The following is a 111,099-nucleotide window of genomic DNA, read 5'->3' as shown; positions in this document are numbered from 1 at the left end:
GCAGGCAGTGGTCATAATTTTCCGGCTGATCAGTGGGTTACGTATTCAGAGGGCGCACTGTACCCTTGCCGTCTAGTCATAACTGGTGAAAATTCTTCTTGTTGTTGTTATTATTCTTCTTTCCTTCTTTTTATTTGCGTTGTCCCATTTCTTCGCGAGGTCGGTAGGCTATACAGGTTGTAGCAATGTTAAGTAGTTCATGTCCAGGGGCCCTTACTTACGCCACTTCTCCCCTGGGAATGGAATTTGTGTCTCCCATCTGTCTCTGTCTGGAGTAAATCTCATGTTCAAGTGTGGAACTGCATTCTACATGTTGGCATATCGCGTATCTAAGGTAGGATGTCGGTACCAGTCTGGTATTTACCTAGGTGGATGTGGGAACGTGCTTAAAACCATAGCCAGGCTGCCCGACACACCAGGTTCTGTCGACAACGCGGGGCCGGCTTCTCTCCCCGACTCTCAGAAGAGGGCGGTATAACGCGCACCGCTTTTCGGGCGGCCCACCGGCAATAAAGACACTGTCACTGAAAAACAAAACGCCGTAAGCCAAAGTGTATAGCTACGCGTACTGTCTTTGTTAAGAGTAAGAAGTCTTCAATGTGCAATTCCATTTCTAACTACATTATTCCCTTTTTCAAAATATACCATACTTAAAAAAAAAGAACCCTCGCGAACTGAATCTGAAAGCAAAAGGCTATTCGCCCTTTGAACTTCAGCAATGAGACGGCGTACATGTTAAAACAACTGCTGCATAATCTGCGCAGCCACTTGCCCCTTGCCCGAACTCAATGGCGTCTGCACCCCCTGCTCCCCCAAAGGAGGCGTCTTTCATCATTCTGCATTATTGCGTCAGATATAAGTTTAGATGTTTCTAACATCTTTCTTACATGTCAAAACCTCCATATGAAGTTATCAGAGGGTTTAAACACTAAAGTTAAATGGGTGATTCTATTCAGTTGGCTGAGAGATCCATAACACTTCTGCAGACCTAAGTCCACCTACTTGGAAGTTTTTGAATCTTCTTGAAGCTGATATACGCCTTCCACGTGACCACCTTTACTCACACACTGAATGCGTCTCTTTTCCTCCTCGAAGGGTTCCCCTCTTACGTCATAAACATATGTGGTTTCTGCTGTTTCGGTCACATTCTGGAAGAACAGACACCATGTTGATCCAGCAGCCATCATGAATGGAGACACAAAAGAATGACATTATCGGCTGCGAGCAGACACTGATTTAAATCAATGGTGAAAGCCGAAAATTTGTGTCAGACCGGGATTAGAGCGTGGGCTCCTGATTGTTAGTTAGGAGAGGAAGAACTTCTTAGCCGAGATCGCTATAAAAAAAACTTTATTCTAGATAACCGATTTCGGTACAACTAAGGAACCATCTTCAGATCTTCAAAAAGGTTATCACAAACATCTTGTGCCAGCAACACACAAAATCTTTCCATTGAATTTCCAGGTACATAAAAAATGAAATGAGCGATGCGTAGGCAATTCAAAATTAAAATTACTGTGTACACCACAATGCGCCAAAACATCGTTTCTATCAGGCAGGACAGCCAATATTATCTTCAGTGCAGATGAACACCAGGCTAATGGGCAAGTGGTGCTACATTTGTAGTGTGGGATAGGTTGGGAATTTTGGTCTGCCCGGAGGCATGCTAGGATATTCCGTGCAGTTGCAGTGATCACTGTGTCCGGACGGCTTAGTAATCGGAGCGTCTGCCTGGAAAGCACGAGATCCAGGTTTGAATCCCTGTCTGACACAAATTTTCAACTTTCCTCATTGACTTCAATCAACGCTTGCTCAGAGCCAATGTCTGTAATTTCTTTGTGTCTTACATCACATTCCGAATTCTATCACATTGCTAAAGGCGAGTATAAAAATGACTTCCCCTGCACTTTCTTGCGTTAAGAGGGGGTGTAATATATTTTGGTCCAAAAAATCGATTTTTCAGAAATGTTATTTTCTCGATCTACACAGTTTAATCTATGTTGTGTGTGGATTTTATCGTGATAGCAGCTTTAGAAATGCCTTTAAATTGTTAAACTGATTAACTCTGCACTGGCGGCTACTCCCACCTTTTACTACATTTAGGAAACAGTGGAGAAATTGGTGGAAATAAACCAAAAAGAAATAGATCCTGGGTAGATATTCATGAGAGTGAATCTCCTACAAATGTTACTGAACTGTGTGTGTCTGTAGATGGGACATGGGTGAAAAGGAGTCACACATCTCTGTATGGAGTTGCATCTGTTATTGGTATTGACTCAGGTAAAGTTTTAGATGTAGAAATTATGTCTAAATATTGTCACCAACGTGCAACAAGGAAAATGTCCAACAATAAAGACAGTGAGATTGTGTGGCAAGAAAAGCATGCAGTAGCGTTCTCTAAGACTTCTAGTGGCTCAAGTGGGGGTATGGAGGCTGCTGCAGTTGTGAGGATGTTCTCCAAATCTGAGGACCAGTAGGGTGTTAGATATACTAAATACCTTGCTGATGGGGACTTCTCTTCGTTCAAAGCTGTAACAGATAAAAATCCGTACAATACAACTATAGAAAAGTTTTAATATGTTGACCACATCCAAAAGAGGCTGGGTAGTAGGTTTCGTTGCTTGATGAAAGAGAAGAAAGGTGAAGTACTTGAGGATGGAAAACCACTAGGAGGAAAAGGAAGGCTTATTCTGAAAGAAACTAACTCTCTTTAGTTATTTTATAGGAGAGTTATCAGGGAAAACACATATAATTTAGAGGCAATGAGGCGTGCTGGGTGGGCAATTTGTTTCCACAAACTATCCACTGAGCAAACACCAATGCACAGTCTGACTCAGGAAGAAGATTTGTGCAGCTTTAACAACATTTTGGATGTGCAAAATTGAAAACTCAAATCATCTAAAAATCAGAATGTAATTGCAGGATCTCATATTTTTTAGTTCCGGTGAGACAGCAACATGTTGCGAACAGTTCCTGAAAACTTGATGGCATTACCACATAAACGTTTTGAGAAAAGGCTTCCAATAACGTAAAAAACGTAAAACAGATAAAATGAGGTTCAAAGATTTTGTTCTCAGACTTCTACATGTAATAAGCTTACCTAAATTTTAAAATCCTCCATACTCCTCATCCTCCAGGTTTTTCTTATCTTCTTTTCTTTTCTTATTTTTGCTCTTCCAATTGTGTTTTTTTTGTTATCGTGTGAAATATTGTGACAACAATGACATGTGAAAAACGTAATACTTGGCTCTAAAGTAGACTGAGAAATGACAGTGAAGACGAGAGTAGTGCCTTAGCGCCATTATGTAATGAATTAACTAATGTTCAACATAGTAATTTGGTAATCGTGCATAGGGGAATGGATGAGGCAATAAATAATCGTGTAGACAGTGAAACAGCTAGTGAAGAGGGTAGTATTGTCGATCGGTCGGTCGGCAACAGCACGCCACAGGGATCCGAAGTGACAGGAAACAATTTTGCAAATACCATAGATTCAGTTTTTGTGTCATTACCCGTTTCTCAATCAAGTCAAAACACATTTTCTGCTTTTCAAAATGCGAATGTTGCCGGTGCTAATGCACTGCTGTAAAGTACAGAGGAACATGTTTCAGACACCAGTGCATTGTTATTACAGTTAATGCAACAAATGGGACAAAGGCTACAAACGTTAGACACAACACTTGAACAAAATCAGAAATAAACGGGACAAAAGCTTCAAAAGTTAGACACAATGGAACAAAATCTTCGAAAATTAGACAAAATGGAACAAAACCAGAGACAAGCACAGCAACAGCTTCAAATGTTATACACCACGCTTGAACAAACACGTGAAGGTTTAACTGCTGAGTTACTTAAAATCGAATCGAAATCTCAAAAAGTCTGGAATGACGTAAAAACACAAATTTGTGAGCATTTCCAACCTATTTTTTCGCTCCGTGAAAAAGCATTACAGAATCACGAAGCAGCCATAAAGGAACTGCAAACTATTGTTCATGAAAATCATGACACCTTGCAAGCTAAAATTGACTCAGTTGCATCTACCGATTCGGTTACGCAACTTGCAAAAACTCGGGACAACTTAAAGGACACAGTCGATACGTTTTCAACACAAATGGACACTCTGAAACTTGGTTCAGAAAAACAGACTAAAGGAATTAGTTCATTATCGGAGAAAGTAGCCGAACTTTCGAATCAGTTCACTAACTTATCTACAAAGGTAGATGATGATCTGAATGGTACAAGACCCATAGCCTTCACTGACACAGAAGTGTATGAACAAATTAAGAAATTCAAACAAAATCAGAATCAAATTAATACGCAACATAAAAGAGAAATCTGGGAAGTACAAAATTAGTTGGCACATGTAGTCAAGAATTACATATTTCAAAGGAGACTTAGAAAAGCCACAAAATAATAACACAGGGCACTTCGGAAATTATGAAAGAAATTGGCAAGTTGCACCGAACTGTGAGATGGAACCGCCAACACGACGTAACAATGACCGATATGCGACTCGCCGACATGATGATTTTGACTATAAGCTGTTCATTACTACACGTAAATTCAAAACATTTAAGAATTCCGGCATCGATATTCATCCACAAGCGTGCCTTCATCAATTCTCTCATTGTTTTCCTCCAAACTGGTCATTAGAGCACAGATTAGAATTTATGTGTGGCTACTTAGAGAATGAACCATCTGTAAGAATGCGATCGGTCATTCACGATTGTCAAAGTGAAGGAGAATTAAATCATGCCTTCCTCTCAGCATATTGATCTCAAGCTACACAGACCGAGTAAAATATAGCATCATAATGATGAAACATTCGAACAATCTGAATTTTCCAGTCTTGTGAAACATTTAGAAGACATGTTGCATAAGAATCAGTATCTGTCAAACCCATACAGAACCTCAGTGCTCACCCGCATTTGCTTAATCAAATTGCCTGAACATTTGCGACATATTATTTTGCAGGACGGTGCAAAGACGACATTGACGCCTTTCAAGGACTATTACAAGAATTGGAAGTTGACACTGACAATCGCGGGACGCGAAAACAGGAACACAACAATTACAGGTCACATCCGTCACAATTCCGCGATGACAGAAATAATGAGTGGACACGACAAGACTATTCTTACAACGCAAATAGTGACCAAAAAAGACACCACCCATCTGGCAACCGTTGGCAGAGTAAAAATAATTACAGAGAAATATCGCATTTCCATAGTAATGAATGTGACAGAGATAACCATAGAAACAGACAATATGGGAACCAAAGCAATTATTATCAAGGGACACAGAATAACTTCAGACGCAACAGGTCAACGCGCAGTTACGATTAAGGGAGAAATTCTCCACCACGTGTCCGACAAGAAAGAAGCTAAGGAATCTATCGACATGACGACAGACGATATAATCGTAACGACAGACCTGAATTTCACCAGAACTGGGAGGATTCAAACAGGGCAGGGCACTCTCTACAAGGTGAATTTATAGAAGTTAGACCTCCTAGTCCTAATAACGACGCGCGCCAACAAAGAGACAGGCAATGACTCGCACCGCAGGCAGCCACTCGCGCCGGCTGACTCAGAGAAAAATAACATAGACGCTAACCTTGAGAAAAATTTTAGCTTTCCTTACCGATGTATACAACATGATAATTTCTTTGACGTTGACACTCTTCGAACTGGAAAGGGTAAAAGATTGCATCACATTTCACCGATAAAAACATTTATTGATAGATAACCAGCTTTTTAACTTAGTCTCTGCCATAAGATTTTTAACTTCACGCTACTAGTACACTTTGTCACACTTAGAAACTGTTAACATGCAAACAATGATTTGAATTCAACTATCCAGAGCCTAGGAAACATATTTAGACAGTAATTACGAATGCATTGTTATGGTGAACATACGACACAGTGTTATTGTGTGTGTACATTTTTGCTTCTTAGTTGCATGATTACATAACCACTATAAGGCTTGACATACTTAGAACATATACCGGTACTGCTAATGAGATTTTAATACAACATTTTGGTTTACTTGAAAATACATTATGGATTTAAAGTGCTTTCTGAGAAATACCAGATGACACAGTGGTTAGTTTATTTGACAGCTAAACGATTATATCACGATACTACGAATGAGTGACACAATTTATATTAGTGCGTTTGTGGTGTATCTGTTTTGTATCTGCACAGTTTTTCTGAATTCTTCTGGAAAGTAAAACATGTTTTAGTAGTAACTTTTGTGCTATAGCTACAACGAGACAGCCTTTCTCGTAGCACAACAATACGTTACAGTAAAGTACTTTCTTGATCACGGTAATGTACGTAATAACTACGATATCTATAAGTGTAGCATTTCACTTTTGTTTATTAGAAGGTAAGTACATTGACTTCTACAAAGCTTTGCTTATGGAAGACGATAATTACGACACTTGGCATATTTTTTACCCTTAAGTGATGACAGAGATTATCTTACAACGAGACACACAGTTTAGCGCTACAGTACATATATTTAAGTGATTAATTTTGTACTTAAAACATTTATTTTTAAAGATTTTTGAATTACAGAGATACAAAGGTTTTCCGTGATACATTTCATTCCATTGCTGTAATCTGTAACAGCTGAGGGTATAATTACATTAATCCTCAGGGGGGTACATGCCTACTTTGTGTACTAAGTGTGTAGTGAGCGCTAGCAGCCCTATTTGCTTATACAACTTTACACATCAGTACCATATTTCTCTAACACATAAATTACACAGCTATCTAATTATTTAACTGAGAGAGACAAAAATTTTTTTTTACTACATGAGTGACAGATGTTTATGTAATTACACAGTTGGATAACTTCACACTTGTGAGATTGTATTTTGTCTGTACTTTGTGAACTGTTCATATTTTTTCGGAACCATTGTGATTCTATGAGAGCTTTGAATGATGTATTGGTATGGGATAATGATTTTTAAAGTACATTTGAGATAGATGACACTATTGAAATGAGCAGATAATTTTTTAAAGTTTTGAAATTATTGCAGAAAGCTACGACGTTTTTGAGATTTGACAGAGGTGTTATGATTTTATTATTACGACAATGATATGTATTATGCTGTTGAGGTATGTTTATGATCAATAATCTGATGCTATATGAGGAATTTGATTATGCAACGTATTTATTACGATGAAGTATTGAACAAGTGTCGACGAATATGTATATGTATAATAAAGTAAGGAATAATGAATAGTGGTTAGGGACTCTAATTTGTGAAAAAGGATGTTGGAAACCAAGAATCGTACTTTAAGAGTTATGAAATGTGTCTAAATGTGTGAATGTATCACAATGCCGACGAAAATTTTTTGGGCACTGTTATATTTATAGGATTTTGTATCTACACATTGGTAACGCAAATTCTCGACCTGTGAAATTTTTTATATGATACTGTCATTGTAGCGGAGACCGTTGTCGTAACTATGAGGGCTATCCACAAAGTACATTACGTTTTGGAACAAAAAATAAATAAAGTATTGGAATTTTTTAAATTATATACAGATGAAAGCCACACTTAAATACTACTTTTCTACATAGTTGCCAGTTAAATTAAGGCATTTATCGTAGCGATGGACGAGTTTGGAAATTCCCTTCGTCGTAAAATTCGGCCGCCTGCGCCTTCAGCCACGTGGTTACCTCTTCTTGAAGCTGTGCGTCGTCATCAAAACGCTGCATAGCCAACCACTTCTTCATTGCTGGGAATAAGTGGAAGTCGCTCGGTGCCAGGTCGGGACTGAACGGCGGATGGGGAAACAACTCCTACTTAAAAGATTCGAGAACTTCACGAGTGGCATTTGTCCTGTAGGCCTGGGCGTTGTCGTGAATCAGCAAGATTTTTGAGCCCAACTTTCCCCTGCGCTTGTTTTGTATTGCTCTTTTGAGATTGTGCAGAGTTTGACAATACCTTTGAGAGTTTATTGTAATGCCTCTTTCCAGGAAATCCACAAAAATCACTCCTTTTCTGTCCCAAAAGACAGTTATTACTTGGTTGAAGGCCCAGGCGGCCGAATTTTACGACGAAGGAATTTCCAAGCTCGTCCATAGCTACGATAAGTGCCTTAATTTAAATGGCAACTATGTAGAAAAGTAGTATTTAAGTGTGGCTTTCATCTGTATATAATAAAAAATTCCAATACTTTATTTATTTTTAATTCCAAAACGTAATGTACTTTGTGGATAGCCCTCGTATTTCGGTAAGAAAATTAAGTGACCTTGACGTAATGCATTATGGGCGCCCAGCTGTGCCAGTCGCCTGGAGTAAAAGCCTTTAGGTGAAAAAATGAGGCCATTAACCTCGCTCTTGACATTTCTTTGTAGGAAGCATTTCAAATAAGACATGCTCATACTTGAAACATATAATTACAGTTTTGAGCTCACACTTTCTGATATTTACTGAAATACCTTATGAAATGATGAGAGATATTTTATGTCTATACACCTGATTATGACTACTGTCTTTCTAGTTGAGAGATTTTTTTACTGCCTTATGAAATGCCATATGGCTAGTGGATGATGTTTCATGCTTTGCTTTGTATTGAAACGCCCCCTTAGAAAAATTATAAATGACTGTGTTTAAACTGACACACAATATTTTTAGCGCAACACAATCTGACTTTTAATGATCCCTACAAAAGAATGGCCCTGACTAACAATAACCTATACCTTTCATGAATCACATACCTCATAAAAATCTTTGATACTCAAACTACTACAATACAGCGAGCACCAATACTGCCAGCTAAATAAAAGATTCTAACTACTGAAGGTACTAACTACTGGTAGGCATAGTTAGCAAATGAAAGATTTTGATAGAGAACAAACAATGTATTTACCTTATCAGTGTTCAAAAGTCATAATATATATCAGTGATGGACACACGTCCAGATCATCCTCTCTCAAAACTCCACCATCTCTCTCCCCACATCCACCAGTGCTGGCGGTTCACCTCCAACTGCGCAATGCTACGCGCTGTTAACAGCCTACTGCCCAACACTACAATAGCGAACAACTATGCAAACCAGCGACAGACTGCACACGGCACAGCCAGTGATTTTCATACAGAGCACTACATGGCATTACCAACATAAAAACCTAAACAGCCTTCTTACAGTATATATATTTGCCTATTTTGTTTAATATCTAATGTCTAGCTGCACTGCAGCATTGGTTAAAATAAATTTAATAGATGTACTAATGTAAATATTTTCTGTCTACAGATCCGTTGAACAATAATTTTATGATTTACTTTCTTAAAAAAGGGAACACAAATAGACATTTCCCTCCACAGGAATCGCATACATAATTTTTTAACGATTTGGTAACTTGTCTGCTAGAGTAAGTTATCGTGATGCATCACTCTAGTGTTAAGATGTGCCATAGGTATTAGACATAGCTATCGTTACTGTAATATTTTTTCTGCTTGCGCTTTGTCATGTTTGGGTATAAGTTATAGCATTTGCTGCTGCTGTTTGCCAGGCATAGTGCTACTAAATTTCACTTTGTATTACTCTGTTAAGCCAGAATCACTACTGATTTATTTTTCTTGTTGCTGCACATTGGCTCATATTAGTTGTAATGTTGAATTTGCTTTGCTAATTTAGATATACTGCTGCTTGCTTTGCCAATTTGAATTTTTTGTCATTGCTGTTTGTGTTAATTGTTTTGTGCTGTTGCATTGCCTCATCCCTTAGTTAACGCATCTGAGCTCAGTGGATTTAAGTTAGCTTCAGGCTATATAAGAGAATGAGTTGTGATGAGTTGGAAGAAATGCATTAAGAAGTTATATGAAAACGATTTGGGCCAAAATGAGTAGTGTACAATGAGGAATAATTATTTTGAAAGAGGATATGAACAAAACAGTAGAGTTTAGGGACAAGAGGTGTAGACAGGACTTTTTTGGAATAATGATGAATGAAGGGAGATCTCCAAGAAGTAAAGAAAGTTTTGTTTACAAAATATTGCAGTAAAGCAAACCCTGTCCTTTCCTTTTGTGTTATTTCGCTATGTGTTTGTGTACCGTTGAATATTTATGTTCTTTCTGTCTTTATATGTTTATCTGATAAGAGTTATGTCGTAGAATTTTTCTAATACTGTGTTATTTACTTTGTAAAGACATTATTAATTCTGTTCTGTTTCAATGCTCATTTGCGAAATTAATGTTTCGAAAACTATTCTCATTATTTTATTTATTTACTTATGTCATAATTTCTGTAACACTGATGTACATGTTTATTACTATTCTTTTGTACAGCCTGCATTACTACAAATGTTATCTGTATCATTATGTTTGCAATAATGTTTTTTTGTACCTTTGTGATTGTATTCTCATGTTATGAAATTGTAATTGACACCAGTTCATCAAATTAAATAACTTTAAGCATTCATTTCAGTGCACACATTTCTGTTGGTCATAGTATATGCACAATATGTGAGAAGTTGGGATTGTTATTGTTTGCACATGTGTTAATAATTCAGCAAGGGACTGGTTAACAGCATTGCTGGTTCTAAGGACAATTCCAAAAACTTTGTGAGTGCACAAGTGGTGGTTTATGGACTTGCTATATTCTCCACAAGACTCTTCGATGGTGATTGGGCACCTGCACAGTCGCAACAGATGGCTGCTGGCCATCTCTACAAGGACTGCAGTGGGTCTGCAACTTTGATGACTCACCAATACCATTATTTCTATAGGGACTGCTGTGAGTCTGCACCTCTGGTGGCCTACCAATACTGTAATATCTAACAGGACTACAGTGGTCTGCTCTGTGATGACCTACGTATGAATATTCTTCAAAACTTCGACTGACTCTGCTGTGGCTTTGGTCTGTGATGAATGATGAGGACTGTCTTTATGGACTGTGAGAAAATTTTAGCTTTTGACCAACATAGTATCGATAAGTGTGTGCATTTGATGTATTTGTTAGCGTTAATATAAAATTTTTTCAACAAATATATATTGGCCAGTGCACAAATCAATTTGTAAAATTTTTTGTGGGGAGCATGGGGGCTTTGTAAGTAGGCTGTTTCGGTTTTTATATTGGTAACGCCACGTAGCGCTCTGTGTGAAAATCGCTGGCTGTGCTGTGTGCAGTCTGTGGGTGGTTGGCATTGTTGTAATATTCGCTATTGCAGTGTTGGGCAGTTGGATGTGAACAGCGCGTAGTGTTGCGCAGTTGGAGGTGAGCTGCCAGCAGTGGTGGATGTGGGGAGAGAGATGGCAGAATTTTAAGAGCGGACAATCTGGACGTGTGTCCGCCAAAAAGAGTAAATTTGTAATACTGAATATCATGAACTATATGTATATATATATATATATATATATATATATATATATATATATATATATATATATATATATCTTTTGTAGGCATTGTGTTGAAAGTCAGATTGCGTTGCGCTAAAAATGTTGTGTGTCAGTTTAGTGCTGATCAGAATAGGTAAAGAGACAAATGTCTGATTAACTTCCATCCTGCTCAGCTGTTTGAAAATCAAATAACGTAAGGGGTTTATCAGTACAATCATTCATAAATTTTCCAAAGGGGACGTTTCAATTTTAATAGGTTATTTTACAAGTAAAACTAAACAAAAAGTTCTTATAAACATAGGTCTGCAAAGGTTTAGTTACGGAGTTACGGCTAATAAAAAATTTTACCTGAAATTTAGCAACTTCGCTAAAATAAATGGTAATTGTGCTTTACTTTAACCTCGTACAGTTTTGCGATGACTTCATATTAATGAAGTTGCTAAATTTCAGGCATAATCTTTTATTAATCGTAACTCCATAACTAAACATTTGCGGATCTATGTTTATATGATCTTTTTTCTTTAGTTTTATATGTAGAATAACATATTAAAATATCTACATATCTTCGTGAATCACCCTGTATGGCCCGTGTGAATACATGGGTTCGATAGTATGCACCAGAGTGTCTTTTCTTAAATGACGAGAATGCGTTTACCTTCCGCACCTCCAGGAAGCAACCGGCGCAACTCCGACGCAAACGAACTCGCAGTCTGAGGTATGTACTGGAGTGAGTTGTAACATAATCACCGGTGATGAGCTAGATCTGGTACATCGCCATTTGACTCTAGTTGTAGACGAGCGAGGAAGTTTCTCTGGGCCCCTTCCTACATCCTTGCGTTTCTTGCAGTCCGGGCCTGGCTGTTATAAACTTGGTGAACCACGCTGAGAAGGAAGTCAAGCTGTGTAGGTTAAATCTGGCACACGACATCGAAGGCTTTGAATCCGCTATTTCAGGACCATAACAGAAGAAAATTATTCGGTGAGGGCTATCTGTTAAACTTGTCTCTGTCAACGCTTCGGAACTCATCCGAAAACTGGCAGTGAAAATTTATGTTTTCTGCTTGCCATGGTTAAGATCTTACCTGTGTATCTATAATATCATTTGAATGTTATTGCGAGTGATGACATTTCACCGATTTTTCCCGTGAACGGTTTACCTTCCTCTGGTTCGGTTCTAACGGCTGAGATCCGTGTTTAACGTTTTAAGTTATTATCTCAGTTGGAGGCCTTTAATACCCATTTTTTTCTTACATTATTATGGCAATTCAGATAATACCAAAGCGGAACTTAGTTTTGTGGTACTTAACCACAACTACCTTTACTCATATCCTTTTGTAATCTTTTAAATGTTTTAAGTGAATGTCTGGCATATTAAGCATTGCGTTGTTTAAGCAAGTGTATTCTGGCATCTCCCGTGTTTTAGTGTAGCCAAATGTTACTAGTTGTCTAAACTTGTGTCAACTCTGTTTATCTCACTGTTATAGTTCTGCATCGTGTGTTATTCTGAAATACACTCCTGGAAATTGAAATAAGAACACCGTGAATTCATTGTCCCAGGAAGGGGAAACTTTATTGACACATTCCTGGGGTCAGATACATCACATGATCACACTGACAGAACCACAGGCACATACACACAGGCAACAGAGCATGCACAATGTCGGCAATAGTACAGTGTATATCCACCTTTCGCAGCAATGCAGGCTGCTATTCTCCCATGGAGACGATCGTAGAGATGCTGGATGTAGTCCTGTGGAACGGCTTGCCATGCCATTTCCACCTGGCGCCTCAGTTGGACCAGCGTTCGTGCTGGACGTGCAGACCGCGTGAGACGACGCTTCATCCAGTCCCAAACATGCTCAATGGGGGACAGATCCGGAGATCTTGCTGGCCAGGGTAGTTGACTTACACCTTCTAGAGCACGTTGGGTGGCACGGGATACACGCGGACGTGCATTGTCCTGTTGGAACAGCAAGTTCCCTTGCCGGTCTAGGAATGGTAGATCGATGGGTTCGATGACGGTTTGGATGTACCGTGCACTATTCAGTGTCCCCCCGACGATCACCAGAGGTGTACGGCCAGTGTAGGAGATCGCTCCCCACACCATGATGCCGGGTGTTGGCCCTGTGTGCCTCGGTCGTATGCAGTCCTGATTGTGGCGCTCACCTGCACGGCGCCAAACACGCATACGCCCATCATTGGCACCAAGGCAGAAGCGACTCTCATCGCTGAAGACGACACGTCTCCATTCGTCCCTCCATTCACGCGTGTCGCGACACGACTGGAGGCGGGCTGCACGATGTTGGGGCGTGAGCGGAAGACGGCCTAACGGTGTGAGGGACCGTAGCCCAGCTTCATGGAGACGGTTGCGAATGATCCTCGCCGATACCCCAGGAGCAACAGTGTCCCTAATTTGCTGGGAAGTGGCGGTGCGGTCCCCTACGGCACTGCGTAGGATCCTACGGTCTTGGCGTGCATCCGTGCGTCGCTGCGGTCCGGTCCCAGGTCGGCGGGCACGTGCACCTTCCGCCGACCACTGGCGACAACATCGATGTACTGTGGAGACCTCACGCCCCACGTGTTGAGCAATTCGGCGGTACGTCCACCCGGCCTCCCACATGCCCACTATACGCCCTCGCTCAAAGTCCGTCAACTGCACGTACGGTTCACGTCCACGCTGTCGCGGCATGCTACAAGTGTTAAAGACTGCGATGGAGCTCCGTATGCCACGGCAAACTGGCTGACACTGACGGCGGCGGTGCACAAATGCTGCGCAGCTAGCGCCATTCGACGGCCAACATCGCGGTTCCTGGTGTGTCCGCTGTGCCGTGCGTGTGATCATTGCTTGTACAGCCCTCTCGCAGTGTCCGGAGCAAGTATGGTGGGTCTGACACACCGGTGTCAATGTGTTCTTTTTTCTATTTCCAGGAGTGTATATAAATATGCAAACAGGATTTTTCCGCAACAGCGTGCAAAAATTTAAAGACCGTAGAGGATGACCCACTGAACAATTTGAGGTAGGGCACCTGGGATCGGGGAAGCCAACTTAAAGAAATAATGGGAATAAACTCACATTACTGTGTATTTTTTTAAATTTATTCTAGTGACAGGTAACTGCAAATACCATCATTGACACAATAAAAGCTCCATTTTTACTGTATCTTACAAAAAGCGCTGAAACCGACGGCCACCAGCCTCAATGTAAGCATGACATCGACGGTTCTGACGCATCCCGACAAATATCCCTTCTGTGTTTCGAATCACATCACAGGCAGCTGTAGTTCTAGCAACTGATTCCATCTCCGTATCCACTGGGGGTCTCATACACAAGAGACTTTAGATACAGGAAATAATGAAGGGGATTCAGGTCAGGTGACCTCTCAGACATGGAATAGGACCACCCCTTCCAATCCAGCGACCAGGAAATACAGCAATGAGATGGTTGCGGACATCCACACTGAAGTGAGGCGATGCACCGGCATGTTGTATCCACATCCTCTCAGCAACAGCCAAGCGTACATTCCCCAACAATTCAAGCAGAACTCTTCCAGCAGCGAGAGCTTTGCAACGTACTTCCCGCACACAAGGTCAGTGACTTCTACGGAACTGTTCTGGCACTGCTCAGTCCTTTGTAATGTACATCTCTGAATAGTACTGAATAATCACTGCACCTTTCGTCAATTCATAGCACGTTTTGTCATGGGGGCAACGTATATTCGATACAATACAGACACCTTAAGGGCAAGTAAAGTAAACAAAACGTGCATCACGACTTCCTAGTAATCAAACTAGTCATCCTTGTTTTCTTGCAGGAAATAAAGAATTACTTGTAAATAAACAGCACAGTACGTGTAAACTTGTACATGTGTTAGTTGTAAATAAGTTGGAATACAGTAATGCTAGAGGAAGTGGTGGACAAGTTTTTCCTCTACATCTCCTTAAGCTGGCTTCTCCGACCCCAGATTGTTCAGTGGAGCATTGTCATTGTCGTATTACATTTTTGCATCCTCTTGTGGAAAGACCCTGTTTATGCAGACTAAAGTGACGAATGAGAATATTTACCAAGGCTGGGATTGGAACCCGGGTCTTCCACTCTCTAGACAGATGCACTAACCACTATGCCACCCTAGCACAGTAGCCTTGGCACAAAATTTCATACGTCACTTCAGTCCGCATACACACGTCATAGATGTCTGAGACTTGAAAAGGTCTCTGGACCCATATAGTTTCATTTAAATAAAGCACCCATGCCTGGGCTTCAGGTAGGATCCCGCGTTTAGGTGTGTGCTAAGAAGCTATTCCAGTACAGCTGGCGAACCTTTGCAATGCTGTTCGAGATTAAGGTGGAATACCAAGTGGGATGAAGCGTGAATGGTAATATGGATCGAGGAGGGAGCCGCACTGGGGTAGTCTGTGCAGTTGTGCAATGTCACAGTGCCATGGTGGCGTAGTGGTTGGCGCATCTGCCTATTGAGCAGGCGTCCTGGTTTCGAATCTCAGCCATGGTACAAATTTACACGTTTCGCTTCAGTCTTCATATATACACGACTGACCATTAAAATTGCTACACCACGAAGATGACGTGCTACAGATGCGAAATTTAACCGACAAGAAGACCTACAACGTGCTGACATGAGGAAAGTTTCCAACCGATTTCTCATACACAAACAGCAGTTGACCGGCGTTGCCTGGTGAAACGTTGTTGTGATGCCTCGTGTAAGGAGAAGAAATGCGTACCATCACGTTTCTGAGTTTGATAAAGGTCGGATTGTAGCCTATCGCGATTGCAGTTTATCGTATCGCGACATTGCTGCTCGCGTTTGTCGAGATCCAATGACTGTTAACAGAATATGGAATCGGTGGGTTCAGGAGGGTAATACGGAACGCCGTGCTGGATCCCAGCGGCCTCGTATCACTAGCAGTCGAGATGACAGGCATCTTATCCGCATGACTGTAAAGGATCGTGCAGCCACGTCTCGATCCCTGAGTCAACAGATGGGGACGTTTGCAAGACAACAACCATCTGCACGAACAGTTCGACGACGTTTGCAACAACATGGACTATCAGCTCGGAGATCATGGCTGCAGTTACCCTTGACGCTGCATCACAGACAGGAGCGCCTGCGATGGTGTACTCAACAACGAACCTGGGTGCACGAATGGCAAAACGTCATTTTTTTCGGATGAATCCAGGTTCTGTTTACAGCATCATGATGGTTGCATCCGTGTTTGGCGACATCGCAGTGAACGTACATTGGAAGCGTGTGTTCGTCATCGCCATACTGGCGTACCACCCTGCGTGATGGTATGGGGTGCCATTGGTTACACGTCTCGCTCACCTCTTGTTCGCATTGACGGTACTTTGAACAGTGGACATTACATTTCAGATGTGATACGACCCGTGGCTCTACTCTTCATTCCATCCCTGCGAAACCCTAAATTTCAGCAGGATAATGCACGGCCGCATGTTGCAGATCCTGTACGGGCCTTTCTGGATACCTATACACGCCATCCAAGCTCTGTTTGACTCAATGCCCAGGCGTATCAAGGCCGTTGTTACGGCCAGATGTGGTTGTTCTGGGTACTGATTTCTCTGGATCCATGCACCCAAATTGCGAGAAAATGTAATCACATGTCAGTTCTAGTATAATGTATTTGTCCAATGAATACCCGTTTATCATCTGCATTGCTTCTTGGTGTAGCAATTTTAATGGCCAGTCGTGTACATCATAGGTGTTTGAGACTTGGAAAGGTCTCTGGAACCACAAAGCTTTTTTAAATATAAAGACTGCTGTTATTATTATTACAAGGCGCCAATTGGCTTGTTAAGAAGCAACGTATCATCATGTTTCCTGGTTTAATGGTTGTGTCAATGCCTGTGAGCCTAATTATTTCAGAGATCCGTCTGTTGTACTCAAACATTAATATAATTATATTTCTTTCCTTGTGTTGTAGTGAAGTTTATTTAATCAACTCAACTAGTCATTTAAAAACTTTCACTGCTTATTAATTCCACAAATATTGTCGAACAAATGAACTTAGAAAATGTTGTTCTACTCATCTAGTAAAAGGGAAAGCATTCCTTAACAAATTCTGCATGGAAAAATTTCGTTATTTTACAGAAGGCCAAGCTAACTTTGGTTAGTAAAATTGTTTGTATCGATATCTAATTAAGAACTGTGCTCCTTTGTGGTCTAGCACTTTACAACTGCAACCTACCTGCCTGCTTCCTACCAATATAACTGAGGATAATGTATGAAGCTCCTTGCGGCTGGTCGTGGAAGATGATGATGTTTATAGGACGGCTGCAATACTAGAAGAACATGGCGAAACGCAGGAAGACCTGCAGAGGATCGACAGTTGGGACAGAGACTGGAAGTTGACCCGGAAAGCAAATAAATGTAACGTATTGCGCATAAATACACGAAACGGTCCATTCCTTTGGATTTCGCTATTGGTGATAAATCACTGGAAACAGTAAAAACTTTAAAATTCCTAGAAGTTGCCGTCCGGAGCGACCTAAAGTGGAATTATCACACAAACTAGCTATAGGAAAAGCATATAGCAAGTTGAGATTAATTGAAAGAGTCTTCAGAAAATATAATTCATCGATGAAAGAATTAACTTACAGAACAGTGGTTCAGCCGGTTCTTGAGCATTGTTCATCAGACTGGGACTCTGATCAGGTTGGGTTAATATAAGAAATGGAGAAGATTCAACGAAGAGTGTCGTGTTACGACACGGGATCGTTCAGTAACTGGGAAAGTGTTAAGGAGACGCTCAACAGATTCCAGTGGCAGACCTACAACACCGCCGTTATGCATCACGGAGAAGTTTACTGTTGAGTTTGGTTCAAAAAAATGGATCTGAGCACTATGGGACTTTACATCTGTGGTCATCAGTCCCCTAGAATTTAGAACTACTTAAACCTAACTAACCTAAGGACATCACACACATCCATGCCCGAGGCAGGATTCGAACCTGCGACCGTAGCAGTCGCGCGGTTCTGGACTGCGCGCCTAGAACCGCTAGACCACCGCGGCCGGCTACTGTTGAGTTTCCGAGAGTGTATGCTCCAAGAAGAACCGGGCAACATACTACGTCCTCCCACATACTCCCCGTGAAATGACCGCGATGACAAAATCCTAGAAATTAGAGCACATATGCAGTCTTACCGACAGTCATTCTTCCCACACATCATTCGCGAAATGAACGGGGAAAATGGGCGAGGGGCGGGGGGGGGGGGGGGGGGGGGGGTTGGGGGTTGCCAATGGTAGTGGTTCCTGAAGTTCACCCTCCCAGGGTCCATATTGGAGTGTAGATGTAGACACACAGGGTGTTTCCGTAAGAGCGTGCAAAAATGTAACAATACATAGATAATGTTCCACTGAACAGCTTCAGATAGGGAACCTGGGGTCAGAGAAGCCAGCTAAAGGAGATACTGTCTACCTCTTCGTCTAGCATTACTGTTTTCCAGCTTATTTACAACAAACATGCCTGCAAGTTTACACGTACTGTGCTATTTATTTACATATACATTCATTAATTTCTGCAAGGAAACAAGGAGGAGGAGACTGATTACCAGGAAGTAATAATATAGGTTTTGTTTGATTTATTTGTCCATAAGGTGGCTTTGTTGTATTGTATTTACGTTGTCCCACGACAGACCCATTCATTACTCAGTGCTATTCAAAGATGTACAGTACAATACAATGGAGCAGTATCAGTACAGTAATTCCCGGTCGCTGGATTGGAAGGGGGGGGGGGTCCAATTACATAGTCCGCGATGTCACCTGAACTCAATCCCCTTGATTTTTTCCTACGGGGATATCCAGTCACTTGTGTATGAGAGCCCAGTGAATACAGAGACGGAATTAATTGCCAGAATTGCAGCTGCCAGTGATGTGATTCGAAACACACCAGGGATATTTGTCAGGGTGCGTCGGAACCGCCAATGTTATGCTTGCGTTGAGGTTGATGACCATCAGTTTTGTAAGACACAGTACAAATGGTACTTTCATTGTGTCAGTGATGGTATTTGCAGTTAACTATAACTAGTGTAAATAAAAAAGTACACAGTAATGTGACTTTATTCCTGTTATCTCCTTAAGCTGGCTTCTCCGACCCTAGGGTCCGCCTGCTCAGCTGGATGGTAACGTGTATGCCTCCATGCACTGGCCCCGGGTTTGATTCTCGGCCGAGTTGGAGATTTTCTCCGCTCGGGGACTGGGTGTTGTGTTGTTCGCATCATCATTTCATCCTCATCAATGACAGCAAGTCGCCCAATGTGGTGCCGACTGAAATAAGACTTGCACTTGGCTGTCAAAGCAGAATTGGGCCTCCTGGCCAACAATGCCATACAATCATTTCATTCCATTTCCGACCGCAGGTTCCATACCTCAAATTGTTCAGTGGAGCATCCTCTATCACAGTTAAATTTTTGCATGCTCTTATGGAAACACACTGTAGATGTAAATCATTGCTGATTCTTCCGCCTTTTGCCACAGTTTCCCACCTGGAGAGATAGAGAATGCTCAGGACCTCTACCAAGTTCTCTGCGTACAGTCATAATATTGATTGTTTGCTATAATACTGGTGCCACCAAGCAAAATAAAATTATATTTTGTTTTTATTTAGCGGTACTTAAGATCTACATCTGTATCCGAACTCCCCAAGCCACCGTGAAGTGAATGGAAAAGGGTTCTTTCCATTGTTTCACATAATAGGGTTTATTCCTGTTCCACTCAAGTATGGAGCACGGGAAAAACGACTACATAAATGTGTCGCTGTGCTATGCAGTTAAAAAAAAATGGCTCTGAGCATTATGGGACTTAACAGCTGAGGTCATCAGTCCCCTAGAACTACTTAAACCTAACTAACCTAATGATATCACACAACACCCAGTCATGACGAGGCAGAGAAAATCTCTGACCCCGCCGGGAAGCGAACTCGGTAACCCAGGCGCGGGAAGCGAGAACGCTACCGCACGACCATGTTAAGTCCCATAGTGCTTAGAGCCGTTTGAACTATTGGAAAGGACGGAATGTACCGATGTTTACTGTCGCTGGAGTGATGCTAATAGTCCTAAAACTGCCGTAGGGACTGATTTTTCAAAATGGTTCAAATGGCTCTGAGCACTATGCGACTTAACAGCTGAGGTCATCAGTCTCCTAGAACTTAGAACTACTTAAATCTAACTAACCTAAGGACATCACACACATCCATGCCCGAGGCAGAATTCGAACCTGCGACCGTAGCAGTCACGCGGTTCCGGACTGAAGCGCCTAGAACCGCTCGGCCACTGCGGCCGGCCTGATTTTTCACTTTTTGTCCTTGTCTGTAGCCAGTAACTTGAATGTTTTTGTACCTTACTGCCTGTACTGAAAGTGAAGGCAGCGTGCCAGGAGACCCAAAGTTTTGGTCAATGTCCTGCGATTGCCTTAGCACTGACAGAGTAGCACCTGTAACGTCCTTATTGGGGAGAGTCGATACACACACGCGTATCAAAAGTTACACACTAAACTATTAAGGCATAATGATATTCATATTCTCTCATTGATAATGAAATATTCATATACAATAATGGAAACTTCTTTCTAAACATTTAATAATGGCAAACTGTGCGAACGTAAATCTGATAAAGGGTCGCGGGATACTGCGGATAAATCACGCAAGTACGGAGCGATCGTCGGTAAATTAGTTAGGATAGAACAGAACTACTGACGGTATTTAAAAGAACTGTTGAAGGTAATACGTAGAACCTTTGAAGGTAATAAGTTAAATCAGTTGTGGATTTAGGAAGACAACTATTCATGATTTCAAAAGGCAAATCTTAATTGTGAAGCTCTGACATTACAATATTATGAACTGACTTGAAATTCACTAGAGCCTTTGCAGTAGCAGCTCGGTCTCTCCATAGTGTAGTTGTTGGTGACTGATGTACTGCCGCTTGCAGCGCTAGCGCCCTTTCCTGCGGCTAAGTGTTGGATGACCCAGTAATTTTCTAAGTCCTCCAAACGCCTCAGATCAGCAGATGTCTGAAGATGACGAAGATGACGGAGCAGCAGGATGGAAGGAGCGGCGATTGGATCTGAAGTTGACTAACACGGAGTAGGAGAGAAAGTGAAATGAATTGTTTCCTGTTAGAGAGTGTCTAACATGCTCAATTTGATTGTCTGGGCTCTGAATTTTCTGAGCTTCGTCTGGTCCTATTTACCATTCTCCTGTGAAAAAAGTCGTTCTACGCTATCCCGTCTCTCTCGTTGGCCAGTGGGGCAGCTTCACTCCCCCACCTACGTGCTTCTCTGTCACTCAGTGGCGACACTTTATTGGCACCCCACCCGTTAATTGGTGCCGGGGGCACAACACTTTATTAGCGCCCGCTCCACCTCTCCTCAGTGCCCGAGGTTAGACACTACACTCTATTCGCGCCCGCCCTACAGAAACAAATGAGGTAATGTAATATTCAGAATTTAATAATATTATGTTCGAAATGACACAATTTCAGAGATCTTACTGGTCTTATACAGGTATGATTTTATGTATATAGACTTGAGACGCCCTGCTAAACCCGCAGGACAGGACACGCAGTTTAAGTTGTGGAAAGAGGCCAAAATAAGCGGCTGTCAGTTACACTCGAACATACAACCTTTTATTTGATCAAACATTACAAGAGCCAGGAAAAAATTTAAAAAACACAGCTTCGGTTTTGGAACTTAATTAGTGGTTGAATGCGTCGTACAGTCTCCTGGCTTAAGGGCAATACTACTTTAATATACAAACGAATGAATAGCCAATAACTTAAAGCTTAACCAGAGTCAGAAATTTAAAAGGCAATGGCTTATCTTAAAACAGTTCCTTAATTAGGCTGAAGGCCCAAAGAATCTGACACATTAAGAGCAAACAACTTAAATTAAAAATCGGCTGAAGGCCCATTACTTAAGACTCAATAACATTAATTTTAAAAAATGTGAAAGGCTTTACGTAACACAGCTCTTAAATTAGGCTGACGGCCCAAAACATCTGACGCCTTAAGGGCAAAACAACCTTGATCTAAAAATCGGCTAGAGGCCATACAGGTACAAAGAACAAGAACAAATAAGTAATGGCAGTACACCCAAGGGCGCTGAGAAGTTCCGAGGGTCGGCCTGGAATTCAGACACTAACGCCCGCTTAGGTGAGACAGGTAGTCGGCCCAACCACCGTCGATCCTACGACAACCCAACCGCTGGACAGTCAACGGACCCGCCGACAAGATAACCTCCACTTCGCCCAACCAGCCCACAACAGAAAGTTCAATGGAACAATGTAGAAGGTCTTGGCGCCCACAACCAATTATACATTGAGCTGTCAAACTATACATCATGCTGGACAGCGGCAACACGATGAGGAAAATACACTGCCTGAATTTACGTCAATGGCCAGGGAAGGTAACCGGAACATTAACGGCCACAGGGCAGAAGATTCCGCTGGTGCACTTAAATTAAAATAAACAAGTACAGTTAAACTCCACTAGAGGGTGGCTAAAATTTTTCAACCTGAAAACACACGTTGTTGCTCGTGGGAATATGCCAACAGCTGAAAACGAACTCCAAACGACACAATGTGAACAGTCGTGACTTGCTGGTAGATTAACTCAGAACACAACTTTCATCTCCAGGATCGGTGAGCCACGAACCTCGTAGCAATGGGAACAGCACCACACACTCAGACACCACATAGAGGCCGCCAGCGGGCCTCGCCAAGCTACGCACCGCGGAGATTTCCTCACTGCTCCACACCAACCGACCAACTCCCAGGCCTAGAAACGGTGATAGGACCTAGTATACGTCTTCCGATGAGACGACCAACCAACGGTCGTCCCACTCCAATCTCCCTCTGTCGGACAGTTCATGTGTGTCGCCAGCGGTCGGCTACCACTGGCTGTTGGCGTCTCAACGGCGCTCCTTCCCCCGACTTCACTGCTGCTGCGTCCCGACTACACTGGTGGTCCATCCCGAATTGACTGCCAGACACACGACGATTCAGAAATACTATCGGTCGCTACAGAGATGGCAGGACAGTGCACTTACCGATACGCGCTGCTGCTGCTGCCACTCACCGGCAAGTAAGGCAGGAAGTTAGTGACGCCCGTAAATGGAATAAGAAAACGAGGCAGCAGTACCGTAATAGAAAATGACAAACAATAAATGGGATAAACGCGAGTCGTGCACAGCTCAAGGCGAAAGCGGCGAGTGAAAATATGTACCAACGCTGGGAATCGAACCCAGATCTCGTGCTTTGCAGGCAGGTGCGTTAACCACTAAGCCAACCTAGCACAACAGTTCACAGACCTACACGGTTTATCCTAGCCTGCCTCCCTCCTCGAACCAAACTCTCACTGCCGCCCCAGTCTAAATTCCCCAGATTTAGTCTATGTACATAAAATGAAATCCCTATGAGACTAGTAAAGTCTGTCACTTCATTTGGTCGAGTACCTGCATCTGGGTTGTAGGCTGGATCCACCATTTACTTTCGATCCTGAGGTGCTATTCCAGAACATGGAGAGCCTCAGCAATGCTATTCGTGTGTAAGGCTCAATTTGGATCTAGGAGGGAGGCGTGCCAGGGTAATCCACGTAGGTCTATGAATCACTGTGTCAAGGTGGCTTAGTGGCTAATGCACCTGCCTTGTAAGCGGGACACCAGGGTGCTATTTCCAGCTTCCGTACAAATTTTCAATCGCTGCTTCAATCTATATATATATAAAAAAATAAACACTCATGCTCATAAATTAAGGATAACTGCAGAATGTGGTGCCACACAATGCGGCACGACGTAAAACTGGCGCTAATAGCATAGGCACATAGTGAACACACACGACACAGATCTGTAAGCCCACGGTATTGGTGATAAGTTGAGCAAACTGTCCTGAAACACATGTGCTACAAAAGGCCACTGTTTCCTGTGCATGTACCCCGACACCAATATGGGGTATGATCATCTTGCACACGTACACAGTCAGCAGAACGGGTTGGCTGATTCTGGATCAGGCGGTCGAGCAGCTGCTGGGGAATAGCCTCCCATTCTTGCACCAGTGCCCGTCGCAGCTCCTGAAGTGTCGTAGGGGTTTGAAGACGTGAAGCGATACGTCGACCGAGAGCATCCCAGACGTGTTCGATGGGGTTTAGGTGTGAAGAAGTGGCAGGCCACTCCATTCGCCTGATATCTTCTGTTTCGAGGTACACCTCCACGATGGCAGCTCGGTGGGGCCATGCGTTATCATCCTTGAGGAGGAAGGTGGGACCCACTACACCCCTTAAAAGGCAGACGTACTGGTGCAAAATGACGTCCCAATACACCTAACCTGTTACAGTTCCTCTGTCAAAGAGATGCAGGGGTGTATGTGCACCAACCATAATCTCACCCCACACCATCAAACCATGACCTCCATACAGGTCCCTTTCAAGGGCATTAAGGGGTTGGTATCTGGTTCCTGGTTCACGCCAGATGAAAACCCGGCGAGAATCACTGTTCAGACTATAACTGGACTCGTCTGTGAACATAAACTGGGACCACTGTTCAGTGACCATGTACTGTGTTCTTGACACCAGGCATTAGGGGCTCTCTTGTGACCAGGGGTCAGTGTAATGCACCTTGCAGGTCTCCGGGCGAATAAACGATGTCTGTTCAGTTGTCTGTAGACTGTGTGTCTGGAGACAACTGTTCCAGTGGCTGCATTAAGGTCCAGAGCAAGGTTACCTGCGGTACTCAGTGGCAGTCTGCGGGCACTGATGGTGAGATACCGGTCTTTTTGTGGTGTTGTACACTGTGAACGTCCCTTACTGTAGCGCCTGGATACGTTTCCTGTCAGCTGGAATCGTTGCCATAATCTTGAGATCACACTTTGTGGTACACCGATGGCCCATGCTACGACCTGCTCTGTTTGGCCAGCCTCCAGTCGCCCTAGTATTCTACCCCTCATAACGTCATCAATATGAGTTCTTTGAGCCATTTTCAATACACAGTCACCATTAGCACGTCTGAAAACGTCTACACACTTCCTCGCTGCACCGTACTCTGACATGCACCAACACACCTCTGCATATGTGGGCTGCTGCCAGCGCCACCGTGTGACGACCACAGGTCAAATACACCGCATGTTCATACCCCGAGTTGATTTAAACCTGCAGACCGCCCACTAGAGCGTTGTTTCACCATGTATCAGCATCATCCGTAATTTATGAGCATAAGGATATTTTCTGGAAAATCGTGTTTGTCTTGGAGATCATTTGCTGTCCGCTGCAAGCGGCGCCCGGGGCATGATAGATCCCTCTCTATGCTACTGCTGTCGCTCTGGAAAAAAGTTTAGATGAATCAATGTCCATAGCTATTTAGGTCCATGGTGGGTCTCTTCTTTAAAGTTCTGTAAATTTACATGTGATGTGTGACTGTTGCGAAAAACTGTCCTTTAACACACTTACCACTAATATGGCAACCGAGAGTAGTTGCACAGTCTGCTCTCACTTACAGGCGTAATTACGTCTAGAAAATACTGCAAAAAATTGGGCCACACAAGAAAATGATTAGCTAATGAATGACGTAGTCAGAATTAGACACATAGTTCTCTCAGAATTGCAAAACATCCGTATAATACTTTTGTAATTACAGACACGTGCAGGACCAAAGTTGTGACAGCACATGGAAGACGTTGATCTTAGGCATCCACCTTTCTAGTGACGAGATAGCCACCAAACATACTTGTAAAATTATAAACATGATACCCCTAGATGGGAGATGGGAGAAGTTCGTGTCAGGCAAAGTTAAACTAAAAAGGCAATCAAAAGAATGGAAAAACCTTAAACTAACTGAACTTGATTGAATCTACCACCTACATCTACATATACATCTACCAAGGAAGGAACAGTAACAACCTGTGACTGCACCAAAACCCGAATCTAGACCGGCCTGGCAGTAACAAAAGTAACTCTCTGCTGAATGAGCAGTGCTCATGCAGAATGTGATGTAAGGACTATGGAAGTAAGTACAAGTAATGTACCATTGCAGACTTCATTTACTGAGAAAGAAGTCAGTGTATAAATTTGCAGTGTTTTTGTTTGGCGTGCTGACACGCAGGTTCCTATAAATGTATTTATCAATCGTCATTTTCGTAACTGAGGTTCGAGTAAAGTTTTTGCTATAATGTAAGGAATGCTGAACACTTGAATGTTACGAGGACTGTTGTTTAAGGACCAGAAAACTGAGCTTCAGATGGGAAAAGTGTGGTATCAACGTTCGATGCCACACTTGTCAGGGGTTGCAGTTACCGACCGCAGTCCGTAGTAGTACTAGACCCGCGAGTCGAGACTAGCGCCGCTTCGCGGCTTGCAACAAGTCTCTAGCGTGCGCTCAGTCCCTCTTGCTCGGAACGTCAAATAGTAAAGTAGTATAGCCTTCAGCTGATAGGAAGCAACCTGTAACAAGGCTCTTAGTTAATGTATGGCCCATGTGATGCCTCTATAGCTCTCTGTATGTAATTATATCCCTCCTGACTATGAGGACTGCTGTACCACCAGTTAAGTACAATATATTATATTTTACCAACGACTTCTAATATTTTAGTCGTTGTAGACCCAGACCACGCAGCCAGCTCCTTATTGACTTCACTGACAAACCTGCTGTATATGCAAAGAAGAGATTTGTATGTTTATATTCAGCATTGGCCACCAGTCATTCAGATTGGCGACGATTCATTCGTCGTCAACATAACAAAAAGTTTAACATTTGTGATACTTTGTTTAAAGGCAACGGGAACAGCTCGATACGTCTGTGCTGTGGGGCGAAAGATGCTGAAATATCTGCAGTATATTTTCAGACATGGTATACTGCTAATGACCTTTAGTCATAAATTTTCAAACAAGTAAGAACAGAAATAGAACAACACAATTGCTAGCATTAGGAATAGTATGCAGTCATATTGATATAGCGTTTTTTTTTAGTTACATAAATGAAGGTAGGTAGGTAGGTAGGTGGTTAGTGTTTAACGTCCCGTCGACAACGAGGTCATTAGAGACGGAGCGCTAGCTCGGGTGAGGGAAGGATTGGGAAGGAAATCGGCCGTGCCCTTTCAAAGGAACCATCCCGGCATTTGCCTGAAATGATTTAGGGAAATCACGGAAAACCTAAATCAGGATGGTTGGAGACGGGATTGAACCGTCGTCCTCCCGAATGCAAGTCCAGTGTGCCAACCACTGCGCCACCTCGCTCGGTCATAAATGAAGTTTCCACAAGTTTCATTCAGTTTCACAAGACTGCGAATAAAGAGAGAAAATTGGAGTAAAATGTATCTAAACCTTTACTTTGGCGTCAGTTATAAGTTTCCGTTGGAGTCTCTACGCAGCAGCTAGCTCGCTCACTCCTCCATAGAGATGGCGACAACACAGCTACAAAAGGCGTTTTGTGTCTTACGGTTCAACAGCTGCCATTCAGTTGCAACTGTGAGGCGCGATTTTCACCAAGAGTATGGCAGTGCACCTTCTGTGCATCTCTCATTTCACAACTGGCCTTCGAAGTCGTCTGGTCTCGCAGTATGGTTTTCTTTTTCTTGTTGATAGTGAAGTGGGACTTTAGGTTGCAATGACAAGAAATAACTATCTGGACCTGAAGGACAAATTATCAACTCAGTTCTTCCTTTAATTACTCTTATTTTTTCAAGGAAATGTAATTAAATTAATATGAAATGCTACATAGATGTAGTCAACTTCAGCCTGAGAACGCCAGAGAAAACAGTCCAGTCATGGATGGAGAACGATCTGTGAGTAGTCTTGAAAAAGATAGGCATATCTCTGAGCTGGGCTCTTTTTGTAGTGGTTGTTGTGCGTAGGAAGACATCATGGACTGTCAGTCGTGAGTTGTCATTCAGAGGTGGTTTATGGAGATGGGCGCCAAAGTCGCCTCATATTAAGTACAACCGCAATTGTGCGTTCTGTTCCGTAGTTAATGTTACAAGTGTGTACTTCCATGAAGTGAAATAACAAGTTAGTTACAGAAGAGAAAAAGGTGTATCAGAAATTATTTCAGATGTGTCCCAAAAAAGACTTATAGAAAAAAAATTATGCAACTAGGAAACAAAGTTGTTGTGTACATAGTTCCACATAGTCATCGCATACACAACTTTCCCACTAGAGCGCGCCCTGCTAAGCACAACAGCGCAGGCGCAGCGCTCGCCAATCTCTGCACTACGAGATGGCGCTGCCTTAGAGACGGACCAAATTCTGATTCCGCCGATCCGCGTATTAATATGTAACTCAGCCAATGAGATTGCTGCTAACGTAGAATCTTTTCTCCTCGTGGATCACACTCGCGCAGTGATATCTGAATGCACGAGGTATTATAACAAGTGTACAGACCTCCGATTAGTCAGCCTGCATTTGTCTGCACCAGTCTGTACGAGTCTGCATTAGTCTGTACCAGTCTACAGTCAAGTTTCAGTCTGCGCCTAATGTTGTTGTTGTTGTCTTCAGTCCTGAGACTGGTTTGATGCAGCTCTCCATGCTACTCTATCCTGTGCAAGCTGCTTCATCTCCCAGTACCTACTGCAACCTACATCCTTCTGAATCTGCTTAGTGTACTCATCTCTCGGTCTCCCTCTACGATTTTTACCCTCCACACTGCCCTCCAATGCTAAATTTGTGATCCCTTGATGCCTCAAAACATGTCCTACCAACCGATCCCTTCTTCTAGTCAAGTTGTGCCACAAACTTCTCTTCTCCCCAATCCTATTCAATACCTCCTCATTAGTTACGTGATCTATCCACCTTATCTTCAGTATTCTTCTGTAGCACCACATTTCGAAAGCTTCTATTCTCTTCTTGTCCAAACTAGTTATCGTCCATGTTTCACTTCCATACATGGCTACACTCCAAACAAATACTTTCAGAAACGACTTCCTGATACATAAATCTATATTCGATGTTAACAAATTTCTCTTCTTCAGAAACGCTTTCCTTGCCATTGCCAGTCTACATTTTATATCCTCTCTACTTCGACCATCATCAGTTATTTTACTTCCTAAATAGCAAAACTCCTTTACTACTTTAAGTGTCTCATTTCCTAATCTAATTCCCTCAGCATCACCCGATTTAATTTGACTACATTCCATTATCCTCGTTTTGCTTTTGTTAATGTTCATCTTATATCCTCCTTTCAAGACACTGTCCATTTCGTTCAACTGCTCTTCCAAGTCCTTTGCCGTCTCTGACAGAATTACAATGTCATCGGCGAACCTCAAAGCTTTTACTTCGTCTGCATGAATTTTAATACCTACTCCAAATTTTTCTTTTGTTTCCCTTACTGCTTGCTCAATATACAGATTGAATAACATCGGGGAGAGGCTACAACCCTGTCTCACTCCTTTCCCAACCACTGCTTCCCTTTCATGCCCCTCGACTCTTATTACTGCCATCTGGTTTCTGTACAAATTATAAATAGCCTTTCGCTCCCTGTATTTTACCCCTGCCACCTTTAGAATTTGAAAAAGAGTATTCCAGTCAACACTGTCAAAAGCTTTCTCTAAGTCTACAAATGCTAGAAACGTAGGTTTGCCTTTTCTTAATCTTTCTTCTAAGATAAGTCGTAAGGTCAGTATTGCCTCACGTGTTCCAACATTTCGACGGAATCCAAACTGATCCTCCCCGAGGTCTGCATCTACCAGTTTTTCCATTCGTCTGTAAAGAATTCGCGTTAGTATTTTGCAGCCGTGGCTTATTAAACTGATAGTTCGGTAATTTTCACATCTGTCAGCACCTGCTTTCTTTGGGATTCGGATTATTATATTCTTCTTGAAGTCTGAGGGTATTTCGCCTGTCTCATACATCTTGCTCACCAGCTGGTAGAGTTTTGTCATGACTGGCTCTCCCAAGGCCGTCAGTAGTTCTAATGGAATGTTGTCTACTCCGGGGGCCTTGTTTCGACTCAGGTCTTTCAGTGCTCTGTCAAACTCTTCACGCAGTATCGTATCTCCCATTTCGTCTGCGCCTAATAAGATTACCATATTCCTGTACATAGCTATGGAGATAAATGAATAGACACTTTGTCAAGTATCAGAGATATGTGAGAATGAGATTAACCTACCAAGACCAAAGGAACTTCAGATTGTCAATTGTAAACAGCATCCAGAATAAAGTTAAGTAGGGTTTATGATTTTTATTATTTTAATAAATGTGTGTGAAAATTAATCAAGTTCTGTTTAAAGTTGGTCACTGTCAATCTGCTACTCTAAGTGTGCAAGTGGCATTTCTATCGTCTGACCTAACGGCAGAAGATAAACACGCCATGGTAAGACCAAGAGACATATTGCTGACAGTCACCTACTTCGTTAGAGCGACAAGTCAAATAATCTGATGGTGTGTGTATCGAAGGTCTTACAGTATGCACACCGCAGAAGTCCATACAACTACGCACTGACCCAACTACTACACAGGATCTGAGGAACAATACATACGTCATCTCATCTTTGACAAAATAAGAGATACAAGGTACTGTCATAACTGATTAGCAAACCTTACAACATTAGAAAACAGTTCTTATTTAAAAAAAAATGCTATTTAGGAATAACATCTCTTTATCACTTATTTTTTGTAATTTAATTACATTTTTTTTAGATTATGCTGCAGGGATTATCAAATTCCATATGTGTATCCCCACTTCTAACAACATTTGGTGAACCCCGTCGCCGCATAACGACAGCAGTGAATGCGTAGCTGCAGAGATGCTAACAAACCTATGAGACGAGTTCGACCGCAGACTGGAGATTTAGCGTGCGACCAGTGGAAGACACATTGAGTATTTGAAGAACATAAATATGACTTTGATCCTAAATGTAATAAAATTGTAATCCTGTATGTGCAGTTGGATGTGTGTTTTCACAATAATTACTTTGTCCTCCGTTTAAGTTAAAATCCACCTCAACTTTCTATCTTCGCTTAAATAGAAGATACAGTATCGTGAAATCGGATGAATATTTTTGAAACACTGTATATTTATTTCTTTGATACACAATAACCAAGATAATGAAAAATTCTTTCAGATTATCGTATTGTTTTTCTGATAACTGTAAATTGTAAACAAGTTTCTTTTAATATCACGCTAAGTGAGTACTCTTCATTAAGCACTTACTAGAATCTGTTCTGCATTATGTAACCATTTTGATGAGCACATCAGTACGCTAATTTTGGTACCTTTAGATTTAGTATAACTAGATTTAGACATTGGATCGAGTAAAGAAACTTTGAACATAAAAATATTTAATCAACTCACTTGTGTTATTACTAGCGATAAATGTAGATGAAAATCTGGTATGGATGAAAATTAATTTGGAATTTGTAAATTATTAAGAAGAGTTTTGGAAAATTATCGCCGCAACTTAACTTTTAATTAATTCTCGCTGTGGCCACAATTAAGCACATAACTGTAGAAGTTTATGGTTTTGTTTAATGTACATTGAGTGAACTGTCACATTGAACATTAATTTGTCGTGTCCCGCCTGAAGTCAATGAAGCCACTATCCTACATTTCTACAATTATAAGTTTACAGTTTAGGTTGTGTGATGTGGCGTCAGTGCAGTGAAACTTATATTAAATGTTCACTGTTCGTTTCGTAATGCCTTTATTAGCTTAATTTCTCTTTCATCCATGCTACAAGGGCTTACCAAGCACTCAAGTAGGTAATCTGAAAACAATCTTAAAGCATTACCTATGATGTTCACTTCGCTTGTCTACACTTCATCTCCAGATTCTCAAAATACTTCCAATTGTGACAGTTGGGTATGCCTTGTGATAAATGGTGTAATAACTTCTTCAAGTCCTCTTAATTCGTTAACAAGAGAAAGGCATTTTACAACGAAATAATACACAGCAACTGGTACTCTTAATTTTAGAAAATCTGCTATTGCATTCATTTTCTTGTTTGCGAATTTTATTAATTATCGGCCGGTTAGCTTCGTAGTGCGTTTGCGCACTCAAAAAGCGGAAAATTCTAGTAATCCGCTCGCCATGCGGTAGTACATGTAGGCACCATATAACAATTTACTTGAAATACCGAAATCTGATATACATCAATTTGTACCACTTTACATCTCCTTCAAACCAAGGGCGCTCATACCCAGGGGCAAGCGCCCACTTGCCCTCCCCCCCCCCCCCCCCCCCCCCCGGCCCAATCTCTCAGGAAAAGGAAAAAAATATAGTGTAGTTAGATGTTTTTCTTTCACGAAAACCATTAAAAGTCGATATTACGCAGGTTTTTAACAGGTTGGCACTGGAAATTTTTTATGGATACTTAAAAGTCGCCATTCGTCTCCCAAAGTACTAAAACTATCTCACACTCCCAGGTCAAGATCCCCGTCCCATCTCGCCCCATACACCCAAAATATCGTATGGACACCCTTGCTTCAAACATCACCCAACATTCAGTTCTGTAAATATGCACTATGGTTAACATTGTGTCATCCGGGATACTATAGTTCTCAGAGACAGCTATCCAATGTACGTGATTTTACCTCCGACCACGAATAAATAAACCGTTTTCACTGTTCCAACAGTCTGCTTGCGGTTCTCCGACAGGATAATAACTTAATTAAGGGAGACAGAGCATTTCAGCTCAGTAAAGCTTGGTAAGCAGTACTGGCAGTGCTAAGGAATCGTCGGCCGCAGACAAACGAACTCAGCGACATAACGTCGGTCGAGAACTGAATCTAGGGCAGTTTAACCGACCACCAACTCCTTGGGCGGGCGCGCTCGCCGGTGTCTGTGGCTTGGCGGCCTTGCCACAGCTCGACTCAGCGACAGGGGGCTCTGCGTGTCAACCTTGTAGTTTTCGATTACATTACAGCCCCGCTTCTTGGGGACAGCGAACCACTGTATAAACTGGCGAAACACAAGAGTCAGCCATAGCACCACTTGAAGATGACGGGCAACTGTATTGTAGAAGTATTGTGCATTTTACAGAACACCATTCACCGGAACGCCCATGAACTATACAAGCATATTATTGTGTCGCACCAAGCGCTTCTAGCAGAGCTACGTTTTGTGTGAACATTCTTCCAAACGTTCCTCAATCTCATTTTTCGTCATTTAGCTCGATCCAATTTAAGTGTTGCTCATCTGTAAGTACCGTCTACATCTCAGTCGTGTTGTAATTTCTTGTTTTGTCTACCTCTCTCAAGCAACTGTAGCCAACGAAGAACGTCTGAAAACTTTCAAGTTTGTAATTCATAAATTAATTTATAAACATTAATTTCAGAGTGGTGTGCAAAACTTGTTTGTCAAAGCTATTGTCGATGTGGTCTGCTAGAGCAAAAAGAGCTCATCAGAAAATGAACGGTGGTTTTCCACTGTTTTCCTTGTGCGGTTAAGGTATCTCTATCACTTGGATCATTTGACGAAAAGGGAGTTGGAATGCTTATGCCTTGGTTGTAGACGCTGGAAAAAGGCCATTACAACTGGCCGCAATGCAGTGGCAGGCCTACAGCTCTACCGAAGGCCCATTCTATCTCCTGATAGTTGCCCCCAGTTTATTTCATTGCTGTAACCGGCTAACATGACCTTCCATATATTCTCAGTCTCAGCATCTTCTTCTTTGTTTTATTACTATCATTTTTCCTTTCAGAGGTTTCTGCCCAGAGCTGAAGTTGCTTCATCTGATGAAATGTCCTACAAATTGGCATTTCAGGGCTTTAGTTTGACCATGTGTCCCTTGCTAATATTATGTTACCTATACAAAAGAAAAATTCGGGGTAGATATTAAAATACATGGAGAAGAAATAAAAACTTTGAGGTTCGCCGATGACATTGTAATTCCGTCAGAGATACCAAAGGACTTGGAAGAGCGGTTGAATGGAATGGACAGTATCTTGAAAGGAGGATATAAGATGAACATCAACAAAAGCAAAACGAGGATAATGGAATGTTGTCGGATTAAATCGGGTGGTGCTGTGGGAATTAGATTAGGAAATGATACACTTTAAGTAGTAAACGAGTTTCGCTATTTGGGGAGCAAAATAACTGATGATGGTCGAAGCAGAAAGGATATCAAAAATAGACTGGCAATGGCAAGGAAAGCGTTTCTGAAGAAGAGAAATTTGTTAACATCGAGTATAGATTTAAGTGACAGAAAGTCGTTTCTGAAAGTATTCGTATGGAGTGTAGCCATGTATGGAAGTGAAACATGGACGATAAATAGTTTGGACAAGAAGAGAATACAAGCTTTCGAAATGTGGTGCTACAGAAGAATGGTGAAGATTAGGTGGGTAGATCACGTAACTAATGAGAAGGTATTGAATAGGATTGGGGAGAAGAGAAATCTGTGGCACAACTTGACTAGAAGAAGGGATCGGTTGGTAGGACATGTTCTGAGGCATCAAGGGATCACCAGTTTAGTATTGGAGGACAGTGTGGGGGGTAAAATGGTAGAGGGAGACCAAGAGATGAGTACACTCAGCGGATTCAGAAGGACGTAGGTTGCAGTAGGTACTTGGAGATGAAGAAGCTTGTACTGGTTAGAGTAGCATGGAGAGCTACATTAGACCAGTCTCTGGACTGAAGACCACAACAACAACAACAACAACATTTTTATTTCTTATTTTGAGTCTGTGACCTACATTTACCAAAATTTTCCCTAATCGCCTCTGAGTCAGCCTACTGACGTATCTATGTGCTAAAATTATACCGATTCACACCTTCGATTCACAATGAAGAGTCGGAATGGTAAATGAACTGTAGATCTTCGTTTCTTTTTAGACAGAGAGGCTGCTTTCTTTCTGATAAAATAGTTTCCAACTGGTCTTTATGCAGACAGTAATTTCCAACTAAGTAATATAACGAGTTTATGGTACGAAACTTCAATTGTTGTGTGACTTTTAATGGGACTTTTTCGGTTAGTTCGCCATGTGTTTAGTTTCTCTGATTTTCAAATGAAAATCAAATGCACTTTTAAACAAATTTTTCTCACTGAATGGACTGACTTTACACAACACTGTCTACCACTTGTGGTCTAGTATTCAGCATGCTGGCTATAGACCGCGGGATCGATGCCCACCCGAATCAGAGATTTTCTTCGCTCGGGGACACGGTGTTTGAGTGGTCCTAACCGTTTTATCCCATCCTCATCGACGAGCAAGACGCCGAAGTGGCGTCGAATACACTGCCGGAAAAAATCATACGCAAAAAAATAAGTAATGTAGAGTAATGAAATTTCGGGAATACGTTTGTCTAGTAACATATTTAAGTTATGAACATTGCGAATGTGAAATGGTGGTACATTAATAACCGGTGCAAACGCCAGAATGTTGGATGCAAACGTCCATGCATTATATTGTACAGGTGGCGGAAGTCAGTTTATAGGATGGAGTTCCATGCCTTCAGCCTTTGGTCGGTCAATAGAGGAACTGTTAATGCTCTTTGTGGATTATGCTGGAACTGCCGTCCGATGATGTCCCATATGCGGTCGACTGGAGACAGATCTGGCTAACGAGCGGGTAAAGGCAACAAGTCGACACTCTGTACAGCATTGTAAGTTACAGCTGCGGTATACAGGCAAGCGTTATCCTGTTGGAAAATACCCCCTGGAAAGCTCTTCATCAGTGGCAGCACTACACGTCGAATCATCAGATACTCATATAGTTTTGCAATCAGGATGGGTGGGATTGCCACGAGGCTGCTCCTACTGTCATATGAAATCCATCCCAGACCAAACGTCCATTGTGTCTATCACGCAGACAGGTTGGTTGCAGGTCTCTAGCTAGCCTCCTCCTAATCAGCACACGACCATCATTGGTACTGAGGCAGACCTCCATCTTACCTCCAAAGAAATCCCGCTTGACACGACTGAAGCCGCAAATGGCTGTGGCTTGGGGTCAGAGGAAGGCACGCTAACAGGCGACTGGCTCGGAGCTGTGCTTGAACTATTAGTTTGTAGCCATACGTTGTGTCACAGCGGTGCCAACCGCTCCTGAAATTGCTGCTTCAAGTGCAGTACGATGCGCCAGAGCCATATGCCGATCACGATGGTCTTAACCTCTCGGTTGTGCCATGTGGCCGTCCGAAGGCCAGGTTTTCTTGCGACCATACATTCTCGTGCCATCAGTCCCCTAGAACTTAGAACTACTTAAACCTAACTAACCTAAGGACATCACACACATCCATGCTCGAGGCAGGATTCGAAATTGCGACCGTAGCGGTCGCGTGGTTCCAGACTGTAGCGCCTAGAACCGCTTGGCCACTGCAGCCGGCGCAGTATTGCAGAAGGAACGTCCAGCTTCTTGTAGCCCTATTACACGACCTCGTTTAATCTCAATGAGGTGTTGATTTTGGCGTCTTTGTCTCCTTAAAGACATTCTTGACTAACATCAACTCACTACCTTCAATTTTAAAGGTAACTAATGCTCGTGACCAGTACAGCGTGTATTTAAAGTAGATCTGATTTGCGTCTTCACAATGGGACTGCTAGCGTCGCACTTATGCCACTCGCCCGAAGTTTAAATAGACGTCGTCTTTCAGATGTATAAACAGGCTTATTAACTTTGGTGTATGTCGCAAAGCTCCTTGGTGTTGCGATTTTTTTTCCCATCACTGTAGAAAGACTTGCACCAGGCAGCCTAACAACCTCAGTCATCGCAACATTAGTAGTCAGAATCACAATAAAACAAGTAAAAGGAAACAGGAAGTTATATAAGTTTCGTGTAATGATATACTACAGGAGATTGCGACAGTATTTACAAATCAACACTAACGTCTCCCCAACGTGTTACTGTCTGGAGAATGGAAACGTTAAATATGGTCCCTCTTCATGATTTTGAACTGTAGCACATCACTTAGAAGAGTTGGGCTTCACACACAGCATTAGTCTCAGGTCAATCGAGAAATCTGCGTTTCAAGAACTGAGAAAGTTGACAGCGAGAGTTGGAATACGCCAGCCCTTATTTGACCACTTGGCGCAGCCCCAACTTAATGTGAAGGGCGTAACTTGAAGTGCAAATGTTTTTTTTTTCCTTCTGTTAGTTTCTCAGATTGTTCTCATGAACTGAAATGACTTCTTTGAACCATTGTGTATACTATCGATTGTTATATCGTTTACACACATTGCCACAACAGACTCTTGAAACATGTAGCATATGCTGACGTTACTTAGATTTTTTAGGAATGAGCTGACGATACATAGACAGTTGACATCTGTGTTTACTCAGTGTTATGGTTACCGCTGGAGGTCAAACTACATTTTGCTTTTAAGTTTGATCAATTGTAGACCAGGAAAGAATTACGCTGCGGTGTAACATTGGAATTTCAAGGTCCCTGTCTGTGACAATTCATAGCACTGCTAGATAACAATGCAGCATCACAGCAGTCGGTTTATTCGTCTGGTAAATCAATGAAAAGAAAAAGAGATTCAAGCGACAATCAAAAACTATTGTATCTCAGTTTTCAGCAGGAACGTGTATCTTAAAGGCAATTTCTTCAGTTGACTGAAAATGTTGATCGTAGAAATTGAACACATCTTAGGAAGGATAGTATTTTAACTGTTTTGGAAATGAATATGGGAACAAAGATGAAACTGGATCGTCTTTATTGAATACTTATGTTTATTTTAGCTCTCTGGCCCATAAATCTGGCTGCTTATTTCTCAACATTGAGTCATTTTTACTGCAGTAATCCAGAACTGTTACGTCCTCAGAAGTGATTCCTCCCGCTGTCAGGTCACCTTTTACAGCACCTACAAAGAAAAAACAGGTATTAATACTGTACTTGTGAGATCTTAATCCAATATGTTTAAATCATTTTTTTAAGGAACGTTGCCATTTGACTGTGCATTACTATACTTCGGTACTATCGAGATTTTGCCTTTTATTCCACTATCAAGAACGATGCTAAAAGTTGTTAGATCATTGTTGTGTCTGTTGTCAAGTTTACGCACTTTGGACTGACATGACAGACATGATATCTTTCAGCATTATACTTGAGAGTGGGATCAAAGTCGAAATATTGGTAGTACAGAAGATGAATGTAGCAATACAGTCAAATAGCGGTTTACCCTTTCAAATAATATCGTGTGACTGTGCCTCGACACCATCGAAAATTTTTTATGTTTATTTGTTTTATCTGCGTTACCACAACCACAGACCAACAGCGGGGAAGGATATATTCTAATTTGCGTTAAACCGCCAAGGCCCTTCGATAATTAATCTGTATCGGTATGTAGATGCCCAATGAAGACTGTAAACTATGATTTGTTACGCAAGGATTTGTTTTTATTAACGCTAAATTATGGCCCTTCAGATTCCAGAAAGTGGTGGAATAGTGACTTTGTAATTTAATTTTGTGACCAGGCGAGATGCGTATAAATATTCTTTTGTGTATTGTCAATCCCCGCAAAAACGAGTGCAGTAGTTGCGCTGAAGTACAACAAGAACATGTTTAATAACATCCTATTCACTGACAAATCATTGCAGGAACATGAAACAGTTACATGTAATTAAGGGTGGCAGAGATTCAAGACAAGGAACCAATAGGTGGGTTACTACATTATTAGCAAACCGATCTGACGACAGTGATTGCCTAAATTTGTGATCATAAAATTACGCATGTCAGAAGGGTGACTTCCTTCTACTTATTAACACTAACACTTACCGAGTAAATTGCGACCTACACACGCCCAAGCCGGTTACAGATTTTTTTTTTAACTGCGTCATTGTGTTGTCCGGCAGCTCTGCTGCGGCGGCCACTGTATTGGACGATGGCCATGAATCCCGAAAAGCTACCTAAAGCAAACTTGTCGGTGCCTCAAAGGAGCTCTTTATTGTATATCAGCATGTTGTTTTCTACGACTATCCTAAGATTCCTATCTGCCTTCTACACTGAAGAGCCAAAGAAACTGGTACACCTGTCTAATATCGTTTAGGGCACCAGCAGGCACGTAGAAGTGCCCCAACATGAGGTGGCCTGGGCTCGACTAATGTCTGAAGCAGTGCTGGAGGGAGCTGACACCATGGATCCGGCAGGGCTGGCCATAAATCCGCATGAGTGGATGGAGATGTCTTTAACAGCAGGTTGCAAGGCATCCAAGATACGCTCAGTAATGTTCATGTCTGGGGAGTGTGGTGGCCAGCGGAAGTGTTTAAACTCAGAGGAGTGCTCCTGGAGCCACTCTGCAGCAATTCTGGACGTGTGGCGTGTCGCATTGTCCTGCTGGAATTGCCCAAGTCAGTTGTAATGCACAATGGAAATAAATGGATGCAGGTGATCAGACAGGATTCTTATGTGTATGTCTCCCGTCAGAGCCGTATCTAGACGTATAAGGGGTCCCGTATCACTCCAGCTGTACACGCCCCACACCATTACAGAGCCTCCACCAGCTTGAACAGTCCCCTGCTAACATGCAGGGTCCATGGAGTCTTGAGGTTTTCTCCATACCCGCACACGTCCATCCGATCGATACAATTTGAAACGAGACTCGTCCGACCAGTCAACATGTTTCCAGTCATCGGTAGTCAAATGTCAATGGAGACGGGCCCAAATGACGCGTAATGCTTTGTGTCATGCAGTAATCACGGTTACACGAGTGAGATTTTGGCTCCGAAAGCCCACATCGAAGATTTTTCATTGAATGGTTCGCCTGCTGACACATGTGGATGGCCAAACACTGAAATTTGCAGCAGTTTGCGGAAGAGTTGCACAACAACAACAACAAAAATGAAACAGAACCCATTACTGATCCTTCTCGTGTATTCAGTAGTGTTGCTTTCCAGGTTAAGATGCGACTCGTTACAGAGACTCGCACAGCTCCCTAATGCGGCACTCTTTAATCTATTAGCTGACAAAGGTGAGAACCGATACTGTAACTGTTCACTAAATCGTCCAAAGTAGTCCACACTTAAGGAATGGCAGTAAAACTTTATTTTCACTTAGCCTGAAAGATATGAAGCAACTGAGGTTAAAGGATAATTAAGCAATTCTGGTAATTAATGAATCTGCAGTTTCTATATAAATTTTATGGATGATACATAACTTTGGAGATATCCTGACTTTCGCGAGTTCATTACCTAGTTGTATTAAAAATATGCTAATCAGGTAAAGGACAATATTTGTTTAGCTTTTACAAAATACTGAATTTTTTACGAAAAAAGTAAAGAGTGTGTTTAGAACATACTATTACCTTACTTTTTAGTAAAAACTAAATATCCATGACATATTACGCAAATTACACTTGGAAAAACATTCGAACCGTGTCGCATTTGTCACAACTAATGTAAAGTAAAATCTGTAGGATAACTAATTTTCATGGCCAAAAACCTTTATATTGAAACATACAAATATTTTTTCAATATATTGCGAAATTAGGGAAAGCTTTGACGATGTTGACTGGAATACTCTCTTTCAAATTCTGAAGATGGCAGGGGTAAAATACAGGGAGCGAAAGACTATTTACACTTTGTACAGAAACCAGATGGCAGTTATAAGAGTCGAGGGGCATGAACGGGAAGCAGTGGTTGGAAAGGGAGTGAGACAGGGTTGTAGCCTCTCCCCGATGTTATTCAATCTATATATTGAGCAAGCAGTAAACGAAACAAAAGAAAAATTCTGAGTAGGTATTAAAATCCATGGAGAAGAGATAAAAACTTTGAGGTTCGCCGATGACATTGTAATTCTGTCAGAGATGGCAAAGGACTTGGAAGAGCAATTGAACGGAATGGACAGTGCCTTGAAAGGAGGCTATAAGATGAACACCAACAAAAGCAAAACGAGAATAATGGAATGTAATCGAATTAATTTGGGTGATGCTGAGGGAATTAGATTAGGAAATGAGACACTTGAAGTGGTAAAGGAGTTTTGCTATTTGGGGAGCAAAATAACTGATGATGGTCGAAGTAGAGAGGATATAAAATGTAGACTGGCAATGGCAAGGAAAGCGTTTCTGAAAAAGAGAAATTTGTTAACATCGAGTATAGATTTAAGTGCAAGGATATCGTTTCTGAAAGTATTTGTATGGATGATAAATAGTTTAGACGAGAAGAGAATAGAAGCTTTTGAAATGTGGTGCTACAGAAGCATGCTGAAGATTAGATTGGTAGATAACATAAGTAATGAGGAGGTTTTGAATATAATTGGGGAGGAGTTTGTGGCATATCTTGACAAGAAGAAGGGACCGGTTGGTAGGAAATGTTCTGAGGCATCAAGGGATCACAAATTTAGCATTGGAGGGCAGCGTGGAGGGTAAAAATCGTAGAGGGAGATCAAGAGATGAATACACTAAGCAGATACAGAAGGATGTAGGTTGCAGTAAGTACTGGGAGATGAAGAAGCTTGCTCAGCATAGAGTAGCATGGAGAGCTGCATCAAACCAGTCTCAGGACTGAAGACAACAACAACAACAATATTGCGAAATAATTTGGAAAAGCATGGAATTTTGTAAATATTTTACTAAGTTATAACGTGTTAGTTCACTAGACAAAAATCCTGTACTTTAACGGCAATTAGAACGATCATTGCAGGAAAACTCAGTTTTCGGTAACCTGAGAATGCTATCACAAACTATATTTGACATAGGAATCCCATAATTTTGGTTGTTATAACTTGGTATTGATCGTCAATGCATGTTAGCAAAATATGGAGTAATGTATTTAATTGGTTTCAAGTTTCAAAATATAGATTTCTTACAATAATCCTAAAATGCAATTTCAGAATAATTGTATGATATGTATAAAATCCGCAAGCAGTCGGTAATATTCTTTTACTGTCATAAATAAGTCTTATGTCTACAAAAAATGGAATTCACTTGATATAAATTTTGGTTAGGTTCAAAGGGTTTGTTGTCGGATATTACGATCGACTTTGCATCGCTAATCGATAATAAATAATCGATTATGAAGTTATATCGCAACCATCACCGGAGCCTGGAGAACGGCGTTCAGGAGGCAAGAGCTCGCAGAGGAAGGCGTGCCGCTGGGCGCAGCGCGTGGTTCTCCAGCGGCCGCTGGAGTCCAGCGTGACGCAGCCGTTGTCGGGCCCGGTGGTGCGAGGGTGCCGTGGCGCCCACGCACGGTACAGGTAGCAGCTCAGCGGCACGCCTGCAACACGTATGGTGTCCACACATGGTACGGCTCCCGACCTCATCTTGCCTGACTAGTCTGTCTGCGTAAAGGCACCATCATCTTACAGGCATACCGCACGATTACACACATACGTAATTACAAGGATTAATTATGAAGAGGTAGTCCAATTTCTCGTCGAATAATACGGCCGGCAGTCCTAAAGTGAACAATTTGTTTTTGAAAACCATTGCATTTGACTGAATTTAAACGTTTATAGCAATTAGTAATATGCCTTGTGGCAATAACGATCATTACTCACACAGGAGCCAATTTTTATGGACAAGTGATCACACAATAAGTAAGTCAAATCCAAGTGTCGGGTGATCAAAAAGTCAGTATAAATTTGAAAATCACGGAATAATGTAGATAAAGAGGTACAAACTGACACACATGCTTGGAATGACATGGGGTTTTATTAGAACCAAAAAAATACAAAAGTTCAAAATATGTCCGACAGATGGCGCTTCATCTGATCAGAATAGCAGTAATTAGCATAACAAAGTAAGACAAAGCAAAGATGATGTTCTTTACAGGAAATTCTCAATATGACCACCATTATTCCTCAACAATAGCTGTAGTCGAAGAATAATGTTGTCAACAGCACTGTAAAGCATGTCCGGAGTTATGGTGAGGCATTGGCGTCGGATGTTGTCTTTCAGCATCCCTAGCGAGGTCGGTCGATCACGATACACTTGCGACTTCAGGTAACCCCAAAGCCAATAATCGCACGGACTGAGGTCTGGGGACTTGGGAGGCCAAGCATGACGAAAGTGGCGGCTGATCACACGACCATCACCAAACGACGCGCGCAAGAGATCTTTCATGCGTCTAGCAATATGGGGTGCTTTGTTTTGGTTCTAATAAAACCCCATGTCATTACAAGCATGTGTGTCAATTTTTACCTCTCTATCTACATTATTCCGTGGTTTATTAAGTTTTCAAATTTATACTGACTTTCTGATCACCCAGTATATATTCAAAGCTTTATAATCACTTAAGGAATTTGTAGAAAAAGTCAGAACTGAATAAAACATTGCATTATATGACGCGGTAATACATCGCCGGAAAAAATCGCAATACTAGAAAATATTTAATTCAGACAAATTAAATTTCGGGAATACATCTTCCTAGGTAACACAAATAGGTGATTAACGTTGCAAATGGCTTCAAATGGTTCTGAGCACTATGGGACTTAACATCTGAGGTCATCAGTCACCTAGAACTTAGAACTACTTACACATAACTAACCCAAGGACATCACACACATCCATGCCCTAGGCAGGCTTCGAACCTGCGACCGTAGCGGTCACATGGTTCCAGACCGAAGCCCCTAGAACCGCACGGCCACACGGGCTGGCAACGTTGCAAGATCACAGGTTAATGTAAGCGTGAGTATACAGTATGGTTTGAGAGTAAATCGGGGAAAGACGAAGGTAATGAGATGTAGTAGAAATGAGAACAGCGAGAAACTTAACATCAGGATTGATGGTCACGAAGTCAATGAAGTTAAGGAATTCTGCTACCTAGGCAGTAAAATAACCAATGACGGACGGAGCAAGGAAGACATCAAAAGCAGACTCGCTATGGCAAAAAAGGCATTTCTGGCCAAGAGAAGTCTACTAATATCAAATACCGGCCTTAATTTGAGGAAGATATTTCTGAGGATGTACGTCTGGAGTACAGCATTGTATGGTAGTGAAACATGGACTGTGGGAAAACCGGAACAGAAGAAAATCGAAGCATTTGGGATGTGGTGCTATAGACGAATGTTGAAAATTAGGTGGACTGATACGGTAAGGAATGAGGAGGTTCTACGCAGAATCGGAGAGGAAATGAATATGTGGAAAGCACTGATAAGGAGAAGGGACAGGATGATAGGACATCTGCTAAGACATGAGGGAATGACTTCCATGGTACTAGAGGGAGCTGTAGAGGGCAAAAACTGTAGAGGAAGACAGAGATTGGAATACGTCAAGAAAATAATTGAGGACGTAGGTTGCAAGTGCTACTCTGAGATGAAGAGGTTGGTACAGGAAAGGAATTCGTGGCGGGCCGCATCAAACTAGTCAGCAGACTGATGAAAAAAAAAAACACATTGAAAATGTGAAATTATATACATTAATAACCGGTGTAATCAGCAGAATGTTGAACGTGCATGCAATGTGTTGTAGATGTGCGGGATTTCAGTTTGTGGGATACAGTTCCATGTCTGTGGTACTTGGTCGGTCAATAAAAGGACAGTTAATGCTGTTTATGGAGGACGCTGAAGTAGCCGTTCGATGATGTCTCACGTGTGCTCGACTGAAGACAGATCTGGTGACCGAGGAGGCCAAGGTAACATATCGACACTCTGTAGAGCACGTTGGGTTACAACAGCAGTATGTGGTCGAGCGTTATACTGTTAGAAAACACCTGGGATGTCGTTCATGAACGGCAGCACAGCAGGTTGAATCACCAGACAGACGTACAAATTTGCAATGAAGGTGCGAGGGATAACCACTAGAGTGCTCCAGGCCATAACTCCAAGTGTAGTTTTCAGTGCGTCCAGCAAGCAGACAGGTTGGCTGCAGCGCTCAACTGACCTCCTCCTAACCAATTCACGACCATTACTGGCACCGAGGCAGAACCAGATATCGTCAGGAAGCACAACAGACCTTGCAGCTTCTCGGTTCTTTCCGTCCTTTTACGACTACCTACACCTACCTGTGAGCATTGTCTCAGCAGACCATCAATAGGAAAGCCGAACGAAACCTACTGTACTTCGACGTGAACCAGGTTGCAATTAAAGTCCCTAATCTACGTTTCGGGAGAAAGTTTTCACACGAAATGATAGGTTGGAAATTTTGTTCTCAATTAATATATTCTGAAACTTAGGTGAACAAGTATCACTGTCAAGCCCGTGCTAGCCTTAACACAGTCACTCACAATCCCTTTCACTCACGTTAGCAAGTTTATAGTGTTACACGTAATAGCTACAAAAATACTGATTGGTTTTGATTGATAATGCTCGCCAAATATTAAGTCTGTCACAGTTTTTAGCCACCGATCTGCTCAATACGCCACGCGGTATATATGTATTTTCTCGTCACAAAATTCACTTAAAAATTCCGAAATTTCTACACACCCATCGGAATTATTATGCCGTCACTTTACAACACTTTTAATGAATGAAACACTGCTAGATCCGCCAACTTCTCACTTCCATCGGAACTACTACTACACACGTCCGAACTGTTTCATGGCTAGGCTGCGACCCTTCCCTAGAAGACTCTTAAGTCTTTCCTACCAGCAGAGAAAGGCGCGCGAAGAACATTGCTTTACCATTGGTCAGTTTAGTCAACAGGCAATAGCAAAACAACATTCTCCCGCGTCAAGCCGCGCTTTTCATCAATAACCAATCGCAAAATGGTAAACCTAACGACTGCACTTTTTACCGACGTAATTATCTAATATGCTGAAGTTTTACTTATGCATAAAGTTATTTACAATTGTTGTTTATACCTGAATTAACTTTCAATTTACTATGAACTTACTTTACAAATCTATTCTACAAAAATCCCCTTTGTCCATATCCATACTTCTTCGAAATGTTCCCATACTAAGTCCTACTACATAACTCGTTAAACAATTATCTTCATATTAACCTTAAACCACACTCACGCATCATTCATACTGCTAAAACACATTTATAACATTTTACGTACACAAAAAGACATAATAAAACTTTATGGAAACACTAGAACAGTTTATGCAAACATTCTATTACTTTAGTGCACTCTAGTGGGCACAATCGAAACTAAAAACACAGTTCCCCTATCCAATATTGTCCTCTATCGGATGATACTTAAACTACTTGCGCATCCAGTCTCGCGTCACCATCTGTCACTATCCTGCTCTAAGACACATCTCCCACTCAACCGTCTCCAAGGCAGGATCGTTATACGGCGCTACGCCTCAACCTCTACCCTCTCGCTTGACACCATTGAAGTCACAAATGACGGTGGTTTGGGATCAGTGGAATGCGCACTACAGGGCAACTGGCTCGGAGCTGTCCTTGAAGTAACCGATTTGTAACTGTCTACTGTGTCACTGTGGTAGCAACTGCTGCTCAAATTGCAGCTGCAGATGCAATACGATGCCCCAGATCCATACACCGAACACGATGGTCGTCTCTCTCGGTAGTGCCACGTGGCCGTCCAGCGCGGGTTGTCTTGCGACCATATACACTCCTGGAAATGGAAAAAAGAACACATTGACACCGGTGTGTCAGACCCACCATACTTGCTCCGGACACTGCGAGAGGGCTGTACAAGCAATGATCACACGCACGGCACAGCGGACACACCAGGAACCGCGGTGTTGGCCGTCGAATGGCGCTAGCTGCGCAGCATTTGTGCACCGCCGCCGTCAGTGTCAGCCAGTTTGCCGTGGCATACGGAGCTCCATCGCAGTCTTTAACACTGGTAGCATGCCGCGACAGCGTGGACGTGAACCGTATGTGCAGTTGACGGACTTTGTGCGAGGGCGTATAGTGGGCATGCGGGAGGCCAGGTGGACGTGCCGCCGAATTGCTCAACACGTGGGGCGTGAGGTCTTCACAGTTCATCGATGTTGTCGCCAGTGGTCGGCGGAAGGTGCACGTGCCCGTCGACCTGGGACCGTACCGCAGCGACGCACGGATGCACGCCAAGACCGTAGGATCCTACGCAGTGCCGTAGGGGACCGCACCGCCACTTCCCAGCAAATTAGGGACACTGTTGCTCCTGGGGTATCGGCGAGGACCATTCGCAACCGTCTCCATGAAGCTGGGCTACGGTCCCGCACACCGTTAGGCCGTCTTCCGCTCACGCCCCAACATCGTGCAGCCCGCCTCCAGTGGTGTCGCGACAGGCGTGAATGGAGGGACGAATGGAGACGTGTCGTCTTCAGCGATGAGAGTCGCTTCTGCCTTGGTGCCAATGATGGTCGTATGCGTGTTTGGCGCCGTGCAGGTGAGCGCCACAATCAGGACTGCATACGACCGAGGCACACAGGGCCAACACCCGGCATCATGGTGTGGGGAGCGATCTCCTACACTGGCCGTACACCTCTGGTGATCGTCGAGGGGACACTGAATAGTGCACGGTACATCCAAACCGTCATCGAACCCATCGTTCTACCATTCCTAGACCGGCAAGGGAACTTGCTGTTCCAACAGGACAATGCACGTCCGCATGTATCCCGTGCCACCCAACGTGCTCTAGAAGGTGTAAGTCAACTACCCTGGCCAGCAAGATCTCCGGATCTGTCCCCCATTGAGCATGTTTGGGACTGGATGAAGCGTCGTCTCACGCGGTCTGCACGTCCAGCACGAACGCTGGTCCAACTGAGGCGCCAGGTGGAAATGGCATGGCAAGCTGTTCCACAGGACTACATGCAGCATCTCTACGATCGTCTCCATGGGAGAATAGCAGCCTGCATTGCTGCGAAAGGTGGATATACACTGTAATAGTGCCGACATTGTGCATGCTCTGTTGCCTGTGTCTATGTGCCTGTGGTTTTAGTGTTATTGCTCTATACCTTAATGTAGGCCCACAAAAAGGAGTCGCATGTGTTCAGATCTGGATAATATAGCGGCCCATCGAGGCCCATGCCAGTGGCCTCTGGGTACCCCAGAGCCAGAATGTGGTGCTCCTCCAGCACATCAAACACTCTTCTTCTCCGATGGGGTCGAGCTGGTCTTGCATGAACCACGTCTTGTCGAAATCATGGTCACATTGGATAATGGGGATGAAATCATCTCCCAAAAGCTTCACGTAGCGTTCGCTAGTCACCGTGCCATCAAGGAATATCGCACCGATTATTCCGTGACTGGACGTTGCACACCACACAGTCACCCGTTGAGGCTGAAGAGACTTCGATCGTGAAATGTAGAATCTCAGTCCCCCAAAATCGCCAATTTTGCTTATTGACGAATCGATCCAAATGAAAGTGGGCTTCGTCGCTAAACCAAACCATATTCACGTAAAAGTACTGTTCCTCAATTCTGTGGACAATAGTGTCGGTGAAACACAACCACTGTTCCATGTCCTTGGGGCTTAATGAATTTTGTATGGGAAGAGATGCAGATCTTCAACAACAGTTTGTCACAGTGTCTCGCGGTTGATTTCCATCTGTTTTGCAGTTCTTATGATCGATTTCCTGGCGCTGGTTTGAAACACAATGTCTTCTCCATGGTTTCATGCTTTCTCACCCTTTTTGGGCGAGCGACATTGCCAACACTGACATCAAGAACACTACCCGTTCTCTCAAACTTACTGATCAAATTTTTGAATGTTAGCACACTTGGACCAGTTGTCTTCAGCTTGAACTCGGTCGCAAACTTCGTTTGAGCCGCAGGTCAGCTTTCATTCCAGAATGAGATAGAGTGAAAATCTCATTCTGGAAACATCCCCCAGGCTGTGGCTAAGCCATGTCTCCGCAATATCCTTTCTTTCAGGAGTGCTAGTTCTGCAAGTTTCGCAGGAGAGCTTCTGTAAAGTTTGGAAGGTAGGAGACGAGATACTGGCAGAAGTAAAGCTGTGAGGACGGGGAGTGAGTCGTGCTTCGGTAGCTCAGTTGGTAGAGCACTTGCCCGCGAAAGGCAAAGGTCCCGAGTTCGAGTCTCGGTCGGGCACACAGTTTTAATCTGCCAGGAAGTTTCAGCTTTTATTGTTCGCATAGTGGGCCTACGGGTTGCCGGCACGGTAGCTCAGCGTGTTCGGTCAGAGGGTTAGCAGCCCTCAGTAATAAAAAAAAAACCTGAGCTAATCGATCAACAACGAACTTAAACGGATGTCTTACGACGTCCGCCCGAGCAGATGCAAAAAAAAAAAAAAAAAAAAAAAAAAAAAAAAAAAAAAAAAAAAAAAACTGGTAGCGTCTTTGATTCATAACCGAAACGTCTTCGGGCCAGGGTTCGAATCCCGACGCTGCTTAAATTTTGATTAATAATCAGCATTGGCGGCCGAAGGCTTCCGGCATAAGAAGTCACCCTCACTCTGTCAACGGCCTTGTCAAAGAGAGTGGAGGAGCGGACAGAGGTTCAGGGCACTCTCTTGTCCTAGGGGTGGGACACTGCCCCTCAAGGCGGAAGAATCAGCCATGATCAACGGCCTGAGGATGCAGAAGGCAAGGAAAACACTACATTAAAGACACTTAACGTGTATCCACAGAACATGTGGCCTGTAATTGAAGAAGTGTTATGATGATCTCTCTATTCTCAAAAGATTCCGGAATAGTCCCCCATTCGCATCTCCGAGAGGGGACTTCCAAGGGGGAGGCTACCATGTGAAAAAGAATGAATAATCAATGGAAGGATAACGTTCTACGAGACGGGGCGTGGAATGTCAGAAGCTTGAACGTGGTAGGGAAACTAGAAAATCTGAAAAGGGAAATGCAAAGGCTCAGTCTAGATATAGCAGGAGTCAGTGAAGTGAAGGGAAATGGTGTAACAGGAGTAGAATTTGTTATGAATAGGAAGGTAGGGAAGAGAGCGTATTTCTGTGAACGGTTCAGTGACAGGGTCGTTCTTATCAGAATCGACAGCAAACAAATACCGACAACGATAGTTCAGGTATACATGCCTACGTCGCAAGCTGAAGATGAAGAGATAGAGGAAGTGTGTGAGGATATTGAAAGGGTAATACAGTATGTAAAGGGGGATGAAAATATTATAGTCTTGGAGGACTGGAATGCACGTGTAGGGGAAGAAGTAGATCAAAAGGTTACAGGAGAATATGGGTTTGGGACAAGGAATGACAGAGCAGAAAGACTAGTTGAGTTCTGTAACAGGTTTCAGCTAGTAATAGCGAATACCCTGTTCAAGAATCACAAGAGGAGGAGGTATACTTGGATACGGGTGATACGGGAAGATTTCAGTTAGATTACATCATGGGCAGACAGAGATTCCGAAATCGGATACTGAATTGTAAGGCGTACCCACGATTAGATGTAGACTCAGCTCACAATATAATAGTGATGAAGAGTAGGCTGAAGTTTAAGACATTGGACAGGAATAATTAATATGCAAAGAAGTGGGATACAGGAGTACTAAGGAATGACGAGATATGCTTGAAGTTCTCTGAGGCTGTAGATACAGCAATCAGGAATAGATCAGTAGGCAGTACAATTGAAGATGAATGGACATCTCCAAAAAGGGCCATCAAGGAAGTTGGGAAGGAAAACTTAAGTACAAAGAAGGTAACTGCGAAGAAACCATGGGTAACAGAAGATATACTTCAACTGATCGATGAAAGGAGGAAGTACAAAAATGTTCCGGGAAACTTAGGAATACAGAAATACAAGTCACTGAGGAATCAAATAAATAGGAAGCACAAGGAAGTTAAGAGGAAATGGCTGTAGGAAAAATGTGAAGACAGCAAAAAAGAAATGATTGTCGGAAGGACAGACTCAGCATACAGAAAAGTCAAAACAATCTCCAGTGACATTAAAAAGCAAGGGTGATAACATTAATAGTGCAACGGGAATACCGCTGTTAAATGCAGAGGAGAGAGCGGATAGGTGGAAAGAATACACTGATAGCCTCAGTGAGGGGGAACATTTGTCTGATGTGATAGAAGAGAGAGGAGTCTATTTAGAAGAGATAGGGGATCCAGTATTAGAATCAGAATTTAAAAGAGCTTTGGAGGACTTAAGATCAAATAAGGCAGAAGGGATAGATAACATTCCATCAGAATTTCTAAAATCATGGGGTAAAGTGGCAGCAAAACGACTGTTCACGTTGGTGTCTAGAATATATGAGTCTGGCGACATACCATCTACCTTTCGGAAAAACATCACCCACACAGTTCCGAAGACAGCAAGAGCTGACAACTGCGAGAATTATTGCACAATCAGCTTAACAGCTCATGCATCCAGGTTGCTTACAAGAATAATATACAGAAAAATGGAAAAGAAAATTGAGGATGTGCTAGATGACAATCAGTTTGGCTTTAGGAAAGGTAAAGGGACGAGAGAGGCAATTCTGGCTTTACGGCTAATAATGGAAGCAAGGCTAAAGAAAAATCAAGACACGTTCATAGGATTTGTAGACGTGGAAAAAGCGTTCAACAATGTAAAATGGTGCAAGATGTTCGGAATTCTGAAAAATGTAGGGGTAAGCTATAGGGAGAGACGGGTCATATACAATATGTACAACAGCCAAGAGGGAATAATAAGAGTGGACGACCAAGAACGAAGCGCTCGTATTAAGAAGGGAGTAAGACAAGGCTGTAGCCCTTCGAGCCTACTGTTCACTCTGTACATCGATGAAGCAATGATGGTAATAAAAGAAAGTTTCAGGAGTAGAATTAAAATTCAAGGTGAAAGGATATCAATGATACGATTCGCTGATGACATTGCTATCCTGAGTGAAAGTGAAGAAGAATTACATGATCTGCTGAATGAATGAACAGTCTAATGAGTGCACAGTATGGACTGAGAGTAAATCGAAGAAACACGAAGGTAATGAGAAGTAGTAAAAATGTGAACAGCGAGAAACTTAACATCAGGATGGATGGTCACGAAGTAGATGAAGTTAAGTAATTCTGTTACCTCGGTAGTAGAATAAACAATGACGGACGGAGGAAGGAAGACATCAAAAGCAGACTAGCAATGGCAAAAAAGGCATCCCTATCCAAGAGAAATTTACTAATATCAAATACTGGCCTTAATTTGAGGAAGAAATTTCTGAGAATGTACATCTGGAGTACAGCATTGTATGGTAGTGAAACATGGACTGTGGGAAAACAGGAACAGAAGAGAATCGAAGCAGTTGATATGTGGTGCTACAGACGAATGTTGAAAATTAGGTGGACTGATAAAGTAAGGAACGAGGAGGTTCTACGCAAAAACAGAGAGGAAAGGAATATGTGGATAACACTCATATGGAGAAGGGACAATATGGTAGGACATCTGCTAAGACCTGAGGGAATGACTTCCATGGTACTAGAGGGAACTGTAGAGGGCAAAAACTGTAGAGGAAAACAGAGATTGGAATACATCAAGCAAATAATTGAGGACGTAGGTTGCAAGTGCTACTCTGAGATGAAGAGGTTAGCACAGGAGAGGAATTGGTGGCGGGCCGCATCAAACCAGTCAGAAGGCTGGTGATATTTTCAGGTACAAGTGGCCGACAGCAACAAGAGGCATGCGCATGCGCATACTAGTTCCCATCATGCCCCACGGCGACCGTGCAATTTGAACGTCCAAATGCAAACAGTTCAGAAGACGATTTTATTTCATGTTGCTGTTGTTGTGGTCTTCAGTCCAGAGACTGGTCTAATGTAGCTCTCCATGCTACTCTATCCTGTGCAAGCTTCTTCATCTCACAGTACCTACTACAACCTACATCCTTCTGAATCTGCTTAGTGTATTCATCTCTTGGTCTCCCTCTACGGTTTTTAACCTCCACGCTGCCCTCCAATACTAAACTGGTGATCCCTTGATGCCTCAGAACATGTCCTACCACCTGATCCCTTCTTCTGGTCAAGTTGTGCCACAAACTTCTCTTCTCCCCAATCCTATTCAATATTTCCTCATTAGTTATGTGATCTACCCATCTAATCTTCAGCATTCTTCTGTAGCACCACATTTCGAAAGCTTCTATTCTCTTCTTGTCCAAACTATTTATCGTCCATGTTTCACTTCCATACATGGCTACACTCCATACAAATACTTGCAGAAATGACTTCCTGACACTTAAATCTATACTCGATGTTAACAAATTTCTCTTCTTAAGAAACGCTTTCCTTGCCATTGCCAGTCTACATTTTATATCCTCTCTACTTCGACCATCATCAGTTATTTTGCTCCCCAAATTGCAAAACTCCTTTACTACTTTAAGTGTCTCATTTCCTAATCTAATTCCCTCAGCATCACCCAAATTAATTCGACTACATTCCATTATCCTCGTTTTGCTTTTGTTGGTGTTCATCTTATATCCTCCTTTGAAGACATTGTCCATTCCGTTCAACTGCTCTTCTTTGCTGTCTCTGACAGAATTACAATGTCATCGGCAAACCTCAGAGTTTTTATTTCTTCTCCGTGGATTTTAATACCTACTCCGAATTTTTCTTTTGTTTCCTTTCCTGCTTGCTCAATATAGACATTGAATAACATCGGGGAGAGGCTACAACCCTGTCTCACTCCCTTCCCAACCACTGCTTCCCTTTCATGTCCCTCGACTCTTATAACTGCCATCTGGTTTCTGTACAAATTGTAAATACGCTTTGGCTCCCTGTATTTTACCCCTGACACCTTCAGAATTTGAAAGAGAGTATTTCAGCCAACATTGTCAAAAGCTTTCTCTAAGTCTACAAATGCTAGAAACGTAGGTTTGCCTTTTCTTAATCTTTCTTCTAAGATAAGTCGTAGGGTCGGTATTGCCTCACGTGTTCCAAATTTTCTACGGAAACCAAACTGATCTTCCCCGAGGTCGGCTTCTACTAGTTTTTCCATTCGTCTGTAAAGAATTCGCGTTAGTATTTTGCAGCTGTGACTTATTAAACTGATAGTTCGGTAATTTTCACATCTGTCAGCACCTGCTTTCTTTGCGATTGGAATTATTATATTCTTCTTGAAGTCTGAGGGTATTTTCCTGTCTCATACATATTGCTCATCAGATGGTAGAGTTTTGTCAGGACTGGCTCTCCCAAGGCCGACAGTAGTTCCAATGGAATGTTGTCTACTCCGGGGGCCTTGTTTCCACTCAGGTCTTTCAGTACTCTGTCAAACTCTTCACGCAGTATCATATCTCCCATTTCATCTTCATCTACATCCTCTTCCACTTCCATAATATTGTCCTCAAGTACATCGCCCTTGTATAGACCCTCTATATACTCCTTCCACCTTTCTGCTTTCCCTTCTTTGCTTAGAACTCGGTTTCCATCTGAGCTCTTGATGTTCATACAAGTGGTTCTCTTATCTCCAAAGGTCTCTTTAATTTTTCTGTAGGCAGTATCTATCTCACCCCTAGTGAGATAATCCTCTACATCCTTACATTTGTCATCTAGCCATCCCTGCTTAGCCATTTTACACTTCCTGTCGATCTCATTTTTGAGACGCTTGTATTCCTTTTTGCCTGCTTCATTTACTGCATTTTTATATTTTCTCCTTTCATCAATTAAATTCAATATTTCTTCTGTTACCCAAGGATTTCTACAAGCCCTCGTCTTTTTACCTACTTGATCCTCTGCTGCCTTCACTACTTCATCCCTCAAAGCTACCCATTCTTCTTCTACTGTGTTTCTTTCCCCCATTCCTGTCAATTGTTCCCTTATGCTCTCCCTGAAACACTGTACAACCTCTGTTTTAGTCGGTTTATCCAGGTCCCATCTCCTTAAATTCCCACCTTTTTGCAGTTCCTTCAGTTTTAATCTACAGGTCATAACCAATAGATTGTGGTCAAAGTCCACATCTGCCCCTGGAAATGTCTTACAATTTAAAACCTGGTTCCTAAATCTCAGTCTTACCATTATATAATCTATCTGATGCCTTTTAGTATCTCCAGGGTTCTTCCATGTATACAACCTTCTTTCATAATTCTTAAACCAAGTGTTAGCTATGATTAAGTTGTGCTCTGTGCAAAATTCTACCAGGCGGCATCCTCTTTCATTTCTTAGCCCCAATCCATATTCACCTACTATGTTTCCTTCTCTCCCTTTTCCTACACGCGAATTCCAGTCACCCATTACTATTAAATTTTCGCCTCCCTTCACTATCTGAATAATTTCTTTTATTTGATCATACATTTCTTCAATATCTTCGTCATCTGCAGAGCTAGTTGGCGTATAAACTTGTACTACTGTAGTAGGTGTGGGCTTCGTATCCATCTTGGCCACAATAATGCGTTCACTATGCTGTTTGTAGTAGCTTACCCGCATTCCTATTTTCCTATTCATTATTAAACCTACTCCTGAATTACCTCTATTTGATTTTGTATTTATAACCCTGTAGTCACCTGACCAGAAGTCTTGTTCCTCCTGCCACCGAACTTCACTAATTCCCACTATATCTAACTTTAACCTATCCATTTCCCTTTTTAAATTTTCTAACCTACCTGCCCGATTAAGGGATCTGACATTCCACGCTACGATCCGTAGAACGCCAGTTTTCTTTCTCCTGATAACGACACATTACCCGTGTTATTATGGACGGTTTGCCAATTGCGAAAAAGGTCGATATCGTGTTGATGTATGGCTATTGTGATCAAAATGCCCAACGGGCGTGTGCTATGTATGCTGCTCGGTATCCTGGACGACATCATCCAAGTGTCCGGACCGTTCTCCGCATGAAAGTGTTCAGTCACAGGTGAAACGTCAACCACGACCTGCAACAAATGATTATGCCCAAGCAGGTGTTTTAGCTGCTGTCGCGGCTAATCCACACATCAGCAGCAGACAAATTGCGCGAGAATCGGGAATCTAAAGAACGTCGATTTTGAGAATTGCACCTGTACGATATTTCTATGCACCACGAATTTCGTGGCGACGACTTTGAACGTCGTGCACAGTTCTGCCACTGGGCACAAGAGAAATTATTGGACGATGACAGATTTTTTGCACGCGTTCTATTTAGCGAAGAAGCGTCATTCACCAACAACGGTGACGTAAATCGGCATAATATGTACTATTGGGCAACGGAAAATCCCCGATGGCTGCGACAAGTGGAACATCAGCGACCTTGACGGGCTAATGTATGGTGCAGCATTATGGGAGGAAGTATAATTGGCCCCGATTTTATCGATGGCAATCTAAATGATGCAATCTATGCTGATTTCCTACGTATAGTTCTACCGATGTTACTACAAGATGTTTCACTGCATGACAGAATGGCGATGTACTTCCAACATGATGGATGTCCGGCACATAGCTCGCGTGCGGTTGAAGCGGTATTGAATAGCATATTTCATGACAGGTGGATTGGTCGTCGAAGCACGCACGTTCACCGGATCTGACGTCCCCGGATTACCTGTCTGTGGGGAAAGTTGAAGGATATTTGCTATCGTGATCCACCGACAACGCATGACAACATGCGTCAGCACATTGTCAACGCATGTGCGAACAGTATGGAAGGCGAACTACTAGCTGTTGAGAGGAAAGTGGTTACTCGTATTGCCAAATGCACCGAGGTTGACGGACATCATTTTGAGCATTTATTGTATTAATGTGGTATGTACAGGCAATCACGCTGTAACCGCATTCGTTCTCAGAAATGATAAGTTCACAAAGGTACATGTATCACATTGGAAAAACCGAAGTAAAATGTTCAAACGTATCTACGTTCTATATTTTAATTTAAAAAGCCTACCTGTTACGAACTGTTGGTCTAAAATTGTGACCCATATGTTTGTGGCTATTACAGCGCCATCTATCACAAAGCGAAAAAAGTGGTCCAACTAAAACATTTATATTTCCTTACGTACTACACGAATACGTGATAAAAATGGAGGCTCCTATTTAAAAAAAAAACGCAGTTGATATCCGTTTGACCTATGGCAGCGCCATCTAGCGGGCCAACCATAGCGCCATCTGGTCTCTCCATTCAAGCTAGACATGTTTCGTTCTTTGTAGTTTTTTTGTTTGACGCTTATTTCCTGAGATATTTGGCACGGTCACGATCAATGGCCCATCCTGCATAAAGATATCCAAACTTTCTAACAGGAGCAGAAGAAATGTGAGTCAGGTGATAAATTATATAGTGAACATCAATTTTAAATTAGTTTCTCTGGATGTTCTTGCAGTGCCTTGAATAATCACAGACCACAATTTTAGGTTCTCTCCATGAAAAATAGTGCACCGAGATAGGAGATACCACGTTAATTGCGTATTATCTTTCTGAAGATTTAAATGAAGTTCAGTAAAATCAAAGCTACTGTAGATCTGGCGTATTGGGACGTATGCAAAAGTTCTTTTCGTCAGTGCCTCGGAGCTTGCGTTGTGTGGCGGCAGTCAGGATCCAGGTATTATGCGGACGCTTTAGGCGGCAGTTTTAGATGAATGTTGTTCTGAACCATCGTTTTCTAATGTACCGACACAGGCGGGTCCGAACTACCTCGTTTACGACGCTGCCAAACTCAGCAAGAAACTGCGTGGTAGCCGTTGCCGAATTCCTTGTGCAGTCCATTTTGCTTTGGATTGTGTGCGTTACTCATCGTTTTCCGTTCTTATTTTCAAGAACTTGAAGAGGCTAATCCCTGCCCATCGCGGTTGGAATACGACTCTCGCAACACAGAAGGCATCGGCGATCGATGTGACCATGTATGAAACCATGTGTCTGCATGAGTAGACGGCCAGCCCTTCGAGATGCAGGCGACCCGATTTCATTTATTTGTTAATATCAACGTTTCCTGGCATTGTAAAATTACTGAAAGATGGCATTTACGACCATAGACTCCTCCTAATGTTTGAGTGGCAAAAGGCAACTTTTGTTAGCAAATATTTATTAACAACAATTACTCGATTCGTGCCATAATAAATGTACATTCCGAATGTATCTCTTTGATGACGTCACGAGCGACTTCTGAATCGGCATCCCATCTTAGTGGCTCTGAAAGCTAGATAGTCAACCGTTTCTGTTACCGCTCGCTCCTTACTCCTTACGTAAATAGCAAAACCAGAAATAAACGAAAATGCACTCTTATCTGCAAATAAGAGGTACCTCACTATCTTAACAACTTCCGCCGATTGTCTGCACACAACAAAACAAAAATGCAATTCGAAGTCAACAACGAAAAAGTCACACAAAAGTAACACACTGAAGTTTCCATAGAAACGAATATATGATTTGGGATTTAGGAAACCTGGTATATATAAAATTCCGTATCGTTGTGGGAAGGCTTACATCGGCCATTCAATTCGCACAGTTCAGGAGAGGTACGTGGCTCTGAGCTCTGTGAGACTTAACATCTGAGGTCATCAGCCCCCTAGAACTTAGAACTACTTGAACGTAACTAACCTAAGGACATCACACAGATCCATGCCCGAGGCAGGATTCGAACCTGCGATCGTAGCGATCTCGCGGTTTCAGACTGAAGCGCCTAGAGCCGCTCGCCCACAGCGGCCGGCGAGAGGTATGTGGCACATCGTCGTCAAACGCGGCTACAACAGCGGGAAAAATCGGCGGTAGCAGAACATTGCCTAAACGAGGTTATTGGTATGAAATTTAACGAGATTGGGATACTTTCAGTACTTCCGCTTTTTACAACAGTTTTTAAAAAGATGTATTGAAATTAGGTTGGCTGACAGCTGACTAATAGAGACAAGGATTTTCCTCTTCGCGGGACATGAAACCCAGTACTATTCCGCATCAAAAGGGAACGTTCGTCCGTGCGGTCAGCCCGAGTGTTTGAAAATAGTCTTTGAGTTCTGTATATCGTTACAACCTATGTTCTCTGAAGGCAGCAACACTGATACGGCCCATGCGCCATCTACTGTACGGAAGTCTGTATAGGACGACGATTTGTGGACTTGGCACCAGTTTTCAAGGGACTCCACCAGCAGCAGCGTTCTCCTGAAGATGGCGGACAGATGGATCGCCGAAACACCGAGTCATGTTCATTTTTAGGATGCGGCAGCTAGTCCGGGGAGACTATCAAGAATTATTACGCTGGGAAGGCCTGCAACGTCACAGTAACGAATATAACTTACTTGCTTAAAGTGAACCTCGCCAAGTGACCACCTCCAGGTAGCTAATTGCTCAATGCTATACAATAAGGCCTGTTTATACCAAACAAATCCACGCTCACTACACCGTAATACTCGCCGAGGAAATAGGAGTGCTGTTGAGCCGAATTCTACGCTCGAGCACTGGAAAACTTTCCAGTACTGTATAGGTTCTCCGAACTGGAAAAATAGTATCGTTGACCACGAAGGACCATTAACTGCCGACTTCTGAAACAATTTCTTTAAAGGCAAACGTCGCTCAAGAAAGCCTACGACTAGCTACCTCAGTCCCAAGAGGGCTGGTAGCTGACTCCGTGGAATTATTTACATTTACTCATTACAGCCGATCACAATCAGGAGCAGAGCGTTACCACTTAACATTGACTATTTCGTGCTCCCTCTCGTAGCGCACCTGTAACCTGCCGCCTCCTGCCTGGACACTCAGAAGTTACTCTGCAACAGGTGTTGGAAAGCTCCGGGCGTCACGTCAAAACTACTCTATCTTCAGATCGGCCTAGTCGGCTCCATCCATTTAGGAGGATTAGGGAAAGTCTGAACAAGAACTCTCTTCCTAGTACAACCGAAAACTAGCTATTATAGTCTGGACAGGAACAGGACTAGCACACAGGCGCCACCAGGAAATGGTATGTTACACTATAACGAAATTCACGTAATTTATTTCTTGGTATAAAGATACTTTATACTGTCTGTACTGAAGATTTGTCAGATTCATTTTCTTTTACGCTACTGCCAGACGGTCTTCTTGTAACTTCAGTTGTCAGTTATCTGAAGAAGGAAAGTCGGAGTGTGTGCCACCAGTTTATGAAATATGTACACTTTGTTCTATATGCGATCGTAATTTCACTGCTTGTGTATCGTGTTTTTTGAGGTGGAAATCGGGGGCCAGCCCACCATTTGCCTAAACGAGCGTGGGAAACCGCCTAAGAATCACTTTCAGGCTGGTCGGTGCACCAGTCACGACAGTTAACAGGCTGTGCGGGTTCGATTCGGGTCTGACTCACCTTCCCGTCTCTCAAGATATCGCATTAGGCGCTACGCTATACGACCAGATGAAGTCTGAAAATATTTCGTATCGTAGTGTTACAGATTTTTATATGTTTTGTAGCTGTGCAGTAATTTTTACTAGTAGAGAAATTGCTAATAATGTTCTGACTTACAAGAAGACCACATGCGAAACGGATTTTCGTAATATTTTATATTTATGTTACATGAAGTTAGAGCTCAAATGTCAGTTTGCCAAAGTGGTTCGATGCAATCTCGAAAATTATCTAAAAATCGCCTCTGAAGTTTTTTGAGAGTCCTTAATACCCTGAAGTAAGGGGCGTACTTCAACAAAAAGCGCTGTTATGCGGTAGAATATCCGCCTATCAGGTAGAGTTGGTGGTTTCGGTTCCTAGCTGTGCAAATTTTTAAATAATATTGCAGGTTCTTCGAAAATTCCGGTGAAGTGTAAAATGTATAAAAGTGGAAAAATAGCAGTTGCAGTCGAGAGTGGTAATAGCTGTTAGAGTAGAGGAAAGGTGCCTATTACGCGATAGTTCCCTAAAATGAGACACCCCAACTGTGTTCATGTTAGGGATTGCACTCTGGTGGAGAGTTTCTTAAACACGTCTACTGCGTGCCAGACGAAGACACAGAGAGTAGGACGCCATAGTTGAGCCGGACACAGTACGTAGCGGTTGATTCAAAATTTCTTGTGTTTGGAGTTTTTGCGACATCAGTGTCAAGACAATATTTCAGCTTCGAGGTGAGTGGACATTGCTGCACTCTTTTATTGTTGCTATTTGTGACGGTATTACCTAAAATTATTGACAATTAGGTTCATTTTCCAACGAAAGTTGTTAGCAAGTGCGTGATTCTTTGTGTAAGATGGCGAAATTCCTAATATGCGATAGTATGGGGATCTAAATACACGACAGTGTCGCATATTACGATACCTGTCGCATATTGGGGGAACTAGTTCTCTCACGATTTGTTATATGTAATTTACGCAATACTATGATGAGATAACAATATTTTATCATTTACTGTAGTAAAATTTTGGCAACTGCATTTATTGTAATTCGATTAAATTATCATTAACAGGGATTGCTTTGACTAGTCTCAAGATCAGAAATTGGAATGTTTCCTGGAACTTTCTTTCAAGGCAATATTTTACTCCAAATTCAAATTACTCCGTTCACAGTACTTATAAAAAATAATGTAACAAATAAAATCATAGAAGTTTAATTCCTTTAAGAAGTATGTCTGATTATTGTATTTATTCTTTGTAGATGGCATTGGCACCTAAAAGGAAAACGTGGGGTAAAGACGCCACGTTTCGTGCCATTACATGTGTGAGAAATGGCGAGATGGGGTCCTTAAAAGCCTCAAAAGTTTTTTCTGTACCAAAACGTAGTTTGGAAAGGTATGTGAAGGATAAAAGTCGTACACCCAAGAAGCTCGTTGGTGTTAATCTTGGCAGAAGGCCTGTTCTCTCTTCTCAACTGGAGGATGAACTAGTGAAATACTGCCTTGGAATGGAAGAGCGATTTTATGCTCTTAAATGTAAGGACATACGAAGCATGGCCTTCCAGTTAGCTGTCAGGAATAGGCTCAAAAATCCCTTCAATTCAGAAAAGGCTTCAGCAGGAAAGAAATGGCTCCGAGCTTTCCTTAAGAGACATCCCATTTTATCAATGAGATCTCCTCAGTGTTTGTAGAAGCAAGAGTGAAAGCTTTCACTCCAGAAAACGTGGGGAGATATTTGGTATTTACGAATCTGTGCTATCTAAAGTCAACCATAAACCGGCTCGAGCCTTCAATGTTGATGAAACTGGGGTAATGGTTGTGCAGCACAAACGCAGTTAGGTTATTGGTATGAAAGGAAAGAGACAAGTTGCTGCCTTGACTTCAGCAGAAAGGGGAAATCTCATCACATTTGTAATATATATGAACGCAGCTGGCACTTATGTTCCACCACTAATCGTCTTTCCAAGGAAGAATATGAAGCAGGAATTGATGGATGGTGCACTTGCAGGATCAATATCAGCTTGTCAACCAAGTGGCTGGATACAAACACACATTTTTACTCAGTGGTTTGATCATTTTCTGAGGCACTTAAAGCCATCTTCAAATGATCCTGTCATTTTGATTCTTGATGGGCATTATTCCCACACAAAGAATCTCTATGTATTAGATAAAGCACGTGAAAACAATATTCATATTGTATGTTTGCCACCTCACTCAACGCATAAAATGCAGTCACCTGACGTCAGATTTATGGGGCTTTTGAAAACCTACTATGCCCAAGAGATAGAAAGGTGGTTGGCAAGCAATACAGGTCGTGTTATCACCTCATTATTAATAGCCAGGTTATTTGGGGCAGCAAGAATGGAAGCATCTGCGAATGCCTTCAAAAGAACAGGTCTCATCCCTTGCAACAGAAACATCTTTAGGGAACATGAATTTTAAATTCATCGCCATGCTGACGCTCTTCAAGAAAGAGATGCCAAAAACGAAAATGAAACTACTGATGGTGATGGTCAAGCTGTCAGTCCGGCAGACATCAGACCTCTCCCACACGTCAGCTGGAGATATTCAAATAGGTCAAACATCGCGTTCGTGCTCTGCTGCGTTACTAACTTCAACTCCTTATGTGAAGCAATTACAAGAATCTAAACAGAAGAAATCAGAGACTGAAGCTAAGAAAGCAGTCAGAAAGTTATTTGGGGAGAAGAGTGAAAAATCTTTAAATCGTAGTCCTAAAGCAGAAGAATCGTCTAGTGACTCGGCATCCGATGTCCATCTTGATGACAGTGGGGATTCAGACAGTAGTGATGACGATGACGCAGAGTGTCTGTTCTGAGTTGGGCGCTTTTCTGAAAAACAAGGGGAGAAATGGGCACAGTGCACAAAATGTTATCGCTGAGCGCATGAAGATTGTGGTTTGCCCCGGATGTCGTAAATGTAAATCTAAGTAGTGTGAAATGAGCGAAGGATAACAGAAATGAATGGACATGTAAAAATTGTATATTCATATGTAATTATTCTGTAACAAAATAATTAAAGCAAGATACTATTACTGGCTGATATTAGGAAACGATCTCATTTCTATGAAGTGCCTTGTTTGTGAAGATTTAATAACTACTCTGAAAGATTGTTTATTATCGCAAATACGATAATTGTTTGATAAAATTAAAGAATGCAACATATTATTACCATCATAAAAAATGCAATTGCACTTACTTTTAGGTCTTTTAAATGGGTTTACAATAGTGTGTCTCATATTAGGCACCTTTCCTCTACCGTTTCGGTCATTGTTTTTTAGTTTTTTTCCTGTGATTTCGGCCGTCATTTGAATATATAATTTGAGAAATATATGCTAATTAAAACATCTAAAGGTCATTTTTATGAAAAATGCACGTCCTTTTACTTCAAATTACAAATCGCACAGCCAAAAATCTATTTTTCATTGCAAACACAATTTTTTATCTACCGATGACTTATAAAAGATTTTTCAAATAAATATTACAAATTATCTTTCCTTATCTTTACGTATTTTACTCTTCTACGGAAATACTCATGGAACATGCACCTTTGCTTAAAAATTTAGTACAGTTAGGATTAGAACCCTAGCAGTCCACACGACAGGCGAGCGTTCTACCACCGAGGCCAGACAGTCCCTCAAAAAAGAACAAATTTTCTATAAGGTAATAAGGAAGCTGGGAATAGTTCAAAGTTGAATTCCTCGAGAATATTTTAGAGTTCCATTGCACTGCTTCGGAAACTGGTATTTATGTCCTGAACTTCGTGTACCACACATACTAAAAAAAAAAATAAAAAAATAAAAAAAATTCCACAAATCGATTTTCCGCCCAATGACCCTGTTAAAGAACAGCGGAACTCATCTATAAGGTGATTCAAAAACTTTTACAGATTGACATGGCACATCGGGCATACAACAAGGATCAGTAATCACATAGGAAGCGGCGGTCGCAAAGGCCATCCGGCGCTACTAAAAGGTGTTGCAGTTAGGCCACATGCTCCACGTCCACGCCCACTACAGGAGATGCTTAAAGTTCTGTCAGATGCAACGATACACGCCTGACACGGACGCTGCATGGAACGGCACACCTTCTCAAAGATACGCGGAGTACCTCGAAAACATCCTGCTGCAGCAACAGTTCTGCCCACTAGGTCCTCCGGCGATGGTAACAGGCATTTCATACACAACCCTTTAGATGTCCCCACAGGCAAAAATCGATTAGGGGCCGATGAGATGATAGTGGTTGCCACACGACTAACCCACTGCAACCAATGCAGCGGCCGGGAAATGTTGCCTGAAGATGTGCCCTCAACTGTCTACCGAAATGCTCGGGGCCTCCGTCGTGCTGAAATTGAATGCGGCGACGAATAGGCATGGGAATGTCATTCGGCATGCTCGGCAGAGTCTCTCGAGGAATACGTAATATCCAACCAACAAGTCGGTTAGGCAGAAAGTTGGTGCAATTAACCAGTCTCCGGAAACGCCACCCTACACGTGACCGTGGCGTCCTGTTGTGGCTTTTGCGAGCTCCAGTTCCTACGTGAATACTGATCCTTGATGTATGCCTGATGTGCCATATCAGTTTTTCAATTGTTTTTCTGAATCATCCTGTATAGTCTTTCCTATACACGGGCCCACAGCCGATGTAAATTTCTTAAGCGAAGTCGTTATTTAAAAAAAAAAAAAAAAACATTCACTTCATTCCATGCTTTAGCTATTAGCTAATTTAGCCCCCTTGGACATTCTCGGCTACTTGCAAAACAGAGTAAAAGTCTAAACATTTAGCATATTATGTTCCACGCATTAGTATGGAGTAAGCAACATCTGACGGCCTTAATAAAGATCTATTACGATCATGGTGGTTACTGGCACAGGTGTCATACACATGAATGCCGTATGCGTAAAATGTAAAATCGTTATGCGGGTTTTGTCTCTATGCCAGCTTATTAAAGTACCTTAGCTTCGCGTTTCAAATATACGTTCTCAAGTCCTGTAGCTGCGGGCTGGTAAGCCGGCAGTCTGGCTGGCTGACCTGCTACGATATCCCGCTGTCTGTGGTCTGTGGCGCACTACTGCCTTGCAACAGACACCACCCTGTCGACGTGCAACCGCACACAGGCCTTTATGATTCATAAAGCAACAAACCAAGGGCAGAGCCAAAATGTTACCGACCTACGTCACTAATGTACCAGTCCAGGTAAACCGCGCTAATTTAAGAAACAACTACGGCAAATATATTGTAATACAGAGACAAGACTGGACACAGTTTCTGACAACATCACCCCGACACGCCGCAAACTCCAAATCCGAGCAGTAAATATGCCTACAACCATCAGAATAAACATGGGAATAAAATCTGTAGACCTGATACACGAACTCGAATAAAAGACGAAATACGTACAATGATAAACATAATCCCGCCCCCTCCACACCTTATGACGACGAATATTCCACAATACAAAAATATACACACATCAAAAAAAGTTTTGCATCACCCCGGTTCCCAGAACTGTGTATATTGTATCACAGACACAGTCCCTTCGACTGGTCAGAGATGTCACTAAACCCGTCAAAAGATGTAAACCACCATGCATGAGCAGCGCCTATTAGACGGAGGGATCCAACAGCGGATCAGTTCCAGTCATTCCACCAGGAAGGAGGTACACGCCTAGTGTTGTCTGTAGTTCAACCATGCCTAGACGGTCAATGCCGCGGTTCGATCGCGTCCGCATTGTTACTTTGTGCCAGGAAGGGCTCTCAATAAGGGAAGCGTCCCAGCGTCTCGGAGTGAACCAAAGCAATGTTTTCCGGATATGGAGGAGATACAGAGGCAGGAACGTCGATGACGTGCCTCGCTCGGGTCTTCCAAGGGCTACTACTGCAGTGGATGGCCGCTACTACGGATTATGGCTCGGAGGAACCCTGACAGCAACGATACCATGGTGAATAGTGCTTTTCGTGTAGCTACAGGACGTCGTGCTACGGCTCAAAGTGTGCGCAATAGGCTGCATGATGCGCAACTTCACTCCAGACGTCCATGGCGAGGTCCATCTTTGCAACCACGACACCATGCAGCGCTGTACAGATGGGCTCAACAACATGTCGAATGGACCGCTCGGGATTCCCATCACGTTCTCTTTACCGATGAGTGTCGCATATGCCTTCAACCAGACAATCGTCGGAGACGTGTTTGGAGGCAACCCGGTCAGGCTGAACGCCTTACATGCACTGTCCAGCGAGTGCAGCAAGATTCCTTGCCGTTATGTGAGGAAGACGTACGCCGATGGTGGTCATGGATGGCGCCGAAACGACTGTACGATACGTGAATGCCATCTTCCGACAGACAGTGCAACCATGTCGGCAGCATATTGGGGAGGCATTCGTCTTCATGGACGACAATTCGCGCCACCATAGTGAACATCTTGTGAATTACTTCAGGATAACGACATCGCTCGACTAGAGTGGCCAGCATGTTCTCCAGACATGAACCCTATCGCACATGCCTGGGATGGATTGAAAAGAGCTGTTTATGGACGACGTGACCCACCAACCAATATGAGGGATCTATGCCGAATCGCCGTTGAGGAGTCGGACAATCTTGACCAACACTGCCTTGTGGATAATGTGTCACGACGAATACAGGCATGCATCAATGCAAGAGAACGTGCTACTGGGTATAAGAGGTACCGGTGTGTACAGCAATCTGGACCACCACCTCTGAAGGTCTCATTGTTTGGTGGTACAACATGCAACGTGTGATTTTCATGAGCAATAAAAAGGCCGGAAATGATTTTTATGTTGATCTCTATTCCAATTTTTTTTACAGGCTCCGGAACTCTCGGAACCGAGGTGATGTAAAGCCTTTTTTGATGGGTGTAATATGCCACTGACACCCGAAGAAACCCAAACAAGTATAAGGGCAATTGTGAAGAAAAAGGTGTAGCAAGAAAATCTACGAACCAACATGAAGAACATGTAGTAACAAAATTGTCAAATACATGTAATATGCCAACAAAAAACTACTCAAAAACTATTCCCTATCACATAGAAAAAATAGATGAAAGTGAAGCTTACAAACCAGTGTGGTAAGACAAGTAAAACAAATCTGTAATCAGTAGTAGCAAAAAAAAATTATGAAAAATACCCTGGTGGGTCAAGCCAGCTAGCCTGCGACCCGTTTAGATTAGCGCGCGAGATATAGGTCGTGCCGGATGACACTTGCGCCGAGCCACCTCAAGACGCAAAAGATATTTAAAGAAATAAAACAAATACAGTTTCGAAAACCGCAAAAAACTGAAAAGGAGTAGGTTTAGATCGAATTGATGCACAGTTAAATAAATATGGAAGACAATCACTACAACTTAAATTGTTACTTTTTTAACATGTGTTGGAAGCAAAAAGACGGTAGAAAACAAAACTAATAACGATATGTAGTAAAAGGAAAAAAATGTGTGTGAAAACTACAGAGGGATAAGCTTACTTGACACAGCATACGAACAGTTTGCAAGAATTTTAAACACGAAACCGGTAACTTAGTGTTTAATAGTGGAAGAACAGGTCGGATTTAGAAAGGGGCAATCAAGGACTAATGCAGTTTTTATTTTATGACAGCTTATTGAAAAGCAGAGAGTGTTTAACACAGAGACGCATATTGCTTTTATAGATTTCGAGAAGACGTTCCACAGTATAGTTGGAGAAACGTTACGGAGAGCAATGGAGCACAGAGGCTAGTCGTTACAGCTTGTAGCAGCTGTAAAAGGTCTTTGAAAGAGAAGTACCAGTACTCTTAGTATAAAGGCGTGTATGCAGAACCGATACAAACAAATAATGAGGGCAGACAAAGCTGTAGTTTATCACATACGATGTTCAGTCTTTATATTGACTGTGCTGGTGACAGGACAATCACTCGGGTCTATCTCTCTGCAGTCTTCAACCCTCAGGTTGGTTTGCAGCAATACGCCATTCCTCTCTGCTACCTGCCTTCCTCTTAATTTCCACACATGTTGCGCTCCCCACATCACACCTAATCTGTTGCACACTTGATCGCCGCGGCGATACTTTCCCTCAATAGCTCCTTCGGCTATTGTTCCCATGATGTTGTTGATACTTGAAATGTGTCTTAAAAGTTTGTCTCTTCTTGTTTGATCGTACCTCCTACGACTGAATTTTACTGACAATGGGCAGCAATTTTGGTGGGCACTAAATGTTTGGGAACTAATTAACCTTTGCTGCCTAGCGGAAACAAGGGGTAACGCCCATCACAATGAGGGTCCTAGTGCCCGTCCTGCGTATTCCATCTCGATCGATTACACCTGTCTGTCCAAATTTGTACTTTCAACGCAGTGTGTGTCAGAGGACATATCTGTATTCTACTGCAGTAACACAGAACGCACAGAAGTTCTAACTTCCCACCAACCTTGTTGTTGGTGGTGTCCCAGCATCGTGATAGCATGTAAGTCGTGCTGTTTCGCTCCCTTGATGAGAGTCTGTAATGAAAGTTACTAGCGGGTGGGCTCAGGCTCTGTAACAACCGAATAAGTGAGCGGACAGAGCAGTAAACCGCTTACAATCACTATAATAAATGTCTGCCTACAGAGTCACACATTAAATTGTTCGCAGTTAACAGTGCTGTACTACAAAATTTTATCTACAACATTTGATAAACTTACTCGTAAACACAACCTGCGCTGCAGTATACACAGAGCCGCGGCACATCGATATTTAGCTACTTGGTGAGCAAGTAACATCTTATCTACGCGGCGTTGCCTACGCCGAAACGAGTAGCCGCTGAACGCGCTCTCACCGATCATGCCCACGCTCGTCTCCCAGCTACCACAGCCCGAATAACTTCGTTCGCTTCTAATTGTTGTCGCAACAAAGGCTACGAAGTGCTTTGTGTGCATTGCACTAAGTTGATAGATGTAGAGAGAGATGTAAACAGGCAGAATATGGCGCTGCTGTCGGCAACACCTATATAAGACAAGCATCTGAAGATAATTTGAATATTGTGCGTGATCTCTTACTATTGAGAGTCGGTACGACCGTAGCCAATGACATCAGATTTCGATCTAAAAGGATATTAATAAATGGATGTTGTCTTTTTGATTACTAAGTGAAATGTAGGAGAGAAAGCTATGACTTCCAGAGTCATGATTGTCACACACCACAGAGATCTGGTTTCCTGTAATCTTCTCAGCACCTCCACGTTGGTAACTCTCACTCTCTCTTCAGTTGATCTTCATTATCGTTCTGTAGCACCAAATCCACAAGCCTTCTCACCGTTTGTTCTGTTGTTTTCCTGTTTGTTCAGGTTTCACACTGGGATATAATTAAACAATTTGGTGAAGTTAAAATCACTCCTATAAGCTGAGGTTTCTTACACAAATCTTTCAAGAGACGACGATTTACAGAAGGAAATTTATGCACTAAATACAATACATATAGAACACAATACGACAATATCTTCTAGTAATTCTAAGTCAATGCTATTTCGCGGAAAATGCTCAATGAGAACTAAGGCAGTAGTTAATGACAAAACCAGTTGAGTAGATAAAATATTTTAACAATCTTGAATGTAAAATATCTTATGAATGCGGAAAGAAAAGCAACTGTAATTTTATAAAACTGTTGCATTGCCAGCCCCATTATACACAGGTGAATCGTTTGCAGTCAAGAAGAAAATCGTAAGAAACTTCCTGGCAGATTAAAACTGTGTGCCGGACCGAGACTCGAACTCGAGACCTTTATCTTTCGTGGGCAAGTGCTAATAACTGAGCTACCCAAGCCCGACTCACGCCCCGTCCTCACAGCTTTACTTCTGCCAGTACCTCGTCTCCTACCTTACAAACTTTACAGAAGCTCTCCTGCGAACCTAGCAGGCCGGCCGCGGTGGTCTCGCGGTTCTAGGCGCTTCAGTCTGGAACCGTGCGACTGCTACGGTCGCAGGTTCGAATCCTGCCTCGGGCATGGATGTGTGTGATGTCCTTAGGTTAGTTAGGTTTAAGTAGTTCTAACTTCTAGGGGACTGATAACCACAGCAGTTGAGTCCCATAGTGCTCAGAGCCATTTGAACCATTTTTTTGAACCTTGCAGAACTAGCACTCTTGAAAGAAAGGGTATTGCGGAGACATGGCTTAGCCACAGTCTGGGGGATGTTTCCAGAATGAGTTTTTCACTGTGCAGCGGAGTGTGCGCTGATATGAAACTTCCTGGCAGATTAAAACTGTGTGCCGAACTGAGACTCGAACTCGGGACGTTTGCCTTTTGCAGGCAATTGCTCTATCGACTGAGCTACCGAAGCACGACTCACATCCTGTCCTCACAGCTTTACTTCTGCCAGTACCTCGTCTCCTACCTTCCAAACTTTACAGAAGCTCTCCTGTGAAACTTGCAGAAATAGCACTCCTGAAAGAAAGGGTATTGCGGAGACATGGCTTAGCCACAGCCTGGGGCATGTTTCCAGAATGAGATTTTCACTCTTAAGCGGAGTGTGCGCTGATATGAAACTTCCTGGCAGATTCAAACTGTGTGCCCGACTGAGACTCGAACTTGGGACCTTTGCCTTTCGCGGGCAAGTGCTCTACCAACTGGCTAAGCCATGTCTCCGCAATATCTTTTCTTTCAGGAGTGCTATTTCTGCAAGGTTCGCAGGAGAGCTTCTCTACAGTTTGGAAGATAGGAGACGAGGTCCTGGCAGAATTAAAGCTGCGAGGACGGGGTCGTGCTTGGGTAGCTCGGTTGGTAGAGCACTTGCCCGCGAAAGGCAAAGGTACCGAGTTCGAGTCTCGGTACGGCACACAGTTTTAATCTGACAGTAAGTTTCATAGCAGCGCACACTCCGCTGCAGAGTGAAAATCTCATTCTGGAAGAAAATCGTATACGAGGAATAGAAATGAGAAGTGAAAAAAAGATGAAAAACGAAACAACGATATTCAAAAGGAGTTGAAAATTAGGTGTGTGAAAGAAATACTCGATGAAAAAATAATTAAAAATGGAATGAACATCTATAAAAAATGCATCTAGAGAGGATACCACGTCAGATAAAGAACTTTAAACCAAAATGGAAAAAAAGATGACCGAGAAAAAGATAGAATCAGTTACATCAAACCTGGTGTAATAAGGGAAGTGCAGAAGAAATCAAATGCCAGAACTAAAAGGAACAACGGAACATAGTTAAATAGGGTGAGTTGGAATACGAGTGGGTGTGAGGCCAGCGGTGTAGGCGCCTCACCGGTGACGGTCTGGAAGCTGGGGCGCTCGCTGTGGTTGCCGTGCTCCACGGCCCTCAGTCCGACGAGGGCGCGCCGGCCCGGGGGCAGCAGGGCGGCCAGCCCCAGCGAGCGGCGCGCGGAGGCGGCGGCCACGTGCGCCAGCCGGGCGCCGCGGCGCGCGCATGCGCGGGACGCCTCCGACACGTTGCGCGCCGGCCGCAGCTGCAGCCGGAACACGCCCTCGCCGGCCACGCACTGCCACGAGTCGCCCGCTGTCGATCGAGCACGCTGTTGTAGCCGTTTCTGCCTGCTTGCATTCGGCAGAGAAGATACACAGGTCTCCAATGGCAAGCAAATACCAATTTCCAGTCCTCGGCAATCGGCATTAAAACTCGAGCTTTCGAAGATTAACACCACCTTCTTCGTCAAGCGTTGACTGTATGTTCCCTTTATAGTGGCGTTCAAGCTTGTGATTAGGCGACGGCGCTTGGAATTCTTAATTCTGCTGGCGGTCACTCCAGGGTGGGATTCGCATGCACAAATGCAGTAAATTGACAGTTTGTTGGTACGCCAATCCACTCCCCACCGGGCTCCGACTGTGTGGCAGAAGGAGAACGGAGACCACCCCCCGCATCACCTATAACTTCATGAGTTATACTATTTGGTTGTATTTCTTTGAAGGCGGACTGTCGCAAGTGCTTATGGTCAGACAACAATCAGAATATAACGTTTTTTCTATGTTATTTTATAAATACGCTACTGGCCTTTAAAACTCCTACACCAAGAAGAAATGCAGATGATAAACGGGTATTCATTGGACAAATATATTATACTAAAACTGACATGTGATTGCATTTTCACGCAATTTGGGTGCATAGATCCTGAGAAATCAGTACCCAGAACAAACACCTCTGGCCGTAATAACGGGCTTGATACTCCTGGGCATTGAGTCAGACAGAGCTTGGATGGCGTGTACAGGTACAGCTGCCCATGCAGCTTCAACACAATACCACAGTTCACCAAGAGTAAAGACTGACGTATTGTGACGAGCCAGTTGCTCGGCCACCATTGACCAGACGTTTTTAATTGGTGAGAGATCTGGAGAATGTGCTGGCCAGGGCAGCAGTCGAACATTTTCTGTGTCCTGAAAGGCCCGTACAGGACCTGCAATATGCGGTCGTGCATTATCCTGCTGAAATGTAGGGTTTCACAGGGATCGAATGAAGGGTAGAACGACGGATCGTAACACATCTGAAACGTAACGTCCACTGTTCAAAGTGCCGTCAATGCGAACAAGAGGTGACCGAGACGTGTAACCAATGGCAGCCCCATACCATTACGCCGGATTGATACGCCAGTGTGGCGATGACGAATACATGCTTCCAATGTGCGTTCACCACGATGTCGCCAAACACGGATGCGACCACCATCATGCTATAAACAGAACCTGGATTCATCCGAAAAAATGACGTTTTGCCATTCGCGCACCCAGGTTTGTCGTTGAGTACACCATCGCAGGCACTCCTGTCTGCGATGCAGCGTCAAGGGTAACCGCAGCCATGGTCTCCGACGTGATAGTTCATGCTGCTGCGAACGTCGTCGAACTGTTCGCGCAGATGGTTGTTGTCTTGCAAACGTCCCCATCTGTTGACTCAGGGATCGAGACGTGGCTGCACGGTTCATTACAGCCATGTGGATAAGATGCCTGTCATCTCGACTGCTAGTGATACGAGGCCGTTGGGATCCAGCACGGCGTTTCGTATTACCCTCCTGATCCCACCGATTCCATATTCTGCTAACAGTCATTGGATCTCGACCAATGCGAGCAGGAATATCGGGATACGATAAACCGCAATCGCGGTAGGCTACAATCCGACCTTCATCAAAGTCGGAAACGTGATAGTATGCATTTCTCCTTCTTACACGAGGCATCACAACAACGTTTCACCAGGCAACGCCGATCAACTGCTGTTTGTGTATGAGAAATCGGTTGGAAACTTTCCTCATGTCAGCACGTTGTATGTGTCGCCACCGGCGCCAACCTTGTGTGAATGCTCTGAAAAGCTAATCATTTGCATATCACAGCATCTTCTTCCTGTCGGTTAAATTTCGCTTTTGTAGCGCGTCATCTTCGTTGGGTAGCAATTTTAATGACCAGTAGTGTACTTATGCAGTGTGAACATTAATAAAACCGACAAGGACGGAGTCCTGATTAGAAATGGAAGAAAAAACGTCCTATAAACATGTGTCCGGAAATCAGTGGTATGCGTGCAACGACAACATATCGCCCCAGAACACGTACAGAACTCCATCGCATCCATGTCATAGCAGATGTTGAAAGAAGGCTCCGTGGATGTAATATCATGCAAGATACACATAAACGTACTTTGGGTTACTCCATTTTGGCGGACCACTTCCCTGGAGCTTGTACCAGGGTTCGTCTCAATACCCTGCAGAGCCTGGTCCTCCAAATCTGGTGTACGACCGTCTGTCTGAGAGGACCCATGATCACACAAGGGCCCAAAAAGCACACAAAATGTTGTGCGATATGGTTGATCTCTGTGAGGGCACTCGTTTTGGTATAGCCGTGCTGCCTCTCGACCGTTTCCATCTGCTTGGCCGTACACAAACACCATCTCGGTTTGTTCCCGACATGAATACCGGACCATTTTGCTAATAACAGTACGCTGCGTCAATCACAGAGCCTGCAACATTCAAGGAACACGCGACACGTGGTCAGAGGAATTGTCAATCGTCAGCGCCATCTGTAATGGCACCCTAACCGCCGTCTGCTTCACGTCTGCTGTGCAGCGAGCTACCTTAATTTAAGTATTAACTGTATTTTTCTTACTTGCTACTTCTTCTTCCGTGTGTTTTTGCTTTTAGGAAGCTTTAATTGTCGAGTGCTATTAATAGTGTTCCATAGATTTCGTGTTTGTTTTGAATACAGTCACAGAGAGTCCCTTTAGTCAGCCATAGTGCCAGTAGTGCTAGTGTTTGTTTTGAATACAGTCCAGAGACAGGTAGTGCTATTTTCATTGTTTTCTACAAGAAGTGGCTAGCAATCACAGTTTAGTCAATAATCAGCCGCCTTTAGTGAATTAGCAGTCTAGTTAAAAGTTGATTAAGTCTCTTCAGTAAATTGATTCCTTAGGATGGATAGGATGTGTGACTGCTGTGTACGGATGCAGGAGGAGCTGGTCACTCTTTGCGAACAGCTGAGCGTGTTGATGGCCGCGGTCAGCCGTCTTCAGGCTGCTGCCTCGGAGTGTAGCGGCTGTAGGGAGTCTGGTGCGTCGCAAGGTACACCCCAGGTGTTACATGCTTCACCCGCTGTCCCTGCTGTCGAGACATCTTCGCGGGTACCGGGCGCGGTTGGGCCACCCTCTCCCCAAGGGGACTGGCATGTTCAGCGGCGTTCGCGGCGCATGAGGCGGAGGGTCAATGTGGAGGCTGGTCGTGTGGCATCGCCCGCTCTGCCTGTGAGTGGACATGTGGCCGCTCCTTCAGCAAGGTCCGAGCAGGCACACGGGGGGAGGGGTTTATTAGTTATTGGGAGCTCCAACGTTAGGCGGGTGATGGAGCCCCTTAGGGAAATAGCGAAAAGGTCGGGGAAGAAGGCCAGTGTTCACTCTGTATGCTTGCCGGGGGGTCTCATCCGAGATGTGGAGGAGGCCCTACGGGCGGCGATAGAAGGCACTAGGTGCACCCGACTGCAAATTGTTGCTCATGTCGGCACCAATGACTCCTGCCGTCTGGGTTCAGAGGTCATCCTCAGTTCGTACAGGCGGTTGGCGGAATTGGTGAAGGCGGAAAGCCTCGCTCGCGGGGTGGAATCAGAGCTAACTATTTGTAGTATCGTTCCCAGAACCGATCGCGGTCCTCTGGTTTGGAGCCGAGTGGAAGGCTTAAACCAGAGGCTCAGACGATTCTGCGGAGAGCTGGGGTGCAAATTTCTCGACCTCCGCTATCGGGTGGAGAAATGTAGGGTCCCCCTGAGTAGGTCAGGCGTGCACTACACGCCGGAAGCGGCTACAAGGGTAGCGGAGTACGTGTGGAGTGCACATGGGGTTTTTTTAGGTTAGAGAATTCCCTCCCTAGGCCCTACAAGACGCCTCCTGAGACGCGGCAAGGTAGGAGTGGGCAAAATGCAACAGGGAATAACAATATTAATGTGCTAATAGTAAACTGCAGGAGCGTCTATAGAAAGGTCCCAGAACTGCTCTCATTAACAAACGGTCACAAAGCCCATATAGTACTAGGTACAGAAAGTTGGCTGAAACCAGACGTAAACAGTAACGAAATCCGAAACTCAGATTGGAATGTATACCACAGAGACAGGTTGGAAGTGAAGGGGGAGGCGTGTTTATAGCGATAAGTTCGCCGTTGATAACGCAACATTAAATCGATTTTTTACATTCCATTTTGTATTACCATTTATCATGAAACTTCCTGGCAGATTAAAACTGTGTGCCCGACCGAGACTCGAACTCGGGACCTTTGCCTTTCGCGGGCAAGTGCTCTACCATCTGAGCTACCGAAGCACGACTCACGGCCGGTACTCACAGCTTTACTTCTGCCAGTATCCGTCTCCTACCTTCCAAACTTTACAGAAGCTCTGCTGCGAAACCTGCAGAACTAGCACTCCTGAAAGAAAGGATATTGCGGAGACATGGCTTAGCCACAGCCTGGGGGATGTTTCCAGAATGAGATTTTCACTCTGCAGCGGAGTGTGCGCTGATATGAAACTTCCTGGCAGATTAAAACTGTGTGCCCGACCGAGACTCGAACTCGGGACCTTTGCCTTTCGCGGGCAAGTGGTAGAGCAGGTCGAACGTGACAGGATGTGTTGATAGTTATCAAATACCTGCATTCGCCTGGCCCTGTACACGTGTTGGTCTGTCCTCTTGTATCGTTTGCTCCATTGAAAGGATTAGTAGCAGGACTGTCTTTATGCACTCCGCCAGAAGCCAGGCAGATATCTTATAGTCTTGAAGGCTTGAGTATAAGGATGAGTAATCCATCATGGTTGGCAGGTGGCACGCAAAAAGTGGGGCACAGCAGTTCTCGATACATGCGGAAATTTCGATAGAATCCAAGTGGCAGCCCCTCTGATCCTGAGTAGACCCGCCTTGTCTAGTGAGTCCTGAATGTCATCCTGCGTAATCTTAACTAAAAGTGACGATGCTGCTGTGTCGTCGAGAGTGTGCGACACACGCTGCAAAATGTCGTTACCGTCCCTCTCCTCTATATTCTCCGCTCAGTAAAATCGTCGATAATGGTCTACAGAGGCTTCCACAATTAACTCCTAGTTCGTTAAGGATTGACTATCTGGTAAAGTGAGGTCCCTGATTATTTGTCGATGAATATCGAGCACAAAATCGTACATAAATTGCATTTCGCCATTCGTTCAGTGTTGATAACGCGATTGCACAACGATCATTTCCAGTTTCCGCTGCGTAAGAGACAATATTTTGGCTTTAATCTGGCTGCTTGCCATCTGTTGGTTGGGATGTGAGTTTGTGAAGCATCGTGTAATAAAAGTCCAAAGTATGACTATGCCATGCAGTGATGTCCTTTCCATACTGTATTAGCACCCACCGGAATGCCGGTTTTGCATATTCCCTTCACGATCCCAAAGTTGAAGGGTATTGCAGATGACATCGTTCACAGTCCGCCTACACAGTGGCGATAGTCTGATGGCATTCTGGGTCCTCGAAGTATGATGCGTTAATCTTCCACATCTTGCAGCTGCTCCATACCCGTTGTTGCTGGAGGATGACCATGGAAATGAAACTGCTATGGTCTGAGAAAGTGAGGTGGTCATTGTTTGGCTTTCAACACTCCCAGTAAAAGATCATGAGAGACATTTAATCAAGATAGCTGGCTGAGTGACTGGTAAGAAATGTGTGTCCAGGGCAGTCACCTTGCAAATTCTTCCAAACATCGATGAGAAGTGGGTTTCACACCAATATCAGAAGTTCTCGACAAGCGAGAAACGTAGGACCTGGTCTTTGGGATAGAACACACAGCTGTAATTGCCACAGAAGATATATTGATCGCTACCACCATGAAAGAGGGGAGCGATTTCGTCTGACTAGAACTTTGATCATTTGTGGTGTTTCTGTGGATGCTGTGTTGGGTCATTAGGGAGTGTCAGATGCTGTGGTGAAGTGGGAACAGTCGTGGGGGTGGCAATGTAAGCATCGGAAGCAGCGCTGGCTGCAGTGGTGGCACCATGTCCACTGGTGGTAGTCGTGTGATCTGGTGTTGGCTGCATTCGGATTGGTGGAGCCCCTCCTTCCCACATCCAGAACAGGTATTTGGCTGTCCATCGTAAATGACGATGGCATGGCTGCTTCCACTGTGTAGATAAGAGGGAACATGTCTTTTAAGTTTAGTTCGCGCCTGTCAGGCTCCATTCAGGACTGGATATGTTTGGAATTGCGTCCATCTTTCCACGACATGACTATGCACCATGCCATACCATAGGCGCGATGTACAGAGTCGACTTCTTCCACTAGGAGTTCGAATGGAAGCTTGAATAACCTGACTGTGTAGTGTCCCAAACCAGTATGATCGGGGTCCACGGTAGCACACCACAATCAGTGTGGCAGAAGCGGAGACCTTGTTGCGTCTCTCAAAGGATTCATTCACATGTTGCATCGTTGATGATCTTTACATAGACTATACTGCTCACGGCAGGTAAATGTATGCCGATGATGCTGACTGCTGGGATTTTGACCTCTTCTTGTAAAAATCGCTCTTATTTGTGTACTTTTGGTCGACAAATTCGTTTCAGAACCTTAATTTGAGAGTTGATTTTCTGTATTGGTTCGCTATGGTGATCTATGTGTTTAAACTGGCGTGCACGAAACGATATACTGAGTAAACAATAGGAGCGCTAATTCCATAGCAAGGACAGAAACAGCACATCCACACCACTGCACTGCCAGAGGCAAACTGCATGCTTCAGCTGCAGTGGCGTCTCCCTCCTGTGCTTATTGAAGCCGTAGAAAGCGTTCAATAGTTTTCACATCTACGGAACAGAAATCTACTTGTTGTGACAGCTGTCAGTTAAACATTTCTTTGATGTTTCTCGTAGATACCGGCAACCACTGGAAAACCAACAAGTACCTGCGAATGTGAACTGAACATGAGTGCATGAGTGAATATTGTTTGCTCACGGTGGCCTTACCTTTACGCTAGAGAGAATGCCCATTGGCTAATGCTCATGTCACTAACATCGATCTGCAGTAGAATTTTGGAACATATACTTTGTTCAAACATTGTGAATTGAAAGGTAACTTGTTTGGACTATTTAATTGACTGAGAGTGTTAGCAAAATTTAGTGTACTAACAACATTTATATTTTCAAACAAGAGATAAATTATATTAAACAAGTTGTAGATTAAATATTCTAAACAACTGACAGGTAATTTAATCCTACACTGGATGGATCCTGGGCGGAAAAGACAACTAGATGATCAGTGAGTCAAGTACTATGGCCCTAAAAATGTGGATAGAGCAAGCTGAATTGACCTGACGCTGAGCAGAATTTGATTGCTCAAATCTACTGAAGTTTCTCTACACAGATGCAGCTGAGAGCAAGTGGAAATTAAGATCTGTACGCCCTGACAATGCCAGAGCGGCAGTACATTACCCCGTGTACTCCGTGCAGTGACTGGCGAGATGTGTGTTGCGGAGGAGGTGAGACGTGAAGGCAGTACCTGTGAATCGATCGCAGCCACGAAAGAAATGCAAAAATCTTACAGTCTAGCAATTAGGCAGACGGTTCGCAATTTACTCTCTACCTGAGCCCTAGAGCCCTGAAACCACGGTAGATTTCAGGGTGTGACACACCCATTCGCTGGTTGTACCTAGGACCAATTTGGCTCACTTATAAGACAGAGCACACAAGGATACCTAACGCCAAGACAAGACTGAATAAGTGAATAAGTGTGTCCTCAGCAAACGGGTAGTCTGAGACACGTTTGAAGTCACACTGTAGGTACAGTAAGAGCTTCGCCACAGGCTTCCCAGTCTAAACTAATCGCAAGTGAAGTCAGTCTCAGGACAGGTCCCAAGTACTAACCACACATGCCAGAGCTTCGACCAGAAATTCCTTACCAGACCAAAGTCCTGTACCCCAGTGCCTCGGACCTCTCCAGAAAAAATTCCGTTTTCCCACAAAGTGCACAACTGACACCACCTTCAGCCTGTCTTGAGTCGATCACAGGCCTCTAGAGTAGCTAAATCTACCCTCCCACACGTCAGCACAAACTCATGTCGAACCGGGCAAGAGTTAAGAAATCTGCGTCTCTAAAAAAGAAAAAAAATGAAACTGCCAATTACTGGCTTTTATAAGTTTTTGCAGAGGGGTAAGAAATGATTTTCTCCAAAGTCATGTCTCTTCAAACATCCACAGGCAAACAGATACAATCTCAAAGATCTTTATCTAGATCACATATGCCTTGGAGCTTATTAGTCCTAACTATGAGGAGTAATAAAGATTCTATCTCTAAACATTTCTCAGATGTTGGAGTTTTATTATACAATGGAGGTAACCAAGAGACATGGTTCACTGGCCTACTTGTACTATTGGTGAACATGAAAACGTGAATTTTTATTACACATGGCTCTGCACATAATGCCCAGTTTACGACTGCACTGTGTAGACGTGTTCCTTTAGACCATTGCCCCTGCCCAGGCTTCTGCAGGCGCTGCGGCAGGTATCACGGCATTGTTCTGCTGGAGCCCTGTCTTGACAAGGGGCAGCCCTGTGTCCTGTATGGCTGTGGGCCTGTCCAACAAGATTTACTAAGGGATGGACTCGTCGCCAACTGCTTTCAACACCCAACAAGCTATTTCTATGAGCTAAGAATCATAAAAATACCTCATGCTTTTAGTGCCCTAACAGGCACCATCAACGTCTGCTTAGGCCTTTAACTTTCTAGAGTCTCGCTCAAGGTGTGTCAGGTTGTAATAAAATCTTCAATAATTTTCCGTATGCGAAAAATAGGTGAGAGAGTAACTTGTCCTCTCTCAGCATTACCTCAAAGAAAATGGTCGGTTGACAAATAGTCAACAGAGAAGCAGAAAATATCGTTCTTGTGAAAAACAACTAACTCTTTGTTTAGAGAGTATCTCAAATTGATTTCATATTTCTAGATTTTTAAGAAGGTTTTTGACACCATTCCTGAGAATTATCTTCTAGCCAAGTTGTGTGCCTACGCAGTATCATCTCAGTTGAGTGGCTGGATTCACATCTCGTGTCAGGAAAGTCACAGTTTGTAGTACGTGTTGGAAAGCAATCGAGTAAAACAGATCCGACTTTCCGCAAGGAAGTGTTATAGGTTCTCTGTAATATATAAATGATTTAGAAGACAATCTGAGCAGTCATCTTAGACTGTTTGCAGATGATGCTGTCATTTATCGTCACCTAAGGTCATCAGAAAATCAAAACCAACTGCAAAATGATTTACACAAGGTACCTGTATGTTGAGCCTTAATAAAGAAACGTATGAAGTCATCGACATCAGTATTAAAAGGATTCCGCTAAATTTCGGTTACACAATAAAGCATTCAAGTCTAAAGGCTGTGAATTCAACTAGATACTTAGCAATTACAACTACATTTAACTTAAGTTGGAACGATCAAATAGATACTGTTTTATTGGCAGAAACATTGAGAAGGTGCAACTGGTCTACTAAGGAGACTGCTTACACTACGCTTCTCTCCCCTCTTCTGGAATACTACAGCGTGGTATGGCATAAACATAAAATAGAATTGACAGAGTAAATCAATAAAGTGAGAAGGATAGGTGCTCGTTTTGTATTATCGCGAATAGGGGAGAGAGTATCGCAGATATGTGAACTGGGGTGTCAATCATTAAAACAAAGGCATTTTTCCTTGCAGCAGGATCTTTTCACGATATTTCAATGACCGACTCTTCTCTGCGAATACGAAAGTATTATGTTGTTCACCTACATAGAGAGAAATGGTCATCGTAATCAAATAAGAGAAATCAGAGCTGGCATGGAAACATTCGAGTGCTCGTTTATCGCGCGCGGTGTCCGAGGGTGGAACGCAAGAGAAAAAGCTCGAGGGTGGTCCGATTAACCCTGTGCTAGGCACTTAATTGTGAGTTTCAGAGTACGGTAGAACGCGATATTTCGAGTCTCGGAGTTAAGTCTTTCTAATAAATCAGAACCTCTTAACAATTAGAAAACAGAAAAATTACCTGTTTCTCTCACTCACTCATAGCATAACACCTGTCGAACCACTCATTGCTCCTAGTTGTGTCAGTGCCAACGGCCCCACAAAAACGCTTTTCCCGGTTTGTAACTGTTTACACAAGCAAAACTTTTGTTGAAAATGGTATTTGATGTATGTCATCGTCGGTACAGTACAGTCTTGTGTTTCGTTTCCTTTATCGACTGTTTTTATTTGTACACCTAAAAGTAAAAGCTGTAACAAACGGAAGGAAATTTATGACTTTGAATGTTAAGTTAGGAGCATTGACACGACTTGAGAAAGAAGAAACAATAAAAAACCTTACTCCCTAATACATTGTGGGTGAAGTTACTGTTGGATTTTACGCGAAGAAACCGACTTAAAATGGAACAGAGTTCATGAAAAAAGAAAATAGCTATTGAATGTCTTAAATGAGAAACTATAAAGAAATCGGAGTCTGAAAAACAAGTGAGGTGTTGTTGATGTAGTTTGTTCTTTTCAGCATCGTTTTATTTCTTTTTCGCACATAAATTTCGGTAGTCCGAGGATTCAGTAGTTCTAGGTGGACCCGGTTCCAGTCACCTGGAGCTATCGAGACTTTGCTGCAGTCATGCAGATGTAGATGTGGACTCACTTGCATTCGCTCCGATGTAAGCCGCGTTTAAAAGATATAACCTTACAAAGTCGGAAGATTCTTTCGGCAATGCGAATTCCGTGGTCATTTGCGTAAGTTAAAATTCACCTTAAGTTTGTATCTTGTTAATACTGCGTATTTTATGGATACCCGCCTATAAGCCGGGGAATTCAGTGGGACGCATTAATGGTACTGAAAACGTTCTCCGCGGTACCCTGTCGTACTCACGAGCCCTGCCGGAGTAGCGGCTGTAGTAGAGGAAGCGGCGGTCGGCGGCGAGGCTGGCCCGTGCGCCGATCTCGGGGCAGGCGTTGACGAGGCACTGGCGGCCGCGGCTGCTGTAGCTGAACGCGAGCGCCTCCTTGCGGGCCGCCAGCTGCTCGCACTGGCGCCGCGTGACGTCATCGACCATGGCGAGCTGCGAGCGCTGCGAGCGCGCACACCGCGCCGCCAGTCCGAAGTACGGCGCTCCACTCTGCTCCTGGGAGCCGCGCCGCAGCAGCTGCCAGCATTCGGGGGACGACAGCTGGCCGAGGGTCCATGGCGCCACTGTGTTATCCAGAGGGGATAAGAAGGAAAGTTATGGTATCTCGCACGTGTAATGTTTTGGGCAGAGGGTTGGGGTTGTGCAAGTCTAGTTGTGTGTGTCTAATCCTACAAAAACTGTGGCTGAGATGTGACACCGTTCACGAATTAGTAAACTGTGTGAGTTGTAAGCTACTCCTTTCATGGATGGATTAAACTTTCTTAGGATTCTTCCGATGATTTTCAACCAGTGATCCCCTTCTTCATATGGTTGTTCCGCCTTAAAGAAATCAATAAAAAATCCTATATCTTTGTAAGTTGTTGACTGATTTCATTGACCGATCGCCAGTTGCCTAGTAAAACAGAAACGGATGTATATATTTCGTCTGTTTACACAGATTACATTGTTGATTTACACACTAAGCCGCACCACGAAGCTGTTGCCCAATGGGGACAGAAATCAACAGATATCATGTCATTGTCATTTATACACAAACAAATGATTAAAATTTCAGAAAAATGGAATGTCTTATTCAAGACAAAGAGCTTAACAAACTGAGCAAGTTACGAGTGTGAGTCAAACGAAAACCTTAAATATCTTTTTAAGTACTATTTATAGTGCAGAAGTGGTACAAAGCTGTATCACTTTTCAACATAATCTCCCCCATGCTCAATGCAAGTCCTCCAGCGCTTACAAAGTGCATAAATTCCTTTGGAAAAAAATTCTTTTGGTAGTCCGCGCAATCACTCATGCACCACGTGGCGTACCTCTTCATCAGAACGGAATTTCTTTCCTCCAATGGCGTCTTTGAGTGGTCCAAACATATGGAAATCACTTGGGGCAAGGTCTGGTGAGTATGATGGATGACGAAGACACTCAAAATGCAGGTCTATGATTGTTGCAACTGTTGTACCGGCAGTGTGGGGCCTTGCAGTGTCATGTTGCAAAAGGACACCTGCTCACAGCAATCCACGTCGCTTTTGATTTGATCGCAGGCCGCAGATGATTTTTTACGAGACCTGTGTATGATGCACTGGTGACAGTGTTCCCTCTAGGCATGTAATGCTCCAAAATGACGCCTTTTTCGTCGCAAAAGAGAGTCAGCATATCCTTCCCTGCTTATGGTTCTGCTCGAAACATCTTTGGTTTTGGTGATGAGGAATGGCGCCATTCCTTGCTCGCTCTCTTCGTTTCCGGTTGGTGGGAGTGAACCCAGGTTTCGTCCCCAGTAACAATTCTTGCGAGGAAGCCATCACCTTTTCGTTCAAAGCACCAAACAAGTTCTTCACAAGCATCAACACGTCGTTCTCTCATTTCAGGAGTCAGCTGCTGTGGCAGCCATCTTGCAGACACTTTGTGAAACTGGGGCACATCATGCACAATGTGGTGTATTGACCCATGACTAATCTGTAAACATGCTGCAATGTCATTCAGTGTCACTTGCGGTTTTCTTCACTATGGCTTCAACTACTGCTATGTTCTGGGAAGTTACAACTCGTTGTGCCTGACCTGGACGAGGAGCATCTTCCACTGAAGTCACACCATTTGCGAACTTCCTACTCCATTCGTAGACTTGCTGCTGTGACAAACATGCAACACCGTACTGAACCTTCATTCGTCGATGAATTTCAATAGGTTTCACACCTTCACTACGCAAGAACCGAATAACAGAATGCTGTTCTTACCTGGTGCAAGACGCAAGTGGGGCGGCCATCTTTATACTGATACTGCGACGGTATGTGTGCATCTGCACTATGCTGCCACCTACAGGCCATCCTGCACGCTGTTTGTAGCACGCTTACCAACTTACAGGATAACGGCGCGAAATTTCGATTTGTTATTACAAATTTAAGGTTTTCATTTGACTCGCCCTCGTAATAACGCTTTGATCCACCTTGATCACTATGCAAGTGGTTATTCGTCTTGGCATTGATAAATATAATTGTTGGATGTCCTCCTAAGATATATCGTCTCAGATTCTGTCCTACTGGCGCGTTACATCGTCCAATTCCCCAGCTGGTTGGAGGGTCCTGCCTATAATGCTCCAAACGTTCTCATTTGGGGGTAGATCCGCGACGTTTCTGGTCAAGGTGAGGTTTGGCAAGAACGAAGACAAGCCAAGCACAAAGAGAAACAATACAAATTCTCGCCGTGTGCGAGCGGGCATAATCTTGCTGAAACTTAAGCCAAGGATAGCTTGCCATGAAGGGCGACAAAACGGGGCATAGAATATCGTCGACGTAAGGGTGCCGCGTACGACAACCAAAGAGGTCATGCTATGAAAAGAAATAGCACCCCAGACCATCATTTCTGCTTGTCGGGCTGTATGGCGAGCGACAGTCATGTTGGTATCCCACTACTGTCCAGGGCGTCTCCAGACACGTCTTCGGCCTGGAATCTCATTGACTGGACTAGAACTGTCTTCAGTGATGAGTGCCATTTTCAAATGAGCCAAGATGATCAGCGAAGACGTGTCTGGAGAAGATCCAGAGAGTGGTGGGATGCCTATCTGACTGTCGCCCCCCATTCAGACCGACAAGTAAGTACTATGCTCTGGGGCGCCATTTCTTTTCATAGCAGGACACCTTTGGTTGCCATCCATGGCACTCTAATAGCATAGCGGTACGTCGACGATGTTCTACGCTCCGTTTTGTTGCCCTCAATGGCAAGCAATCCTGGGATTACATTTCAGCAAGGTAATACGCACCCACACACAGCGATAGTTTCTATAGCTTGTCTTTGTGCTTGCCAAACCCTGTCTTGACAAGCAAGCTCGCTGGATCTGTCCCCAAATGAGAATGTTTGGAGCGTTATGAGCAAGGCCCTCCAACCATTTCGGGAGTTTGACGATCTAACGCGCCAATTGAACAGAATTTCTTGCTCGATATCAGTCAGGAGGACATCCAAACCTAAAAACTGTTTGCATAAGGGCCAGATGTACACCAACGCGTTATTGACTTGTTCTTTTTGCGAAGCTCTTTCTCTTGAACATATCCAATTATCCTAAAAGTATCATTTGTTCTTCTGTACATGTACATCACATCTGCCGATTTCCTTCCCATTCGGTTGATTTCTTCATGGTGCGTCGCTTTTTTTTTAGTCTTAGAGTGCCTATTGTAATTCAATTGATAGTCTCTGCATCCAGAGACGACCATCTGCAAGCCTGTTCTTTTTTTCGCATCTAAATCTATAGGTCTACTACTGAGCGATATAATGCACTTGTAAGACTCTAGGCTCGTATTCAGGAAGATGGCGGTTCAAATCCCCAACCACCATTCAGATTTAGGTTTTCCGAGATTTCCCTAAGGTGCTTAAGACAAATGGAGGAATGGTTCCTTTGGAAAAGAATATGGACAATTTCCTTCCCCATCCTTCTGTAACCCGAGGTTGTGCTCAACCGCTAATGATCATATTTTTAATAAAACGGTCTGGATTGCTTATTGAAATCTGTTTATTACGAAGCTTAGAACTTATAAAAAATGGTCCTGTGTCATTCAGAGAATCGGCATTTGAAGCTGACTCCCGAACGATTCTACTGTCGCCAACATAACATTGTGTGTAAGGACACGAAGGTAAGATACGAAAAATTAGGAATCATATGGAGTCATTTTTCCCTCGCTTTATTTGTGACTGGTGGAGGAAATAAAATGACAAGTAGTGGTACAGGCTATGCTCCGCCATGTACTGTACGGTGGCTTGCAGTGTATCTTTGTAGATCTACAAGGGTCATTCAATAATGAAAGTGACAAATTGGTCTAAAAAAACTGTTAGTAGGGCAAGTTTGATACTTTTATGGTTTTAAGTTGGCATCACTGGAATGAGACGTGATCAGCTGATGTATCAACATTGTTTTGTTTATAACCTCAAAAATACGTTTCAAGATGGCGAGTCTGCTTGAAACGACCACATCAGTTGGTCTGTTATTCGTTTTTTACTTGCTGAAGGCGAGAAACCAGTGAATATATACTGTAGAACGTCTAAAGTTTATGGTGAAAGTTGTATGAATCGTGCAAATTTTTACAAGTGGGTAGAGCAGTTCAAAAATGGTCGTGACTCAGTGACTGACGAACACCGTTTTGGCCGACGAGTTGCAGTTTCAACTCCCTCACTTTAAAGTTGAATTGATGACATTATTCGTGCCGACTGTCGTGTGACTGTGGAAATTATAGTTAATAGGCTTCAAGTTAGTACTGGTACAGATCATAACATTATCTGTAACACGCTGAAGCACCGCAAAACACGTGCAAGATGGATCTCAAAGGAGTTGCCGCCGCTACACAAGGAAACAAGCTTGAGAGTGTGCACAAAACTAAAGGAACATTATGACAGAGAAGGTGAGCACTTCCCCAACAAAAATTTAACTTGTGATGAAACTTGGGTTCACTATTATGAGCCATAATGAAAAAGACAAAGAGTTGAGTGGAAGCACACCAACACACCTAACAAGAAAAAATTCAAAACCCAAGCATCAGTAGGAAAAGTCATGTTGACAGTGTTTTGGTATGCTGAAGGTAGAGTTTTTTGTGATTATCTCGAAGAGCAGCGTACAATGAACAGACAATACTACTCGAATTTGCTTTTAAACAAGGTGAAGCCAGCTATGAGAGAGAGATGTCGAGGATCTCAGAGGAGAGGTATGATTCGCCAGCAAGACAACACACGTCCTCATGAGGCTCAACTAACCCAAGAAACCATCGACAAAATGGGCCGGGAAGTACTGCCTCATCTCTCTTACAGTCCTGATTCAGCACCTAGTGACTTCCATTTGTTTGGTGCACTGAAGGAGGCGTTACGTGGGAAGAGGTTCCAGGACAACGAGGACGTGAAAAAGTTTGTGGTAAATTGATTCAGACATCAAGATAGAGCTCTTTGCAGCCGAAATAAAAAGCTTTTAGCCCATTGGAACAAGGGCATAAATGTTCAAGGGGATTATGTTGAAAAGAAGAAAAAAGTATTGTTTTGTAAAAATAAACGATTTTTTCTCCAGGACAATTTGTCTCTTTAATTACTGAGTGACCTTCGTAGATGTAACAGCTATGGCCAATTAGTATGTCAACTAACAGCTTACATATTTTACGAATGTGTTAGTTTCTGTCAACAGGTGGTGGACGTTACTATATATACCTCTTCATACTTATAAAAAGAGAGATAGTCTTTAAAACATAAATCATCAATGTCTAATTATAAAATACGATTTAAATGATTATAATTCCATACTTTTCAAGTTAGGCATTCAGATGGAGTCCTCCAAACTAACAATAAGTATTCATTAAATCTGTGGGAGAGTAATACCTCTATAACAGCAACATAAACTTTAGTATTATTTATACTTTTTAATAAACATGATGCAGCAGTTATAAAAGTTGTACTTGCTATTACAATTTGCACTTCTGATGAATAAAAATCTGGGTCCTTTGACTTGTAATAAAACTCCTTGTTATTTTGGAGAATTCCACATGGACTAATTGGTAACATCTGAATAGCTAATTTGACAAGTGTCGAATTATACTCATTTTAATCACGTTTTATAATTTGATTTTGAATTATTATGTTTTAAAGGCGATCTGTATTTTTATAAGTACAAAGACGCAAGAATATTTTATAGAACAGTTCTGGTAGAATGTAAATACTTTTGGATTAAATGAGATCACTCCCCAAAAAACAAACCGATTTCCCATCTACATCCTCACACACCCTCAAGCTCCCACCACCCCTAAGAATCAGCTACAAAGGAACATTTCCGCTTCACTTAGTTGACCTGGGACGACTGAACCTTCGTCATGTCTTTCATTATCTCTCATCATGTCCTGAAATGAGGGACATCCTACCTAAGATTCTTCCCGCCCCTCTCAAAGTGGTGTTCCATCGCATATCCAATCCCCACAACATCCTAACCCATCCATATGCCACTCATATTCCCAGTCCCTTCCTACAGGGGTCATATCCCTGTGGTATAACCTGCCCAGTCCACTCACCAAGCACTTCCAACTCGAAGCGTGTCAAAGGCTTATCCGACCCATCAGACACCATGCTACCTGTGAAAGCAGCCACGTTATATACCAACTCTGTTGCAAACACTGCACAGCTCTTTATGTTGGTATGATCACCAATCAGTTGTCCACCAGGATGAACGACCATCGCTAAACTGTTACCAAGCAGAAAGTTGACCAACTGGTGGCACAACCTGCATTTCAGCACAATGTGCTCAATTTCAATGGCTTTTTCACTACCTGGTCCATTTGGATCCCTCCCTCCACCATCAGAATCTCAAAACTATGCAACAGTTTTGCCTTCCTGTCACCATCTCCTAATTCATGTCCACACGTCACCTTCAGCATGTGATGCTCCCTACCAGCTCTGATAACCATACATCACACATCACATACGCAGCCTGTGTACCTGCCACTCCTCTCTCCCAAATTCCTAGCTGGCTAACAGCCACTTCCATCTGAGCCAACACAGGTAATTATATTCTATGCCACTCTCCCAACAGCCTCCACACAAGAGTCTCCCCCTCCCTCAGTCCTGTCACCCCTTCCCAAGTCACTCTGTGCCACTAGTCACCCACCCTCAACCCCTCTGCTTGCATCCCATCTCTTCCTCCTTCTCGCCTTTCTGCCCACCTCATCCAGCACAACTCCCACCACAACCTAGTCCACCTACCAAAACACAGTAATTTTGCTGTTCGGTCAGGAGGCATCATTTAGGGACAAAGGCGGGTGTATGCATGTGTGTGTGTGTCTACTGTGTGTATTTTACCCTATCTCAAAAAAGGCTTAACCCGATAGTTAGCAAGTTTTCATTCATTTTGTGTGTGCCCACGACGACTCAACATTTCTGCTTTTCGGTAAGTAGTCTCCTTCATCCAAAAGTATTTATTTGAGGCAAAATAAATAATGAAATAAAACAAAGTTTGAAGGCAATGTCCTCCCACAGAAGTACCACGTGTGGACTAATACTTACATCTTTGTAAAACATTTAAACCAAGCTGTTAGTTGACGCTCTGATTAGGCATACTTTCTAGTACTGACACTGACTCTCCTTTATAAGTTCTGAGCTTTATGGTGAGTGTAACTTCAAAATATTTTTAACCATTTAATGTATTATATTTTGTTAGCTTGTTGTATAAAAAACGCCTGTTTTTGTTTATGTTCCTTTCATTTTAAGTGCAGATATCTGATGATGCCATGTGGCGAAACTTCGTAATAAAGAAAGATTTTTCAATAAGCGATCCAGAGGGTTTTATTCTCAGAATATCCATCGCATAACACGCCATTGATACGTCTCCATATAGCGCAATAACCTCACGCTCGGATCGACCCAGTACCGCTGTAGATTAATATTCTACCAGTTTTAGGAGAATAACATCTGCATTCGTGCATTAAGTGCCCTGGTATTCAGCTTGAAGTCAACATTAAGAAGGCGAACGAAGGGTCGATAACGCCGCAACATTCCCGTATTGGCCTGCTTCGTTAAAGTTGGTGATCATATTAGTGATAGCATCTGGTAGTAGTATACCATCTAAAATTTCGTTGAAGAGCTGCAGGAGTTATGGTTTCATTATGTGCCAAAATTTCGAACAAAAGCTCGTCGCCGCGCGGGATTAGCCGAACGGTCTTAGGCGCTGCAGTCATAGTCTGTGCGGCTGGTCCCGGCGGAGGAGTCCTCCCTCGGGCATGGGTGTCTGTATTTGTCCTTAGGATAATTTAGGTTAAGTAGTGTGTAAGCTTAGGGACTGATGACCTCAGCAGTTAAGTCCCATAAGATTTCACACACACAAAACTCATGGTAATACCGTCTGCTTCAGCTGACTTGTTAGGTGGAACTATTTGAAAGATTTGATTTAGTTCTTCTAGATCGAATGGTTGAAAAAAATCTGAGGTATGCGTACCCCTTCTTCTGCATGTGGGCAGTGGTTCGATCACGCCAACTCAGAAGCAACAACGACGCAGCATGAAGGAATTGTCTATCGGAAAGGAGAAATCTGTAGATGTTATGTACATGCACAGATAAACGACTGATTACAATTTCAGTAAAAATGTATGGTTTATTCAAGAGAATGAGCTTCACATTGAGCACATACACTATGTGATTAAAAGTATCCATACACCCCCAAAAACACACATTTTTTTATATTAGGTGCATTGTGCTGCTACCTACTGCCAGGTACTCCATATCAGCGACCTCAGTAGTCATTAGACATCATGAGAGAGCAGAATGGAGAGCTCCGAGGAACTCACGGACTTCGAACGTGGTCAGGTGATTGAATGTCACTTGTGTCATACGTCTGTACGCGAGATTTACACACTCCTAAACATCCCTAGGTCCACTGTTTCTAATGTGATATCGAAGTGGAAACGTGAAGGGACACGTACAGCATAAAAGAGTACAGGCCGACCTCGTCTGTTAACTGACAGAGACCACCGACAGTTGAAGGGGGTCGCAATGTGTAATAGGCAGACATCTATCCAAACCATCACTCAGTAATTCCAAACTGCATCAGGTTCGACTGCAAGTACCGCCAAGTTAAGCGGAATGAGAGAAAATTTGGATTTCATGGTCGAGCGGCTGCTCATAAGCCACACATCACGCCGGTAAATGCCAAACGACGCCTCGCTTGGTGTAATTTGCGTAAACAAGGACGATTGAACAGTGGAAAGACGTTGTGTGTGTGACGAATCACGGTACATAATGTGGCGATCCGATGGCAGGGTGTGGGTATGGCGAATGCCCGGTGAAGCGTATGTAGTGCCAACAGTAAAATTCGGAGGCGGTGGTGTTATGATGTGGCCGTGCTTTTCATGGAGGGGGCTTGCACCCCTTGATGTTTTGCGTGGCACTATCACAGCTCAGGCCTACATTGATGTTTTAAGCACCTTCTTGCTTCCCACGATTGAAGAGCAATTCGGGGATGGCAATTGCATCTTTCAGCACGATCGAGCACCTGTTCATATTGCACGGCCTGTGGCGGAGTGGTTACACGACAATAACATCCCTGTAATGGACTGGCCTACACAGAGTCCTGACCTGAATCCTATAGAACACCTTTGGGATGTTTTTGAGCGCCGACTTCGTACCAGGTCTCACCGACAGACATCGATACAACTCCTTAGTGCAGTACTCCGTGGAGAATGGGCTTCCATTCCCCAAGAAACCTTCTAACAGCTGACTGAATGTATGCCTGCGGGATTGGAAGCTGTCCTCAAGGCTAAGGGTGGGCCAGCACTATATTGAATTCCAGCATTGCCGATGGAGGGCAACACGAACTTGTAAGTAATTTTCAGCAGAGTACCCGGACACTTTTGATCACATAGTGTACACCGAGGAGCCAAAGAAACTGGTACACCTGCCAAAATACCATGTAGGGCGCCTGCGACCACGCAGAAGTGCCGCAGCACGACTTGGCATGGACTCGACTAATGTCTGAAGTCGCACTGGAGGGAACTGACACAATGTATCCTGCAGGACTTTGCATAAATACGTAAGAGTACGAGGGGGTGTAGATCTTTTCTGAATAGTACGTTGCAAGGCATCCCAGATATGCTCAATAATGTTCATGTATGGAAAGTCTGGCAGCCAGCGGAAGTGTTTAAACTCAGAAGACTGTTTCTGGAGCCAATCTGTAGCATTTCTGGACATCTGGGGTGTCGCATTGTCCGGCTTAAATTTCTCAAGTCCATCGGAATGCACAATGGACATGGATGGATGCAGGTGATCAGACAGGATGGTTACGTACGTGTCACCTGTCAGTCATATTTAGTCGTGTCAGGGGTCCTATATCTCTCCAACTGCACACACCCTACATCATTACAGACCCTCCACCAGCTTGAACAGTCCCCTGCTGACATGCAGAGTCTGTGGATTCATGAGGTCATCTCCATACCCGTATACGTCCATCTGTTCGATACAATCTGAAACGAGACTCGTCCGACCAGGCAACATGTTTCCAGTCTTCAACAGTCCAATTACGATGTTGACGAGCCCAGGTAAGGTGTAAAGCTGTGCGTTGTGCTTCATAAAGGGTACAGGAGTGGGCCTTCGGCTCCGGAAACCCATATCGATGATGTTTTGCTGAATGGTTCCCACGCTGGCAGTTGTTGATGTCCCAGCATTGAAATCTGCAGCAATTTGAATGAGGGCTGCGCTTCTGTCACCTTGAACGATGTTCTTCAGTCGCCGTTGGTCCCGTTCTTGCCTGATCTTTTTCCAGCGGCAGCAAAGTGGAGAGTTGATGTTTTAATGGATTCCTAATATTCACGGTACACTCGTGAAATGGTCGTACAGGAAAATCCCCATTTCGTCGCTACCTCCAAGATGCTGTGTCCCATCGCTCGTGCGCTGACTACAACACCACGTTAAAACACACTTAAATCATAATAACGTTGTAAGTAGGCTGTTTAGGTTTTCTTATTGGTAACGCCACATAGCGCTCGGTATGAAAAAATCACTGGCTGTTCTGTGCCCAGTCTGTGCTTAGTTTGCATTGTTGTCTGCCATTGTAGTGTCGGGCAGCGGCAGCTGGATGCTAACAGCGCGTAGCGTTGCGCAGTTGGAGGTGAGCCGCCAGCAGTGGTGGACGTGGGGAGAGAGATGGCGGAGTTTTGAAATTTGTAAGAATTGGTGTCATGAACTGATATATATATTATGACTATTAAGGTAAATACATTGTTTGTTCTCTATTAAAATCTTTCAATCGCTAACTATGCCTATCAGCAGTTAGTGCCTTCAGTAGTTTGAATCTTTTATTTAGCTAGCAGTAGTGGTGCTCGCTGTATTGCAGTAGTTCGAGTAACGAAGATTTTTTGTGAGGTAAGTGATTTGTGTAACGTATAGGTTAATGTTAGTCAGGGCCATTCTTTCGTAGGGATTATTGAAAGTCAGATTGCGTTGCGCTAAAGATATTGTGTGTCAGTTTAAGCACATTCGTGTATAATTGTTCAAAGAGGACGTTTCACATAGACCAGTCTTGTATAATTTTTCTAAGGGGGCGTTTCATATGTCGACCCTTAGCCGAGGATACCTCACTGGAATCTTCTGATTTTTTCTTGTAGTTTGTGTAATTAATGTAGATTTTTTTATTGCTAGCGCGTAATCATAGAGAGAATTTCCTTTGTAGTTGTAGTCTTTCATTGTTGTACAGTACAACAGTTGTGGCATGCATGTAGAGTTGCACCAAGTATTTCGCAGCTGCGCTTGCAATTAACTAGATATTATTTTCAGTGCTCTTATTTTTGTTCTTCAAATTGTGTTTTTCTGTGTTGTCGTGTGAAAAATTGTGACAATAATGGCGTGTGAAAAACGTAACACTAGGCTCCGAAGTAAACTGAGAAATGACAGTGAAGACGAAAGCAGTGTGTTAACGTCACCATGTAATGAATTCACTAATGTTCAAAGTAGTAATTTGGTAATAGTGCATAGGGAAATGGAGCGGGCAGTGAAACAATTAGTGAACAGGGAAGCGTTATCGATCGATCGGTCGGCAACAGCTCGCCTCAGGATTCCGAAATGACAGGACATAATCTTGCAAATACTGTAGATTCAGATTTTGCGCCGTCACCGTTTTCTCAAATAAATCAAGACACATTTTCTGCTTTTCAGAATGCGAATATTGCCGGTTCAAATTCACTGCCGAAAAGCACTGAGGAACATGTTTCAGACACCAGTGCACTGTTATTACAGTTAATGCAACAAACGGGACAAAGGCTACAAAAGTTAGACACAACGCTTGAACAAAATCAGAAACAAATGGGACAAAATCTTCAAAAGTTAGACACAATGGAACAAAATCAGAGACAAACACAACAAAAGCTTCAAAAGTTAGACACAATGGAACAAAATCAGAGACAAACACAGCAACAGTAGGACACAATGGAACATAATCTTCAAAAGTTAGACACAATGGAACATAATCTTCAAAAGTTAGACACAATGGAACAAAATCAGAGACAAACACAGCAACAGTTGGACACAATGGAACATAATCTTCGGAAGTTAGACACCACACTTGAACAAACACGTGAAGATTTAACTACTGAGTTACATAACATTGAATCGAAATGTCAAAAAATCTGTAATGACGTAAAAACACAAATTTGTGAGCATTTTCAACCTATTTTTTCGCGGCATGAAAACTCATTACAGAATCACGAAGCAGCCATAAAAGAATTGCAAACTGTTGTTCGTGAAAATCACGACACCTTGCCAGCTAAAATGGACTCAGTTGCATCCACTGATTCGGTTATGCAACTTGCAAGAACTCAGGAAAACTTAAAGGACACAGTAGATTCGATTTCAACACAAATGGACACTCTGAAACTTGGTTCAGAAAAACACACTGAGGAAATGTGTTCACTATCGGAGAAAGTAGCCGAACTTTCGGATCAGTTCACTAATTTAACTACGAAGGTAGATGATAATCTGAATGACACAAAACCGGTAGTCTTTAATGATACAGAAGAGTTCGAACAAATTAGGAAATTCAAACAAAATCAGAATCAAATTAATACGCAACACCAAAGAGAAATCCGGGAAGTACAAGATCAGCTGACACAGGTAATACAAGAATTACGTATTTCAGATGACACTCGCACTCCAATACGGGAAGAGGGACATAAAAATACGGAACTGCCACAAAATAATAACACAGGGCACTTTGGAGATTATGGAAGAAATTGGCAAAGTACACCGAATTTTGAGATGGAACCGCCGAAACGACGTAACAATGACCGACATGCGACCCGCGGACACAATGATTTTGACTATAAGCTGTTCATTACTACACGTAAATTCAAAACATTTAAGAATTCTGGCAACGACATTCATCCACAAGCGTGGCTCCATCAATTCTCTCATTGTTTTCCTCCCAACTGGTCATTAGAGCACAGATTAGAATTTATGTGTGGCTATTTAGAGAATGAACCAGCTGTAAGAATGCGATCGGTCATTCACGATTGCCACAGTGAAGGAGAATTTTACCATGCCTTCCTCTCAGCATATTGGTCTCAAGCCACACAAGACCGAGTAAAACATAGCATCATGATGATGAAACACTTTGAACGATCCGAATTTTCCAGTCTTGTCAAATATTTTGAAGACATGTTGCATAAGAATCAATATCTTTCAAACCCATACAGCCCTTCAGAACTGATCCGCATTTGCTTAATGAAATTGCCGGAACATTTAAGGAATATTATTTTGGCAGGGCGTTGCAAAGACGACATTGAAGCTTTTCAGGGACTCTTACAAGAATTAGAAATTGACACAGACAGTCGCGGAATGCGAAAACAGGAAAACAATCACTACAGGTCACATCCGTCGCAATTCCGCGATGAACGAAATAATAACTGGACACGACAAGGCTATTCTTACAACGCAAATCGTGACCAAAACAGACACCACCCGTATGACAACCGTTGGCAGGTTAGTAATAATTACAGAGAAAGATCGCATTATCGTAGTAATGAATATGACAGAGACAATCATAGAAACAGACAATATGGCAACCAGAACTATTATCATCACGGGAGACGGAATAACTTCAGACGCAACGGTCCAGCGCGCAGTTACGATTCAGGGAGAAATTCTCCACCGCGTGACCGACAAGAAATTAATTACAGAAATTACCGACATGACGACAGACGATATGATCGTAACGACAGACCTGAATTGCATCAGAACTGGCGGGATTCAAACAGAGCAGGGCCCTCTCGGCAAGGTGAATTTGTAGAAGTTAGGTCTCCTAATCCCAATAACGACGCGCGCCAACAAAGAGACAGACAATGACTCGCACTGCAGGCAGCCGCGTGCGCCGGCTGGCTCAGAGAAAAATAACGTAAGACGCTAACCATGAGAAAAATTCCAGTGTTCCTTACCGACGTAACCACATGATAATTGCGTTGAAGTTGAAACTCTGCGTACTAGGAAGAGTAAAGGTTTACTCCACATTTCACATATAAAACCGTTTATTGAAAGATAATCTGCTTTTTAACTTTGTCTTTGCCATAAAACATTTCACTTCACATTTCTAGTATGCTTTGTCACACTGAGAAACTGTTAACATGCAACAATGTCTGAAGTTTACTATCCAGTCTAGAACCTACGGAACATATTTAGACAGTATTTACGAGTGCATTGTTATAGTAGTCCTCCCCCCATGAACCATGGACCTTGCCGTTGGTGGGGAGGCTTGCGTGCCTCAGCGATACAGATGGCCGTACCGTAGGTGCAACCACAACGGAGGGGTATCTGTTGAGAGGCCAGACAAACGTGTGGTTCCTGAAGAGGGGCAGCAGCCTTTTCAGTAGTTGCAGGGGCAACAGTCTGGATGATTGACTGATCTGGCCTTGCAACATTAACCAAAACGGCCTTGCTGTGCTGGTACTGCGAACGGCTGAAAGCAAGGGGAAACTACAGCCGTAATTTTTCCCGAGGACATGCAGCTTTACTGTATGATTTTATTGTTATAGTGAACAGACATCACTGTGTTATTGCGTGTGTACATTCTTGCTTGTTAGTTGCACGATTACGTAACGACTATAAGGCTCACATACTTAGAACATTTACCAGTATTGCTAATGAGATTTTAATGCAACATTTTGGTTTACTTGAAAATACATTCTGGATTTAAGGTACTTTTTGTGAGATACCAGATAATACAGTGGTTAGTTTATGTGACAGCTACACGATTTTATCACGACGCTACTAATGAGTGACAATTTACAATGTTGCTTTTGCAGTTTATCTGTTTTATATGTGCACAGTTTTTCTGAATTATTCTGGAAAGTAAAACATGTTTTAGTGGTAACTTTTGTGGTATAGCTACAATTAGACAGCCTTTTCCATAGCACAGCAGCACGTTGCAGCACAGTACTTTCTTCATCACGGCAATAAGCGTAATAACTAAGATACTTATACGCAAAGCAATTCACTTCGTTTATTACGAGGTAAGTACATTGACTTCAGCAGAACTTTGCTTACAGAGGACGATAACTACGACACTTCCACATAATTATCTTACAACAAGACACACAGTTTATCGCTACAGTACACGTATTTGAGTGATTAATTTTGTACTTAAAACATTTATTTTTAAAGATATTTGAAGTACGATGATACAAAGGTTTTCCGTGATACATTTCATTCCATTGCTGTAATCTGTAACACCTGAGGATATAATTACATTAATCCTCAGGGGGGTACACGCTTACTTTGTGTACCATGTGTGTGGCAAGCACAAGGAGCCCTAGCTAATATGGTATTTGTTTATACAACTTTACACATCGGTACCATATTTCTCTAACACATAAATTACACAGCTATCTGATCATTTAACTGAGAGAGACAAACATTTACTTTACTACATCAATGACAGATGTTTACGTAATTGCACCGTTGGATAACTTCACACTTATGAAATTGTATTTTGTCTGTACTTTGTGAACAGTTCATATTTTTTCGGAACCATTGTGATACTATGAGAGCTTTGAATGACATATTTGGTATGGGATCACGATTTTTAAAGTACATTTGAGGCAGATGACACTTTTGACATGAGCAGAGAATTTTTTTTTAGGTTTTGAAATTATTGGAGGAAGCTACGGAGATTTTGAGAATTTGACTGTGGTGTTATGATGTTATTATTACGATGACGATGTGAATTCTGCTGCTGAGGTATGTTTAAGCTGATGCTATATGAGTTATTTGGTTAAGCTACGTATCTGTTATGATGAAATATTGAAGAAGTGTCGACGAATATATATATATGTGTAATAAGGTAAGAAATAATGAGTAGTGGTTAGGGACTCTGATTTGTGAAAAAGGATGTTGGAAACCGAGAATCGTACTTTAAGAGTTATGAAATGAGTGTATATGCGTGAATGTATCACTATGCTGGCGAAAATTTTTTGGACACTATTCTATTTAGAGGATTTTGTTTCTACATATTTGTAACGCAAATTATTGACCTGTGAATTTTTTTATATGAGACTGCCACTGTAGCGGAAACTGGTGTCGTAAATATTTCGATAAGACAGTTAAGTGACCACCTGCATGTAATGCGTCGTGGGCACCCAGCTGCGCGACAACAACCTGACAAAAGAAAGCCATTAGTGTGCGCCTGTCAGAGGCACAGGTGGAAAAAAAAGAGGTCATTATCCTCGCTATTGAGATTCCTTTGTAGAAAGTATCGCAAATACTACACGCCCAAACTTGAAAACATATGATTACACTGTGGAGCTCTTAATTTATGATATTTACTAAAATGCCTAATGAAACGACGAGAAACATTTCATGGCTATTGTCCTGCTAGTTGAGAGAAATGCCATGTGGCTTGCTTTATGCATTTATTTACTCATTTTGTTTAATATCTAGTTCCTAACTGCACTGAAGCATTGGTTAAAATAAATTTTATGGATGTACTAATATAAATATTTTATGCCTACAGATCCAGTAAATAATAACTTTATGATGTACTTAAAAAAAACGAAGTAGCACAATAAGACATTTCCCTTCACAGAAATTGCATACAGAATTGTCTTTTCAAGTACATGGTAATATTTTTTTACAATAAATTTTTGTGGTGCACCACTTTAATTGCATAGACATTAAGATGTGAATAGACATTGTCCTTATCTGCATTGTTGTCTTTAGTGTAACATTTTTTCTGATTGAGCTTTGTCATGTTTAGGTATAAGTTATAGCATTTGCTGCGGCTGTTTGCCATTCATAGTGCTACTGAATGTCACTTTGTATTACTAGGTTAAGCCAATTTTATTACTGATTTATTTTTCTTGTTTGCTGCGCATTGCCTTATATTAGTTGTAATATTGCTGCCTTTTTTTGCCAATTTCCATTTTTTAACATTGCTGTTTGTGTAAATAGTTTCGTGCTGCTGCATTGCCTCATCCCTTAGTTAAGCATCTGAGCTCAGTAGATTTAAGTTAGCTTAAGAGGGGGTAGCCTATATAAGAGAATGATTTGCGATGGATTGGAAGAAATGCATTGAGAAGTTATACGAAAAAAGTACAGAAATCAGGTATAGATAGGACTTTTTGGAAATAATGAAGAACGAAGGGAGATCTCCGAGAAGTAAAGAAAGTTTTGTTTGCAAAATACTGCAGTAAAACAAACCCTGTCCTTTCCTTGTGTTATCCCACTATGTGTTTGTGTACCCTTGTGTATTTATGTTCTTTCTGTCTTTATATGTTTATCTGATAAGACTTATGTTGCAGAATTTTTCTAATACTAAGCTACATTCACTATGACGAGGAATACTGTTATCCTCAAATATAATTTGCATTAATAACATGTTATTTACTTTGTAAAGATGTTTACACATTATTTATTCTGTTTTGTTTTAATGCTCATGTGTGAAGTTGATGTTTCGAAATTTATTCTAATTTTTTATGTATGTGCTCCTGTCACAATTCCTGTAACACTGATGTATTTGTTATTTCGATTCTTTTGTAAAGCCTGTATTACTGCAAATGTTATCTGTGCTATTATGTTCTTTAATGATATATTTTGTGCCTTTGTTATTGTATTCTCATGTTATAAAATTGTAATTGACACCAGTTCATCAAATTAAATAATTTGTAAATTACATTTCACTGCACATGTTTCTGTTGGTCATAGTATATGGACAATATGTGAGAAGTAGGGGCTGATAGTGTTTGAACGTGCGTTAATAATTCAGTAAGGGACTGGATAACAGCATTACTGGTTCTAAGGACATTTCAAAAACAATTTTTGTGAGTGCACAAGTGGTGGTTATGGACTAGCTATATTATACACAAGACTCTTCAATGGTGATTGTGCGCCTGCACAGTCAAACAGATGGCTGCTGGCCATCTCTACAAGGACTACAGTGGGTCTACACCTTTGATGACCCACCAATACCATTATTTCTACAAGTACTGCAGTGGGTCTGCACCTCTGGTGGCCCACCAATAGTAATCTCTACCAGGACTACAGTGGGTCTGCTCTGTGATGACCTATCTACCGATAGTCTTCAACGTCGACTGACTCTGTTGTGGCCCATTACCTGTCTGCATGTCAAGAGTCAGCACTGCCTTTCCGTTGGAAGGACAACACTACTTCTTCAAGACTGCATGGAAATCCACTACTTCCATGTGCATTTTCTTTTATTGCTCAGTCTTTGAGAAAGACACTACTATATTACTGTGATGAATGATCAGGACTGTCTTTATGGACTGTGAGAAAATTTTAGCTTCTGACCAATATTTTATCAATAAGTGTGTGTATTTGATATCTTTGTTATATTAATTATGAAAAATTTTATCAAATCATTATTGGCTACTGCCCAAAACAATTTGTAATAATTTTTTGTGGGGAGCATGGGGGCTATGTAAGTAGGCTGTTTAGGTTTTCTTATTGGTAACGCCACATAGCGCTCGGTATGAAAAAATCACTGGATGTGCTGTGCGCAGTCTGTGCTTAGTTTGCATTGTTGTCTGCCATTGTAGTGTCGGGCAGCGGCAGCTGGATGCTAACAGCGTGTAGCGTTGCACAGTTGGAGGTGAGCCGCCAGCAGTGGTGGACGTGGGGAGAGAGATGGCGGAGTTTTGAAATTTGTAAGAATTGGTGTCATGAACTGATATATATATTATGACTATTAAGGTAAATACATTGTTTGTTCTCTATTAAAATCTTTCATTCGCTAACTATGCCTATCAGTAGTTAGTGCCTTCAGTAGTTTGAATCTTTTATTTAGCTAGCAGTAGTGGTGCTCGCTGTATTGCAGTAGTTCGAGTAACGAAGATTTTTTGTGAGGTAAGTGATTTGTGTAACGTATAGGTTAATGTTAGTCAGGGCCATTCTTTCATAGGGATTATTGAAAGTCAGATTGCGTTGCGCTAAAAACTATTGTGTGTCAGTTTAAGCACATTCGTGTATAATTGTTCAAAGAGGACGTTTCACATAGACCAGTCTTGTATAATTTTTCTAAGGGGACGTTTCAACGTGCCATTGTAGCACCAGTGGCCGATCTAACAACTGGGCCAGACACTTGTGTTATATGGCAGTTGCAGATAGCAGCGCCGTATTCTGCCTGTTTACATATCTCTATATTTGAATGCGCATGTCTATACCAGTTTCTTTGGCCCTTCAATGTAAATAACGCGCTGGTACGTCTCTGGCCCTTATGCAAACAGTTATTCAGCTTGTAATTGATAGAGAGAGTAGTTGTATGTCATCCTGAGTGATATCGTGCCAAATTATATCCGACTGGCGGATTAGATGGTCAAAATCTCAAGCTTGTCGGAGAGTCCTGCCCATAATGCTCCAAACATTCTCAGTCGGGAAGAGATCTGGCAACCTTGCTGGCCAAGGTAGGGTTTGGCAAGGACGCAGATAGCAGTAGACTCTCTCACCGTGTGCAGAACGGCATTATCTTGCTGAAATGAAAGCCCAGGATGGCTTGCTTACCTCTAAGGGCAACAAAACGAGGCGCATAATATCGTCGGCAAACCGTAGTGCTGTACCATTAACACCTGATACAGAACCATCGCCAAGTTATGTGTCGCCATATTTCTTTATGTTAAGTTACATGGGTGAGTAACCCTCTATATCAAACACAATTGCCCTGATGTTGCGAGTTATGTAGTCTTTATAATTTCTTCCGTGTTGTATGAACTTGGCCATGTGAATCCATCAAGATGGCTATGAGTCGCTGTGTGGCTCGATTGTATTTTTTAATCGTATGGTATAAGGTTGTGGTCTGACTTAACTCTGAAGCTGTACCCATCAAACTAATTGCCTATCAACTTATAACTATAGTAGTAAGGCGGATATTCTTAGCATTGAATTGTCTGTTGAGTGTTAGGTTGTGTTGTAGATGGTCAGAATCTTAATATAGTCGCCTGAGCGCAGTAAAATAAGTTGCCTGACAAAAAAGTGAAATATCTAGAAGATATGGTAGGGTGTCAATTTAATTTTGTACACCATCGGCGGGTATGTAAACTACTAAAGTTACAATTGTCCATAACATTTAAAACGTCCAACCGAGTGCATTAGTGTTAGTTGTGTGTAGTGTTATCAAGCCTGATAAGATATATAATGGACGTGAAGAGCGTCAGATGTAGAGTGATCACTGTGAACGACACGGCAATGTCACGAACTCGTCTGAGACAGTGCCATAAGCACCTTATAGAGTTTAAAAGTGACCTCGTCTAGGGACTCCATTTGGCCAGCTGGTCGAATTGTACAGTGTCCAGATTAATGGGGCATTCTGATGTGTTAGCGGCTATATGTTGGACTGCTTGGGAATGTGGGGGCTGGCATACTCTCAAGGCGCTGGTCGAATACTCTGACCGCCACAAGAAAGGATCACCATGTTGTGTACCAACACGTTGTAAGTACTTCATATCTGCAACTGCAATCGAGAACAAGCAATGGACTCCCTTCAACATTCTGTGTTATCCCACACCACTGGCCGGAGACCAGCAGCAGCCGGACTGGGGAGTTACCGTCCAATGACTACGCTGCCGTTAGCACCACAACCAACACAAACGGCTGCGTTTAGAGTGGTGCCGCGATCTGCAAGCAAAGACAAGTGATGATTGGCGTTTATTGTGGTCATCGATGGGTCGTTGTTCTGCACTACCCTGGATGGCTATCATCGGCGAGTATGTTACATCCTGGGGAGAGGTTCCATTCTTCCAATGTTTTGCAGAGGCCCAGCAGTGTTACTCCTAGTGTTTTGGTGTGAGGAGCCATCAGTCATGACTTCAGGGACTGGCTGGTAGTGACTGACGGACCTCTGATGGCACAACAGTACGTCATGGACATCCTTCGTACTCATGTGTTACCTCTCACGCGAGAGTATCGTGGCGCCGTTTTCCAACAGGACAACGCTCATACATACATGACACATGTTCCTATGAACTTTCTGCATCATGATGAGGTACTTCAATGGCCAGCAAGATACCCAGATCTGCCTCCATAGAACACATGTGTGAGCAACTCGGACGTCAACGCCGTCCCCGTGTCATTGTCCAGGATTCAAGGACCAGTTGCAGCAGCTGTGGGTAAGCTTCCCTCGGGAGAGGATATAACGTCTTACCGACTGAATGAATGCAATCATGCATTCCAGAGTAGCTGAAATGTCATACTGATAAGTGGGCTCATATTGCCAAGTTCTTTGTAAATGTGACTCTGTATTGTAATCATCGAGATAACATCACATACCGTCTCAATCTGTGGACTTCCATCTCGTTTCCTCCTCACTTTCTGGGTGTTTCAGTTTTTTTGGACAGTGTAATATTCCTGCGTGGATCGTCTCCACTTAGCCTTCGTCCAAATAAAATGCTTTAATAGTTGAGTGAATTTTCCGTCTGATACAGTTGAACCATCTATCGATTCCATTTAAGGAACCCATTTGTCCCAAAGTGATAGCATCCTGTGTAGAAGTTCACCGTCTGTCACGTGGTTTGTGTTTAGCTGCCATGTTTCTCGCTCGGCAAACAGGTTGTTTTTTATGAAGCTACTGGGTGCTTCAGTTTTTTTGGACAGTGTAATATTCCTGCGTGGATCGTCTCCACTGAGCCTTCGTCCAAGTAAAATGCTTTAATAGTTGAGCGAATTTTCCGTCTGATACAGTTGAGCCATCTATCAATTCCGTTTAAGGAACCCATTTGTCCCAAAGTGATAGCATCCTGTGTTGAAGTTCACCGTCTGTCAGGTTGTTTGTGTTTAGCTGCCATGTTTCTCACTCTGCAGACAGGTTGTCTTTTATGAAGCTACAGAAAGTGACAGGCGGGGTGACCCTAGAAACTGTGTAGTAATATGTCACAGTCTACTATAGCTTGCAGTATTTGGGTATGAGCATATACCGGGTCAAGGCAGCTAACCGCGGTAGCCGTGACGTTGGTGAAGATTGACTACAACGGTTGACATTGCGCCACACATCCACCAAGTGTAGGTTGTTCGTAATTTATTGCAGTTGCGTGCAATAATTAAAACCAGGAATTGGACCCCCTTGTCCAATCACGAAATTAAAAAAGTAAGGCAAGCCCACTGTAATCATATGCATTCCGAAATATGTGAAAAGTTATGTTTGCTGTACTTTAAAGAATTCTTTCCTCTCGCTCCGAGCCTGACTTGGCTTAAATGTTACAATTTGTATGTCAAAGAGCTGCCAAATTACGCCTTTACTGCGTATGAGCAAATTTGTATGTGTGCCGGTATTTCTTGCTTGAACAGAACCGCTGCACCGGATTCTAGTCCGATATTGATAACTAAGTCAAATCCGGTGGCGTTTGCGACGTCATGAAAGCATACTTCCTGCAAATGGTTACACCGACATCTTTTTCCTGTAACTGCCTCCGTATTTCAGATTTTTCAGTGGTAGAAGATATCCTTTTTTACATTTGTAGTAGCTAAACGGTATGTTGTGTATTCATGACATCACCCAAGCGGATTTGTCTGCAGATTAAGAAATCTTTGGATCACACTGCAAGTTTGGCGGTACGATTTTACTTTCTGGTTGTGGTTCAACTAGCGACTGCGTGTTCACAGATACATTCCCTTCGGTATCCCTTTGAACTGATATTGGAAAATCTTCAGTTTGTTTTTTGCGTGATTTTGCTAATTTTTGATTGCTTTTTCCCCTACTCTTTTAAGTAGCCTCTTGTTCTGAAGTCAGCCCTCGTTTGAGTCTCGACTGTCTTGGACGTGTGGATGGTTGAGATACTATGAAGCTTTGTAAAGATTGTCTAACGACTTCGTTTTAGGTACGTCCGGGATTGTACACTTTTGAGTCACCATGGTTAGAGGGTATTTATCATTAGTTGGTGGTTCAGCGGCAGTCATGCCTATCTCGAGAAAGGAGATTTCATTCGTCCTTTACTGATATTCTCCGGGCTATGAATGCCTTTGCTACAGAAGAATGCTGAAGATTAGATGGGTAGATCACATAACTAATGAGGTGGTATTGAGCAGAGTTGGGGAGAAGATAAATTTGAGCACAACTTGAGTAGAAGAAGGGATCGGTTGGTAGAATATGTTCTGAGGCATCAAGAGATCATCAGTTTAGTATTGGAGGGCAGCGTGGAGGGTAAAAATTGTAGAGGGAGACCAAGAGATGAATACACTCAGCAGATTCAAAAGGATTTAGGTTCCATTAGGTACTGGGAGATGAAGAAGCTTGCAGAGGATAGAGTAGCATGGAGAGCAGCATCAATCTAGTCTCTGGACTGAAGACCACAACAACAGCATCAATGCCTTTGGAATTGGAACAAAGGTTGGTGTGCCAGTGACTTGTTCATCTGTGCACCAAGTGGTTCGGCTGTAGGCGTGGTGGGTTGTCCTAATTTTATTCGCTTAGGTATAGTTTTGTTTGATCTGTGCTCTGTTCTTCTAACATGTTTCTAATCGCGTTTACTAGTTGGACTGAATTGGTAGTTACGGCAGCATATATTGATTCTCTTATTTTGTAAGTGTCTTCCATGCATCGGTCTGATGGTAGCTGAAGGAATCTACGAACATGAGTTCATATCGCCCATAAATAACCAACCTGTCTGCATGCTGCACACATTTTGGGTTGACTATATAATTATGGGCAGGGTTCGAAAATCTTTCACATTAATGTAAGATGGGACATTTTTTTCTAAATCAATGTGGGCTAATCGAACACCCTTAAAAACATTTAATTGATATTCGTTGTCCACTTCTCTTGTTTTATTTGGAAAATCCAGTCATAAGACCTCAACACCGATTGAATATGTTCATACAGTTCTGAAAGGCAATATTATATACCCTAAAGGTATGTACACAATCCAATATTGTTTGTGTTGATATGCTTATGATTTCAGTCAAGGGTGTCATGAAATCAGCCTCTCCTTTAGTCTTGTATGTGAGTCACTAACATGTTACTTCTCAGTTAAACTGCATTCTGAAGTAAATGAAATCGCCGGCCGCGGTGGTCTCGCGGTTCTAGGCGCGCAGTCCGGAACCGTGCGACTGCTACGGTCGCAGGTTCGAATCCTGCCTCGGGCATGGATGTGTGTGATGTCCTTAGGTTAGTTAGGTTTAAGTAGTTCTAAGTTCTAGGGGACTAATGACCACAGCAGTTGAGTCCCATGGTGCTCAGAGCCATTTGAACCATTTTTGTAAATGAAATCGAAATCGAAATATATCCTCGAAAGGTAAACCTAGTTTTTCAATAATCCAAGTATCAACCTCAGCTATCTGCAGTTTGGTATAAACATATGGGAAGTTACATCTTATCATATTTTCCTGAATTTCTTGTACATTCATTGAATGTTGTTTAGGCGCTTACACGCAATTGCTGCTGTCGAACGATTTAGCTACCGTACTCTTCTGTGGTGTGTTTGTGTTGCTCGACCACGCTGTACAGTTAGGACATAAACACATCACGTCTGCATACGCTAGCTGCCACAGGCAGACTTGGCCACCCAACTACACATTTGGCTGAGTCATGATTTTGCCATATGGGAGGAAGCGTCACACTGGATGAGAATTCTGACATCCTGATTCGCCGGAGGTGGCTCACAGCCTGTTCAGTACTTTCATTTCCGTATATGACAACATCGCCATTCACCAGCTGCCTCAGCTGTCCTATGCGTACTTTCTACTGAATTTTTTAATCACTGCATAAAATCACATGTCGGCCATCTACACGAACTGGCAATACTGTAGTATGTGGAACATTCTGCAGGAAGTGTTGCCTTCCACTTTAGCATTTCTGGTGCTATATTTATTCGAGTCTTCTTTTAAATGAAGTGCAGTGTAGATATGAAGCTGAGCTACTTACCATTTAAATCATATTTCGTCTGTCTGCTGAAAGAATCAGCCTGATGGAAGCTCACAAATTTACTTTATTTTCTAACGTCCTAGTAACAACGAAACAGTCCAGAAATATTTCTGTGAAACAATTTTTGGTTGCCTATCAAGATCAGATGGCAGAGGACGTAGATGAAGATGAAATGGGAGATATGAAGAGTTTGACTGAGCACTGAAAGACCTAAGTCGAAACAAGGCCCCGGGAGCAGACAACATTCCATTAGAATTACTGACAGCCTTGGGAGAGCCAGTCCTGACAAAACTAGACCATCTGGTGAGCAAGATGTACGAGACAGGCGAAATTCCCTCAGACTTCAAGAAGAATATAATAATTCCAATTCCAAAGAAAGCAGGTGTTGACAGATGTGAAAATTACCGAACTATCAGTTTAATAAGTCACAGCTGCAAAATACTAACGCGAATTCCTTACAGGCAAGTGGAAACACTGGTTGAAGCCGACCTCGGGGAAGATCAGTTTGGATTCCGCAGAAATGTTGGAACACGTGAGGCAATACTGACCACGACTTGTCTTAGAAGAAAGATTAAGGAAAGGCAAACCTATGTTTCTAGCATTTGTAGACTTAGAGAAAGCTTTTGACAATGTTGACTGGAGGACTCTTTCAAATTCTGAAGGTTTCAGGGGTAAAATACAGGGAGCGAAAGGCTAATTACAATTTGCACAGAAACCAGATGGCAGTTATAAGAGTCGAGGGGCATGAAAGGGAAGCAGTGGTTGGGAAGGGAGTGAGACGGGGTTGTAGCCTCTCGCCGATGTTATTCAATCTGTATATTGAGCAAGCAGTAAAGGAAACAAAAGAAACATTTGGAGTAGGTATTAAAATCCAGGGAGAAGAAATAAAAACTTTGAGGTTCGCCGATGACATTGTAATTCTGTCAGAGACAGCAGAGTACTTGGAAGAGCAGTTGAACGGAATGGACAGTGTCTTGAAAGGAGGATATAAGATGAACATCAACAAAAGCAAAATGAGGATAATGGAATGTAGTCGAATTAAATCGGGTGATGCTGAGGGAATTAGATTAGGAAATGAGATACTTAAAGTAGTAAAGAAGTTTTGCTATTTGGGGAGCAACATAACTGATGATGGCCGAAGTAGAGAGGATATAAAATGTAGACTGGCAATGGCAAGGAAAGCGTTTCTGAAGAAGAGAAATTTGTTAACATCGAGTATAGATTTAAGTGTCAGGAAGTCATTTCTGGAAGTATTTGTATGGAGTGTAGCCATGTATGGAAGTGAAACATGGACTATAAATAGTTTGGACAAGAAGAGAATAGAAGCTTTCGAAATGGTACAAAAGGATGCTGCAGATTAGATGGGCAGATCACATAACTAATGAGGAGGTATTGAATAGGATTGGGGAGAAGTTTGTGGCAGAACTTGACTAGAAGAAGGGATCGGTTGGTAGGACATGTAGGCATCAAGGGATCACCAATTTAGTATTGGAGGGCAGCATGGAGGGTAAAAATCATTGAGGGAGACACAGAGCTGAATACACTAAGCAGATTCAGAAATATGTAGGTTGCAGTAGTTACTGGGAGATTAAGAAGCTTGCACAGGATAGAGTAGCATGGAGAGCTGCATCAAACCAGTCTCAGGACTGAAGACCACAACAACAACATCAAGATGAGAAATATTTGTGGGTACTAGGCAGGACCACAGGCTGCATGATCTCAAGTCTACAGTGCACTGACAAGAATTAAATGATTCAATAGTCTATATAATGTAATTCTGTAGTTTCTTTATCAGTGAGAAACACCTTCGATGAAGCGAGCGAATAACACGCCTTATAACAGTGTTGTGGCTGTAGCTCACGCAGCATGTGATGTGAAGAACATCGAAGTACATAATCTGCTATTGTAGGCAAAATTTACCTTCAAAAAGTAGGTTAGTGCGTAGCTTGGTGCATTTTTTTTTGGGTGCGTTGTCACGCAAGTTGCTATATATAAGTGTAGGTAACAAATCTAGGGTTCTAGTATTGTTCGTGCGGTGACTTATTGAATGTTGCATATAAGAAGGTTATGAGCAGCGTTGTTTAAACGTTAGAAAATGGAGCTTAAAACTGGAAAAAGTGTTACATTTGTAAGATTTTTTCTTGTTAGATTTAATACAGGGTGAAGGCAATGGAGACAACTCGAAACATTTTTGACGTGTATAGGACAATGTCCTGGAAGAAATGATGTCAGAAAATAGTTCTCATTTCTAGTATGGTTTTTCGATGTGAATTATACGGCACATGCATGATACCAACGGGCTTTTTTGTAGGACGTTTTGGCGGTTTACCACTTTGATCCACGTCAGTATACCCAATAACTGTCAAAGATGATGAACTTAAAGACCATTTAGCCTTTGTGCGGCACTTGCATTCAGTGGGCAATATTGAGGACAGAAAGGAAAGGAAGGAAGATTATTTTAAACATCCTGTAGACGAGATCATTAGAGACAAAGCAGAAGCTTAGATATGGAAGGATAGGAAGGAAAATACGCTGTTGCCTTAATCGATGTAAAGAAAACATGGAAAACGTAAATCACGATCGTCAGATGAGGATTTGAACAATACGTTAACTTATAAAAATAAAATAATGGTTGAACCTTTAAGAGAAGTCTCAAGCAAAGACCAGTGTGATTCCGCAAAATATAATAATATTCATCTTGTGGCAAAAAGAAGGTGGTGATCTGTGTTAGAACTGTTTCCTAGGGTGTGTCCATTGCTGTTGTCAATTGTTGCCAACACTGAGGCTGTCTGCGCTCATATATAAAAATTACGACCGAGAAGACAGCATCAAGCGTTGCCGCACTCTGGTGATTTCACGAAAGAAGCTGTCTAGTGGACTCTTTGGGAAGTCATCCCTCACCATAATTATTCTTCTAATCTTGTACCGCAATTTTTGCCTTTTTGGCTCTTACTGAACTACTATCAAGAAAATTTCCTCGAAAATACGCATTTCAGCTTAGCTTGAAGACTTCTGTAACACTTAATCAGTTTCTATTGGCATGGGAACGAAAAACTGCTAAAGCATTTCATTCTTAGATGATGTGAGAGGACATAGTGTTGTTTAATTTCTCTCTTATTTTTATCTGTTTTGTTCAAGAAACTAACTGAAAAATGCTATAAAAGATGCACTATACTAACATAAATAAAGTACAACTTATCACGATAGCCTCAGGACGAAATACGGTCTTAACGTAAAGTATTTGTAACTCTAGACTGTGCAAATCGCTATAGATTAGAAGGATATTACAGACTTTTGACCTCAAAATAGTCTGTGAAGTCCTATGCATTGAGTAGCACTGCAGAAATATCACGGAAGTACAGAAATGTGCCAGTGTGAGGAGATGCCTAAAGAAAACCAATTAACAACTTATTCTGTGCTACGAGTTCGTCAATACAAAAAAAAATGGTTCAAATGGCTCTGAGCACTATGGGACTCAACTGCTGTGGTCATCAGTC

General features: G+C 42.7%; 1 protein-coding gene across 1 annotated transcript; it reads right to left on the bottom strand.

Annotated features, from left to right (window-relative positions):
• Nucleotides 1–37,943: 37,943 nt before the first annotated feature.
• Nucleotides 37,944–106,352, bottom strand: LOC126273347 (uncharacterized). The gene is made up of 4 exons (XM_049976894.1): nucleotides 106,343–106,352; nucleotides 82,515–82,835; nucleotides 42,273–42,452; nucleotides 37,944–38,101 (listed from the first exon to the last, which is right to left on the bottom strand). Exons 1-4 carry the CDS (start codon nucleotides 106,350–106,352, stop codon nucleotides 37,971–37,973), a joined length of 642 nt encoding a protein of 213 aa, XP_049832851.1. The 3' UTR covers nucleotides 37,944–37,970.
• Between the last annotated feature and the right edge of the window lie 4,747 nt (nucleotides 106,353–111,099).

Source organism: Schistocerca gregaria, chromosome 5 (genome assembly GCF_023897955.1).
Source record: "Schistocerca gregaria isolate iqSchGreg1 chromosome 5, iqSchGreg1.2, whole genome shotgun sequence".
Classification (NCBI taxonomy): domain Eukaryota; kingdom Metazoa; phylum Arthropoda; class Insecta; order Orthoptera; family Acrididae; genus Schistocerca; species Schistocerca gregaria.
Note: the sequence above shows the minus strand (reverse complement) of the source record. Positions and strands in the feature narration are given on the sequence as shown.

Excerpts from the sequence above, each read along its gene's own strand:
- LOC126273347 (XM_049976894.1), bottom strand. Across the intron at positions 42,453-82,514 it reads CCGCTACTCCGGCAGGGCTC|GCGTGCCGCTGAGCTGCTAC; the intron begins GTGAGTACGACA and ends TACGTGTTGCAG. Across the intron at positions 38,102-42,272 it reads ACGCCGTTCTCCAGGCTCCG|GTGCTGTAAAAGGTGACCTG; the intron begins GTGATGGTTGCG and ends TTTTCTTTGTAG.